This window comes from Balaenoptera physalus, assembly GCF_965194825.1.
Source record: "Balaenoptera physalus genome assembly, chromosome: 2".
Classification (NCBI taxonomy): Eukaryota; Metazoa; Chordata; class Mammalia; order Artiodactyla; family Balaenopteridae; genus Balaenoptera; species Balaenoptera physalus.
In genome coordinates this window covers 89,033,103-89,177,281 of record NC_138883.1, presented here as the reverse complement: position 1 = coordinate 89,177,281, position 144,179 = coordinate 89,033,103, and the positions used below count along the sequence as shown (strand labels likewise).

Here is a 144,179-nt window from a genome sequence, read left to right as displayed (position 1 = left end):
TGATGAAGGCCTTAAGGCATCACATGTCATCCTCCCCTTTTGGCATGTCATCACAGCTTTACTCAGCAAAAATTCCTCTGAACACCTTGCTCCCTATCCAGATTGTTTCCCAGCTTTGTGGGGTACACATCTGTCCACAGGCACACCCACCAGTTCTCCAGTAATTACCTAAAGAGCAAGGCCAGACACAGCGTATCACTTGCGTGCTCATGAAAGATTTGCCCTTGTACCTGTCACCAATAATGGGCCTGATCCAACTATCCAGGTAATGTACCTGTAACAACCCTCTGCCCCTTCTCTCCTGCTAGAACACCCCTTCTCTCCCCTCCCTCTCCCTCTCCACCCCGCCACAGAAAATATGGCTTCTACCCACACCATGTTCCCAAAGCTCTGGTCATACCAACACTCTGGCAGCCAGCATGCCATTGGGGGAGCTACAGCAACCCCCTTCCAGAAAGACTTCTGAGACACCTTGCTCTGACGTGTTGAAGACCACAACAGAGAGCCCACCAACGACCCCTGGGCTCCAGAGCAAACACATGTGTCCAACTCACCTTATTAGTTACCAGACATTCAAGGCAGGGAGCTCTTGGACTGCAATTAGTATGACAAGTAACATAAAAAATGAGCACAGCCTAATAAACACCACCACACAGTCCAGTTTCATTGCTTTTCTTAGAGAAAGAACCATGATGTGCTTCTCATAGATTGTCTGGCCCTAGCTGACCCTCTTCACAGTTGATAATTTACCTCTAGTCACTGCCTCAGACAACTTTCAGGTATTAATTATACCCATCTGTGGAGTAGTTTACTGAGCGAGAAAAGAATGGGGAAAGGGATGGGAAACAAGAAAAGAATATGCTGTGGTGGGGAAAGGTGGAAGCAAACAGAAGCCGAGGGTCTGGTGCTCTTGAACTTACAAAGTTACATGTCCTCACAAGGTGCACACGTTAATATCCACACCGAACAAATTCCACAGTAACTTAACTCTAGAATCTTCTAATCCTCAAGAGAAAAAAAAAGGGATAATTACTAATTGTAACACAATTATAAGCCAACAATGTTGTTTTAGCAAAGTACAATTAAACTGAGCAAAATTGTAATAAATCAAAACTAGTCTCCATTCTCCTCCTTCTCTTCTCTGACCTACCTCTGAGTCCACCTATCCCTACTCTCCCTGTACATCCCCCACCAAGCCACCTCTCATCTGCAGATAAGCACCCTTCCTCCAATCCCCGTCCGCATGCACAACTGCTCATGCCTGGGACAGACACACATCTTAAAATGAGGTGGGCTAAGATAAAGGCCAAAAAGCACTAAACTAAACTTCTCTGTCTTCAGGCACCTGTTTTGTTGGTTTTTGTTTCCCCCCTTAAAGGTTGATTCCTGTCTGAACCACAGTCTTCAGCCAGCAGGGTGCAAAGTGCTTCTTATTTCACTTTGCACATTGCATTTCAAAGCCAAGTGTGCCCTAATCACCAGGCATGTCCAAAGCCCACTGTGTAAGAGTATCAGTCCTTCAATAGCTTAAAGTGAATCTTCCTCAAAAGAACAAATGTTCTCCTGCTGCCTGTGCTTCCGATACCATCACCTCCTTCCCATTCAGGATTTCCCAGTTGTTTTCATCCTGCAGAGATGTGTTGATTTGTAAGCATGGAGCAGGTATCCAGTGGAAGGCTGATGAAAATCACCCAGAAGGAAATAAAAGGCAGGGATCCATGAACAGGAGATATACTGGCTTACATACAAGCAAGGTGTTGACACCTCATGCCCATGACATCTTTTTTTTTTCCCCCGTGTTTCTTTTCAATTTTTAATGTGGCTATGCAAAAATTCCAGATTACATATATAACTTAGACCTGTCTATACAGAGAAATTATTTCAAATGTACTTTCTTTTTTTTAAAGATCATTATTGGAGTATAATTGCCTTACAATGGTGTGTTAGTTTCTGCTTTATAACAAAGTGAATCAGTTATACATATACATATGTCCCCATATCTCTTCCCTCTTGCGTCTCCCTCTCTCCCACCCTCCCTATCCCACCCCTCTAGGTGGTCACAAAGCACCTAGGTGATCTCCCTGTGCTATGAGGCTGCTTCCCACTAGCTATCTATTTTACGTTTGGTAATGTATATATGTCCATGCCACTCTCTCGGTTTGTCCCAGCTTACCCTTCCCCCTCCCTGTGTCCTCAAGTCCATTCTCTAGTAGGTCTGTGTCTTTATTCCCGTCTTGCCCCTAGGTTCTTCATGACCATTTTTTTTAGATTCCATATATATGTGTTAGCATATGGTATTTGTTTTTCTCTTTCTGACTTACATCACTCTGTATGACAAACTCTAGGTCCATCCACCTCACTACAAATAACTCAATTTCATTTCTTTTTATGGCTGAGTAATATTCCATTGTATGTATGTGCCACATCTTCTTTTTTTTTGTTTTTTTTTGTTTTGTTTTTTGGGTAAAGATTTAATTTTATTTATTTTTGGCTGCGTTGGGTCTTTGTTGCTCTGCACAGGCTTTCTCTAGTTGTGGCGACTGGGGACTACTCTTCGTTGTGGTGCGCAGGCTTCTCCTTGTGGTGGCTTTCCTTGTTGCGGAGCACAGGCTCTAGCGTGTGGGCTTCAGTAGTTGTGGCTCGTGGGCTTAGTTGCTCCACAGTACGTGGGATTCTCCCAGACCAGGGATCGAACCCATGTCCCCTGCATTGGCAGGCAGATTCTTTGTTTTGTTTTTTTTATAAATTTATTTACTTTATTTTTGGCTGTGTTGGGTCTTTGTTGCTGCGCGCGGGCTTTCTCTAGTTGCAATGAGCGGGGGCCACTCTTCATTGCGGTGTGCAGGCTTCTCATCGCCATGGCTTCTCTTGTTGCGGAGCACGGGCTCTAGGCTCGCGGGCTTCAGTAGTTGTAGCACGCGGGCTCAGTAGTTGTGGCTCGCGGGCTCTAGAGCACAGGCTCAGTAGTTGTGGCGCACGGGCTTAGTTGCTCCGCGGCATGTGGGATCTTCCCGGGCCAGGGCTTGAACCCATGTCCCCTGCGTTGGCAGGCAGATTCTTATCCACTTCTAAAACAACAGCTCCAGGTTCCTCTGCCTGGACAACTCCCTCTTCATACTCTGTGGAGCTGTCACTGTTAGAACTACCTGATACCTGCAAGTCTTCAGAAACAGGATTCCTAGTCTCTGAATCATAAGAGGTGGCTGGCGAATAAGGCTGTGTCCTGCTCACTTGAAAGTAAGCATCCAACGGTGTTCTCAACCTGGCACTGTTTGTCCTGTGAGACCCTCTGGCTCTTGCCCTCTGTGAAGCAGAACTCCTCCTCCTCCTAGTTCTCACTGGCCCCACCCTGTGTTCCAAAGTTGGTCTCAGGAATTCCAGCATGCTATGAAGTCTCCGCAGCCCATTGATGAAGCCGTTCATTGAATCCAATGAAGATGCTTGGGCAGTGTAGTTAGCACCAGATTCCTGCCTACGTTCCTCTGAAACTCCTGGATTGATGTTCTTCACAGTCTCTCCTCCTGGGAGCTCCTCTGTCACATCAATGGACACCTGTGGAGCAGGCTGAAGCAGGGGCAGTCCCTCTTGGCTGCTGATCACTTCATCAGGAGAGGGCTGGAGCAGGGGTGGTCCCCCTTGGCTGCTAACCACTGCAGCAGGTGCAGGCTCAAACAGGGGTGGTCCTTCCTGGCTGCTGACCACCTCAGTATGAGAAGGCTGGAGCAGGGGTGGTCCCCCTTGGCCGCTGACCACTTCAGGAGGAGCAGGCTGTTGTGCAGCACCATGATCTAACTGCACCTGAAGATCATATTTCATTGCTTCATGAGCCATCACTCACCTGAAGCCGGAAAGACGCGGTCAGACTCGCCTGCCACATCTTCTTTATCCACTCATCTGTTGATGGACACTTAGGTTGCTTCCATGTCCTGGCTATTGTAAATAGAGCTGCAATGAACATTTTGGTACAGCCCATAACATCTTTTTTTTTTTTTAACATCTTTATTGGAGTATAATTGCTTTACAGTGGTGTGTTAGTTTCTGCTTTATAACAAAGTGAATCAGTTATACATATACATATGTTCCCATATCTCTTCCCTCTTGCATCTCCCTCCCTCCCACCCTCCCTATCCCACCCCTCTAGGTGGTCACAAAGCACCGAGCTGATCTCCCTGTGCTATGCGGTTGCTTCCCACTAGCTATCTATTTTACGTTTGGTAGTGTATATATGACAATTTGAGAGAGGTAAGCAGTGGCAGATTCAGAATATACCTCTAGGAGGCCTCTAGAGGGGACAGAAGGTACTGCTCCAGTCTTGCCGAGGATGATTCCAGCAGAAAAAGCTTTCGATCCATCCCGCCCATCATTTCCATCCATGGGGTGGCATCCATAGAGGGCAGGGTCGACAAGAGTGGGGTTTTGCCACCACATGTTCCTCCTAACACATAACTCATCCAGATGACACCCACTCCAAATGAAAAATAGACCTCTGGGAATGAGCTAGAAAATTTAATCAGTCTTCCTTCCTTACCGATCCTGTCCTTCCCAGTCCCCTAGACCAACCCCAATCAAAATAATAGAAAGTGTAACTTCTAAGGAAAAGGAAAAACAACCCAGTCTTGTCAGCCAAGAGAGAAAGTGGCTAACAACTGTCACGGGGTTAGCATGATTGTTTCCAAGAGCCACTGCTAAAGCAATGTAAACCTTGATGCAAATCAGGGAAGGTCTGTTTTGAAGCGACCAGGAAACTGAGCCCACTTGAACTTAGGGCTTTTCACAGTGTTGCTTCCTTGAGGCTGTTGTGAGCTGCCTCAGGTTCTCGAGCAGCGGCAGCTCAGACTTTGGTACCACGACCTGCAGATGGTACCTGTTCCCACACGGGGTCCCCAGGCGCCTCCTCCTCTGCTGGGCACAGACACCTTTGCTCTAACTCACCCTGCCGGTCTCCACCTACTCTCAAATGGCACCCCACTCTAATTTTTCAGTAAAACCCCAAAGTAATTATTATACTGACTCCTAATCCTCTTCAGTGATTCGGGGCTAAAACTCACCCCTGCAGGTCTCCCCCTACTCTCAAATGGCACCCTCCTCTAATTTTTCAGTAAAACCCCAAAGTAATTATTACACTGACTCCTGATCCTCTTCAATGATTCAGGGCTAAAACTATGAAAGGAAACAAAAGCACCACCTTCTGGACATCCAACCCAAAGCAGGTCCAGGTCACCAGCTGATTTTATTGGTAATTGGTAATAGGAAATTCTGACCATGTGCATCTGGGAGGTGGGGCGTGAATTGAAGGTGGAAGGCTAAAACGTTCAGTGCCTCAGTGAAATAGTCCATGGATGACTAGATTTGATATATATAAGCTAAAGAGTATTATTGGAGTAAAATATAAGCAATAGAAGGCTGTTTTCATACAACAGTTTAAAAGCACCTTGAATTTGACAAATCATCTCAAGATACTGGAGTCTCTATTTTTTCCCCAGCCTATCTTTCCCCAAAATTCATGAACCTCTGAAGAGTAAGAACCATGTCTTACTCATCTTCTAATCCCTGGGCTGCTGATGCCTGTAGCCGTCAGTAGTTCGGCAGCAAATTTTGAAAGATTGGAAACTCTTTACCCTTTGCCTCATGTCCCCAGCCCCCACTTTCCCTGGTGCTCCTCAGGTCCTGACAGCTGAGCTACCTGAGCTCTCAATCCTGCCACATTCCCAGACCAATCACGTCTTGAGACAGGAATTCTTATTCAAGCAGCCACAGCTATGCCCACTGTCCAAAGTGTGATGCCAACTTGCTGCCCACCCCCAGTTGTCTAATTTGGGCCTTGTTGCCTTGGAGCTGACCCCTAGCATTCCACAATTGCTACTCAAGGCAGATCTTCCACCATCCCATACTCCTTGGGATTCCCCTGCTGAAACCTGGACTGTTGCACCTAAGGCTTCACTACTGGGTACGGGTTCATCTGACCCCATTTCCTTGGTCTCGATGAGCTGTCCAGTAAGCACTCCAGCTCCACCACCTTGCCTGTGCATGCTTCTGTGGCCCACTACAGAGACAGCGTTCACTTATCCCCCTAGCCTGCTCCCCTACCCTCATCCACCATCCCTTCCTTCCTGGAAACAGAAGCCCTGATCTGAACCCCTGGCCCAACAGTTCACTCGCAATTAAACTCAGACTATTCTCAGTGGTGACAGCAGCCTCTCTGCCCTCAGTCTGGTCTCTGCTTTGCCCCTCTGGACACCTCCCACCTCCATTTCCTAAACCCCTGGTACTGACCATTTGTTTAAATCAAGACAGGGGATTACTGAGCACTGTGCCCTCCCCTCCCAGCTGGCCCTCCACTTAGCATATGGCCACAGTTAGTGAGAGGGCCCTGCCATCTCCCAGCCTTTCTTGGCAACCTTCAACACAACAAAGGGATCTGCAGTATGGTGGTGACCCCACCCACTAACGCACACACACTGGATTCCAGCTTCCTTCTTGCACTGTCAAGAGAAATGGAAGGTGAACTAAGCAGGGAGGGGTTGCTCTAAACCAGGGTTATTGCTCTAGAACTAGGGTTTGGGGTTTGTTACATTCTTCATGGAAGGAGGGGTACAGATCTCTGACAATGAGACATGCTAAATTGTCTGGGGACAATCCCACTTTCTGTGGTGTTTTATTCATTTCAGTGAAGATAATTTACTTTGTGCTTTACTAAATACACAAATCCTTACATTTCAAATGCCTTGTTACACTTTACACACATTTCCAAAAACATTTTTAAAAAGAATTCCTTCTCAAATTGTGAATTTGGGGAAAGGGGGCCCCCAGGTGAGTAGGTGACTGGGCCATGGCTATCCTGGCATAGTTCTGGGCATGGGACAGCTCTCCCAGGGGGCCCTGCACCTCACTTTAACCACAGAGTTCATGTTCCAAGAGTCCTGCTCTCATCAACAGGGACATCAGCTTGGCTCTGCTTGTCATCATTCTTGGTTCCTTCCCACGTGAGGCTGCAAACCACCCTCCAACTTTAGCTGGGTGGGTACTTTGGAGCCTTTGGCCATGCTGGGATGGCAGGTTTGCCTCCCGAACTCTCAGCTGCCCACTGTGTCCCCTTTCCTCCCCACTCCCATCAGACAGCCAGGATCCTTCATCATCCTCTCCACACCCTTGCCAGAAAACTTTCCTGAGTCTTTCATCTCTTCTTGTAAATGAGAGGCAACCTTGGCACCTTCTCTAGAGCTATTTGCTTTTTAAGCCTTTTTCCAGTGAATCAAGGAATAAAACCTGGCCCCTTTGAAGGGATTTATCATTAACCCTCAGGGGGCTGGAGGAGTTTTTCCAGTGCCCTGATGTCCTCCACAACACTCCTGCTACCAGACCTAGCAGAGGCTGGCGAGGTCAAGCGTGAATAGCCCCCGTGTTCCTCCACCATGCCCCCACCCCACCACCCAACTTCAGGCCCACCACAGAGTGAGCGGAAGGCAGACAGCGGGTGTGAAACTGAGGATGAGTTGCAAACCCATCTTTTGAAGACTGTCACTCCTGGCTAGTCCCAGCCTGCATTCGCCCACACTTCCCCAACTCCTCCGAGTTTCTTTTTATCTCACATTCCTGCTCAGCTTCCCAGGACCTAGCTGGGAATGAGGCAATGTGTTTCTCCTTGCACAGTGCCTGGCACATAGTAAACACTCAGTAAATGTTAGCTATTAGTAATAAGAAGAACAAATCCAGAATGAAATACTGGATGCTTACATAGAAGCTGCAAGGAACAGCCAGGGGACTGCCCAGTGGTGGGCAGCTAAATTCTCAGCACTTGGTGAAATATTCATTTAATGTTTCTGAACTGGAGGGAGTTTCAGTTCTTTCAAGTGGAAACAGAAGGCATTTTGCCAAATGACAATGATAAGAGTTCTTTATTATTCCTAAATCTCCAGGAAAGTTGAAAAAAGGTTTTTCACACACTGGCTGAACATCCTGCTCAATACCTAAGATGGAGGTTTATGACAGAACACCACCCACCTGTCTTCTGTCTTGGCTGCGAGAATTCCAACTGGTCAGGTGATGTAAAAGATTTCATAGGACCCAGCACTGTCTATGGAAGGAGGTAAAGCTAGTGAGATGTGTAAAACCAAATAAGCAAGCAATACTTGCAAGATTCTCACCTAAAGCTAGGGAACAGAAAGATGAACAGCCAAGGTTCTGCCTTCAGAGTCCAGAATTAATCTTGCTGCCTTAAGCCCAGGATCACAGCACTGCTTTCTTCCCTCCGCCTCCTCTGTCATGTTGCTCTACACATGGAGGTTGGAATTTTGCCTCCATTTCCTGAGACTCTGGATTTCCAGCTGGTCCTCTTGCACTTCCTTGACTTCTAACCTGCTCAGCCAGGGCACAGGTTTGCTCCCCCGCCTGAGACTTGCCACGCCCCCTGCTGTGAAGGCAAGAACCCAGCACCTAGATGCAGGTAAAGCCCCCACTTCACTTTGAGCATCGCCAGGGCCCAAAAGCATTGCCCCCAAGCTCTAGACTGGATACCATTGGGTAGAACACTGGCTACCCTCCCCACCAGATGCCAGATTCTGTGTCACTTTCATCCCAGCCTGCCTTGTGATTGAGCCAGTCAAAGTTTGGCAGAAAACTAGGTTGGAGGGAGATTATTTAAGACCTTGAAAGTCAAGATATGGTGGGGTCACTGCAGGTGTTTAAGCAGGGAATCCAAATGATCGGAACTGTACTTTAGGCAGTGGTGGTGGGCAGGGTGGATTGGATGGGCAGAGCCAGAAGGCTCTGGGAGGCTGGTTGCATGGACCCAAATAACTTCCCCTCAGGGTGGAAAGGAGGGGACCAATGTGAGAGATGGTTCAGAAGAACTGACTTGGACTTGGGGAGGTGTAGGGGAAGGGGAACAACATTATTACATTAAACAACTAGATAATTGCAAAAACATCTTTTGAATGGCGTCTTCCCTGACTGGCTCCAGCCCCTATGAGCCCATGCTCTCCTAACTCCTCAGAGTTTCTATTTACTTGAGATTCCCACTCAGTTTCCCAGGAACCACCTGGGGATGAGGCAAACCCACTTTGGAGGGAAAATGTCCATGCTAAGAAGAAAGGGACAAAGGGACCAATATCTAGCAAGTGCTTATGGCAGAATGAGCATTGGTAGCATTCATGGGACATGAGAAAAACGGACCTTGCTTCAAAGGCTACACATAAAAGTGCAGAGCCAGAATTCCAACCTAGGGGTGTGACCCCAAAGTCTTTGCCCTTTGCAGTGCAGAGTGTTTCTCTAGAGAAGCCAGAAAGAGGAACAAAATAGAGGGGGAAGATGACAGCTTTGAACGTGTTGAAGGGCTGGCAGAACAGGCAGCAGTCCAGTCAGCAGTTAGAACTGTGGGCATGGAGATCTGGAAATAGATCAGGACCAGCAGATACAAATCTGAGCATCAGTCACAAAGGAAACTCTGGGATACATCAAATCTCCAACATAGAAATAGAGATCAGGAAAGAAAGCTCAAGCTAGAACCCTGAGGGACATCCTTGGTTTAGGAACTAATGAAGAAGCAGAAAAGAAGCCATGAGAGCAGAAGGAAAGCCAGGAAAGGATCATTTAACTGGAGCCCAAGGAGGGCAGTGTAAAAACAGGAAAGAAAAGCCATCAGCTTAGAACACTTTATACTGACTAGTTGAAAAAATAAGAAGACGCCAGCAGCTTCAGCAATTAGGAACACTTGTGCTCTCCCATCAGTCAGATTCAGTCAGATGGTGGGCAAAGGGGCTGTTGAGCAGCAAGTGTGGACTCTTCTTTCAAGAAATTTGGCAGTAGAAGAGGAGAGAACTGGAAAAGATGGGGTAGGGGAGGAAGACCCTTCTGCGGACCAGGATTGCACAGGTTTAATCATTCATCTCATAATCTCTGCAATGCTCAGAGAGAGAAATCGTCCCTAACCAGATTATTTATTGGCCCTGGACAGACCATACTTTAGTAGCAACAGTTTTACAACACCTCCCTTTCAACTCAAACTCCCTGGTGGGAGTAATTTTGCAATTACCGCTGGCTGTAAATTAACCAGTCTCTAATATGATGCTAGAATCTTGGAGGTCACCTCATCCAGCCCTCCACTCCATGCAGCAGCAGGAATAGCTCAGCCTGGCAAAGGAGCTTGTAGACCCAAAAATCTACAGAAAGCTGTGAGCATTTTCAAAACGGGCCAATCGTATCCAACTTTTGTGTATTTAATCTGTTCCTTGGCATTACCCATTTTTTCAGCCTTTGAATCAGAAGGGGCTGTCTTAGGAGGAACAATGTTAAAAACCAAGGGGAAAGGCCAGTTCACTTAGGGCCACAGGTGAAGGGGCCAAGTGGGAACAAAATCCAGCCCCTGCTTCCTTGCCTAGTTCTGTGTCCATCCAGACAGGACACCTTTTTCTAAATGGCACAAAGGAACGTAGGCTAGTGGGGGCTTGCTTATACATTTACATCGGGAGAAGGGCTGGGGTCCTTCTGAGTGGGTTGAGAGTGGGTGCAGAGCAGCTGTCTCCTCAAGAGAACCCATTTTTTCCTGACGGGGCCCTCTAGCACTCGCGGGCCTAGTCCCCAGCAGCCAGGCTCTCTGGCTTTCAGCCCAGGGTTGAGGAGAGGCTGGGGTTGCTGGGGCTGAGTGCTCCACAGGCCATGGTGGTCTTGGGTAGACAGGTCGGCTTCCAGAGGAGCACTGGATAAAATAGGGGAAGGGGCCAAGATGATCTGCCGAGTTGTGGGAACAAGCCTTAGGTGTTCAATGTCTGGTGCAAATAGTGTCAACTGCGAAATCTGTGCAAATTGTTTCAAACACAAAATTAACAAGTCTGAGCTAACCCTCACCCCTGTCCTTGAATGAGCTAAGTGAGAGCAGCCTACAAGAGGTTAAATCATGTGGAAAACCTTATTTTATTTATTTTTTTTAGGAAAAGAAAAGTGATATTTATTTTATTATTTTTTTATAGATCTTTATTGGAGTATAATTGCTTCACAATATTGTGTTAGTTTCTGTTGTACACCAGAGTGAATCAGCCATATGCATACACACGTCCCCATATCCCCTCCCTCTTGAGCCTCCCTCCCATCATCCCTATCCCACCCCCTACGAAACCCTTATTTTAAAATGGAGCTACATTTAGTCAAGAACCACTTAATGTAGCGTATGTCTTCAAATCATTGCCATTTTCCAGAGAAAATGTGCTTTAATTCCTTGATGCCAAAGAATGTCAGCTGCATTGTGTAATGAAAGTAGAATAATTGAGCTACTTGTTCATTACAAAGCTCTCCAGCTGAATACCCCAAATTCTTCAGTGGCTGAGTGGGCTTGCAGTGAATTAACGTTCCTTCAAAAAAAATTTTTTTTGAGGTAGGATACAATATTTACAATAGAATTTTTTGTGAAGTGCTACTAAATTCTTTTTTACTCCAAGAAGGATCAACGCATTATTCTTTGTTGATAATGCCAGGGTGATTCAGAAGGACAAGCAAAACGTTAACCAAGTGTTACACAGAAGTCCAGACAAGCTTTACTCTGGCCACTTTTCTCTCAGTTTCCGCCAGAGAAACTTGACGTTCGTTTTCCTAATTTACTGCCCCTTTCTCACAGAGTTCCTGCCAATTGCCTTGCCTCCAGGTAACTGAAACACCAATTTTCCCCCATGAGCTGGAGAACCCCATAAAGGCAGAGACCATGTTGTATTTAACATCCCCGCCCTCAAAACCATGCAGTAGAGTACTTCACGCCTAGGAGTCTCTCAGGAAGGCACTGATGTTGGGTATAGAAAGCTAAGTTTAGGTGAGAGACTGGAATAAAAACGGATAAACGAAGTCCAAACTCAGAAAGACTGATGTCACCGGGTATGACTGACACAGTCTCCACATCTTCGCATTTCCTGGAAAGATTAAATGAAGTGCCAGCTGAGTCAGGGCTATCTTGTCCCATTCTGGCTGGCTTTGGGAAAGCTGGCCGCACATTCAGTCACAAAGCTCCGGCAGCAGTGGGGTTTGGGGAGTGGAGAGAAGAGTAAGAAAAGAGAGAAGGGACACAGTGAAACGTGGCCAGACCAACGAAGGCAGGCAGCAGACAGAAGCATGCTTCCAGGAGTATGGGAGCATTTTAAAGATCACAGATAGGTTGAGTTTGAAGACAAGAGAGAAAAGACTCCGATTTCAGGAAGTTGCTCCTTGATTTGATTTTTCGGTTGATTCCAGAGAGGTGAGGCTAGAAGCTAGATAGCAGGAAGGTAAGAGGGGCTTGGTGGGGGGGGGGGGGGAGACGACGAGACGAAGACCTAAAAGCTGGCAGGGGGTTGCCTATGTCAGACTGGGGCTGGGAAGGGGAGTGGACACTGGAGTTTTATTTTAACAGCAACCCTCTAGGCAGTGGTTATGGCAGAAGTGGCCTTGAGAGAAAGAATCTGAGGAGCAGAGGAAAAGTACATTCTTCCTCTGAAATTGGAAGGAAATAGAAAAGAATGGCTATAGATTTGATTTGCTTCCATGCATCTCCCTCTCCCAGGTCTAGATAGTATACGGGGTAACGGAATGGAAACTGTCACAGTCACTTCTTTGTAGCGTTGGCTGGTCGCTAAAAAGAACAAATGAGCAGTGGTGTCGATCCACTGACCATCAAAGAACACTGTCACCTCTGAACTGGTGATCTCTAGAGCCAATCCATGGACCAGTGTCCTTCCGTGCAAAACATCTCCCTGAAATATGGACAATGAGGTCCTTTTCTTCATAGAGCTAAATTCAATGTAAAGGACTGTCCTTTATGCTAGATTATATCCTTTTCCCCTTTTTTTGGTATTAAAATGTTCTTTGCTGAACATGAAACAATGATAGTTTGGGGAAAAACCCAAACTCTGATCTACTATCATTGTTTCATGTTCAGCAAAGAACATTTTAATACCAAAAAAAGGGGAAAAGGATATAATCTAGCATAAAGGACAGTCCTTTACATTGAATTTAGCTAATATCTTTACTTAGCAAAAGAAAAAAATGCTGTTTCTTGTGCGTCCCCCTCTACCACCGCCATCGTTTATTTTTTTCATAATCCTGTTTGTAAAATAAATTCGTGGGAACCATTGTTCTCAAACTAATGTTTCTATAGCTCTAAAATACAGTACAATTATTTTATATAAAGTATTTCAGAGCACCCAAGGAAAGACATTTTGGGTTTGGTCTCCCGGGAGGATTAACCCCCTCATGCCTGTGCTGCAGTCGAATTGTGAATTGTTTCCTGTTTCACCTTGAAGATGAGTGGGACGTCAAGTCTTTTCGACTCAACTATTTCCAAAAGGACCATGTGATGACTCTTGTGTACACCTCCCTCCAGACACACCAGTGAACAGGTATGTGGTGGGAAAGAAGCTCATGCAGCCCTGAGATCCCAGCCCTTTAGACCTGGAAGGAACTTTAGAGCTCATCTTGTCACTTAATCTGGATTATTCTATGAGGCCCTTTTTAAGGGAACAGATTTGCCCAAGGCTGTACAACCAACTAGCGGCAGAGCCAAGATGAGACGCCGAGTCTCCAAACCCCCAACCAGCCCTCACCCATCTCCACCTATTCCTAGCTCAGAATTACGGCAACCCCCTCTATTCCCAACAGGTGAGCCTCAAGGCCTACAGCGGGAGCCTTGGCCCAGCATGCTAGGCCTACTGGGTGGTACGTGGAGTAGAGTGCCATTTTCTCCTTTGTAATAATGGCCATTTGCCTCAAATGTTTAATGCCTTCCTGATTGTATGACTCGGAGCTGGTGCTGTAGCCTCAGTCCCCTCCCAGGGGTCTTTTCTTCCAATGACCCAGGGGTCAGTTCTTGGTCCACCTCTGCTTCCACAATTTCAACAAGGCTTTCCTGCAAACGCCTCCACTGCCCTGCTCCCTCCCCCACTTCCCTGTTCAGTGCCCACCCCCAAGAGTGGAATTATGTCTCTTGTGAACCAGACCTCATGGGAATTCCAGTTCTACCGATTGGCACAAAAATTCTCATAGTAGCCTGTGAGGCTGAAAGATCAGGAATTACAAACAAGAACACCTCTAGGGCTGGCAGAGACCTAGCAAAGTCACCTGATACTGTGACTGTAAGGGACATTGTGGACAGTGGCACCATGGGGCCATTAGAATAGGGGAGGATTTGGGCCACTCTGAGAAATGGAGGGAGGACCCAGGAAAGCTTCACAGAGAAGTCATTTGAGCTGGACCTGGAAGAATGAGTTAGAGGCAGAGAGAGGACTTTCCAAATCCAGCTCCCTGCCCCTTGTCATAGAACCAACCTTCCCCAGAGAGCAAAGCAGCAGCTACTGAGGAGAATCTCATTAAGAGCCAGAGAGGAGCTGCCAGCTGGGGTGCAGCTACTGTTTGGGGTAGTGTAGAACCAAATGGTCCTTCCTTACTGATTTGGGTTATGCCCCACCTGATAAAATAAGGTCATCTGTCCACTGACTATAAACTGCGATTTAATGCCCAAATGCCATTAAAGTTACTCTGTATTTTTGGCTTCTTTAATCTTTTTTAGAGTTTGTAGAATAATTTGAAATTTTTTTGAGCCCATGCCATGAAAAATAAAGTGTAATAAATTAATGTTTTGACTATTACACTGGCAAGTTTAACAAGTTATATTGACATCTCACTATGATTTATGCCCTTGGGTAATGATACAACCACTTCATGGCGCATGTTATGATAAGGTGTTCAGTTGGAGATGTGTCATGAGCATGTGTTTTCATGTGTATCATGGAAATTAACATAAAGGAATCCAGAAACAGATTCTATCTTTGTGGAAAGAGCATTCACATGGGAATCAGGAAGACTTAGCTTCTTTCCCCAGCTCAGCTCCTGGCACTAAGTGTCTCATCTCTAACTACCATCCACTTCACTTTCTCATCTGTAGAAGGGAAGCAGTTGCCTAGGGAGGGCAAAAATGTAATAGATGGTTTCTAAGGACTCTTCCAGCTCTGTCATTTCTATGATGAAATTCAAGGAATTCCTCTATTGAACAGTGGTCCAGAACATTCCCTCCATGCCTGTCAATCTTGTGTAACGTTTGCTTCTGAAACCCTGAATCCTTGGCTTTCTCAGGAGCTCTTAGCATTAGTAGTTTGCCGACTCAAAAATTCCTCAACTGCTAATGCTTATTGTCCCACTTTAGCTGTTGCTGAGAAAGAGCCAGCAGGGCTGGGGGAAGTGAGAAAAAGGAGCTGGATCTGGAGCAAAGAATCACCCCTGGGATAATGGATCACTGCTTTTCTTGGAATTAGAAAATGAGGCCTGAGCTGACTGCAAATATGAGGTTGCTCATATGGCTAGCAGGAAGCTAGGAAGTGAGGTGCCCGAGGCCAGGCCCCCATCTGCCAGCTCCAGGCAGGTTTCTGGGAACCAACAAAGGCATTTTCTGGCTCCTTCAGTCCTCTGCCTCGGAAGGCTCCATTCAGAAGCGAGGAACCTTCTGCCAAAACAGAGGACATTTCCTCCTAAGCCCCCCTGTACTCCTTGCCATTGTGGGCGGCATCTTCTGTCTCGTGGCACCTGGGCTTCTTGCCATCACCAGGGCTTCCTTTTGATCCCTGGTTTACATGGCTTTCTGTTGAGCAAATAAACACGCACTCGTCCCCGCCCCCAACAAGACAAAGGCGATTCATTCACAGGAGCTGCTGCCCAGCTGATAGGTGTTCTGGCCTCCTTGCAATGCAGCCAGGCATGCTGCTGACCCCAAAGGTGAAAGGCTTTATCAGCCATTCTCATCCCCCGGCTAGCCAGTTGCTACCCAAGATCATACAATAATTTTGATATTTGCCTTTCCTCCCCTACTCCTGCCCCCACAGCTCTTAGTGGCTCTTAGGACAGAGCTGTTTCCAAAGTGGCCTTTGATCAGGTCAGCTGGAGCCTGGAAAGGATGGGCCATGTGGTCAGGGTTGCCTTGCCGCAGCTGCTCAAATCCTACATCTGCAGACCTGGCTGTGCCTTTGGAAAGACAAGGCCATGAGGAACCCTTTCGGGGTACTTCCCCACATGGAGAGGGAGAGGGAACGAGAAGCCCCTTTGTAGGAATGTAATGGCTGAGAAAACAAGTCCACCTTTCTGGCTTATCCTGACTTTGGGGCTCAGCAATCTTCCTTTCACTTTCATCTTATGGCCTAGCGGGGGAGACAAGACCTTCACTAACATGCTGTCCAGCTTTTAGAGTTTAAGGGAGAGCCCAACCAAATGGTCGCTGAGTCTAGAGGAGGGAACATTGACTTCCAGCTGGACACTCATGCAAGGGTCTAGAGGTGGTGACATTTGAGCTGGGCCAAGAGGAGAGGTAGGATTTCACTCGGCAGAAATGGAGATGGGAGGGCTCTCATTTATGCAGCTGCCTCTGTGTGAAGGCAGGAGAATGCAGAGCCAGTCTGAGCAACAGGGAGAGTGGAGAGGCAGCCGATGAGGTAGGACAGACCACACCACCACAAATAAACACGCCCCTCCAGTTTGTCAGTCAGCCCACCTGGGAGTCCTGAGCCACCAGGAGTCCTGAGCCCAGTTTGAGTAACACTCTTCAGACTCTCTTCTTCATAGAAATTCATGAAGAGGATTTGGAGAGAGAAGTGACCCCTAAGAAGTCCTTAAAGGGCAGCTCCATGATCTCAACTCAACTTACTCCTTCTCTAGGCTTCTTTGGAATCATTCCAACAAATGTTTGGACTCGTCCAACATTTTTCTACGTAAGTTACTGAGTGCTCTATGTTTTACCCCAAGCCACAACTGACAAGAAGGGCTACAAACAGCCTATTAACTTGTCGTTTAGAGCTAAGAGTCTTTAGAAATCATTTTGGTGCTTTTCAGAGTCATCTCCAGGGTGCAGTAGAAAGAGGTTTGAGTCACTTGTGACAGCATTGAGTAAAACTGACCCCTTGCTCCCCTGCCAATTGTCAAAGCAGAGAGTTTCGGGAATAAGACCCTAAAGAGACTACTCCCACCATGCCTGCCAGGCCTGCAGCTCTAGAACCTCCTGTGCCAGAGGCCTGCAGAGTCTGAGCAGGCGCACCTCCAGCTCCTCCTCTAGCCCTAGCCCTACACTGGGAACCAGCTCCTGCTGCTTTTCCCTCCTACGAGGAATATCATTTCCCCTGAATTATATCCATCTTCTGTGCCTTTTTAGTGTATCAAATGATCAGGGCTCCCTGTTAGTGTAACTGGTTTTTTATTTGTTTAAAAAATATAATAAGAAGGTCATTCCCTTTAGGAAAATCACCACCCCTAGAAACAGAAAATAATAGTAGGGGACAGACTGAATTGGACACCAATATGATTGAAGGCCAGCAAAGTGTGATCAGAGAAACAGCAGGAAGGAGAAAGAGGCGAAGAGAAGTGAACAGAAAGCTAAGAAAGGAAACCACCTCCCTAAGGAAGATAACAGAGTCAGACCAGGGGCAGGTGGGGATGGCTGTCAAAAGAGAAATCAGATCCAAAGAGACCTGCCACATTAAGGGTTGAAGAGGTACTTTGCTTGGGCTTAAAACGGGCATAGGAAAGCTGGACTTTGGAGGCAAACTACAAGGCAGACAGAGGCTGGAAAGACTCAGGACTGAGTTTGGAGGCTGAAAGAATACCAACGTGGGGAAATTCCCAAAGGCAATTTCTCACACTGGACTTGGCCATGTTGCCCCTTGTCATTTGCGTCCTCCCCTCTGATACCCTGAGGTTATTTGCACTATTCTATAGTTCCCACCCTAGAAGGGCAGCCACTGAGCATGCACCTGAGGGGGCACAAAGCATCCTTTCCAAATTAGGTCAGTTTAGCCTTTCTGGTCCTGAGTTGACCAGAGGCAGGATTCACCTAATTCTGGGTGCAGGGGCTACACCTCCAAGGCCAAGGCTCCTCCCACTGAGCTAGGTGTATAAAAGGTCGAGCAGAGAATGAATGTCCCCTTGCCACTCCTGAGGCTTCTCAGGATCAGGGCCACAGGCCTGCATGCTGACCCTACTCTTGCTAACCCACCGTGCCTTCCTTCCTTTTCTTTTCTGGCCATCCAAGACATGATTCTGCTCTCTCAGGCCTGAGTCTTCTGCTCTTTATCCTTTGATTGTCTAGACCTGATTTATCTGCCAGTTTCTTTTCCATAAAGTATCCTTGGGTTGCTTTGTCTTTCCAAGGCTAGGGTTACTGCTGGCTAAATTCAGCCCACTGAGAATGACTAGAATCCTGGAGAAATACTGGTTATGGTTGGGCTTAAAAACAAAAGTCCAAAGGGTGCGGTGCCGCCAAAGATTAAGGAAAAATTGTTCTTGAAAGTTGTATAAACATTTTTAAAAGAGTAAAATTTGGGTAACAATTTCCCTGCCAAAGAAAAATTTTTACAAGATCCCTTCTGTAATCTCCACAAAATGGTAGAGCTACAATTCTAAAACGGCAACAAAGGGGAAAAGGAAAACTGGATTAAATATTTAAAGTATAGACTTCTTAAATACATTTCCCCTTTTGTATTTTATTATCATCCTGTTGCCCCTTCTTGACTTTTTTTTGTTCACATCAAGCAACTCATTGCCATCCTCTCCCCACCTTGGGTCAGTTCCAGTCCTCTTCTCACTTCTATCTGCCTACACTTTTCAAAACATGTGCCCATACTGTTTCTGCTGGCAGACATGAGCTAAACATGGACCTGACACTCTTGCAAATTCAAATGAACAGTCCTGAGCATCTTCACTCTTTGGGGTCCCATCTCCCATTCTACTGTGAAGCATCATTGCTCACCTGAGGGCGTTCACTGATGGAGAGACCTTGTCTAGGCCCAAAGGTATGTCACTGGCTCCCCTTCCAAATCACAGACACATAGGATAACGGTGCTGAGGGTCAGCCTAACCACCCTCAGAGAGCACTTGTCATTCCAACCCTGAGTTCTCAACTTTTAACCATTACTCCCTATAAACAACAACCTATTTTCCTCTGGGCAGTATTGGGCAAAATGTTAAAGGAGGCACAGTGTCATCCTTGGTGTCCTCTTTCTAGAGAATATGCCCAGAGTCTCCTGGCCTCTTTCTCACCTTTCTCCAGCTATCCCCCCCTACGGACCACAGTCTTGGACTGAAGGTGTCCGTCACCATAACTAGCACCACCTCCAATCTCTGCCTGTGGAAAGTTCCCTCTCAGCCTCCTAGGTCCAGCTCAAATGCGACCTCCTCTGGCAGCCCTTCCTTGATGTCCAGCCTGCATCTTTCTCTCTTCTGAAGCCCCATGACCCTTGGAATGGGCTTTGCTATGGTACTTGGTATTTTCTACCACTAGACAGTAAGCTCCTCGAGGGCAGGATCCATGTCTGATTCATCTCTGGGTCCCCTGCAGGCTGAGCTCAGTGAACCCTTTCTGAGGCATGCAGAAACAGCTAAGGGAGGAGTGAGGCTCTAACCATGGCACAATGTGCTATGCCAGTAGGTTAGGAGGAACTCGGGCCTGGAGTCTACTTCTTCCTAAGGCTGGTCCTTACCCCTCCCCTCCCCTTCTCACTCCCAACCGTTCCTAAAGGACCTCTCTGTTTCACTGTCTTCAGCCAACTGTCACTGTGGGACAGAAGCCTCTGGGAAGGCTTCAGCTGTTAACAGCTTAGAATGTTGCTGTTCCCAGAAGTCTCTGCACTGAAGGGAGGGCTGGGAGAGGGGAAGTGGGAGGAGGGTTGAAGGAGGTAAGGGTGTGAACCTTCACTTCCCAATGACTCCCCCCTTAGTATTCTGAGTGGCTTTCCTTCTCTTTATGTCTATGCCTTTTAGAAAGATATATGTCCTTAGCAGCCCTTAAATTAATAGTAATCATTCTTAGTATTGTCATTACCAATAAGTCAAGAATAGCAACAACACAGACATGTAAAACACAGAGCCCACCCCAAATACCTGAGCACTTGGAGGTGCCAAGTAGGAGATACAGATGGATTTTGGTAGGCAGAGTTTCTGGAAAGAAGTTTCTGAAAGGAAGGAGTTTTGAAGTATCTGCCTCCCTGGTGGTGGAAACAGGCTGAGCAAAGACAAGGAGGTGAAAACAGCAGGTTGTGTGTGCACAGGGAATGGCCAATGACTGAAGAGAGGGCCCTTCTAAGAGACTGACAAGTGGAGCTTGTTAAAGGGCAGGAGGCAGTGGGAGGGGAGAGAGGGGCCAAGCTGAAGGGACACGTCATGACAAATTCAACTTGGAGTTGCAGTTGCATGTGCTGGTGGGTCAGTAAGAAGAAATGTCCCCTAGGAACCTGAAGTTCCCAGGCTGAGAGTGGAGAAGCAGGACCTAGGGTCACAGGTGTGAATGGATCTTGCAAAGCAGCAAGTGTGAGGGAAAGGGCAGGGATCAGGATGCAGCAGGGTCTTCAAATGGAAAGTGTTGCAGGCTGACAATATAGTAATAGGAGCAGAGCTTCCAGCCCTTCCAAGTTCATCAATCACAGCAGAGAAGTCCAGAAATATAAGGCCGGGGGCGGCGGAAAGTACAGGATGGAGGAGGAGAAGGTTGTTAGAAACCTGCAGTGTGCTCTACAGGCAACTTTGTTTAAAATAAATATTGACATTTTATTTAGTTAGTGATTTCAAAGATTAACATCTTCATTGCTTTTCTGGATTGGGAGATATATTGAGGGCTCAATAAATGTTGAGTTGAACTTCCCACTTGGCCCTCTCCCTGGTGCTAGGTTTGCATAAGTGTATCCCTTGTCTTGGGGGTGTTGTGGAAACCTTTGCTTTCTCCCCGTTCTTCTCCCTTTAGCTGCCAGCCAGGCAGTAAATCTTGCCAAATAAAGTCAACTTTACATGACTTACGCTTCTCCTCCACCCACTATCACTAAGCCAATGATTGCTGCAAAATCTTGAAGGGAGACAGCAGTCCTTTGCAGGAGTAAAACTCTCTCCCTATTTTTTTCCATCCCAAGTCATGTTAAAATGGTTTTCAGTGGATAGTGAGATGATGAGGGATGTTTATTTTCTTTAAATTTTATGCATTTTCCAAATATTACTTTGATAGTTAATTTTTTTGTTTTGAAAGAAGAAAAGTAGATTGGACAGGATGGAGTTATCACTCTTAGAAAGTCTTCCAAGAGAATCTCCATAAGCCATGGAATTCCCAGTGACATGACAATACCTCTGTTTCCTTCAAGAGAAAATTCTTAGCATAATATTCAAGGTTTTAAGTTTATTTTTAAAAAGATGCATAAGCATAAACTCTACAAGGTAAACTTTAGGGTTGCACTTCAAAATAGATAGTTTACTACCGCCCCCCGCCCCTTGGCTGCTTCTCTTCCTTTCAATGTAGGACATCACCCATGAGTATCAACTCTTCAATGCATTATAGGAAAATGTGATTTTGGAAGATTCCTAAGAATAGAATTGTGAGGGCATAACCTATGTCATATGGCTAGCAGGGAAAACAGTCATATGGCTAGGACTGTCTCAAAAACAAATTCAGCCAATACAGACTTAACATGTGAACACAGGTGCTGCTCACTGGCCGCCACTGCTGCCTTGACACCCCCATGCTCTGGGCCAGCTGACGACTCCCTCTGTGTCCCCACATACTCTCTGCTGGCCTGCTGCTGGACCTTCCATTCATTGATCCAACCTTTACTGAGCACCTGGTACATGTCTTTGGCCCTGAGGTGACAGAATGGACATGACAGATCCCTGCCATGAAGAGACACATGGCCAAGAGGAGAGACAGTTGTGCCAAGGTCACAGTATGACAAATGACTGCGGTCACAGAGGTCCATCCAGGATGTTAGCACAGCTCCCAATTCTGCTTGGGTGAAGGTGATGGGGAAGAAAAAAGAGAAGGCGGTCACAAAGAAGGGGACACTTGCATTGATTCACCAGGCACACTGCGGAAGCGGCTGTGAGAGAGGAGCTGGGAGGTGATGAACCAGAGAGGAAAGCCAAGGCGGACCACATCAAGAGAAAGGCTCGGGAATGACAGTTATCTGGATCTTATTCTGCCAAAATGTGAAATGGAAGACTGAGCCACATTGACCTAGGACAGGAGGGAAGGAGATGTGGTAGGCGGAATTCTAAGGTGGCCCCCAAGATTCCAGCCCCCTGGTTCACATGGCTGTGTAAGCCCCCACCCCTTGAGAATGAGCAGGACTTAACGAATATGATGTAATTTCACTCTCGTGATTGTTACCTTATATAGCAAAAGGGATTTGTAAATGAAATCAATGACCCTAATCAGGTGACTTCGAGATAATTTAAAGGGAGATTACTCTGGGTGGTCCTGAACTAACCAGGTGAACCCTTTAAAAGAGTTCAGGCCTTCAGAGAAGTCAGAATGATTTCAAGCAGCAGAGATGCTCTTCTGTTGACCTTGAAGAAGCAATGTGCCGTGTTGTGGAGAGGGCCACATGACAGGGAATGGCAGGTGGCCTCTAGGAGCTGGAACTGACTTCTACCAACAAGCAGTGAGCTTGGAAGAGAGCCCTAAGCCTCAGATGAGACTGCAGCCCCAGCCAACACCTTGATTTCAGTCTGAGCAGTGGACCCAGCTAACCCATACTTGGACTCCAGGCCCACGTGAGATACATTTATATTGTTTTAAGCCACTAAGTTTGTGGTAATTTGTTACATAGCAATAGAAAACTAGTACAGTCAGTAAAGGAGGGAGTAAATGTTGAGGACAGAGGATGTAAGATCTGGAGTCCTTTGAGAAGCTCGGAAGCAAGAGAGCATCCTGGCCAGCTGGAGTCATTCAGTGAGAGGTGCTGAAATATAAAATCAAGCAAAGAAGACTTGCCCTCCTCCTAAGGATCCCCACAGTAGGGATTAAATCCATGTCTTTCCTTCTCATGAGGAATGCTCAGGGGAGTGGTGCTGGCTACAGGTCTGTGAGTTCTCCCACCCGACAGGAGACTGGCATAGAGAAGAGAATCCGCAGATGAAATTTACACTCTGGGGATGTGTCAACAGTGGGTTTCCGTCAAAGGCAAATCCTTCACTTTTGTCCCTTGAAACATGGCAAGTTTCTTCCCTGAAATTTAGTCGTTTCCTAGAACTTTCTTTCATGTTGTTACTTGCTACCAAAGGCACAAAAACAAGCTCCACCATTTTGTGGTGCATTTTCAATTCTTTTAGAATATTGAAAAAAAATAAAAGCACAGCCATTTTATTTTTTCCCCCAGAAGAGCCAATATTTGTTTTTTCTTTCTTCTTTTTAAAAAAAATTTTGCAAGGGTCACTCCAGTTTCTTTTGAACTGGTGAATCATTTCAATATTTGAATCATTTTAAAGGGTTCAGATGGACTATTTCTTTAATATTGGAAATAATTAGAGGTTATATAATATGCACAGGAAGGACAAATAGCTTTAAAAAGAAAACCCTCCATCTCTTTTTCTTCTACCATCTCAAGGGCCCTAAGTCTCCACTAAAAACAATAAAACATTTAAAATGATAAAGTTATCTTTAAATGAAATTTCAAAGCTCTAGTAGATTATGCAATAGAATATTAAGTGCCTATTTTGTGAGAAAAGTATGGCACAGTGCTGCTGTCACATCCCCACATGGAAACAAATTACAGACATAACAATACAGGATAATTATATGTGGCACGAGGAGTCCAGACAAAGGTGCAATTGCAGAGGAGGGGGAAGTTGCCTAGAGACCAGGTGACTAGCCTTGAGCCCATATTTGAAGGAAGGGTAATCTCCCATCAGTGATGAGGACTGAGAAGGGGGGTGGGGTGCTGGCATGGGGCAGGAAAAAGTTGGGAAGGTTGGAGGAATCTAGGCATATTTGTGTAGCAATAAGTGAACCAGTTGTGTTGAAGGTGGAATTCACAGCAGGAAGTAGAGATGTTTGGAAAAGCAGGCAGCTGTGGAAGGTTTTGATTATTGAGTCTAGATCGTTCCTGTATGCAGTGGAAAGCCACTGAAGTTGTTTGGATCCATCAAAAGCAAATGTTTTATGAAAATCCATGGTTGGTTGTGTTTGTCTGGATTGGTGGCAGGGAGACTGTTGGGAGTTTATGGTGAAAGTGACAAGGACCCAGCCAAGGCAGTGGCAAGGAGAGGAGAAGATGGCATTCAAAATATAATACACAAAAAAATCAAAAGGACATGGTAGCTCTCTAGGGAATCTGTTGACGTCACAAGCTTTCAAAGGTTTTGGCTGGGACCCTGTATTTTGGTGCGGTCCAGTGCTCTCAGGCAATCTTCCTTTCTCTTTCCAGAGAAATATAATCATATGTGGTCTTACTCTGACGTTTTTACAGAATTAGCTCATGACTAATTGAGAACTACAGGGATTAAAAATTAGTCACATCTGGAACAGAGCATTGTAATGGTGTAAAAGGCTGCTTGCTCTGGGGCAAGTGTGAGCCAACTTTTAAAGACGCTTTTTGGGTGCAAATTGATGCTAAGAGATGCTGCTTGGGCCCCAGGTTTCCATAGACTTCCACATATCTTCTTACTTGGCTCCCTGCTAAGCTGTCAGTTTCTGGGTTGCCTCAGTTTCCTCCTCGAGAAATGTGTGTGATTCATCCTAATGCTAGTCTCATTTCCACCGCTGCCATTTTGATATTGTTCTTGTCTCTACTCTTCAGCAGTCATGAAACTGAACGCAGTCACCCAGAGCCTCGTACCTGGATTCTAGTGAAATGAAGGATGGAGACACGAAGGGTAAGAGCTAATTAACTACTGAGCACCAACAGTGTACTAGGTCCTCTGCTAGAAACTAATGAATGTAAAGTGCTTAGCACAGTGCCTGCTACAGTTGCAGCTCAATCAATGTTCATTTCTTTTCTCCTTGTTATTAAATTATAAAGAGGGCATGAGATGGTGAGAGAAAAGGAGCCAGAAGGGAGATGGGCGAGGAGAAGCCATGTCTGGTCTGCAATGCAACATGCAGGTAGCCCTGACCCTCCTGGAGCAGGAGGAGAAGCTGCTCCTCACTGACCAGTTAGGAAGGAGAGAAGCCTTCCACCTCAAAGCTCTTAGCTCCCCTCTGAGCCAGGGCCAGCATTGAGGCAGGGGGGAACTAGGAGGGATAACCCTGCTCCTCTGCTGCTTCTGAGTAATGGGGGACAGTCTTCTATCCCCAGATCACCCTCCTGGTCAGAGGAAAGTGTCTTGGAAAATGATCCCTCCCTTAACTTAGCTTTTCTTCCTTTGTATCATGGTCAGTTTCTGATTATTTTATTTTTTTAGAGAGGGGGATTAACACTTACTTGAACTATGATCAAAGGAGATCTAGTTCTGGAGAACCTGGGACCTGGCTTCCTAGTGGACTTCTTCCTCTCTTGTGAGCCTCCAGATCCCATTGTCAGGGGCAGGGTCTCTTTTCCCCAAAGTCCTCCTCAAAATGACACACTTGTCACACAGCAGACTGCTATGGCTCTAGTGGTATGAGAAGGGAACATAGTTAGACCCTAAAGTCTTAGATGCTGACGCAGTGGAGAAAACAGAACCCATACTCAGGAGACCTGGGTTCTAGTCTATGTTTTGCTCTTAAGACCTTGAGAAAATCATGTCACCCTTTGAGTCGCAGTCTCCTTATGTACCATAGGAACCACAACGCTTACCACAAAGTCTTGCTGGATTGTGGTGAGAATGGCAAGACAATTGACACACAGAGCACCCTTGCCGACTTATGGCACCTACTTGTGCTAGTTAAATGGCTGACCCCTGTTCTTCCTCCCATTTTTATCTCCTTTCCCAGATTCAACACTCTGGCCTTACTTTGATGTAGAAAGAGAAGGTAAATGCTTTCAAATACAAAAGGCCGCAGAGGTGGAGTGAGGGAGATATTTTATCTCCCTTATGAAGGATTATCTCCTTGGCAGGTGGCCTCAGCTTCTCCCACTCTTATTTTTTTAAATATCAGATTCCATTCTTTTTCCATTTCAAGTGCCACTCTGGACACTCTCCAATGTCTTCACTTCCCTTTTGAATTCTGGAACCCCAAACCAGGTTGTGTTCTCTAAGACTATATATAGTACGCAAGAAGACTGCTACACAGAGTAATCTTGGCATTTTGTAGAGTTCACAAAACTAAAAGTAGTACTTTATATACTGTTTGGTAGAAGTGCTTTGTGGTTTGTTGCCCTCAGAGGAGAGAGGCAATATAGATGTTTTCTAGAAAGACAAAGCCCCAGAACTGGGCTGGGAAATGCTCTCTGACAATGCGTTGTGGTTTGGGGGCTCACAAGAGACCTCGAGAAAGATCTCAAGCTTGGGTCCTAAATTTCTAGTCCAAATTCCTGTTATTCTACTGGACTGTGAGCTCATTGAGGGCAGGGACCATATTTTAGCCATTTTTGTATCCCCAGGATATAGCACATAGGGGCATACAATACATCTTTGCTGAGTGAACATCTATATCAAGTATCTACCCAAATAAGGCAGAAAACTTGGAGCCATAGACTCCTGGGAGCTGGCACCACCAGACCAGGGTATATAGGATCCCCAAACACAGGTTCTATCAGTGGGCTGCTGCCAGTAACACTTTGGGGAGCACCAACCAAAAGAGAAGGATTCCAAATGTGTTGCTAGACTTCTGGTTCCAACCAAATGGAGGAGGCATGTGCACTCTGTCTCTCCCACTGATTACAACTAAACACTCTGAACAACAACAACAACAAAGACAACTAACTGAGGACTTTGAACAGTAAATAAAGCAGGGGGATTGGGGAAAAAAAATCAAAATATGATGAATGACCAATATGGTAGCAGCAAGTTTCCTGGGACTTTTCTCCTGGATTTGACCTGTCCGTGACTACTGTACAGAGTTATGAAACTGCATGGCAGTCACGTACAGCAACAACTCCAAGAAACAGCCCATTTTTCTGGCCAAATGACCTGGAGGATTGGACCCTACAAGCCAGAGAGTGTGGACAAAACCCTGTTCTTTTTTCTCATATTTTTTATCTTTTAGTTCAGCTTTAAGGCCATAGGTAGCCCCCAGACTGCACTGCCACCATGCTAGCAGCTCAGGTACCTAAAATCCCTGAGAGAAAACCTATAACTCTGGATAGAGGAACTCAGAAAAATTCACATAACCCTGTTATGTAAAGAGTATGAGGGTAGTTCTTAGTTTTTTTTGTCTTGTCACTTTGTACTGATTTTAAGAGGACCCAGAGTCTCATTACATACCATACAAAATGTCCAGGTTACAATCTAAAATTATCCAATGTGATAAGAAGCAGAAAAATCTGACCAGTTGTCAAGGAAAAGATATGATAATGTTGGAATTACTAGGAGAATAATGTCCATCCTGGAAGCCTCAGAGAAGGAGAAGGGGGATGAGGGTGGGTTATGCTTAAACCTAAATCTAACCCTAACACCACAGCCTATAACCCTAACCCCTAACCTGTAACCCCAAACCTAACAACCCTAACCTTGGACTCTAGACCCTCAATCCTGACACCTAAACTCTAATCTCTGACCCTGACCCTTTAACCATCACCCTCTATCCTGACTCTCCAACCCTGACCATAATCCTAACCCTAACCCTGACCCCTAAGCCCTGACACTGACTCTGACCACAGACCTAAACCCTAGCAAAGTGGATACCGAGGGATGTCTCTATAATCTCTCAAATAAACCAAGGGAATAAATCTTTATCACCTTACATTTAGTAATAGTTTCTTAGATCTGACACGAAAGTACAAGCAATGAAAGAAAAAAATAGATACATAGGATTTCCTCAAAGTTAAAAACTTTATCATCAAAAATGCTATCCAGAAAGTGAAAAGACAGCCCACAGAATGGAAGGAAATGTTTGCCCATTTTATATCTAATAAAAGTCTATTTTTAGAATATATCAAGAAACTTACCAGGGACTTCCCAGTTCCTATGTAGACTTTTTTTCTATTAAAAAAATTATAACATTATTTATCAAAACCTAATGCTATGAAACAAGAGACCATTATCCTGCCAAGAGTTTTGCACCTTTTGTAATGGTGCAAATGACTGAAATGGAGATGCTCACAGAACCAAAAATGGAGTTTCAAAGCAACCAAAATGGAGGTTGGCTTTCCCCAGCAGCTTCCTACAGAAGCTTTCAAGCACCATGGGAAGCCTGGAATTTATTGCAAAGGAAAGGAAGCTCTATAGAAAACTTTCACTCCCAGTAAACTCATTTCAAATGTCATCATATTTTTCAGATGCTAAGGAATGGAATGGAATGCCCTCATTGCCTTGGATTCCTAGTGTAATGTCGTCTGTCAGAATACATGAATCCCCTATGTCTGTAAACACGATAATAACTACCACTTGTGTAGCATCTTACAGTTAACAGAGTAGTTCTCATTTCACGCATTTTCTCATTTCATCCTCCCAACCACTATCTTCCCAGGTAGATGAGAGCAATCACCTCCTGTTTTCTCAGAGAAAATAGTCTGAGAGAGGTTGAGAATTTTACCCCAGACCATCCAGCACTAAGCTGGAGAGAGCGCCAACTGTTCTGGCATCCAATTCTGTACTGTTTTCCCACCACCAAGAACCAGAGGCCCTGGGCAATGCCAGAGCCAAGCTGTGAGCTACAGCTGCTGGGCGCAGGGCCAGTTATCCCACTTTAGAAGGGTAGGATGTAGTAGATTAGATCCTCTCAGTTCATTCCTCCTGAGAAGAACACAGTGTTGAGAGTCAGCTCCAAGATGCTCTGTCCCTTTCACATTCCCTCATTTGCCCTCTGGTATTAGACACAGAAAAGTTCTCCATCCCCACACCCTGTGTATGAAGGCTCTTTTGAAAAAGTCTTCTCTTCCGTCCCTCCAGTGCCTGTGAACGTGCTTGGCTTTAAGTCAAGTAGGCTTGGGGACTGGTGGTTGTTTCTTCAGGTTTTGCCATTGAGGAGCTTTGAAGGGCTTTGCTGCATGGCCCTCACATCTGCTTCCACTTGGCTCTCCTCTCCACCAAGGAATTCTGTCCCCTCACATTCCTGCACATTCATTCAGCCTCCATGCTGCATTGATGTGCCCAGAGGTCTTCTTTCCCTCCCTGCATGAGCCATTTTCAGCTCATTTATTCACACATTGCCTCCATTTTCAAGAAAAATAGAAAGTAGTCTCTTTGAGTGTGATAACTCTGAGTCAGTGCATAGTGTCATCATTTCAAAACAAAAAGAAGTCAAAATGTGGGTGGGTTCATTCCCTGGCAAGGGAATAGGCCTTCTCTTCTTTGTTTTACCCTTAATGACTCATTCAACCTGAATCAAAGCTGAGTAGTCTTGGCCTTGGAACAGGAGGCTGAGGGTAGGAGGAGCAGAGGGTAGGCATCCTGTAAGCTGGGGCCATGGGCCCAAACCCCAGGAACCATGTCCATGAGGCATGAAGAGGGCAGAAGGGACTGAGAAAACAGAGTGGTAGGGTGGTGCCATGCAAAGCCCTCACTCATCTCTGGTCCTGGTTCTTCCCTCTATAAAAACTTCTAAAGGCTCACATGAGTGGGTTGGGAAAGGACAGGGCACATGAGTCCACTGTAACTATTTCCCTGAATCACTGTGCTTTCCTACCGGGGCATTGGAGTCTTGATTCAGGAAAGGAGGTTTGACCCTCACCTGTTTAGGCACCTGGAGAGGTGGAGAGAGGAGGCTTTGGTGACAGACTTAGGTCTGGATCCCACCTCTGCCACTTCCTGGCTGTGTGACCTTGGAATAAGTACTTAACCTCTCTGAGTCTCAGTTTTCTCATTTGTAAAAAGAGATTAGTAGTACTTATCTTGTTAAGTCCTTGTGAGGATAAAATGTAACATTTTCGAAGTGCCTAGCACAATGCTGCTGAAATTATCTCCTAGACTTCCCTGGCTCACATACAGGATGTGTAGGGCAGTGGACAAGTTGGCTTGTTGGCCTTGGATAGCCATTTAATCTCCCTCAGTTTCTTCTTCGGTAAGATGGGATAACATGTGCTTCGCAAAAGGATTGTGAGCATTAGAAATGAAGGCATGAAGGGTCCAGCACAGCTCCAGGGCACTGTGGCTCCTTAAGTGGTGCTGCTGGTCAATTGGAGGTGATAATTATTTACCTTATAGGTCGCTGTCAGGGGCCAGTGCCCCGAGAAAGGGGTCCCTGGGAAGATTGCAGCAGTCCTTAGATCAGAGGCAATGTCAGAGACTGGAGGCTGGACCAAGACAGAAGATGCCAGCAGGTTTTGAGCCACAGAACGTGGGATCAGGGGGCCATCAGCTGGAGCCAGTACCCAGAGGTGTGGGGCAGGGTGGTCAGACAGGGCATGATGCCTGGCAGGACACTTGCCCCCTAGGGCCAGAGAGGCTGCTCCACAGGCCCGGTTACGCAGCTGTGTCTTCCACAGTCTTGGGCTCAAGAAGTCTTTCTGCTGGGTCCACAGGCCTCACTCACAATGCAGGCTGCCAGGCAGGGTTCTGCAGGGGTCAAGAAATTGTAAAGCAGCACCCTGGTATAGCAGCTCTAAACATGGGGACCTGGGTCACTGCAAAAGACCCACAAGCATAAAAGCATTCCTTTGGGGGAAGGAGGACCTTTTGTCTTTTTCCTGGTGGAAGCTGAGATCTGTGGGGTTTTGGTCATGCTGGGCTGTCTAGTGGTCCACAGACCCCTTGAGGTTCCAACACAAATGGCCTTGGGATACATGAAGAACTCTGTACCACTCTGAAAGAGCAATGAGATTCATCTCCCCAGTCCCTCCTTTCAGCAAAAGTTTTAGTTGCACCCCCTGGAGAACCAGCTCTTTGTGGCTTTCCCAAGAAAACGACAACCAAACCATCTGCTAAAAAGTCACACACCGTTGTGCCTCAGTACTACTTGCATCATTGTTCAGCCTGTGATGTCCTCTCCATTCACCAAAATCCTACCCATACACAAGGCCCAGCTCCAATCTCAACTCTTCCAGGAAGCCCTCGTATATCTTTCCAGCCCACAGCAATTATCCCTTCCTTAAAACACACGGATCATGCCGCCATTTTCTTTCTGGATAGCTCTTATTCCATGGCTTTGCTTCTTAACATCTGTCTGTGTTATTTTAACATTTTTCCTTATGAATGTTAGTTTCCTCTGTCTTTCTAGTTCCTTGCTTCCAGCTAGTCACCAAAGACTGTCGGTTGTACCTCTCAGCGATATCTCAAATCCATCAACTTCTGTCTGCCTCTCAGGGCCTTTTTCTGGTTCAGGCCACCAGCACTGCAACAGCCTCCTAAGTGGTCTCCCCACATCTAGACCTGCCCCTCCAATCCATTCTCTACCCTGAGGCTAGAGGACTCTTTCTAAAATACAAATATGCCTCAAGCATTTTATCCCACTAGCCTCAAGATAAAATATAAACTCTCCAACAGGCCTTTCAAAGTCCTGCCCACCTTTCCAGTCACATTTCTCAACATTCCCCACGCCTCTCTTCCACCATGGTCACCAAGGCCTGTCCCACTCTGGTCATGATAAAGCCCTCTCAGCTCCTCACACACACACTCCTTTGGACATTCTATCTGGAGTACTCTTCCTTTCCACCCTCCGTGCCCCTCACACAGCACTCCCTTGGCCTACACATCCTCAGTCTTCAGGTCTCCACTTCAATGTTATCTCACCCACTAAGCCTTGACCCTACCCCCAACACCCTAGTCCAGGTGACATACCTGGAGTACCTTGTCCCCTCCCATCAGGGCACTTTTAATTCCATATTGTAGTTGCCTGTTTACTGGTCTCTGTCCTCCACTGGACTATAAGCGATTTCAGAGCAGGAAGCATGTCTGCTTCTACAGTTCACTGTTGTATCCCCAGTGCTGCACCTAGTGTCTACATTTAGTAGATGCTCAATAAATAATGTTTTAATGAATGAATGAAAAGAAGAATGAATCTGTACATCCACATCTTCAAGGGCAGCAACCATTTCTTATGCTTCTTTTCAGGACCTCGTTCAGGACCCTGTGCATTCTAGGTACAAAGGAAAGGAGGTAATTATTTGCTGTGAGCAAAAAAGCCTCATTATTTAAATAGCACGCTCCTCTATTTCTTGATGTTTCCCTCTCTCCAGATGGAAGGCTTTTTGAACTGCACACCAGCAGGGATGCAGCTGACAACATGGTGACCTAGATCTGCCTACAGGGGAGCTGGACAAGCAGCGTCCCCAGCCAGGATTGGGAGACCCACAGAATTCAAGGCCTCCAGAACCTGAATGGGCCACTCATCACAGAGGAGCAGAAAAACCCTTGATAGAGTCCAGAAACTCAAGTATTAGTCCTAGCTCCTTCATTAGTCACGGGACAATGGGCAAATTACTTAGCCTCTCTGGAGTTCAGTTTCCTCATTCGTAAAATGTGGTAAGGGAGAAGGGCCAAAATGTATCTTCACTTATAGCTCTGAATTGTCATTCTGTGAAAAAACATGTCACCACATTCCCACCAGAGGTGAAGAAGAATTGGGCTGTTTCCAACCTAAAGATCAGGACACCAGTACCATTTCGAACAAGGTAAGTATTTTGTAATCATAATCTCATCCATTGTATGAGGCTTTAAACTTGGTAGTGCATTTGCATAATTTTTATTCTTTTAATAACTGTGGCAGAGGTAACCATATGGGTATGTCAGTATCTCTTCTCTCCCTTTTCCCTATCAATTTTATTAGAAATAGCAATATGCTCAGTTAAAAAGTATATTCCCCAGCCTCCCTTATGGCTAGAATGGCCATGTGACTAAGTTCTAGCCAATAAGATGATATGAGCAGAAGTCACATGTAGCATCCAGGAAGTTTCCCTAAAGGGAGAGAAGACAACTTTTGTGCTCTTTCTTCTCTCCTTTATGCTGGCTGAATGAGAATGAGAATGAGATGTCTGGAACTTGGCAGCCATAGTGTACCATGAGATGATGTGCTAAGAATGGTGGAACAGGAAGACAGAAGGAGCATTTGTCCCTGATACCTGGAGCCACCATCCCAGCCCTGGGCTACTTCTGTTGGACCTCTTTTCCATGAGAGAGAAATAATTTCTATCTTGTTTAAGCTACTATTTTCATTTTCCTGTCACATGTAAACAAACCTAATGCTAATCGATAAAATAATCATCTATTTTATGCAAGACCCTGTGCTAAATGCTGTAGGGAATGCAAAGGTGTTTAGACACACAAGATTTGGGCAAGAAGGTTCTGTCTGGGTATGAAGGAAAGGCTAAGAAAGGTTTAGCTTCGCAGGTCCATGTGGGTATGAAGAGGATTTACAGGAGCTGAGATCAGGGAATATAATGAAAGGAGTCTGAATGCCAGGCTAAAGAGGTTGGATTTGATCCTATGACAGACAAATAGAGCAGATGACCTTTCCCCCAATTTTCAAATGAAGAAATCCATGCCTAGGTTACAGGACTTGTCCAAGGTCACCCAGCCAGGGAGTGACAGAATCAGTCTCAATTCTCTTGACACTTAGTCCAGAGTCATCCCACAGTTCTGTTCTGCCTTTGAAAGGATCTGGGGCAGAAAGAGTAAGAATGGATATTTTATACTTTGACGTAGCCAGGTAACTGGACTGTGCACCCCTCCAATCACCCCCAAACCTCCAAGAGGAAGCTTTGGGAATTGCCAGAAGTCTAGGATCCAGACCTACCTTTAAGTCAGAGGACCCTTTCTGGGGTCCCTGCTTAGCCACCCCCCATGAGGCTGCTGTGGCCAGGGTACTCCTTTACTGTGTAGTAAGTCTCCAAGTGTCAGGCACAGTGCTGCGTGCTCTACATACATTATCTAATTTACTGCCCTCAACGGCCGAACAAGAAAGTTATAATGCCCATCCCTATTTTACAGATGAAGATGAAGAAACAGAGGCTCAAAGAAATGAAGCCACCTACCCAGTGTTGCTCAGTTGATGGCAAAGTTGAGGTAAAAAGCCATGTTTGTTCAACTCCATATACCTGTTCTGAGCCCCACATTCTAACATCTTCCCAATCCCTGCCGAAGCATGGAATAGTCTCCTGTTCCTGCTCAGACTCCAAGGACTTACCTCGTTTGATGGGTTGACCAGTGCCAAGGATCTCCTGCCAGATTCCAGTTGTGCTCACTCCACCTGCCGTCAGGAGCCAGACTCCCATCCAGTAGTCACACCACCCGTGCTCTGCACATGGCCCCATGTGGGTGAGGGATCTTCTGGGGAGAGAGTGGGCCCACAGATACCCAGACCTCTGTGACCTCAGGCCTCCCAGAGCTCTTAGTCTTGGCTGGTCATGGGGCAGGGATATAAGAGTCCTCCCATTCTAGGTTCTAGAGTTCACAGATTCCAGTGAGCTGTTTCATGGGATCAGGAACACTCCGTTCTTTGTGTCCTTCCTGTGACTGTCATGGTTAGAATGCATTTGTTCTGATTTGCACTGGCATCCATTCAGTAAACAACTGGTCATTGGAACTGAATCTCCTATCATTGCCAGCATTTGGAAAGTTGAGTTTCACTGTGCAGGTCATCCAGTGTGTATCTTTCCAGTAACGTGTTATGTCCAGTGTTCCAAAATGAATCACATATTCCTCTAAGCTGACCACCCTGGCTCTCTTCTGGAAATTCCACAGGAAACACCCTGAGAAGTAGCCTGCAGAGCTGAAGGCAATGGATGGATCTTGGTCCCTCTGCATTCACTGCCCAAGTACGAGGGGCCAAGCACTTTGCCAGACTTTGCCCTGGGCCATCACCAGTCCACCCCATTCTTGTCTTGCACAACTCCCCTTTCCTTTGGCCAAACAGTCGCTGTTTCTTTCCAGGCTCAGCCTAGGATTCTCACCCCTACACCCTCTCCCCTAATCATGCTAAAGATGGAATATGTTCAGCTTATTTTATTATAACTTGATATATCAGGTTTAGCCTAAGTCTAGCAGATTTTAGTAGTTATGAGTAGAATATTCATCCATTTCCTTATAAACATTATAATCAACATTCCTATTCTCTGATGCACCACTTAAAATATCTGAAATCAGACATGAAAGAGTAATTTAAATTTGTTCATAACAAAGTTTTCTCTTTTTTATTTTTAAAAATTTTTATTTTATATTGCAGTATAGTTGATTAACAACGTTGTGTTAGTTTCAAGTGTATAGCAAAGTGATTCAGTTATACATGTACGTGTATTTATTCTTTTCCCATTTAGGTTATTACAGAGCATTGAGCAGAGGTCCCTGTGCTATACAGTAGGTCCTTGTTGGTTATCTATTTTAAATATAGCAGTGTGTACATGTCAATCCCAAACTCCCAATCTGTCCCTCCCCCCTACCATTCCCTCCTGGTAACCATAAGTTCATTCTCTAAGTTCAGTGAGTCTGTTTCTGTTTTGTAAGTAAGTTCATTTGTATCTTTTTTTTTTTAAACTTATTTATTTTATTTATGTATTTTTGGATGCGTTGGGTCTTCGTTGCTGTGCGTGGGCTTTCTCTAGTTGCAGCGAGCAGGGGCCACCCCTCGTTGCGGTGCGCGGGCTTCTCATTGCGGTGGCTTCTCCTGTTGCGGAGCACGGGCTCTAGGTGCACGGGCCTCAGCAGCTGCAGCACGCAGGCTCTAGAGCGCAGGCTCAGCAGTTGTGGCACACAGGCCCAATTGCTCCACGGCATGTGGGATCCTCCCAGACCAGGGCTCAAACCCGTGTCCCCTGCATTGGCAGGCGGATTCTTAACCACTGCGCCACCAGGGAAGCCCTCATTTTTAATTAGATTCCACATATTAGTGATATCATATGATATTTGTCTTTCTCTGTCTGACTTAACTTCACTTAGTATGATAACTTCCAGGTCCATCCATGTTGCTGCAAATGGCATTATTTCATTCTTTTTAGTGGCTGAGTAATATTCCATTGTATGTATGTACCACATCTTCTTTATCCATTCATCTGTCGATGGACATTTAGGTTGCTTCCATGTCTTGGCTATTGTAAACAGCACTGCAATGAACATTGGGGTGCATGTATCCTTTTGAACCATGATTTTCTCCAGATATATGCCCAGGAGTGGGATTGCTGGATCATATGGTAGCTCTATTTTTAGTTTCTTAAAAAAACATCCATAGTGTTTTCCATAGTGGCTGCACCAACTTACATTCCCACCAACAGTGTAGGAGGGGGTCACTTTTCTCCACACCCTCTCCAGCATTTATTGTTTGTAGATTTTTGTTGATAGCCATTCTGACTGGTGTGAGGTGATATCTCATTGTAGTTTTGATTTGCATTTCTCTAATAATTAGCAATGTTGAGCATCTTTTCATGTGCCTCTTGACCATGTGTATGTCTTCTTTGGAGAAACGTTTATTTTGGTCTTCTGCTCATTTTTTGATTGGGTTGTTTGGTTTTTTTTTGATGTTGAACTACATGAGCTGTTCGTAAATTTTGGAGATTAATCCCTTGTCAGTCACTTCATTTGCAAATATTTTCTCCCATCCTGTGGGTTGTCTTTTTGTTTTGTTTATGGTTTCCTTTGCTGTGCAAAAGCTTTTGAGTTTAATTAGGTCCCATTTGTTTATTTTTGTTTTTATTTCCATTACACTAGGAGACGGATCAAAAAAGATATTGCTGTAATTTATGTCAAAGAGTGTTCTGCCTATGTTTTCCTCTAAGAGGTTTATAGTATCCGGTCTTACATTTAGGTCTTTAATCCGCTTTGAGTTTATTTTGTGTATCGTGTTGAAGAATGTTCTAATTTCATTTTTTTATATGTAGCTGTCCAGTTTTCCCAGCACCATTTATTGAAGAGAATGTCTTTTCTCCATTGTGTAGTCTTGCCTCCTTTGTTATAGATTAATTGACCATAGGTGCATGGGTTTATTTCTGGGCTTTCTATCCTGTTCCATTGATCTATATTTCTGTTTTGAATTTGTTCATAACAAAGTTTTCTGAAGATATAAGCAGATTCTATCAGATGCAGAGGCACATACAGTTCTCACAAACACTTTCACATGTTGTAGCATAGTCAAAATATCTCACCAGGGATAATAATTAAACCTTGTAGACATTCTTACAAACAGTTTTTACACAATCCTCATAACCTGTCATTGTCACCAATAAGTGATAGCCAGTTGAGCAGTTGTATCCACATGATTACCAAAGGTTCATTGCTTCATTGGCTGCAGCAGTTTCATGAAAATCATGCCCTAAGTATTTTATATATAGCAATATGTTGCATTTATACATTCCTCTAGGAAAAATAAGCAGCTGGTGGGCACAAGAGGACTTTAAAACCCTGTACCACACTGCACATGTACTAGCTGTCCTTTTAGACAGGCAGCAACAGAGGTTGGCCAGAATCAGGCTAGGCTCCAGGCCTAGTTTACCTCTTAATAGTGTGTGATCTCTAGTAGGTCGACACTCTCTGAACCTCAGGTTTTTCATCTGTAAAATGGAAATGATAATAATGCCTGCTCTACTATGAGGTTGAAATGAGATCAGGGATGAGAAATCCCTTATAGGCCATGAAGCAACAATCAAACATTCGTCATTTTTTCACACACATTTACTTTTAATCTTCACAAGGCTAGGAGCTAGACATCATCATCCCGTTTTACAGACATGGAGACCCAAGTTAACAAGCACTGGAGGACCTGAGGTCCAAACCTAGATCCCCCTGTCAAATGCTCTTTCCCCTCTGTGCGATGGCACAGCCTGTGGCCCGGTTCCTTGCTCACCACTATGTCATGAGCCATTGGTCTTAAGTATGGGAGCAAATCAGGTTGTGTCAAGAGCCACACTCTGGGGAGAAGGGGGCCAAAGGAAGCCAGCCAAGCCCCTGAGGCCTCCACTGGCCATGAGCCCTACCCCAGGTCCCAGCTGTCTGACTCCCCGCAGCACAAGTGTGTTTGCCAAACACCTGTGGAGGGAGCACTTGCCTCCACCCCGGCCCTGGGCTGAGGAAGCACTAGGGAAAGCAGATGGAATTCGGCGGCACCACCTGAAGAGGCTTGTCATCTGGCTGAGGCAAGAACTCAGAGACACAGGTAAACAACAGCCCAGTACAAAACAGTACACGGTCAGGTGCCAAGTGAGTGGGAAAGACAGAAGGACATTCCCAGAGTCTCTGTTTACGGACACTGGCAATTCTTGAAGCTCTCTGTGGCCCCAACAAGACAAGAGATACCTCAGTCTGGGGAGACATGGAATCTGCATCATCAACCCCACTCCTGAGGTCCCTCTCAGCCCTCTCCCTTCATGACCCCATAGCTGTCTCCCTCACTGGCCTGTAGGCGCCACAAGGTCAGACAGCAGAGAGTTCCATTGCCACACGCGCCAGGCCTGACCCAGAGTCTGTCCTCAGTGAACATCTACTGGACTGAGCAGACGGAAACAGAGCAGATGGACAGCACTGGGGACTCATCCTCTGGCCCTGGAGGCCCATGAGAGAGTGTGCAGGCGGGAAGGACCCTGTCCTGAGAAGGGGGAGGCCTAGGCCCTCACGGAGAGGAGCTCCGTGAAAAGAAGGAAAGGGGAATTCAACAACATCCTGTGAACTACACCGAGAGAAACGCTGTGTAGAAAAGAAGCCTGATAACTGAAATTCCTGACAGCAGCAGCTAAGCCAGGGAGCACGTTCCTCCCTTGTGCCAGAGGTGAGAAGGTAGAGATGCAGCTCCATTCCCATGCCCCTGTACGCGTGGCCTTCCCGCCGCGGCTGCCAGGGCTGCTTCCTGGACTCGAGGTGGACTGAGTGCACAGGTGCGAGCGCTTTCCTGCCGCCTTGCTGGCGGGGGCGGGGGGAGCTCCTCTGTGAGTTCTAAGGGCCCCGGCCTCTTCGGAGGAAGGCGGCCTGCTTGCCAGGCAGTGTTCTTCCCCTCATCTGCCCAGAACAGATGGAGGCTTTCTCTGAACTGTGCGGCCCCTAGCCTGATTTGGAAGCACAAAGGGAAAATTAATACAGAGGGCTACTATATGGAAATGCCTCTCTCTTTTTGTACACTATATTTACAGAAGGGAACTGCTTTGGCTTTTAGAGAGAAGTGTGATGTAAGAGTTTGTTGCTGTTCACCACCCAAACTGTAAAAACAAACTGGAAATACTCAAATGTCAGTAACACCACCAAACCGCTTAAAAAAATATATCGTAGGCCCCCTTCAGTTGTCACTTTTTAAATTCCTGGTAGACTAGAGAACTTTCTCAGGAGAACTTGTCATACTCTAATGTTTGACAACATGTTTTCCACCTTCCCTCCCCAAACTCCCTCCTGAGGTCTTTGTGAGTACATTTGATTGCAACAGTTTGGGGTGAAACTAACTTACCATGTGGCCTTGGGCAAGTCCCAGACAGCAGGACCTCTAAGTTTCTCTTCCGCTCTGGCTCTGGAGTCTTTTTCAGTTCCATGAGTCCATAACCAGTGATCCCATTAGGAAACAGTGCAGTTCCTAGAATTATAGGTCTGCAGGGAACACAACCCACTTCTGGCTGAACTGTTCCTAAACTGCTTCTTACACAGAGCTTCCAAACTTTCAAGCCTCCAGTGAAAGCCATTGAGGCTTGAATGAAAGCCTTTCAATGGCTCCAAGGAATTCAGTGTTTTCTGCTGTACCAAATGACTGCTGGAACCACAAGGGCCCTGGACAGGCCCTTACCTGGCCCAGTAAAAAGAAGGCAGTTGACCTTCTGCCCTCCTCCCAAGCTTACTCTTCCAGTGGCCTCCTGGGCTGCCTTCTTTGGACCTGTCCTCACAGCCCCACCACCCCAAGAGTCCAGGCCCTTGGGTGGCCTGCAGTTGCCCGCCATGCCTGGCTTCTCCAGCCCTCTCCTCCCCGCCTGACGAGAAACTCCTTCTATAGTGTCTGCACTCAAGTGGGAAGGAGCCATCTGACTAACTCATGCTCAGGCTTAATGTTTCCTCAAGAATTGAAATATGGATGTCTCATAGGAGAAAAAAATCCATTACATTCCCACAGAAATTAATTTTGAAGAGTTGAACTTGAGGCATCAAAGATGAACCAAGAGAGGGAGATGTTTTGTGGCATGGGAGGCTTCCAATGCCAAATTTCTGGATTTGGGTTTGGCTCTACCCTTTCTTTAAAAACTGTGTGCTCTTGGGAAATTCACTTAACAACTCTGAAATCCAATTTTTATGACTATAAGATGGTTCTGGAGCCTCTGACCTACCCCCACGAGATCATGTGAGAGCACTTGCAAACTGTAAAGTTCAGCACAGACCTACATGTCCGCACCCTGCACCACCTCCTCTGCCGGTGTGTCTGAAAGCAGCCCACTCCCTAAGTCAGCTCTGTCTCACCTCTGCCATTCAGAAGGCCTGCGGAGAAGACGCGGGAGGGAGAGAAGGATGCCAGTGCTTTCCATTCTAGACTGCCCCACGCTTTGTCCCTTCTCCACCTCCTAATCACTGCAGGGATTCCTCCCCCCCACAAGAAAACACTCCAAGTCTCTGAAGCTCACAGGCTGGACTTCACCACAGGCAAGGTTTCTGACACCAACCGTAACAGGACAGCAGGAGACTGGCATGCAGGGCAGAAGGGAGGAGGGTCTGTGTCATGCATAAAACCAGGAGACAGAGGTCTTGCTTTTTTTTTTTTTTAAACCTATACAAAAATGTGGCCCTTCTGGCTCTGTTCACAGCATCTCTCAGCCCCCTTGAAGACTGGGCAGCACAATGACAAGCTTGGTGCTGTTTTAAAACCAGGCAGCCCATAGAATTGGGCTCTTTCCACATTCTCCTCTCAGAGGACAGCCCTCCAACCCCCCAACACGATAGACACTCTTCTTATTTAAATGTAAACATTTCTCAGCAGCTCATATGATGACAATGTGCTCACATATAAATTTGAAAATTGTTCTAAAAATGCTAACAGAAACAAAAGTGAATAAAACAAAGCCAATTCATAGGACACTCAAACACTGTAAAGAGAGGGACCATCATTTTTATTAAGCCCCAGTCTGAAGAAATTAAGTAATGCATGCTGGGTGACAAGGTCACACTGATCAGAGCTGGGGTTCATGGCTAGTTGAGGGTGAAACGGAAATAATATAAACTGAAAGGTAAATCTGAGCCAAAAAGGTAAAAGGCAAATTCAAAGCTGTTTTAAAACTAAACGCGGATTTAAATCCAACTAACAAACAAACATGTGGAAATTAAACTTAAATGAGTAAAAGCATAAATGGATAATGCAGGTTTCAGACAGGCAAAGTAAATGTTAACTGTAAACCCATTTCAGCTGTCCACTGATCTGGAGTTTTTACTGTTAGCCATACGGATCCTAGTGGGTCGTAATTCTGAGGAGGAAGTGATTATACTGGGAAAACAAAGGTCATAGGCAAAACAATAACAAAACACTGGGGCTCGTCTTCGACACAAATTGAAGTCAGAAGTGGAGATGTAACCTCGTTTTTGGTGAAAATGACCAGGAAGAATAAACAAAGAAAACAGTTCTTTCTCTCCTTCAGGCAAAAGGGAATAAAATACCAGTAAACAAGAAAAACTAATTAAGAGAATTCCTAAGCCCAGATAAACAGTCCCCACTTTGATCAGGGTGGGTATGCAAACCAGGCTGCAAGGCCCTTATAGTGGTTCTGAAAAGCAAGCTGAGGAGAGATACCTTGTGGGTGCTTGTAAGAAATTTCAGCCTAAAGATGTTCACCTCCTTCACCATCTGCTTTCTCTGCTCTGTCTTCTTGGGCTAACAATATGACGCTAAACCATGGAGCTTGTCTCTTATACTTACCCAACAATTAAGAGAATTCCTGAGTCCCCCCAAATTCTCTCAGTTTGATTAAGGCAGGTGTCCAAATCAGGTTGCTATGGAATAAGGATCTGTTCTACTGAACGATGTCAACTCAATGCATAATTTACCTAACCCAGCCATCCCTTCCAAGAGGCCAGAGGCAAAGCTCTTCTAGGAAAACAAAGGAGGAGAAGTGCATCTGCAGTATTTAAGTCAAATGTCCAGAACTCCTGGACAACGAGAAATAAGACTATAGCAAAACTAATAGGAACATGACATGGACCTTACAGTAAGAAAATTCTTGCTGGGACAATTCTCAACTACAAAAAAATGTACAATGTGGCTCAAGTTTAATATTAAACTAGTAAATCCCAGGTATCTAGACTTTCACTCATATTTTTTTTTATCAGAATTGTCTAAGTTGTGCGAAGTACCTACCTAAAGAAAGGAACAGTGTACATGTGACAGCATTCAAACTCAAAGGCACAGGGCCTTGGGAAGGGTCAGTGTAATGAGGGGCTTTAAAGCTTAAGCATCTTTTGCTTCATGGCACATCTATCTCTGCCAATGCATCACTGTGTAGTTCCTTTAAATAGTTGTTTACTGCATTTCATTGACTCATAGACTTATAACCTGGAAATATGAACTGGCTTGTCCATGGCCATACAGCTAGTTGGTGGAAAAGTCAGGGATCAAGCCAGTCTTTTGAATCCAAATCCAGAACTGTGTTCCCTACACCCACTACACCTCCAACTACTTTGTATACACTCCTAATCATCCAAAAGTGGCTCAGATTCTTGGTTTCAGGCAGTCAATAAAAGGTCTTAATTATCTAGCATCTCAAAAGAATGAACACTTCTAACATTTAGAAGTAAAGTAACCTAAATGGAAGCTGGCAGGTGTTACATGGTGCCATATGTCACACTGGTGATAGCCCAGCTCTCTCCTGCTTGAGCTCATTGCTGTTCTCCATTTCTTCTAGAATCAGGTGCCAGGGCTCATTAAATTGCTGATTAAAGCCCAAGGCAGCACTAGGGGGTTAGCTGGTGAGCTGGCTGTTTAGAAAGCACAAAACAGTCCTTTCTATTTGATTTCCACAGACACTGGGATTAAATTAGTAAAGCAATCCAGTATTCCCTCCACATGATATATCCATTCATTTATTCGCTCATTCATTCATTCATTCAACATTCTTAATGAGCAGCTTAGGACACAGGACACATCAACCTCTCCCCTCAAGAAATTTACAGTCCATTTGAGGAGATGATAGGAAATGAACTCATGGGAAGAAGTTAAGATGGAGCAAGCGTAGGAAGATCAGCAGAGGCGAGAGAGAGGTTCCTTGAGGTGGAACTGATCCAGGCAGCCTTCATGGAGGAGGTGGAGCCTATAAGCTCCTGGGAGGAACTAAGCAGAAAGCCTCTTGATCCTTCCATCCCTTGGTTAAACAAAGTAATATCTCAGTGACACTAAGGAGCAGGATACATCAGCCACTTGCCTAGGGATCCGTTAATTTCTGAAGTTACCCTAAAGTGGAAGAAAAAGTTATTGGGGACCCAGTCTCCTCACTGTACACAGGCCCCCTGGGGCCAGGCTTGGGACTGACAGACAGATGAGCATTTCTTCAGGACACTGGCTCACTTGGAATAGTGGCTCTCAGTCACATTAAACCCAATGCTCTTTTTATAACAAATCATTTGTAATTCTCCCTTTGTTATGCTCAAATGAAAACCAGAGGTAAAATAATCTGCCTATACAAAAAATTTCCCTTCTAAAATCCATAATTTCAGAAAAATTAATACATTCACTGCATTATATTCAAGAAACAAAGAAAAGCAGTTTTAAAGTAAAATAATAAGTATGTCAATACCTGAAAAAAATGTGTACACAACTACAACTGGAAGATCTAGTGAGCAGCTGGATGTCTGCACCTACATGCAGAATGACCATGAATGCAATAGATATAAATGCACACAGATACACATGTGTTTTAAGGGCCACTCAACTACAGTGATTGGCATTGCCATTCATATTATTTTCCAGAATGGTGAACAACCCTCAGTAAAAATTCTGAACAAAATTTACCACCTTCATTCAATCTTGCACTCCTGAGAAATTGAATGTATGTTAAAACTGTAAAAAAAAAATCCTTTGTGTTTATATATAAAATGAAATTGGATGCTAGACCCAGATAATTATGAACAAGATTTTCACAGACATGAACATCCAGTGGGATGTTTGAAAGTCAAGCAACATAGTCCCTTGTGGTGTGGACTGTCCTGACCACTGTAGAACATCTGACATCTCTGCCCATGTCCACTAAGTATCAGTGGCACCACCACCCCCATCATTGTGACAAATGCCTCCATAAATTTCCAAAAATGCCTCTTAGGAGGTGGAACCACCCTCTCTGGGAAGTCTAAATAAGAGGGCAGGGGTGTATGTTGTTGGGGGGGAATCTTCCAAAAGCTAGTGTTAGGAGTTTTCTGCTCACCCTATTGCCCTCTGTGATGGTTAATTTTATGTGGCAACTTGACTGGCCCATGGGGTGCCCAGCTACCTGGCCAAACATTCTGGGTGTTTCTATGAGTGTATTTTGGGATGAGATTAACATTTAAATCAGCTGAGTAAAGCAGATTGCCCTCCCTAATGTGGGTAGGCCTCATCCAATCCGTTGAAGCCCTGAATAGAGCAAAAAGCCTGACACTCCCTCAAGTAAGAGAGAATCCTCCTGCCTGTCTTCAAATTGAAAAATTGACTTTTTCCTGTCTTAGGCCTTGAGCTGAAACATGGACTCTTCCTGGGCCTTGAGCCTGCTGGCATTCAGACTGGAACCACACCATCAGACTCCCAGGTCTCCAGCTTGCCAACACCCTGTACATAGTGTCACCCTCCATAATGACATGAACCAACTCCTTATAATAAATGTCTGTGTGTGTGTGTGTGTGTGTGTGTGTGTGTGTGTATGTATGCGTGTGTGTGTCTATACAGACTATCTATATATTATCTATACTTTTCTATATACACATCCTATTGGTTCTGTTTCTCTGAAGAGCCTTAACTAATACACTCCCACACAAGTTTGAGCCACGTCCTTGCCCTGCCCTGCCTCCTGCCTTCTGGTCCCCCATCCCAGAGTCCTGGGCTCTCACCATCATAGCCATAGTCCACCCTAAGATACCCTGAAGCACTGTATGAGGAGGCCCCAGCTTCAGCACACAGGACCCCACCCCACCCCAAACTCAGCATGAACCAGGCAATGGCAAACAGGAAGGGGAGGGAAGGCGAACAAGGCAGCCTTTAGAACTGACTGGCCCCTGGGGCTTTGGCCCCTTTTTCAGTATCTGCTTGGACATTCAGGCTTAGAGTCTCTTTTGAAACAGGGAGGACCTTTGGGGAAAGACAAGGGTGTTAGTAGTGCTTCCCCAGGAAGGTCAAGAGGGCCAGGGCCAAAGACAGGGACGTTTTACAAGGTAGGCAGATGTAGAGCACCCCCTTCAAACACCACCTGGGATGGAGAAAGTTTCTCAAAGGAGCACCCTCTCTCACTGGGCAGAGGAGATGGCAGTGTGCAACTGTGATTGCTTCCCCTTCTGCGAGTGAACCCTGTGGTCAGGAAAGGAGGCCTCAGAAAGAAACTGTAGGAAAGATACTTCATTTTATCAGGTATTTGCTCACTCATTCAAAAATGCATTGAACGTCTACTGTATGCCAGGCACGCATTAAGTTCTGAGAATATAATGATGAGCAAGATGTAGGCCTACACTTAAGGAGCTCACAGCCTGGCAGGAGGATAGGTAAAAAGGCAACTGTAAAATGATGGGATGTACACCAGGATAGGTAAACACAATTGCAGTGGGAGCACATAGCTGGGGCAGCTACCCTCCAAGGAGGTGGGGTCAGGGATGAGGAAGGCTCTCCAGAGGGACCACCAGAGGTGAAGTGTTTTACTTATTGAAGTATAGTTGACATACAATGTTATGTTAGCTTCAGGCATAAAACACAGTGATTCAATATTTTTATACATTATGAAATGATCACCACTATGAGTCTAGTTACCATCTATCACCGTACAAGTTATTACAATATTATTGGTTATGTTCCCTATGCTGTACAGAACATCCCCATGACTTACTTTGTAACTGTAAGTTTGTACCTCTTAATCCTCTTTACCTATTTTGCCCATCCTCCCACCCCCCTCTCCTCTGGCAACCACTAGTTTGTTCTCTGTATCTGAGTCTATTTCTGTTTTGTTATGTTTGTTCTTTTCTTTTATTTTTTTTAGATTTCACATATAAGTGATATCGTATGGTATTTGTCTTTCTCTGTCTGACTTATTTCACTTAGTGTAATTTTGAAGAATGAATTTAAGTTGGGCAGATAGAGCAGGGAAGAAGGACAAAACAGGCTAGAGATGAGTGCTGCTATGGCAGGGAGCAGGGAAGGAGCAGGTACCTTCCGGAAGCTAGAAGAAGGAATATAAGGCACAGTGTGGAATCGTGAGAGACAGGCCAGAGGGAATAGGCAGGGGTCAGATCATGGAGCGCCCTGTGTGAACCATGCCAGCAAGTTTGGTTTTCACTTTGAAGGCAATAGGAAGCAACCGAAATATTTTAAGCAAGGGAGTGACATGATCAGATTTGTATGAGAAACATATCACTGGGACTGAAGAGTCAAATATAGGTGCATCAACGAGCAGACTGGGAACAGGAAGAGCATTAGGGAAAGTGCTGCAGTAGTCTGGTTGAGGCATGATGGGGACCCAAATTAAGGCACAGGGCAGGGAGGAAGGAAGGGGTATAAGGAATATCAAGTGGGGAAAGGATTCGTGTACACACACACACACACACACACACACACATGCAATTGATTAATAAAATATTTTTTAACACCTTGCCATCACTAATAAAGCAATAAAAAATAAAATGGTATGCTATTTCCTTCCATCAGCTTGATAAGGGTTTTTGTTTTGTTTTGTTTTGTTTTGAGGGAATAAAGGAGCAGGAGACTTGGGGAAAGTTTGGATGTGTTGAGTTTGAGGTCACTGTGGGCCTCCAGATGGAGGCCATTGGTAGTTGGCCCTGTGGGTCTAGAGCTCAAAAGAGAAGCCTAGGCTACAGACAGAGCTTGGGAGTCCTCCATGGTAGGTGGTGGTCAGAAGCTTTGGAAGTAGGTGAAGTCACCAAGAGAGAGTCTATAGAGAGGCTGTAAGGCAAAACCCAGGAGAATACTGGCCATCGAGGTGAACAGAGGTTGAAGAGCAGTTGAAGGAGGCTGAGAAGGAATGGTCAGAGAAATAGGAGGAAAACTAGAAGAAAGTAATGTCATGGAAGCCAAGGGAGGAAGGAATGACAAGAAGGAGGGAGTGATAAAGAGTGCCAAAGGTTGCAGAGAGGTCAAACAGGACTGACCTTTAGGCTGAAAAGTATGTATTGCATTTAGCAAACAAGTCATCAATGACTTCTTTTATTTCACTTAATATTCATTATTTATTTCATCCCTCCCCCCCATTTCCTTTGTATTAATGAACTCAAGTTGTTATTCAATTCTTTTATTTTCCTTGTTAGTTTGGGAGCTCTAGTCTTCCATTCTACCAGCTGCCTCCTTTGTGTCACTCAGTCAGACCCATTATATGAAGACGTGTCTAACTATTTCCTCCAGATTCTCTGTTCTCCTGCTGTTCTTCCTCCTTTGCAGGATGAAATCTTTAGAATGCTTTCACTTCCCACTCTCACACGGCAACATGAGACCTGTGGAAAACTTTTACTTCCCCTCTTTCTCCTTCAGTACTTTTAGTTCCAGGCTATTATTAACATTTCCCTTGAAATATGTCTCTTCTATTTTGAGCACTTCTATTACACATTCCTAAATGGTCTTTTATTATCCATCCAAATATAACTAATTATATATTGTACAGATTCTTACTCAACATTATTTTTTTTCTTTTCCATCCTCCCTCTATCCTGAAGACTTTAAGCTGATTCATTCATTGTTTGGTTAGATCTTTTCTTAACATCTTTTTCTCTGATGAAAGATGTGGGTGACATGTCCTTTGAATCCTTGCATATCCTTAAATATATTTCTATCACTCTGACAGGGGAGTAAGACCTTGCTACAGTATTCTCAGTATGCAGTATTTTTTTCTGGTAATCTTCACATGATTCACTCCAGTCTTCTCTGCCTCAAGTGTTATAGATAAGAAAGTTGATGCCCCCGTGATACTTCTTCCTCTGTAAGTAACTTGTACTTTCTTTCGGGAAGAGTATAGGTTTTCTTTTTATTCTCAGACTTCAGGAATTTACCAAGCTATGACTCATTTGTCTTGCCCACAACTTACTGAAACCTTCCAATCAGCAGACTCAGTCCTTTAATTTAGCTTGGAAATTTTACTTCCTATTACTTAAGTACTACCTCTTTTCCATTTACTTAATTTGTCTGAAGATCTTTTTTTTTTAATCAGTCATCAATTTTATACACATCAGTGTATACATGTCAATCCCAATCGCCCAATTCAGCACACCACCATCCCCACCCCACCGCGGTTTGCCCCCCTTGGTGTCCATACGTTTGTTCTCTACATCTGTGTCTCAACTTCTGCCCTGCAAACCGGTTCATCTGTACCATTTTTCTAGGTTCCACATACATGCGTTAATATACGATATTTGTTTTTCTCTTTCTGACTTACTTCACTCTGTATGACAGTTTCTAGATCCGTCCACGTCTCAACAAATGACTCAATTTCATTCCTTTTTATGGCTGAGTAATATTCCATTGTATATATGTACCACAACTTCTTTATCCATTCGTCTGTCGATGGGCATTTAGGTTGCTTCCATGACCTGGCTATTGTAAATAGTGCTGCAATGAACATTGGGGTGCATGTGTCTTTGAATTACAGTTTTCTCTGGGTATATGCCCAGTAGTGGGATTGCTGGGTCATATGGTAATTCTATTTTTAGTTTTTTAAGGAACCGCCATACTGTTCTCCATAGTGGCTGTATCAATTTACATTCCCACCAACAGTGCAAGAGGGTTCCCTTTTCTCCACACCCTCTCCAGCATTTGTTGTTTGTAGATTTTCTGATGATGCCCATTCTAACTGGTGTGAAGTGATACCTCATTATAGTTTTGATTTGCATTTCTCTAATAATTAGTGATGTTGAGCATCTTTTCATGCGCTTCTTGGCCATCTGTATGTCTTCTTTGGAGAAATGTCTATTTAGGTCTTCTGCCCATTTTTGGATTGGGTTGTTTGTTTCTTTAATATTGAGCTGAATGAGCTGTTTATTGTCTGCAGATCTTATCTTCTGGTTTCAGAAAGTCTTTTTGTGCTCTACTGCAATCTTTACATCCTAATCTTATTTTTAAAGTTATCATTGTTCTCTATTGGCTTGGTTTCATACAAGCCTCTTCTAAGTATTGCTGGTCCCTCTTATGGTAGTCTTTTCTTATGTCTGCTCTCTGGGCTCTGTTACAGCCACTAGGGTACCTTAAGAAGGAGCAGACCCACAAATGGTGGGTATTAGTCCCCTTATCAAGGCCATAGCTGCCTGATTCTCCTTGGCAAGGGAAATATTTCGCCCAGGGTTCTAATACCACAACTTTCTGGGGGTTTCCTACAGGACCAGCTTCTGACTTGCTTGTCTTGGAATGTTGATGTGACCTGGCAAAATCTAGCCACCTGGGGGCTAGTGAGAACAGAGACAGAGATTTGGGCTGGCAGTCACCATAGTATCCTTTCATGTTTCAGCATAGAGCAAGCAGGTTTTTTTTTAAAACCCAGTTCCCAGATTCTCCCTGTGGAGGGAAGAAGTTGGACAGAGTGTCCAATGACCCTAGACACCTGGGGACTGCAAAGAACAAAAGAAATGGACTAGGTTAGCATGAAAGACTGAGAGGCCCTCAGAATTGTCGGCCAGGCTGATTGGTGGGAGTCTCCTCCTGTACAAGGCCAGTCTGCTTTGTCTAGTGCACAGACACTAACACGGAAAGCCGAGGAAAAGGTGTGCCAAACAATGTAACAACATAAATCTCCAGAGAACTACCCTAATGAAATGGAATTATATGATCTATCTGACAGAGAATTCAAAATAACTGTCATAAAGATACTGGGGTCAAGAGAACAATGCATGAACAAAATTATAATTTTAACTAAGAGATAGAAAATGTTAAAAAAGGACCAAACAGGAATCATGGAGCTGAAAAACACAATAACTAAACTGAAAATTTTACTAGAGCTCAGCAACTCACTAGATTAAATAGAAGAAAGGATCAGTGAACTCAAAGACAAGTCATTGAAAATAATTCAGTCAGAAGAGCAAAAAGGATGAAAAAGAGTGTAGAAAACTTTAGGGACTTATGGGACATTATAAAATAGACCAATAGATGCATTGTGAGAATCCCAGAAGGATCAAAGAGAGAATGGACTAGAAAGTTTATTCAAAGGAATAATGGCTGAACACTTCCCAAATATGGGGAAGGAAATAGACATCCAGATCCAGGAAACCCAAAAAACATCAAATAAGATGAACCAAAAACAAAAAACAAAAAACCACAAAACCCCACACTGAGGCACATTATAATCAAATTGTCAAAAGTCAAAGACAGAGAATTTTAAAAGCAGCAAGGAAAAGCAACTGGTCACATACAAGTGAGCCACCATAAAACAATCAGTGATTTCTCAGCAGAAACCTTGCAGGCCAAAAGGGAATGGTATGATATATTCATAGTGCTCAAAGGAAAAAACTGCCACCAAAAATACTACACCTGGCAAAACTGTCCTTCAAAAATGAAGATAGGGGACTTCCCTGGCAGTCCAGTGGTTAAGACTCCACGCTTCCACTGCAGGGGGCGTGGGTTCAATCCCTGGTCGGGGAACTAAGATCCTGCATGCCGTATGGTGCAGCAAAAAAAAAAAAAAAAAAAAAGATAAACAATTTCCAAACAAAAGCTGAGGGAGTTCATCACCACTAGACCTCCTAATAATAAATGCTAAAGGGGAGTTCTTCAAATTGAAATAAAAGGGTACTAAAAACAACACAATAGTATAAGAAAGTATGAAAATCTTGGTAAAGGTAAATATATACACAAATGCAGAGTTCTGTATTACTGTAATGGTGGTGGGTAAATCATTTTTAATTCTAGTATATAAGTTAAAAAACAAAAGTACTAAAAATAACTGTAACTAAAAAATATGTTAAAAGAGATACAACATGAATACATATAAATTGTGACAACAGTAACATGAGGGTCAGGAGAAATTAAAGGGTGGAGTTTTTGTATGTGATTGAATTTAAGTTATCAGCTTAAAATAGATTGTTATAACTACGAGATATTTTATGTAAGCCTCAAAGTAACCATAGACACAAAAATACCTAAAGTTACACAAAAGAAAAAGGAATCGAGGCCTATCAATACAAAAATAAAAATCAACAAAATACAAAGTAAGACAGCAAGAGAGGAAAAAGACAGGCAAAAGAATTACAAGATTAACAGAAAACAATTAACATAATGGTCATAGGAAATCCTTCCCTATAAATAATTACTTTAAATGTAAATGGATTAAACTCCTCAATCAAAAGACAAAGAGTGACTAGATGGATAAGAAAACAAGACCCAACTACATGCTGTCTACAAGAAACTCAGTTTAGATTAAGGGCATACGTAGCTGAAAATGAAGAGATTGAAAAAGATATTCCATACAAATGGTAACCAAAAGAGAGTAAAAGTGACTAAGCTTATATCAGACAAAATAAACTTTAAGGCAAAAATTGTTACAAGAGACAAAGAAGTATATAAGATAAAAGTGTCAATCTACCAGGAAGCTATAACAGTATATATACGTATATGCACACCCAACATCAGAGCACTTCAACATATAAGTAAACATCAACAGAACTGAAGGGGAAAATAGACAGCAATAGAAAAATGGTAGAATATTTCAATACCTCACTTTCAATAATGGATAGAACATTCAGACAGAAGATTGATAAGAAAACATGGGACTTGAACAACACTATAGACCAAATGACCCTAACAGATATACACAGAACATTCTGCCCAACAGCAGAACACACATTCTTCTCAAGTACACATTGAACTTTCTCCAGGGTAGATCACATGTTAGGTCACAAAACAAGTCTTAACAAATTTAAGATTATTATCTTTTCTGACCACAATGGAATGAAACTAGAAATCAATACCAGAAAGAAAACTGGAAAATTCACAAATGTGTGGAAATTAAACAACACACTCTTAAACAACAATTAGCTCAAAGAAGAGATCAAAAAGAAAATTAGAAAACTACCTCAAGACAAACAAAAACAAAATACAACATACCGAAACATACAGGATATAGCAAAAAAAATACTAAGAGGAAATTTTATTGAGATAAATGCCTACACTAAAAATGAAGGAAGATATCAAATAACCTAACTTTATGCCTCAAGAAAAACAAAGAACAGACTAAGGCCAAAGTTAGTCAAAGAATGGAAATAAAGATTAGAGCAGAAATAAATAGAGTATAGAAAATCAACAGGAAAAAAACAACAAAACTAAGAACTGGTTCTTTGAAAAGATAAACGAAATCGATAAACCCTAAGTTAGACTAAGAACAAAAGAGAGAAGACTCAAATAAATAAAATCAGTAATGAAAGAGGAGACATTACCACCCATGCCACAGAAATAAAAGGATCAAAAGAGACTACTATGAATAATCATACACCAACAAATTGGATGACCTAGAAGAAATTGGTAAGTTTCTAGAAACATACACTCTACCAAGACTGAATCATGAAGACATAGAAAATATGAATAGACCTGTAACTCATATAGCGATTGAATGAGTAATCAAAAACCTCCCAAAAAAGTAAAGCCTAGGACCAGATGGCTTCACTGGTGAATTCTACCAAACATTTAAAGTAGTATTAATGCCAGTCCTTCTCAAAGTCTTCCAAAAGATTTAAAAGGAGGGAGCATTTCCACACTCATTTTATGAGGCCAACATTACCCTGATACCAAAGGCAGATAAAGACACCACAAAAAAAACCCTGCAGGTTAACATCCATGATAAATATAGATGTAAAAATCCTCAACAAAATACTAGCAAATTGAATCCAACAGCACATTAAAAGAATCATACACCATAACCAAATGGAATTTATCTCTGGGTTGCTAAAATCTTTCAACAGATGGAAATTAATTAATGTGAGCCACCACATTAACAGAATAAAGGAAAAAGTCTCATGATTGTTGCAATAGATACAGAATAATATTTTACAGATTCAACATTCTTTCATGATAATAACCCCTCAACAAACTAAGAACAGCACAAAAGTACCTCCATATAATAAAGGTATATATGAGAAGCCCACAGCTAACATCATACTCAATAGTGAAGAACTAAAGCTTTTCCTCTAAGGTCAGAAACAAGGTAAGGATGCCTACATTCACCACTTTTAGTCAACATAGTACTGGAAGTCCTACCAGAGAAAATAGGTAAGAAAAGAAACAAAAGACATCCAAACTGGAAGGAAAGAAATAAAGTTGTCCTTGTTTGCAGAAAACACAATTTTATAAATAGAAAACCCTAAAGACTCCAGTAGAAACTGTTAGAATAAACAAATTTGGTAAAGTTGCAAGATACAAAAATCAGCTGTGTTTCTATACACGAAAAACAAACTATCTGAAAAGGAAATTAAGAGAACAATCCCTTTACAATAGCACAAAATTATAAAATACTTATGAATAAATTTAACTAAGGAAGTAAAAGACTTACATACTGAAAACTACAAAACTGGTGAAAGAAATCAAAGAAAATATACACAAATGGAAAGATAGTTTGTGATCATGGATTAGAAGACTTAATATTGTTAAAATGTCCACAGTACCCAAAGTTATCTACAGATTCAATCCCTATCAAAATCCCAATGGCAGTTTTTTACAGAAATAGGATAAACAATTCTAAAATTCATATGGACCCACAAAAGACCATGAATAGCCAAATCAATCTTGAGAAAGAAGAACAAAGCTGGAGGCATCACACTTCCTGATTTCAACATATATTACAGAACTATAGTAGTCAAAACATATGGTACTGGCATGAAGACAGAAGTATAGACAATGAACCAGAATAGAGAACCTGGAAATAAATTCATGCATATACAATCAATTGATCTTTGACAAGTGTGCTAAGAAATACACAAAAGGAAAATGATAGTCTCTTCAACAAATGGTGTTGAGAAAACTGGATATAAATATAAAAAAGAATGAAATTGGACCCTTATATCATACACAAAAACCAACTCAAAATGGATTAAAGACTTAAATGTAAGACCTGAAACTCTGTAACTTCTAGAAGAAAACATAGTGGAAATTCTTCATGACATTGGTCTTGGTAATGATTTCGTGGATCTAACACAAAAAGCACAGGCAGCAGAAGCAAAATAGACAAGTGAGACTACATCGAACTAAAAAGCTTCTGCATAGCAAAAGAAACAATCAACAGAGTAAAAAGGCAACATATGGAATGGGAAAAAATATTTGCAAACCATATGTCTGATAAGGGGTTAATCTCCAAAATATATAAGGAACTCCTACAACTCCATGGCACAAAAACTAATAACCCAATTAAAGAAATGGGCTAACCACTTAAATAGACATTTCTCCAAATAATACAAACAAATGGCCAACAGGTACATGAAAAACTGCTCAACATCACTAATCATCATGAAAATGCAAATCTAAACCATAATGAGATACCATTTCACACTGGCTATCATCAAAAAACCAAAAGTCAACAGTGTTGGTGAGAATGTAGAGAAACTGAAACCTTTGTATACTGTTGGTAGGATTGTAAAATGGTATAGCTGCTATGGTACAGTATGAAGTTTCCTCAAAAAGTTAAAAATAGGACTATCACATGATCCAGCAATCCCACTCTTGAGTATTCACCCAAAAGAATTGAAATCAGGATCTCAAGGAGTTTTCTGCACTTCTGTGTTCATTGTAGCATTATTCACAATAGCCAAGATGTGGAAACAACCTAAATATCCATCAACAGATGAATGGATAAAGAAAATGTGGTATATACACACAATGGAACATTATACAGCCTTTAAAAAAGAAAGAAATTCTGCAATATGATACAACATGGATGAGCCTTGAGGACATTATGCTAAACAGGCATTATGAAAAAAGTCATCATGAAAGACAAATACTACATGATTTCATTTATGTGAGGTATCTAAAATAGTCAAGTTCATAGCATCAAAGAGTAGAATGGTGGTTGCCAGAGACTGGGGGTGAGCAGGGGAAGATGAAATAGAGAGTTACTAATCAAAGGATGTAATATTTTAAGTTAAGCAAGATGAATACATCCTAGAGATCTGCTGTACAACATTGTACCTATAGTCAGCAATACTGTATCATATACTTAAAACTCTGTAAAGCAGGTAGAGCTCATGTTAAGTGTTTTTACCACAATAACATGTTTTAAAAAGAAAGAAGGTAAAACGACACACAAGAATAATTCATTCCTAATTGTTTTGTAAGATCATGAAGAAAAGAATGTGAGAGAGAGAAGGATAGGAGAGAGAAAGCCCAGTATCACAGCTGTGCACATCTCTTAAAAAAAAAAAAGAAAAAGAAGTCATCGCAGTCAGGGTCTGTAGTCTGATCTGCACTCCCCCTGGCTGGGGGCAGTCCTCCAATGACTGGCTTCAGTCCTCTGGCTCTGTAGATGTAGTGCCATCTTCTCCAGTCTTGATAATTGGCAGGAATCCCTTTTGGTCCCTCCCACTTAGCCTCTGGAGAGATGAGGCATATATAATCTTGCTTGTCACTCTGGCTTCTGATCCCAGGAAGAAAAGGTCCTGGGCTCTCAGACTCCTAGTACATCTTTCTTTCAGGTTCACTATTCATCTCTGAGATGCAGAGATTATGGTTCCACTACCTAGTCTCCAGGAAATCATATTCTGACATCATTGCTCTCTGTGAACCCTCCATAAAATGTTAGACTGGGGACTGGTTTCCTCTCCCTTGTGAAGCTCACACATTCTAGCATTCAGTGCTTATGCCGCCTTTGTTTTTAAGCCTTGGAGCCAAGTGCCACTCTAAGCCCTTTTCCATTTCATCAAATTGAATCCTTTCCTTGCCCTATTTTTCCCTACTTTCTGCCCATGATCTTGAGCATTCCTGACTGGCCAAAATTTGGGCCAAGAAGGTTCCCACTTTCAATGAAGAGGGCATGGATAAATGCTGGTGAGGTTACAACAGGATGATCTTGAGCAAGGCACTTACCCCACCTGAGCCTTGCTTTTCCATCTGTGAAATGGTTGTAAGACTTACCCTGCTCACTTCACAGGCTTATTATGGGGTTCAAATAACATGAGAAAGTACTTTGAAAACTGAACTGCTCTACACATATAAAGCTTTGTTTTGTCCTTGCAAAAACAGCAGTTCAGGTTTCTTAAGTGGGGCTTTGCAGTATTATCTTACTTCCACGGATTTAGCCATTTCAAAGCCAGTCTTGGAGCTCCTCTTCATATTTTTCCTTCAGCCTCTGAAAACAATCACTTTTTTAAATTTACTGAAAGGCCATAACTCCAGATGAAAAAGAAGACTTCTCTCAACAGTCCGACAAGGTTACAATTAAGAGTCTACTAATGTTGGAATTGGGGGACCTGTCTGTCACTAATCAGGTGGAAATGTGGACATGGAGATGTGCCCATGTCCCCCTTCAAGGAAGGACTTGCTGCAGGGAATGAGGTCAAGGTGTGCCTCAGCTTCAAGAGCCACCTGGCCCAAGGCCACACCCTCCCCAGGGCAGCCCACATCTGCCCCGTGACCCAGAGAGAAGAGGGAGGAAGCCCAGTCATTCTGGCCTGAGACAGGACACTGATGGGCAATACTCAATCCAGAGCTTCCCAGTGGGCTGGCCAAGGCTTGGCAGGACTGCACTGAGTTGGACTTCTCCTTCTGCCCAATCCTGCTTCCTCTCTCTTTCCTTCATAGGTGCTGATCCCTAATATATATCTTGCACCCCAAATTCCATCTCAGTATCTGCTCCAGGGAACCCAATCTGTGACAATTGGCTACCATGTGCTAAAAGGGCAGGATGAGATGGGGGGTATGTTTACTGCAAACAAAGGAAACAAAGCACAGAAAGGGTAGAGGGGAAATTTGAAATAGCACTACGGTACAACCTTGGACAGCTCCATGCCCAACAATAATTGGGCTGCTCAAAGGCCTAAGAAACTATAACTATGATAGGTGGAAATCTGTTACCTGATCAACTTAGACCAAAATCTCATAAGGGAAGCAATATCATCTAGCCTTATTCCCAACCCTAGGCATAACCTGATTTGGTGGTCTCAGCCTGATGCACCAAAGGCTTACTTCTCAGAAAATGCAAGTATCTGCTGGGTATTATATAAAAACCCCAGCTAGTATCAAGATTAGCCAAATCATCTAAATGTTAGTTGCAGTTCTATTTTTCAACTACCTTTAAATGTGCAGTGAAAGAGAAAGTGGCACTTTCTAGAACTCAATGTTTTCTTATTTCATTTGGAAAAGTGGGTTTAAAGGCTGAGATTTAGCCTGGTGCTTGTCAGAGATCATACATAGTTTCTGTAGTGACAGGAGCCACTGCAAATCCTGCAAGAAAAGGTAATCTTTGAAAACGAAACACTGTCATCTGTCATCCACCAAACCACCCCCCCACACACACACACATACACTTAAAACCCCTCACTGGCTTCCCACTCCTCTTACAATAAAGACCCCAGCCCTACAAAGTCCCACCCACAGAGACTGGCCCCTAACTCTGTCTCCTGCCTCATTTCACTCCCTCCCCTCCTTGCTTCCAGTGCTCTCCATGCTGCAGCCACATTGGCCGCTTTAATGGTTCCTCAAATAAGCCATGGTACCTCCTGCTATAGGGCCTCACACATGCTCTCCCCTCTGCCTGCAACTCTCCCACCCAAACTGTCACCTAGTTAATGATGACTCACCTTTAGTTTCCAACTCAAGCACCATCAGTTCCTCTGGGAAGCCTTCCCTGGCACCACACTCCACGTCTAGGACAGGTACCTCGGTGATATAATCTCACAGAATCACACTCCTTTTTTTTCAGGGCATCTATCTCATCATCTCATTTAGAATTATACCCTCGCATCTGTGAGTACTTGGTTAATCTGTCTCCCCTCTTAGACTGTAAGCTTCAGGAAAGCAGGAATGGTGTCTGGGTTTGCTCTCTATCTTATGCCTAGCTCCTGGCACAGTTCCTGGCAGATAGTAAGCACTCGATTTGTTGAATAAGTGGATAAATGAATGGTTGAATGAATGAACAAGTGAACAAACAAGGAAAATGAGAGAATTTCTAACTTTGGTTGGGTGGCTTGAAGTTTCTTGGGGTTAAAATGTAGAAATGGGGAGTTAAAACCAGAGGTGGTTGGGTGGAAGATAGACGTACATGCTGGCAATTATTAGAGAGACTTTCTCCCTAACCGGTGGCAAAGAGGAAGGGTGGGGCTGGGGAGGCAGCAAAGCACCATCAGAAGTCACAACATAGCTGCCAACCTTTGGACCAAAATACCCAAGTGCCAGGCCTTAAAGTAAATGAAAATTATTCACTTCACAATCAGGACAAAATGCCATGGAATTAAAATTGGAGTATATTCTTGAATTGGATTTTATTCTTCAGGGCCCTTAAGTTAACCAGCTGGAATCATTTTCTGAGGACCATTCTATTTAACCTTTGGAAACGAAGCATCTGCCTTTTAATGGAAAAACTACTTCTCATTGTAAAGATAGCACATGATGTTCTTGGCTTCTTTGGTCTCCAGAAAAGGAAACTCAGATATCTCCCCATGTCCTCGCTGTATCTTGAACCCCCTATATCAACAAAACAGGCCAGATTAATAGCTAACTTTATTTTTTAATAATAAGTAGAATGTACCAGCTCATCCAGAGAATACTAGACAGGGCAGCCTACATAGACATATCAGCCTCTCAAAAAGTCTCAGGAGGCTTAGGAAGCCACAGATTGAAGCGCCCCACATAACCAACCTCAAAGTCACTGTATTCAGACAAAAGGCCAAGTTTACCACCCACTCAAAGTTCTGTTCCTAAAAAAGCATTGACAACCAATTAATCAAATATTACTACTTTGCACAAGTCCATGCTGTGATGGACACAGTGAAGAGAGGTCCCTTCCTTAAGCATACTATAACCCAACTAAAGAACTAAGATCTGGAAGAACTAAGAAGTTGGTCAACAGCACAGGCACAGTATATGGATATCAGCAAGTTCAGACAGCCCATAGCCAACCACACTAAAGTCCATTGAACATCTTCTACTGGCTGTGGGCTCTGAACCAGAAGGGGTGGGGATGTGTGTGTCAGGCTACTTTCACTCTCCTGACCATTAGACAGGCAGCCTTCCAAGGAAGGTGGGGCCTGTTCTGTGGCATAAGCAGGGTTTCATTCTTAAGCCCTACCACCACTACACACACATCATTTAACATAGCCTTGCCCTCACCATACAGCCTTTCATTCGTTTGTTCATTTGCTCATTCAACAGGTAATTATTGAATGGCCATTTAAAGCCAGGGACTGTGCTGGGTGTTGGGGGGAGACAGGGTTAAACAGGATGTGACCCCTAACCTCAGGAGCTGTATACTCTGTTGTTAATGGTGAGCATTGGTGACAGATGGTCTGGCAACAGAAACTGTATGAATGTTAGGATAAAGAGACGCTCAGGAGGCTCCATGGGACTCCAACTGCTTACACTGAAAAAGCTGCTTGTCTTGTTCATTTCTGTACCTCCAATACCCATTACTGTGCCCAACACACAGTAGGCGCTCAGTAAGTTTTTAGTGACATAATGAAAATCTTACTGGGGCCAACCTCCAACTCTGTCTCTCCATGGCTTCTCCCCATTGGTCCTAAGCCTGACAGTTGGCATCCTATGCCTAGATGAAAAGAGATGAGGGCACGTGGCAATTCTTCCAATAGGTCATAATATGTTGGAGTTGGGAGGAACTGAACAACGTTGTCTGTATCACCCCCATCCCCTCTCAGACATCATGTCCCCATAGTTGAGGTCCTTCATGAACCACTTGGGCCTTCATGCTTTCCTGATTCCTCATCCTGGATGTTCTTTTAAGAATATGCAAGTTGGTCAATGTCCCAATTAAAACTCAGGAATCCAGACCTTGACACAGAACCTTGAAGCTCCAGCTGGCTCAGTGGCAGGGAGCCACCTCCTTCTCTGAGATAATGGGCTGTGGAAACCGCAATCTTGTCTTCTAGTTGTGGCTTCCCACACCACCAGGGCCTCCTGCAGGCCCTGGGGCCCCAGGGAGGCAGAGCCATTCTAGAGAAAGCTGAGAAAAATAGGGATGAAGAGGTCCTTGGAGGAGACTGAGAAGTGACTCTGCATGGGGGAGCGGAGGACAGTGGCCCTTGAGGCACAGCAAGCAAATGAGCTAACAGGAAATGGCTGGGGCTGTGAAGGGGTAGCCAGGAGGTATGAGGCAACTGCCCCCTCAAGTAAGACAGGCTAAGTAAGGTAAGGTCCAGCAGGGACCCAGAGTCCCAACCCTTCAGCCAGAAAGCACCTCAGAATCAGTCCAGAGTGGTCTTGGGACATGCTCAAAGTCCCCCAGCTGGGTAGCAGCAGGATAGGGTTAGAACCAGTTCTCCTGATTTCTACTCTGGAATTTTTTTTCTCATCACCTTGCTACCTCCCAGATATGGATCTCATGGGAGAGTTCTTGGCCTGTCACATCCTGAAAAATCTCCCTTCACAGATGATTCCTGCTTGTCATGCAGGGCTGGGCTTTTCTGATTCTGATGGGTGGCTCTTTTAACCCTCCAATGCCAGCTGTTTCCCTGTCTCTAGCCATTCCCTTCCTAGGAAAGATCGAGTGGGGTCTTCAGTGGCCACATGAGGCCTTATGACCCTGGGGAGGAATGATAGGCAGCCTGGGACCCAGCCCAGCAGCAGACCTCCCAGGGACAGTGGGCACATGCCTTGGCATCTGGGCATGCTGATCCTTTTCTCCAGAGAGGGCAGTGTGGGGGGAGGAGGGGGTGGAATCCAGCGACTTCTCAGGCCATAAGAATTCCTGCTCTCCCCCTCAGTCTGACCCTCGTTCTGCCCGTCTGGGCCACAGCAATGCCCACGCGCAGTGCAGCGGGAGAAAAGGAAGGAGAGACGGGTTTGCTGGTTTGCTTGGCCGGGCACCAGGAGCGTGAGCCCTGCCCCCCTCCGCGGACTGTCTCCACTCGCTCCTCTCCCCCTCTCCGCCTGCCTGTCCCTCCGGGCTGCTCGGGCGCCACCATTACTGTCCCCAACCCGCCCCGCCAGCCGGGCCAAAAGGCGGCGTGACTCACGGCGCTGCCACCAGCCCACGGCTTGCCCACAGCGTATAAAGGCTGCGGGGTTGAAAGGCGGCAGAGCCTTGCCCGACCCGGCCCGAGGCGCGTAGAGCATGGCCGGAGGCGCGGAGCGAGGCCGCGGGGGCGCGGGCTGGGGGCTGCGCGGCGCCCTGGCCGCCGTGGCCCTGCTCTCGGCGCTCAATGCTGCGGGCACGGTGTTCGCGCTGTGCCAGTGGCGCGGGCTGAGCGCGGCGCTGCGGGCGCTGGAGGCGCAGCGTGGCCGGGAGCAGCGCGAGGACAGCGACCTGCGCGCCTTCCTGGCGGAGCTGAGTCACGCACCTCGCCGGGCGCCCGCGCCACCGCCAGACCCTGTGAGCGCCGCGCGCAACAAGCGCAGCCACGGCGGGGAGCCGGCGCAGCACATCCGCGCCGAGAGCCACGACATGCTGTTGATGATGACGTACTCCATGGTGCCGGTAGGCGGGGGCTCAGCTCCCCTTGACGCCCCCGCCGGGGTGGGCGGCGTACAGTGTGGGGAGAGAGCCCTAGACGCCCTCTCCTCCCCTAGCCAGATGGCAAGGTGCCGTGGGGAGAGGTCCTGGGTGTGAGCCCGCTGGGGAAGTCACCTTGGCAAGCACCTTAGCCCTCTGGGGTCAGTTTCTTCATCTGTTAAATGGGGGAGGGGGTGAAGGGGTAAGTCTTCCACCTCTGACGTCGTTCAGTCTGCAGATAAATGAGGGGAGTAGGCAGTGTTTTTAAGAGCCTACTTCCTAACTTTGGACATAAGTTTTCACCTTCTGGTGTGCCAGGAGCCACAGCAGCCCCGGGCTGTGCCTGTGCAATTCGTAGGTGCCCCCTGAGAGCACGGAGGTAGCATTTCTGAGAGAGCGCAGGCTGCTTCAATAAAGGGATTCTTTCCCTGGCATGATCTAGTGGTCTGGCGTTTCACCTGGCCTCGGCTCATCAGCCCAAGACTGCCGACATAATAGTCTCTGTTTAAGTGAAAACAATCAGCCCTAATTTTACCAACCCCCGGGAGCTTTCTACGGAGAAACTTACTCTTGTGTCTAAAGTGGTTACAAATAGTGGAAATCAACATAGAGCAATTTTCTTAAAACGCAACGTCAAAGCTGAGGTTCATCATATGGGCTCTAAGAAGTCTATGGAACTTCAGAAAATGTCAGTGTGTGCTCTCGCAGGCCCGTGCATCTAGGGCGAGTCCATAGCTTTTCGTTAGATTTTCAAAGGGGCTCCATTGCACTCCTCCCAAAAGGTTTAAGAAACACTGCTGTTAAAAAAGTCTTTAAAGCAAAGCCTCAAAAATCTTTTTTCCAGTGTTAACTTTCTTTGCTTTTGCTGATTTTAACTCAATAATTATCTAACAATTACATTTAGATCACATTGCAGTTCCCCATTCCATTTAATTATCCGTTACAACCGCTATGGTCTTATTTCACTTTAAAATTACAAAGATTTCAGTTCTGTCACCTCAAGTCAAGTGTGAGCCATATTTTGGAATCCCAGGTATTTGAAGATAAATCCACTTAAACCTGTTATAGAAGCTTTTAAATATCTTACATGAGCTGAAGTGCTTTTAAAACTACATGGAGGACTTCCCTGGTGGCCCAGTGGTTGAGAGTCCACCTGCCAATGCAAGGAGGGAGGAAGGAGGGAAGAGGAGGGGGGGAAGAGTTCGAGCCCTGGTCCGGGAGGATCCCACATGCGGCAGAGCGGCTGGGCCCCTGTGCCACAGCTGCTGAGCCTGCGCTCTGGAGCCCCCGTGTGAGCCACAACTACTGAGCCTGGGAGCCACAACTGCTGAGGCCCGCGCGCCTGGAGCCCATGCTCTGTGGTGGGAGGGGCCACCGCAATGAGGGGCCCAAGCACCGCAGCTGAGAGTGGCCCCGGCTCACCGCGGCTGGAGAGGGCCCGCGGGCAGCGGCAGGGACCCAACGCAGCCAAAAATCAATCAATCAATCAAGGAGTATTTTATATAAAAAAGATAAAATAAGACTACATGGAAGTACTACACACTTCAAACACATCTTATGAGAAAGATCACATTTTCCATTCCTGGATTCAGTTTTTACCCACGTTATCATTTAGAAATCTGGGCCCAAGCAAAAATTTCAAAAAAAAAGAACTCTGTAAAACGAAGAAATCTCCTTAAGGGAAATCACTCTTTCTTGGCTCTCCACCACGCATTTTGAGGGGTTTTTGAAATCGTCTGAGAAGGATGCATCTGAACATCAACATTTTATATTTTTAATTCTGCTTTTAAGGTAGAGGCTTATGTATCCAAATTGCATCCTGTTCAGTCACTAACCCAAGAGAACGCAGAGACTCATTTCTGTGTCAATATGAAAGCTGATTTAACTACCACCACCTGCTCTGTTGCAAGTCAGCAGAAACATTACATTTGTCAGGCTGAGAAGCACTTGTAGATTATCCCCAACTCATCCCCCACTTGCAATGGGTGTGCTTTGACCTTTTGGAGTCACTGAGGGACTTTCTATGCAGGCCAGGAGAAAGTCACCATCATATTCCTCTTGGGAGTAGTTCTCAAACAGTAGGCTTAGGGATCACCTGGGAACATATTAAAAATGCAGATTTCAGGGCCCCACCCTCAGACTTGTAGAATTATAATCTCCAGAATCGGCTTCCTTAAGAAGTCCCCTGATCCCCATTCCCCCACCTTCCCAACCCCTTGATGAGTTTGATACAGGTGGTCTAGGTGCCACACTTTGAGAAAAGCTCCTCTAGACCATGGCTTCTTTAACTTTAATGTGCTTATGAATATTTTGGAGATCTTGTTAAAATACAGATTCTGATTGAGAAGGTCTAAGTTGAGGCCTGAGCTTCTGCATTTGTAGCAAGTTCCCGCTGACATCAGTGCTGCTGGTCTGAGAACAACACTTTGAATAACACTGTTCCATAGCAGTGGTTGCACATTGAAATCGTATGGGGAGTTTAAACATGACTGATGCCTAGGCCCCACCTCCCAGAGATTCTGAATTAATTGTTAGGGGTGGGTGCCCACTCACCAACACAGAGGACCTTGGCGTGCCTTCCCGATGACGGTCAGCTGTGTTAAGCATCTCACGCTCATCAGTTCTCCCTTGAGGCCTCTACTTTGGGCAGAGGAACCAACTTAATTGGTGAAAAACCTTTTACATACTTTATTTTAGCAACAATTTCACCATTCACCTTTGCAGATTTTTCTCATTTTATCTCTCTGTTTTTCTCAGAACAGAGAATTATTCACATGAGGAAACAATTTTTAAGAACTTTCTCAGGGCACCTTGAGTAGAAAAGCTGCTAAGAGAACTATTTAGTGTACAGCATGGAGGTCAGTGTGCCCACTTCTTAAGGTTGAAGTCTACACTTTCCCTCACCCTTTTATATAGCACCAGTAGGTCTTGAATGAAGGTGAAATCAGAAGTCCCATGTCCTTAGAGATCTAGGAACAAAGAAGTAAGCTGTATGCAGACTAATTTCAGCATTTTAAAAAGTCTTCCAAAATGGCTCATTTATCCAAGATGAGCCTTCTTAAGCCAACTGACACTTCTGAGTTCTGTGCTTTTGGCTGAAAGTACATCAACTCAGCGTGGTCGTTCTGGTTAGCACAGTCTGACCGGAAACTGATTGGCAGCTGTAAATGACTTTGTTAAAAGGGCAACATAACTAATTATTACTTAAGTACGGTTAGTTTGGTACAGCCAAACACATTAAATCTTTAAAAGTAAGTGGGTACTTTGGAGAAAAGTAATAAAAGGGGCCCTGGGTACCACTGAGCTTGACCAGTAATGGAACCCATCTGCCAGGAACTCCTGCAGGAGATGCTGCTTCTGTTTAGTCTCCACTCCCTCGCCACCCCTCTTCTCACTCTTCCTCTCATCAGCTGCTCTCTCTCACCCATTCTTCAGGTCTCACTCTTATTGATGTTCTGGTAGCTTTATCATCCTCCCTGAAATCTTGGGTCGAGCACCCAAGAAAGTTTTACTTCTCACAATGTGCACCTTAACAAGCTTTAAATGGATCAAAGATTTACATTTAAAAAATGAAACTCTAAAATTGCTAGAAGAAAATGAGTAAATTCATTTTTAATTTTGGAATGGGGAATACCTTTCTTTCAAACTATAACTCAAAAGCCTGAAGCAAACAATAAATAAGTAAATTTAACCCCATTTAAAAAGCACACACAACAGCAAAACTGCATCACAAACAACAATAAAAACAAATGCATACACCATAAACAGAGGCAAAAGATAAGTGACAAACTGGAAAGAAATATTTGCAGCTCATATCATAGGTACAGGGCTACTCTTCTGAATATATATAGCAGTTCTAGAAGTTGATGTAAAAGATAAGAATTTAATAGGGAAATCTGCAACAGAAATAGGAATCCAGTAGGAGTATGGAACAGATAGTTCTCAGGAAAAGAAATACAAATTTCTCTTAAAAACACAGGAAAAGAACTCTTGATTCAAAAATGCAAATTACAACTGCTCTGAAATATAATTTTTACCTGTCAGAATGACAACTGCAAAAGTTTGTCGACATAGTTGGTTGGGGAAACTGAAGGGAAACAGACATGCTCTTGAATTGCTGTTTGGAGTGCAAAATGCTACAACCCATATGGAAGCCAATTTGGCAATACCTTTGGATTACAAACACATTTACCCTCTGACCCAGTAATCTTGCTTGTGGGAATTTATCCTGCACAACAGACTTTATCACCTCTGAAATGACGTATGCACATAGTTATTCATTGCAGAATATTTGTAAAAACAAAAGACTATTAACCTGTGTCCACTACAGGACTAGTTAAATAAACTGACCTATACATCCACTGGGATACGAGGTAGCTGTAAAACAAGAATAAGTAAATTCTCTATGTTCTGCTATGGGAACAATCCCCAGGATATATTTTAAGTGACAAAAGTGTAAGGAAGAAGGGGGAAAAATAAATGAAATTAACAAAAGTATTAGGGAGGGTGGGGATGGGGTGGGAATGAGACTTTCACTGCATAGCTTTGTGCATCATTTTGACTTTTGAACCATGTGATTGTGTTACTCTTATCGTGAGTGAAAAGGCCATAAGCACGAGGTTACATGGCAGCTGCCCCTGGGCTGGGGGCCATAGGGCATGGTAGGGACTGCTCCAGCCCAAGGTTCATGTGCTGTGTCTATAAGGGGAGGCTTTTGCTGGTGGTTGCTGTATGAGAACGAGAGCCCAGTGTGCCTGATCTTTTGATTTTGTCAAGAAAAGTAAAAATTCTGACTTTTTTTTTTTTTAATTTTATTTATTTATTTATTTTTGGTTGTGTTGGGTCTTCGTTTCTGTGCGAGGGCTTTCTCTAGTTGCGGCGAGCGGGGGCCACTCTTCATCGCGGTGCGCGGGCCTGTCACCATCGTGGCCTCTCGTTGCGGAGCACAGGCTCCAGACGTGCAGGCTCAGTAATTGTGGCTCACGGGCCTAGTTGCTCCGTAGCATGTGGGATCTTCCCAGACCAGGGCTCGAACCTGTGTCCCCTGCATTGGCAGACAGATTCTCAACCACTGCGCCACCAGGGAAGCCCAAATCTGACTTTTTATGTGAAATCTCTTGGCTTTGAAGTATTGGCAAAAATTCCCTCAAAATGTTTTTGAATTGACTGGCAGTGTGTTGGCCAGACAACACTCACATTGTTAGGGGCCATATTAAGACTTCCAAGCTTAGTTTGCAGCAGGCTCATCTCATAATCATGAGTAGTTTTGAACAAAAATGGCTTTATTTAGTTCCAGCACAACCTCCACCCCCACCACTGATTTCCCAGCTTGGTTCTGGAAGGATAGTGGTATCTATGCCATTGTTATCATTATTGGTGGTTAAATGGAGATGGTTTTTTGCATTCAGTTTGGTTTGGTTTGTTTCATTTTGTTTTGTTTCTGGCTGTCTCTAAACATTAACTCCACCTTCGGAGGATGGAGAATTCCTGTCACTATGGCTTTTCAAAAACATGTGTTCTGAAGGTCATTCTCAAGGAGGAGATTCCAGCTATGTTAAGCAGTAACACATTATAGCAAACAGAACTTTTCATGATGACTGCTATGAGGTACACTTATATGGATCTATACATTATCTTGTTTACAGGGGACAAAAATCACATTACCTGTAGTTACAGCTTCTGCTTGTATGGATGCTATATTTCCTTGAAGGAAAGGAAGGTAACCCCTGCCTTTCCCACTCCTTGAACTGGGTCACTTCCAGGGTGTAAAAGCTGAGGATTTAGACCAGGGGTTAACAAACTATGGCCTAAGGTCGCATCAAGCCTGCTACTTGTTTTTGTGCAGCCCATGACTTAAGAATGATTTTTAAATTTATAAATGGATAGGAAAAAAAATCAAAAGAGGAATAATATTTTATGACACATGAACATTATATGAAATTCAAGTTTCAGTAACCATAAAGTTTTATTGGAATACATCCATGCCCACTTGTTTATGTATTGTCTGTGGCTGCTTGACACATGACAACCGGAGAACTGAGTAGTTGCACCAGAGACCATACGGCCCACGAAGCCTAATATATTTTCTGTCTTGTCCTTTGCAGAAAAGTTTGCTGACCTCTCATTTAGACAGTGGTCCATGGGAACGGAGGGGTGCTAGGGATGGTTCCTTTGGAGAGCTAATTTAGTAAAATCAGGGTTCTTCTAGCATAGGGTTAACCCTGGAGTTTAAGACCTCCCACAAGGAAACAGAGCCCAGGACAGAGCTGCCCTGAGACTGTGGTTTCACTCTAGAGGGAGGCTGTGGGGCTGAGCCAGCCCTCAAGCCTTTGCTCCCCCTAAGCTGACTTCCCAAGTCAAGAGCAGTCAATGTTAGGACAGCTTTTAGCCACCCATTTAACCCCATATCTAGGCCTTGTTTCACACCCCATCTATTCTCTTCAGTTGAAGGGGAGAAACATATACCCCATTAGGTCCTGTCACATGAAGTGGACCCTGATGAGAGCTCAGAGGCCTGATAGAGCAGAACAAAAAAAGACTAGGCAGCCAAAGTAATAACCCACATGGAGAGACTGGGAGGTGGGTTTCCGTGGCCTTCCTCATAGCAGCGTGTGCACGTGGGCACTTGGGATGTCACACCTGACACTGTGGGGTTAATTTGCATGTTAGAAGCCATTTCCAGGTATCAAGGGTAAGAGAGAATTTGAAGCTACATCTCTGCTAAGACTGTGTCTGGTATTGGTACTGTGAACACACCCATAAACTTCACTCATGTATCAGGTCATGATGGTATGTGAGGAAGACAGGAGAGAGTTGGCCCCTTAGCTACATCCTTCAGACACTTTCTTCATTGACACATATTTTGCACACATGCAAATAAAGCATTCAGTGTAGATGTACAGTTGTCATGATTCTCTAAGGACTTATGTGAGAAACAAATGGGTCAAGACTGAGCATCTGGACCCGTAGGGACAGGGAAGTTGTGTTGACCACATGAAAGGCATTAAACCATTTGGACCTGCTCTGAGGTCCTGAGTTGCAGAACAACTGCTCAAATCACGGGTCTTCCAATGCCAAATGTCTGTTCATCCTCCGTAAAGCCCGGTTCTCAGGATCCATCTTTGGCTGGTCCAAGCTCACCTCCACGTGGCTCTACTGCCACCTTCAGCCACTGTATTCCTGCCCTTAACTTGAGAGACCTGGGATTCCTTCTTCACAGTCAGGTTTGCAGCCAAATTCTCTCTCCCTGATGCTTCCCTGAGGTATGTTGTGGCAGTCGTCTGACCCACGAGTCAGACGGATTCTCATCCCGGGCCCACAGCTTGGTAGCTGGGCGACCTTGGGCAAGTCTTTTAATTTCCCCAATCCTCAGTTTCCTCCTCTGTAAGACTGAGATAATAGCATGCACCTCATAGGGCTGTTAGGAGGTTTAAGGGAAACAATGTAGGTAAAGGACAGTGCCTGCTATAGTCAGAGTTCCAGTAAGTGTTCATTGTTGCTGTTACTGAGATTAAGCACTATGACTTTATCATGCAGCCCTCCTTGCCCAAAGCCCTCAGTATCTTGTTTCTGGGTTTACTCTTCATCTCCACTTTCTTCAGAATGCCAAGTTGTCTGATCATATGTGCTTTTATCAGCTGCTGCTTCGGGATCATATTTGGCCTTTTGAAGCCTAGGGTAGCATCACACCAACCTAAATCATCTTGTCATTGAAAACAAAACAGAATTAGCCTTGATATGGCAACAAGGCTTCTTCAACAGTTCAGGCTTTCCTGGGGCCTCACCCCTTCTTCATGGCCACTGATGACGAGGTTTGACACCCACTAGAAGAGAGTCACATTCACCCCATTTCTGACTGGCGTAGCTGTTGTTAACTCCTGATGATTCCTGTTGGTGGCAGTCCTGAAAAAAGTTTTGGGTGCTTTCATTTGGAAAATTGACAAAATGTGAGTGGAAGGTAGAGCAAAAAACTTCTAAGAAAGGAGAACAATTTACTTCTTAGGGGTCTCATGTTCTCTAGGATATAGGTACCTATGTGAGAACTATCAAAATAGTCTTTATATCTGATAAAACATACTTATCTGGAAAAAAAGACATTTTTTAAAAAAACTACATTATTCAAACTCTCCTTCCCTCCCTCCCCTCCCCACCAGAAAAAATCCTTGGCCAAATCTAGTTGACATTCAAGCTTCATTTACATGCATTTTATCTACAGACTAAAGGTCATGTTGTGTAAAACAAGCTGATGATTTTAGGTTGTAATTCTTCTACAAAGGGAGCATTTTTCAGCCCATCAGTTGCTTTTTTTTTATGTAGCTCTTTGGATTTTAATAGCTCTATATTTTAAGTAGATATAATTTACTTCTAGTCTGACTAAAGTTGAGACACAATTTTCTTTACTGAAAGGTAGAGTTAAAATAACAATGCCAACTAAAGATCACTTAAAATGCAATTTGTTCTGAACGCAATAGGTAGAATAACCCCTTCATCTTGCCACTCAGAAAGTTTCTTGTGCTTATCAAAGTGCTGGGAACTTTGGAGATCCTACACAGGCTGTATGTAAAAACTGAGAAGGACTTGGAAATGCGTTGTGGATAACTGTACCCAAGCTAAAATGATGAGCTGGCAGCTGCAAAATAATTCCCCAGTTTTTCAGTAACTTAGTGTAATTGGGGTCTGGAATCCTTTCACTCAAAGGTAGAAAAGGCCCTCTCCCTTTAGGCAGCACTTGAGGACCTTGGAATCAATCCCTCTGAACAGGAAGACCTTTAGAGAAAAATCCTTTACAGTAAGCATCAGGGCAGTGACAAAGAGAGAAAATCAATCCTCACTAAAGTGATGAAGGCAAGTTTCATGGAGGAGACAGAACTTGAAATGGGCATTGAAGGGTTGGTGAGATTTGAGCAGGCAAGGAGGGAAAATCATTCCAAGTGCAGGTAATAACTTGAGCCAAGGTCTAGGGACAGGAATGAATGTGGTACAAGGCTTGGAAGAGCAAGAAGCTTTCCTGCACTGGGGAGTTTGGGCTGTGGGAGAGGAATTAAGATGACTACATGAGAGAGAGCCTTGAATTTCTACTTTTGAAAAGTTGAGAATGAATCTGATGGGTAATTGGGAGAATTTTTCATGGGGCAATCATGAAGAATGTGGTTTTATAAGACTGGTCTGGCTGTACAATGCAGGAAGGACTGCACAGGGGAGAGACAAGAGGCAGGAAGAAAGTTAGGACATTATTGCATTAGTCCAGGCAGGAAATGTTTCTGTATGGCTAAGGTGATGGCATCAAAAATGGAGAAGATATAGATCCTAGAAATACCAAGAAATAAGAATGCATTGAACTTGGGAACTAATTGGATATAAGAAAGAGAAAGGAGCCACCTGGTCCAGATCCATCCGAAGACGGTGGCATCATGGGCAGAACTGAGGAACCTAAAGTGGGTTAGTTTAGAAGTGAGGATGCTAAATTTGTTTTGAGACTGAATATGAGATGAAAAGAGAGGAAAAAAGAGGGAAGGAAAACTGAAGAGTGAAAGAACTTTCAAGGAAAGGAGAACCCATTTCTTCCAAGAAGAATTCTGTCTTCTCCATGAGAGAGGTCTTTACAAGTCTAAAAAGTAAAAGGCAGACCCAAAAGCCTTTATAATGAGTGCTGGAATCATACTATGTGTTTGCTCCTAGCTCCCCTCTTAGCTGTGTGACCTTTAACAGATCACTCAACCTCTCTGAATCTCAGTTTCCTCATTTTTAAGAAGGCAATGACAGTAGTATCTACCTTAGGTGTTATCATAAGGATTCAATTCAGTAATCCATGTGAAGTCCTTAGCATGGTGCCTAGAACTCAATATATGTTACCTTGTTGTTACTGATATTTAGTATCTCTCAAATCCTTCCTTTTTGTGCTTCAGGGAATTTTGAAGCCTTGTAATTAAAACAATGGAGATTGATCAATAGAACTTGCCAGAGAAAGGGCAGGTTCTAGAATAACTCCAAGGTCTGGTATCTCGGGTGCCATAAGGGAAACACACAGACTTCTAGAAAGAATGTTATTTCCCAGATAGTCATTTTTATGGTTCGTGGGTTCAAAAAATATATATATATATATATATATATGTGCTGGGTATTGAATTTAGGGACATTAATTATACTAAGGATAATTTGCAAATATTTTATTCATGTTCAAGGTGAACTCATGCATTTATCCTTTCATAGACCAAATCTTTCTGAACCCCATAGGAACAGCAGGTTTGTCAAACCAACAGTTCCATCCAGCCAGTGTTCTGATGCTAACATCATCAACAATTATTTTGTGGGTGAGCATCTCAACCCAAGGACCTCCTCTAAATATTTTCTGGGCTAACCACTTGTAGCTATTCTCTGAGCGGAGGGAAGAGGGGGCTGAGCAGGGAGTAGGTTGACAAAACATCGTCACAAATGTTTTTGCTATATACAAAGAATGCCAAAGGGCAGAGTTTGAGATAATGGATTAATTCTTTGTCCATTCCCCCAACAATGGACAAGTTACTTAACTATGGTTTATGTATACTTTTCTGACTATAAGGTGACGATAAGAATGCTTAGATAAAAATCAAAAATTAACTGAAGATGCTTGTTGAAGGGAACAATGTGAGCACAAAAATATATTGTTATTAACAGTTAGTGAGAGATTATTCCAGCAGTACTCCTGCTTCAGAAAACTCCATTAGAGGCCTGGGGGAGACAAGTGATTCTTAGCTCACTTCAAAACACTCATCTCTTCCACCCCTAACCTCTTCTGCACTTATTGTCTGTATCACACAACTAAAACTTTGTGTACAGTTTTGGTCTCTAATTTGTCATCTTTGGTCACCTTGTCTCTTTAAATATATCTCTACTCTTCGCTAGACCTCTAGTGAGGTATTTGATGAATACCTCTTCACTCATAAAATGCATCCACAACTCAGCAAGGGCAAATATAGACTAAGGTATCTGCCAGTTTCTGAACCTAGTTTCTTTTCATAATAAGAGTTTTGGAGGTGTGTGTTAGTTTCGGCATGTAGTTACTGAGCACCTACTATATCACAGGCACAACTGTGGGTGCACAAGAAACAGTATGAACAAACCATGCAAATCCCTGTCCTGTTGGGGTTTATGTTTGGTGGGGGAAGGGGGGAGGAGCAGACAAGAACCAAAGTAAATAAGTAAATTATCCACAATATTAGAAAGTGATGAGTGCTGTGAAGAACAATAAAACAGCGTTGAGGATTAGGGAGCAGGAAGGGGAAGATGCAATTGGAAGTCTTCTGGGTGGGGAAGGCCTCACTAAGAAGGTGACATTTGAGCAAAAACTTGAAGGAGGTGAGGGAGTGAGCCATGTGGAAATCTAGGGGAGGGCTGTTCAGGCAGAGGGAACAGCAAGTGCAAAGACCCTGAGATAGGAGAGTGTCCCCAGAGCACAAGGAACAGCAAGAAGACTGGGAGAGGATAACTGGGGGAAGGAAGGACAAGAGGACCAGTTCAAGTAGGGCCTTGCAGGCTGTTGTGAAGACATTGGCCTTTATGGGGAGTCTTTGGAGGATTTTAGGCAGAGGAGTGATATGATCTGACCTGCCTTTTCAAAGGATCACTATGATAGGACTAGACTCTCTGTGTGGGGAGGGTGGGCAGTGGTAGCAGGGAGGACATTTATTTAGCTACTGCAGTGAAAAAAGACAGTGGCTGAGGCCAGGGTGGTAGCAGTAGAATGATAAGCGGGCAGTGTCTAGATATGTCTGATGTCCAGCTGATGGAATTTGCTGACAACTTGAATATGAGCGGGGGAAAAAAGGAGTTCAGTGACTTCAGGGTTAGTGGCCAAGCAGCGGAAAGATAGAATTGCCATTAATGAGGTAGAAGAATTGCAGATGGAACAATTTTGAGGGGAATATCAGGAGTTCAGTTTGGGGTATGTTGACATTGAGATTTCTGTTAGATGTTCAAGTGAAGATATTGAAAAGACAGCTGAATACCAGAGCCTGGGAGGGAAGGAATTCCAGTTGGAGGTATACCCAGGAAATAGTGGAGATGCTGAGCATGATAATACTCATGACCTGGACACAGGGAAGCTCTAACCAAGAGTTTATCTACTCCTTATTAAACCCAGATTATTTTACTTAAAACTCTTGTATAAACAACTAATTAAATTAATTAACTATATTGCAAGCTTTTTGTACCCAGGGATTGTCTTACCTTTATAAACATGGGGCCCAACTTATCAAGTATTTGTTAATGAATAAATAGGTACTTCTAAGTCATCAGAAATGTCTTGGAAAGAAGTTTAAAAGAAATCTTTCAGGGATTAGGTAATATGTAAGTCAGTATAACAGATGCTAAGCGCCTGTTCTGGGCAGTGTGGGTGCACACTGTGGTGATAGGAAAAACAAGAAAGGATCCCTCAGGGAATTCATCGGCCAGTGGGAGGGGAAAATCCTCAAGCACATATGACAGAGCAAAGGATGGTAAGACCCTAAGAGAAGTAAGAATAAAATCCAGTGGGCAATCAGGAAGGGTTTCAAGAAGAAGGTGGCATTTGACCTGAAACTTGGGAGATGGGCAGGGCTTCAGAAAGGGAAAAAGGCCCTTGAACGGCAGGTGGTTCATTTTAGGTGGAGCATGATAGAGGGAGATGTAAAAAATATCTGAAGTCCTGGCCTTCATTCTGGAAAATTATTTTGAGTATAGAATTGAGAATGTTTCCCTTTTAGTACTTGAAAGATGCCACCCCACTATCTTCTCACTTGCCTGTTTGCAGTGAGAAGCCTGCTGTTCTTGTCTTTGTTCCTCTCTGTGGGTTGTGTCTTTTCTTCCTCTGACTGCCCCTAAGATTTACCCTTTACTGAATGTTTTAAGCAGTTTTATTATTATATGCCTTAGTGTCATTTTCTTCATGTTTCTTTTGCTTGTGTTTTGCTGAGCTTATTGGAAATGTGGGTTTATAGTTCTCATTAAAATTGGGAAATTTTCTGCCATTATTTCTTCAAATATTTTTCTGCCCATCCTGCCAGCCAGGGACTCTAATTACACATGTATTGGGCTACTTTAAGTTTTTCCACAGCTCACTGATGACCTGTTTGCTTTTTAAGTCTTTTTTCTCCATGTGTTCCATTTTGTCTAGTTTCTATTGTTACGTCTTCAAATTCATTAATCTTTCCTCTGCTCTTAGTCCCACTCAGTGTACTTTTCACCTCAGACATTCTAACTTTCATTTCTATAAGTTTGAATTGGGTGTTTTTTTATATTTTTTAAATTTCTATTTAACACGTTCAGTCTTGCCTCTAGCTTCTTGAATGTTCTGTTTCCTGCTGAGGAATGAAGAATTCATTCATTCACAGCTTACTATGTGGAAAGCTACTGGCTATGTGTTGAGGTTATAAAAATAAACAAGATATATACTTCCCCTCCCCGAAATGCTTACAATTAGTGGGGAACAAACAAGTAACCAGGCAATGACAAGAGTGCCCTGATGGGAGAAGTGAGGGATGCTGGGGGGAGATAAGAACATCTCCAACCTGAGATGGGGGAGAAAGACTTTTGGGAAAGCGACATCAGAGCTACAGCTAGGATGATATACGAAGAGTGAGACTGACTAGGAGTTTTGCAACTTTTTTTCTGATTGTTAATGTTTCCATTATAGTAACTTGGAAAATACAGAAAGATATAAAAACTCTTAATTTTAAAAGTGTTTTGCATGTTAATAAGTTAACAAAGCATGGTGACTTATGAAGAAGTTACCCTGTGATCCTTTCTGGTTTTATTTTTTTTTTAATTGCTGAAGAATCATCAGGAGAAAAACAAAAAGAGCCCCACCTCGTTAGTCAGGACTCTGTTCTCAAGGTCTGAGTTCACAGGGAGTTTTCTGGGAGAGGAAAAAAGAGAGAGAGAGACTGCAGGAACTGAAAGATGCTGGAACAAGCCCTTGTTTTTGATGGTACAGGGTAGAACTTCTCAAAGTGTAGGTGGGGGTCATCTTCATCAAAAAGACCTGGGAGCATCTGTTTAAAAATGCTGATGTCTGGGCTACATTCTGGATCTGCTGAGTCAGAATCAGTGAAGGTTGAGTCTGGAAATCTGTATGTAGATTACACTCTAGGTGATTCTAATACATCCTAAATTGAAGAATCATTGGCCAGATTGGGTGGGAGAAGATATTAGAGGCTTGGTAGTTTGATGTTTAAAAGAGGGAGGGCCCAGGAGAGGGTTCAAGATGGCAGCATAGGAAGATCCTGAACTCACCTCCACCCACAGACACAACAAATCTACAACTACATATGGAATAATTCCCTCTGAAAAGGACATGAAAACTGGATGAACAGAGTCTCCAGAACAAAAGGTAAAAGGACAACATCAAGGCGAACAAGAGAAACAGAAATACACTCATGCCAAGGAAAAAACCACACCCTAGCCATGGAAATCCACAATCAGGAAGGATCACAAAGGCAGAGTTTTTTTCTGAGGAGCAAGGGATTTGAGCTCCACATGAGGCAACCCAGCCCTTAGATCATGCATGGGAGAGATGAGCACCCAAAACACCTGGCTTTGAAAACCAACAGGAAATATGTCCAGGAAAATCATGGAACTCTAGGGAACAGAAAACCACCGCTTAAAGAGCTCATGCACAGACTCACTCAACCTGAAAATCAGTGCAAAAACACCAGATTGAAAGTGCCTGGACCATAGGTGAGGGGGACCCACTTACTAATCTTGAAGTATCTACCAAAGAGGCAGGAACCAGTTGGGACATTACCCTGGGACTGAGACACTGATGAGAGCCATTTTTGTGATCTCAGGCTGCCTTGCTAATACTGGCACTGGAGGGCACCATTTTGGAAATCTCTATATAACCCGTTAGCCTCAACGGGAATGCCCCACCAAGAGCCCTGCCTACCCCTGTGCCTTGGCCAGGCCTTACAGCCAGCTGTGCAATAACTCATCCACCAGTGCCTGGAAGCCACCGTGGCAGGCCACACAGCCATTTCAAGGGCTAGCCCCACCCACCAGCATACAACAGCCACCACAACCAGGCTGCACAACCATTCATGGGGCCAGCTCCACCCACCAATGTACCGCAGGAGTAGCTACAACCTGGACATAACAGGAGGGTACATGCAGCCCACATAGGGGACACCCCTGATTACTGGCACTGGTGGCCAGGTGGGATTGCACTTCTGAGCCTCACAGGACATCTCCTACATAAGGCCACTTCTTCAAGACTGGGAAAGGTAGCTGATTTACCTAATACATAGAAACAAACACAGAAAATTAGGCAAAATGAGGAGACAGAGGAATACGTTCCAATTAAAAGAACAAGGCAAAACCTCAAAATAGGAACTAAGTGAAATGGAGATAAGCAATATACCTGATAAAGTGTTCATAATAATGATCATAAAGATGCTCACTGAACTCAGGAGAAGAATGGACAAACGCAGTGAGAATTTCACAAAAAGATAGAATATATAAGAAAATACCAAACAGAAGTTGTAAATGAATTGAAAAAAATCCACTAGAGGGGTTCAACAGCAGATTGGATGAGGTAGAAGAAGAAATCAGTGAACTGGAAGACAAAGCAATGGAACTCACCCAAACAGAGCAGCAAAATGAAAAAAAATAATTTAAAAAAATGAAGAATACCCTAAGGGAACTTTGGGACAACATCAAGTGGGATGACATTTGCATTATAGGGGTTCCAAAAGGAGAAGAGAGAGAGAGAAAAGGCCAGAATAATTATTTGAAGAAATTGTGGCTGAAAACTTTCCTAATCTGGGGAAGGAAACAGACATTCAAGACCAGGGAGCCTAGAGTTCCAAATAAGATGAACCCAAAGATACACACACTAAGATACATTATGATTAAAATGGTAAAAGTTAAGGATAAAGAGAGAATCTTAAGATCAGCAAGGGAAAAACAACTTGTTACATACAAGAAAAACCCCATATGACTATCAGCAAATTTTTCAGCAGAAACCTTATGGGCCAGAAGGGAGTGGCATAACATATTCAAAGTGTTGAAAGGAAAAAGCTTCCAATCAAGAATTCTCTACCAAGCAAGGCGATTATTCAGAACTGAAGGAAAAATTGAGTTTCCCAGTTAAGCAAAAGCTAAAGACATTCACCACCACTAAACTGGCTCTAATAAGAAATATTAAAGGGACTTCTTTAAGTTGAAAAAAATGGCACTAATTAATTATATGAAAACGTATGAAAGTAAAAGATTTCACTGGAAAAAGTAAATATTATATAAAGCTGGTGGATAATCACCTATAAAGCAACCAGGAATGTTAAAAAAACAAAAGTAGTAAAATTAACTACAATTAAAATAATTAGTTAAGGGCTACATAAAATTAAAAGATTTAAAATGTTTCATCACAAGTATGAAATGTGGAGGGGTGTAAAAGTATAAAGTTTTGGAATGTGTTCACATTTAAGTTGCTACCAACTTGAAACAGACTGCTATTTACATAGGATGTTATATGTGAACCTCATGGTAACCACAGGGAAAAAACTTATAGTAAATACCCAAAAGAAAATGAGAAATGAATTGAAACATACCGCTAAAGAAAACCACCAAAACACAAAGATAGAGAGAAAGAGAAGAAGAAAGGAACAAATAGGAACCACAAAAACAGCCAGAAAACAATTAACAAAATGGCAATAAGTACATACCTATCAATAATTACTTTAAATGTAGATGGAATAAAATTTCCAGTCAAAAGACAAAGTAGCTGAATGGATTGAAACAAACAAACAAACAAGACTCATCTATATACTGCCTACAAGAGACTCACTTCAGAAGTAAGTACACACACACACTACTATATTTAAAAAGGGTAACCAGGGGCTTCCCTGGTGGCGCAGTGGTTGAGAGTCTGCCTGCCAGTGCAGGGGACACGGGTTCGAGCCCTGGTCTGGGAGGATCCCACATGCTGCGGAGCAACTAGGCCCATGAGCCACAACTACTGAGCCTGCGCATCTGGAGCCTGTGCTCCACAGCAGGAGAGGCCGCGACGGTGAGAGGCCCACGCACCGCGATGAAGAGTGGCCCCCGCTTGCCACAACTGGAGAAAGCCCTCGCACAGGAAAAAAAAATGAAGACCCAACACAGCCAAAAATAAATTAATTAATTAATTTAAAAAAAAAAAGGATAACCAACAAGGACCTACTGTATAGCACAGGGAGCTCTGCTCAATGTTATGTGGCAGCCTGGATGGGAGGGGAGTCTGGGGGAGAATGGATACGTGTATATGTATGGCTGAGTTGCTTTGCTGTGCATCTGAAACTATCACAACATTGTTAATTGGCTACACTCCAGTATAAAATAAAAAGTTAAAAAAAAGTACAACAAAAAAATAATAAGAAGAGGTAAGGTTTTTGCAAAAAAAAAAAAAGAAGAAGTAAGTACACACACAGACTAAAGGTGAAGAATGGAAAAAATATTCTGTGTAAATGGAAAAGAAAAGAAAGCTGGAGTAGATATACTCACATCAGACAAAATAGGCTTTAAACAAAGACTGTAATAAAAGACAAAGAAGGGCATTAGATAATGATAAAAGGGTCAATCCAGTAAGAAGATGTAACATTTATAAATGTATATGCACCCAACAGAGGAGCACCAAGATATATAAAGCAAATAGTAATGGACTTAAAGGGAGAAATTAAAAGCAATATAATAATAGTAGGGAACTGTAACACCCTATTTACATCAATGGATAAACCATACAGACAGAAAATCAATAAGGAAACAGCAGACTTAAATGACACATTAGACCAGATGTATTTTATTTTATTTTTTTTAACATCTTTATTGGAGTATAATTGCTTCACAGTGTTGTGCTAGTTTATGCTGTACAACAAAGTGAATCAGCCACATGCACACATACATCCCCATATCTCCTCCCTCTGCGTCTCCCTCCCACCCTCCCTATCCCACCCCACTAGGTGGTCACAGAGCACCGAGCTGATCTCCTTGTGCCATGCAGCTGCCTCCCACCAGCTATCCACTTCACATTTTAGACTAGATGTATTTTAATACAATAGATGCAGAAAAAGCATTTGTCAAAATTCAACATCCATTAATGATGAAAACTCTCAACAACGTGGGTATAGAAGGAACATACCTCAGCATAATAAAGGCCATATATGACAGACCCACAACTAACATCACACTCAACAACAAAAAGCTGAAAACTTTTCCCTAAGATCAGAAACAAGACAAGGATGCCCACTCTAACCACTGTTGCTCAACATAGTATTGGAAGTTCTAGCCACAGCAATTTGGCAAGAAAAATTAATAAAAAGTATACAAATAGGAAAGGAAGAAGTAAAAGCTGTCACTATTTTCAGATGACATGATAATATACATAGAAAACCCTAGACTCTATCAAAAAATTGTTGGAACTAATAAATGAATTCAGAACAGTAGCAGGATACAAAATCAATATATAAAAATCTGTGGCGGGAATTCCCTGGCAGTCCAGTGGTTAGGATTCTGCGCTTCCACTGCAGGAGGCCCAGGTTTGGTCCCTGGTTAGGGAACTAAGATCCCTCAGAGCTGCTTGGTGTGGCCAAAAAAAAAAAAAATCTGTGACATATCTATACACTAAGAACAAACTATCAGAAAGAGAAATTAAGAAAACAAACCCATTAGCAATGCAAACCCAAATCAAAAAGAATAAAATACCTAGGAATAAAATTAACTAAGGAGGGGCTTCCCTGGTGGTGCAGTGGTTTAGAATCTGCCTGCCAATGCAGGGGACATGGGTTCGAGCCCTGGTCCGGGAAGATCCTACATGCCATGGAGCAACTAAGCCCATGTGCCACAACTACTGAGCCTGCGCTCTAGAGCCCATGAGCCACAACTACTGAAGCCTGTGCACTTAGAGCTCGTGCTCCTCAACAAGAGAAGCCACCGCAATGAGAAGCCCGTGCACCACAACAAAGAGTAGCCCCCGCCTGCCACAACTAGAGAAAGCCTGCACGCAGCAACAAAGACCCAATGCAGCCAAAAATAAATATAAATAAATAAATTTATAAAAAAAAAATTAACCAAGGAGGTAAAAGACCTATATGTTGAAAACTACAAGACATTAATGAAAGAAATTGAAGGAGACATAAATAAGTGGAAAGATATTCTGTGCTCATGGATTGCAATAATTAATATTGTTAAAGTGTCCAAACTACCCAAAGCAAGCTACAGATTCAACACAATCACTATCAAAATGTCAATGACAAATTTCACAGAACTTAAATAATTCTAAAATTTGTACAGAACTACAAAAGACCCTGAATAGCCAAAATAATCTTGATAAAGAAGAACAAAGCTGGGGAAGTATCACATTCCCTGATTTCAAACTATACTATACTATACTATACTATACTATACTATACTATACTATACTATATTATACTATACTATACTATACTATACTGATACTGACACAAAAACAGACACATAGATCAGTGGAACAGAATTAAGAACTAAGAAATTAACCTACACATATATGGACAATTAATATATGACAAAGGAGCAGCAGAGAACATACAATGGAGAAAGACAATCTCTTCAGTAAATATTGTTGTGAAAACTGGACAGCCATATGCCAAGAAAAAAAAAAGAAAAGAAAGGAAGAAAGAAACTAGACCACTGTCTTACACCATACACAAAAATTAACTCAAAATAGATTAAAGACTTGAAAGAAAGACCTGAAACCATAACGATTACTAGAAGAAAACATAGGCAGTAACCTGATTGACATCAGTCTTAGCTATGTTTTTGTGGATCTTACTCCAAAGGCAAGGGAAACAAAAGCAAAAATAAACAAATGGGACCAAATCAAAGTAAAAAGCTTCTGCACAGCAAAGGAAACCATCAACAAAACGAAGAACAATCTACTGAATGGTAGAAGTTATTTGCAAATCATATATCCGATAAGGGGTTATTATCCAAAATATATTTAAAAACTCCTACATCAACAACAACAAAAAACCTGATTCAAGAAATGGACAGAGGATCTGAATAGACATTTTTCCAAAGAAGATATAGAGATGGCCAACAGGCACATGAAAAAAATGTTCAACATCACTAGTTATCAGGGAAATACAAATCAAAACCACAATGAGATATCACCTCACACTTGTTAGAATGGCTATTATTGAAAATACAGGGAATAACAAATATTGTGGAGAATGTGGAGAAAAGGGAACCCTTATGCACTATTAGTGGTACTGTAAATTGGTGCAGCCATTATGGAAATTAGTAGGGAGATTCCTCAAAAAATTAAAAATGTAACTACCATGTGACCCAGCTATTCCACTTCTGGGTATTTACCCGAAGAACACAAAAACACTAATTTGAAAAGATATATGCACCCCTTTGTTCATTGCAGCATTATTTACAATAGCCAAGATATGGAAACAACCTAAGTGCCCATCGATGAACGAATGGATAAAGAAGATGGAATGGAATACTATTCAGCCATAAAAAATAATGAAGTCTTGCCATTTGTGACAACATAGATAGACATTGAGAGTATTATGCTAATTGAAATTAGATGGAGAAAGCCAAATACCATATGATTGCACTCAAGTGTGAAATCTTAAACAAAAAACCCAAGAAACAAAATAAAACAAACTAATAGATACAGAGAAGAGATTAGTGATTACCAGAGGGGAAGGAGGTTGGAGGGTTGGGTGAAAGTAGTCAACTGTATGTTGATGGATGGTAGCTAGACTTAGGGTAGTCTACTCTACTGTATACAGATGTTGAACTATAATACTGTACACCTGAAACACAATTTTTTAAAAGGAAGAATTGAGTTGAATTGTAGGACACTAAGTAAATAAATAAATAAGTGGGACCCAACCCTGGGACAGGTTGAATCCCTAACATCAGGGAGGGGGCTGCAGGTGTTTGATTACAGTGAGGATGAATTTTTTTTTCATATGTTTATTGGTGATTTGAAATCATTGTGTGAGATTTTTTCATGTTTTAACTCATTTTTTAATTTGTTTTAAAAAGTTTTTCCTTACTAATTTACAAATACCTTTTATATAGAAAAATTATTTGCTTTTTGTGTATTACACATGTTGCAATATTTTTCCCTTAGTAATGATTATAACATTTATTGAGAACGTAAAACTTGCCAGGCACTATGCTAAGAGCTTTAGGTATGTGTGTCAAAAAAGTCCTTATCCTAGTAACAACCTTATGAGGTAGTTGCTATTCTTATCATTATTATGATTATTCCCATTTTACAGACAGGTCACTGAGGCTTAGAGAGCATCCTGTTCAATGACACAGAGCCAGTGAGTGAAGGAATTGGCACTCAGATCAGACTTAGCTGTATCTGACTCCCAAAACTCATGTTCTTTACACCACACTGTTCAGCCCTGGGTGTTATCTTTTAATTCTGTTTGCTGGGGGTTTTTTTGGTGGGGAGTATTTAAAATTTTCCATTTTCATGTAGTCAGATCTATGAAGTCCTTCATTTATGGGTTCTTCTTTTGCTTTTGTGCTTAAAATATTCTTTCCTACCTCAAGGTCTCAAGATCAAATAGTTACCTATATTTTCTCATAGTTACATATAATTTCACTTGAAAGCTATTCCATTACATTTGCATGTGTTTAAAATACAGAGATAGAAAGAGCTTTTCCCCTTTAAGAAACACCTGGCCAGAATAAATTGTAAAATTGCTGGGCTTGAAAATAGGCAATTCAATACAAAACAACTTCTTAAAGTTGGATTTGAACTTAGTAACTTGATTTTTAGCTGCTACTTTTTCTTTTTTTTATGACCGGGGGAGAACTGTGTCAGGATGAGATGCAGTATAAGTAGATAAAACATCATGTTGTCTCCATGTTTGAGTCTATCTCCGACCTGGAGGAAGAAAGGTGTGAGCACAGGAGATAGTGGGAGAAGGCGTTCTGAGCCTCCTCTGAGAGTGGCCCATCACTCCTGGTTCTGGAGCCAGGTCAGCATGTCAGCGTGAGGAGTCCAGGCTGTCAGCAGCTCCCAACTAAGCAGGCGACAGGAGGAAATGCAAAAGGACAGGCCATTCCTGAGAGGCAGCTGCTTGAACTGCAGACAGGACAAGGCTGAGAACTGGGGCTTGCTGGCACCTGAGGGGCTCCTGGTGGGAGAAGGGAATGGTTTAGGAAGAGAGTCATAATACCAATCGAGGCTTATATTTAGTGGGTTAGGGCACTTATCAATTTATATCTGGCTATTTCTATAAATCCTACTCTGTTTTACATTTAGAAACTAGTAATCAGGCTTTGATTAAAATAGTATGAATTGACGATATTTTAAAAAGCAGGATCAGCTGATTTACATTCAAATCGTGAGACAATCATGTTTATGTAACACTAGTACGAACACCAAAAAGTTGTTTTTATAAGGACTCCTTTGTTTACTCCTCACAGCCACTCCCTGGGGTAAGTATTGCCATGAGTCCTGTTTTGTCAAGGGGCTGGGGAGCTAGTAGGGGATCCTGCTCAGTCAACAAGAAACAAGTCACTCATCTCCCCCATCAGGTCAGACCTAAAGAAGGCCTCCAAGCACACCTGGGGAAGGAATTGCTCCTTCAGGGACTTCTGTCATGCATTTTTAGGTGTCCACAGGGTTCATAAATGTCACAGGGCTGTTCCCCACCCCGCGCCCCCCCCCGGCCCTGATCCCAGCTGAAAGTAATTTTGCCGGAGACATTGGGTGAGGGCGTTTGCTGGAACTGCCCCTTCCAACTGGGATTGCTGAGGAGGCCTGGGCCCAGCCTGAGCTGCTTCAACTTCTGTGACTCCCCAGCCTTTGTGTGCAAGAAGGCTGGCCAAGGCTGTGGGTGGACTCTAAACCAATACATGTTAACTATTTGTTCAGCATTTTATTAGAGAATCCAGGCAATTACTGAGGCAGGGTGAGAAAGAGGGCGATGGGAGGCCGCACCGTCACTAGCAATTCAGTTCAGCCCTTGTAAGCTACTCAGGAAAATAAATGCCTTAGGGACAAGTAGTCTGAGACCCCTGCCCCTTGGAGGGCAGGCTGGTCTTCACCTCCATTCTGATCTACTTAGCAAAACAGGAAGAGCTGGGGAATACCATGTTTTCCCTATGGCATTGCATTTTCATTGATGTTTGAGACTCCTTTTCATTCAGCACCCCAGTCTCTACCTGGCCAACTCAGCCCTAACCAGGTATTTCTACTCAAGACAGCATGAAATGTTTCTGTTATTTTCTGTTAGCCATGTATCAGGGACCCTATAGGATAACCCTAGCATCTCCAGGCTCCTATTTTCGAGGGATTAGTGGAGTTTTTGCCAAAATAAGGTTATCTTAAGCAAACAGGCACAAAGAGAAACAGGTAACCACATGCTAGATGTTCGGTTCCCATATACTGCTGGTCAAAAAAGGACTGATATCATTGGTTGAAGAGCACATTCCCCTCCCAATTGATAGAGTAGTCAATAATGAAGTATTTATTGAATATCTACTATGTGCTCAATGCCATTCTAATGCTGGCAAAGGGACCAGATGAGTGAATGCGGTGCACAGGAAGAGTACGTAGTACAGTCCCTACCAATAGGAGCCTATCTGGTTGAGGAGCCCGAAAAACATGACGGAGCGTGCCAACAAGCAGCCACGTGGTGATGCTGCTGGGCTGTAAAGGGGGCAGTTAGTGGGAATGGAGGTCTTTGGGGAAGACTCATTAGGATTTAGCTGGGCTCCGAGGATACCAGTTTCAACTGACAAGAGCACTCGGCCCCAGGCCATTAGTGTGGGATGGCCACGGTTTGTTCACTTGCGACAAATGCCCAGACCTTTGGCTGATCTTCCTGTGGGGCTGCAGGAAGAAGGTCGTGCCTCAGTATTTCACCCCGTACATAGCAAACCCCACCTTCCTGTTGTGGTTTGCAGATTGTCATCACCATGTCTTGGTCCCAGTGTGAATTCCTGCCTTTCAGAGGGATGAGTCCAGGGTAGCTCACCGCAGCTTCAGACCCCATGAGGGATTCCGCCAATACCTGTGGTCTAACCCTCCAGCAGCTGGGCCACCACATTCATAGCTCAATGTTTTCTAAAGGATCATGTGCATACACAAAATAACAGCAATTTGCATAATTAAGGAGCACCATAAAGGGTATTCAGTTGTCTAAGAAAATGGAATTTAAGTTACAAAATAGGTCAGATCTGAAAGGTGACTTGGAGTTTAAACATTGTTCCCCCCAGCAAACCAGAACCTGTACTTGGGGAACTTCAGAGAAGCCGTGACAGGACACATTATTTTAGCAATACATAAACTGATGATGACAGGCAGGTTTGCTCCCTTACTTTTTCGTGAATCAGTCCTGAGAGTAAAGGGTGAGAGGAAGGGAGTTCAAGAGGGAGGCCAGCCAACCACCTGAGGTTTTGTGTTCTGATGAGCAGTGGTAGCACACGGCATTTAGCTCTATTCATTCTGATGAGAAACACTTTTGATTAAACCTTTCTCTTTTGCACAGAAGAGATTTCTTGAAGTTGATGCATAATCAACTGGTAAAAATCTAATATCTTGTTCACATTCAAAGTAGACTAAAGCAAAAATTTGCATTTCCTGTTGAATTTCAGACAATTCCTTTTGCAAAGGCTAAATGGTATGAGAAAGTAGATGCGGGAGAAAAACAGGACTCTATTCTGGAACCAGCTAGGGGAGGCTGGGCCAGCTACTTCACTTGCTTTCTTTGGACCTCAGCTTTCTTATCCCTCCTCCCCTGACTCTAGGTCTCCAGGTGTCCCTCCCCACTTCCTCCCCTGATTCCTCCTGGGAGCAGAGTTTGAAATCATCTGTCTAGTCCAACCCTCTCATTTTACAGATAAGTTAACCCAGAGTAGCTTCATTCTATTTGTTTTTTTATTTGGAGGGTTGGCAATTTATGTGGGCAAAAGAAAAATCGTATGACTAATGAACAATTTGAAAGTCACTAGACAGCTGTTCTAGCTCATTCTACATTCATTTGTCTAGAAGCAACAGAGATCTGTCCAAGTTATTCCAAGTGATGGGGGTTATTGTGAAGGCATGATATTTGGATTCCCAGGGAAAGCTGGGTCATTAGACCCATCTTTTGGGTTCATGTAATGCTTGCATGCTCTCTTCTCTCTCTCTGAATTATTAAAAGCATAGCAAAGTAAAATTCACCCATAATCCCAACATATCTTTTAAAACAATATAAACTAAGAAATGAAAAGACCCCTTTTATCTCCTAGTCTCAGTCTCCAGGAGAAAAAAAATCTGTTAATGGTTTGGTTCATGAGCCTTCCAACTTTTCTCTGCACTTATCCAGACATATCTAAATATTCTTTTTCAACCAAAAGGTTGTATTGTGTTATATGGCTTGGGCTGCACCTTGCTTTTATCACTTAACAGTATGCCAAGACCATCTTTCCAGATTAGTACATATAGACCTACTTCATTCTTTCTCATCTGTTTAACAAGTGCCTTACTGATGAACATTTAGATTTTTTGCATGCCTTTGCCATCACAATGTTGCAATAAGCATTCTTGCCCAGATATCCTTCTATAAGCTTCCTGCAAGTGAGATTCCCAGTTCATAGCATTTTCTTTCTCATAGAGACTGCCAAATTAGTCCCATCTATTTTTAGTTTGAATTAGAGCCAGCTCAAGCCATCTGATGCCAGATTAGCAAGAAGTCCATTACTTTTCTTCAGGAGCCCCTTCCTTGCCCATGAATTTCCTAAGATCCCATGAGTTCTACTAATCCAGTGAGACCAGTTCTGTATCCAGAGAGAAAACTGGAAGGTCTGGTCAGGCCACTAATGGGACCCATTTTGGCTGTCTTTTCTCCCATTGCTGCCATATGTTGTCAAAGCTGAAAACAAGTCCCCATGCATTGTAAGGCATGGCAAAGACCAGTGATGATGGCCAGTGTGATTGGAGCAGAGCAATGGGGGAGAGCAGGGGGAGATGGCCTCAAGAAGGGGCAGGGCCACGTCCTGGATGGCTCCTGCCTGACACCCCCAGGACAATGAGCTCTAAGGCCTCTTCCAATTTCACCATTCTCAAATCCTAAATCAAGATCTAGGAAGCCTTGTATACCAAATATGACTCCTTAATTTGACAAGCTAGATTTTGTGACTTTCAATTTTTGAATTTTCTTATTTTCATCCAAACTCTTAATCATTATTATCAGAAAAAAAAAAAAAGTTTCTGGTTTTCTTATGGCCATACCTTTTCATACCATGTTTTACCTTGATACAATCTTATATAGACCATGTTTGTTAAAAGAATATTCCCAAGTGAAGATTAACACAATTTACTGGTAAATATCTAAATGAACTTTTAGCATATAAATGAAGCCAAAAGATCAGGAAATGAAAACTCCTTCTTCATCATTTTTTATAGAAACTGTGCCAACTGCAGACCAGTGATGAGCATAAAAGAGAGAAAGGTTAATTTTCCCTATTGATGCTTCTGTTGTTTCTAACTACTCCTTCTGCTGTGATCCCCCAGGCAACAAATGAAGCATTGTGAAGCCTCTAGTGGTCCTCTCAATGGACAATTATACATTTTTTTAAGATGATAAATTTTGTAGTGCAGCTGATTGCATTAATTTATGAGCATGACTAAACACAGTGAATCGAAATTTCTTCTGGTTACGTTAAGATGCTCATCAGAGCCATAATAGAAAGTGCAGTAAACCTGGAATCAGGAAACCTGGAGCTGAGCCTGGCTTTTCCAAGAGCAAGCTGTGTGACCTTGAATAAATGACCTCACCTCACTAAGCCTCTCTGTTGCTATCTGTACAAAAGGGAGAGTTTCACGGCCCAATATACTTCAGCTCAGGGAGTGGTTGTGGCTAGGAGGGAAGGGTGTGTTTTGGGAGGGGCACCTGGGATGCTCTAAAGCCTTGCTTAGCTGAAGGTGGTGTATACATGTTTGTTTTATTATTCATCTTTAAACTGTTGGCACACCTTTCATATTTTTGTGATATGTATGATATATTTCACAATAAATTTCTAAAGCAGTCAATAAGCACCTGCTGACACACTTCACAAAAAGTAAATACCGTACAAGTTTCCCTCTGGATCTCCTAGCAAACAAAATAAACCTAGGTAGAAGACAAAACAAATTTTCCCTTCAAATCAAAACGTGTTCTTTTTACAAAGAGTTTCATTGAGAGAGAAATCAGCGAAAATTTTGAATAAAACAGAAGGGCGAATCATGCTTAGTATAGCTCCCTCTGACCCTGGCTCTCTACTGCTCCTTACTTGAGGAGGAGTTTTTAGGTTTCAGTTCTCCTTCTTAGGTTTCTCTCCAGAAATATTCTAGAAAGTCAAAGACAAAGAGAGAATCTGGAAAGCAGCAAGAGAGAAGCCTAAAGTAACATTTTCGTATGTACTACTTTTTTATATAAATGAAAGGACACTATACATACTGCTCTGTACCTTGTATTTTTTCATTTATCTTGGAGATCTTTCAATATCAGCTTTATGGATTTAAATTTACTGTTTTTCACAGTATTTCCTTATGTGAATATGCTACAATTTCTCTAACCAGACCTCACTGATAATTATTTAGGTTGTTTCTAGTTTTTGCTTTTGCCCACATTTTTGCAACAACCATCTTTGTACTTACATCTTCTCGTGCATATATGAGTGTATCTGTAGAATAAATCTCAAAGTGTAATTGATGAGTCAAAATGTAGATCCATTTAAATTTTAGTAGATATTGTCAAAATGCCCTCCAAAGAGGCAGTATCCCTTTACATTTCCATCAACACAATATGAGAGTGTTACTTTCCTGACACCCTTGTGAGAAGTGCTCTGTTATTCTTTTTATTAGCAAACCTAAGAAGTAAAAATAGTATTTCATAATTTGATGTTTTTCTTCAACTATAAGTGAAGATAAGGCACTATTTTTTTTCTTTGAACTTTCTGCCTGGGTCCAATGCCCATTTTCCTTTGTTTTTGTTTTTGTTTTTTTCCCTTTACTTATTGCTTTGTAACAGCTCTATATACAAGCCCTTTGCAATTATTTTGCTAAGTTTGTGTTTCTCCTTTGTTATTGCTTGTAGTATTTTACCTCTTGCAGAAATTTTAAATTATTAGACAGTTGAATTTATCACATTTTTCCTATATATAGCATGAGGGTTGTTTCTTTCTTAGAAAAGTCTTTCCTACTCTAATACCATTATAAATATTTTTCCCAAGGTTTCCTTCAGTATTTTCACTAGTTTGCTTTTAACTTTTAATTTTTTGATTAATGGGGCTCACTTAACTTGTTTAGTGTAAGGAGTGAAATAGCGATCCATCTTTTTTATTTTTCCCCACATGTCTATCCAGCTGTCTCAACTCCATTTCCCAACTAATAATGTTTCTTCACACAGTTTTGAAATGCCACATTATTTGGGTCTAAAAATTGCTCTATGTATAAATTTGAAATTCTTGGATGGTAAATTGATAAATTATCTAAGTCATTCCAGGCATATCCAAGGAACCATCAAAACAATAGCATAAATAGAGTTTGCTTATCATATGCCGGGCCCTGTTGTAAGAGTATTGCATGTATTCACTCATTTATCCACATAACCATGCTTTAAGTAAGGTAGGTACTGTTAACTCCACTTACAGACAAGAACACTGCAGCACAGAGAGGTTAAGTAACTTTCCCAAGGTCACACTGCTTGTGAATGGCAAAGCCATGATTAGAACACAAGCAGTTTGACTTCAGGATTCGTGCCTCTATCTGCACTCTCTGCTACCTCCACAAAACAGAAAACACTTTTGTGTGTGCTTCCTACACACCAGGCAGTGTTCTAAGAGCTTCACATATAACTTCACTTAAGCTTCACAACAATCCTAAGATGTAAGTACTACAAATAGCCCCATTTTACAGATGAGCAAACTGAGGCAGAGTGGAAATAGAGAACAGAAAGGGAGGGGGGAATGGTGTGAGCTGAGGCCAGAGAAGGAGGAATTTTGCTGTATCTTTAGAGCAGCAAGGGGTCACAAAAGTGTTTGAAGCAGGGCTGACCTGATCAGATTTGGGTTTTGTGAAGCTCATTAGCAGCAGCGTGGAAAATGGATGGGGGGAGGAGAGTAAAGTGGTGTGTGGGAACCAGGTGTCAGGATGGTACCACAATGCAGTGACCATGTATTCCAGGTGGCCATCCAGTGGCAAGTAGGCAGTGTCCACATGGCATGAGAATCACTGTAAGGGCAGTTTCCACATGCCAGACATGGAGCTGCCTAACCTTCATGACAGCTACTCATATAATCTACAATTTCAGAGGAAACCAAAGTGTCAAGGAGTTAAGTACCTCACCCGTACTCACTCAGATAGTTAAGTGTTTGCTTCTGACTGCTAAGCTCACCAGCCCTCTTTATTCAGACCCACAGACTGAGCCCTTCAGACAATGGGGGGGCCAGCCTGGATGTAGATTTGGTGATTCCTTCCCCATCCTCGGCTTTCTCAGAGTTTAGTAGAAATCAAGGAGATTCTGTTGACAATGTTGATAGATGAGCTGCAGATATAAAAAAATCTTTAGATCTTTTAAGGGTTTCTTTTCAGTTTTAGGGTAACTTTTCCTCAGACTTCTACATATTCTCCTGAAGTTATTTTGTAAAATTTATAATTGCTTTCTGCTTCTCTGAATAAAGGGCAAGTTCAGGGTCCACTGCCTACCATACCGCTATTAATGGTCCTCTCTTCCTGCAGATCCGAGTGATGGTGGACCTGTGCAACAGCACCAGGGGTATCTGCCTGACAGGTAGGCTGGCTGAGCACTGACCAATAGCAGCTTATGTGGGAAACACATATGCTGGCCAAAGGGCTGGGGCAGAATGAACACCTAGGAACTCCTTAGGTTATAAAAATATATGTTGGTTTACTTGTATACCAGATGTTTTCAATGGGCTGAAAATCAATAGTAATATAATTTTGAAAAATAATATTTTTGGTATTGCCATAGAAATACAGCCATGGAAAGTAACTAGGTCTTGGGTAATTAGAAATGTGTGGTACCCTGAACTGAGGCCATTGATGTTTTCCTTATTTCCATTAGTTTTTTAAACGGGAAAAGAAAGGGAAAAGACCTTGCTAAATAGTAGAGAGCTCTTACCAGAAGTAATTATTTCCCTATATCATACATATTGCTTGAATGGGAAGCTCTAGATGCAAACCGCTAATTAGTTAAGAAAATACTTTTTATGAAGAGTGCTTTGTGTGGTGCCTACTATGTGCTGGGTGGGACTGGAGGTTGGTCATACTCTGTCCCACTCCACTCAATGAATCAAGGACAAGTAGAAAGGAGGGAGGGAATTAACCTCAAGGCACATCAAGCCTTAAGACCTGGAATGGCTGATGGATGGGGCAGGGGAAGAGGGGAGTGGTCTTTTTTCTTGTTTTCTTTTGGCTGATCAAGATCTTAGTTCCCTGACCAGAGATTGAACCCGCACCCCCTGCAGTGGAAGCACATTCTTAACCACTGGACCGCCAGGGAAGTCCCAGGGGAATGGTCTTGATGTGATTATTCCGGAGTCTCACAGAGACCGGCCTCTTGTCTCAGGGCAGGGACGCCTGCCTCCTGCCCTTCAGAAGCTCATGTGGGGAACACCTGTGCTGGCCAATGGGCCAGGGACAGAATGAATACCTAGGAACCCTTTAGGTTATGAAAATACATGTTGGTTTGCTTTTACCAGATGTTTTTACTGGGCTAAAAGCCAATTATAATGTAATTATGAAAAATAATATTTTCAGTATGGCCATAGTAATATGGCCATGGAAAATAACTAGGTCTTGGGTAATTAGAAATGTGTGGTACCTTGAACTGAGACCAGTCACCCAATTCATCACCCTCTGCCCCAGCCAGGCACTAACCAGGCCCAAGGATGGGCCTACGGTGCCTGATTTCAGACACTGCATTTCCTGCCTCTGAGAAGGGGGTGTAGCATTCTTAGGAAACAGAGGGAAATTATTTTTGCATTAAACGTGTATTATGGAGAGGTCCACATCCAGAGGGCAGAGTGGGAAGACCCTGAGCTCACTCCCTCCCATGGACACACCGAAACTACAATTACTTATAGAACAACTATCTCTGAGAACCACCTGAAGACTAGCAGAACAGATTTTCTAAACTAAGAACAGAAAGCAAAGGACACAGTGAGACAGGCAGGAGTGGCAGAGACACAGTCTAGTCCAACCCACACCCCCAGTGCAGCAACCCACACACTGGAGGGATGTCACAGCCACAGAGATTCCCCCTGAGGAGCAAGGGCTACAAGCCCCACATCAGGCTCCCCAGCCTGGGGGATCTGTACTGGGAAGACAAGCCCCCATAATGCCTGGCTTTGCAAACCAGTGAGGTTTACGTTCAGGAGAGCAGAAGGGCTGTGGGAGACTGAGACGCTCCTGAAGGGCTTGCACACACATTCACTCACTCTGACTCCCAGCACAGAGGCAGCAGCTTGAAAAGTGCTTGGGTCACATGAGAAGGAGACTCATTGATGAATTTTAAGGCATGCACTGGAGGGGCAGGGATCTGGAGGGACTTGTTCTGGGGATGGAGCCATGGGCAGGCACCATTTCTGTCACTGTCCATCAACCTGACTAACACTGTGTGCCCCACCCTGACTTTCCCCTGAGGACCCACTCCAGCTGGTCCCTCCAAAACACTTTCTGCCCTGCCCCAACCGCTGGGCAGCCCTGGCTGGCACCAGCACCCCTCCAAAGTGGCTCCCACTCCAGGGGCCCAGCCCCGCACTACAGAGTACCCACAATAGTCCCAGACTGACCTCGAAGTCAGTTGCACTGAAGGCCAGCCCCATACATCAGTATGCCCACAGCAGTGCTCTGGTGACCAGGGGGGATTGCACCACTGAGCCCCACAGGACACCTTTCACGTAAGGCCACTCTTCCAAGACTAGGAGATGTAGCCAACATCCCTAATACATAGAAACAAACACAGAGAGTTAGGCAAAATAAAGAGACAAAGGAATACCTTCCAAATGAAAAAACAAGACAAAACATCAGAAAAGGAACTAAATTAAACAGAGATAAGCAATTTACAAGATAAAGAGTTCAAAGTAATAGTCATAAAGATGCCCACTGACTCTAGAGAACGATGGATGAACTCAGTGAGAATTTCAACAAAGAGAAAGAAAATATAAAAAAGAACCAATCAGAGCTGAAGGATACAATAATTGAAATGAAAAATACACTAGAATGAATCAATAGCAGATTAGAGGATGCAGAACAGATCAGCAATCTGGAAGACAGAATAGTGAAAATCACCTAATCAAAACAGTGAAAAGAAAAAAGAATTTTAAACAATGAGATAATTTAAGGGACCTCTGGGTCAAGCATACTAACATTTGAATTACAGGGGTCCCAGAAGAAGAAAAGAGAGAGAGAGAGAAAGGGACAGAAAACCTACTTGAAGAAATAACATCTGAAAACTTCCCTAACTTGGCAAAGGAAACAGACATCCAAGTCCAGGAAGCACAGGGAATCCCCAAAAAGATGAACCCAAAGAGGCCCACACCAAGACACATTATAATTAAAATGTCAAAAGTTAAAGAATCTTATAAGCAGTAATAAAAAAACTAGTCATGTACAAGGAAACCCCCATAAGACTATCAGCTGATTTTTCAGCAGAAACTTTATAGCCAGAAGGAAGTGCCATGATATACTGAAAGTACTGAAAGGAAAAAATTTACAACCAATAATACTTTACCCAACAAGGTTATCATTTAGAATTAAAGGAGACATAAAGAGTTTCCTGGACAAGCAAAAGCTTGTAAAGGAATTCATTACCACTAAAGAGGCCTTACAAGAAATGTTAAAAGGACTTCTTTAAATGGAAAAGAAAAGACCATAATTAGAAATAAGAAAATTATGAAAGAAAAAAATTTCAGTGGTAAAGGCAAACATATAGTAAAGGTAGTGGATCAGCTACCTAGAAAGCTAATATTAAGGTTAAAAAGCAAAAGTAGTAAAATATATCTAAAATAATTTGTTAAGAGATACACAAAAAGATGTAACATATGATGCTAAAGACATAAAATGAAGGGAGGGGAAGTAAAAATGTAGTGCTTTTAGAATGTGCTGAAACTTAAGTTACTATCAACTTAAAATAGACTACTATAACATAAGTTGTTTTATATGAACCTCTAACTAAGGAGATAAAAGACCTGTACTCGGAAAACTACAAAACACTGATGAAAGAAACTGAAGATGACACGAACAGATGGAAAGGCAGCCAAACAAATGGGAGAAGATATTTGCAACTGATGTATCTGTTAAGGGGTTAATATCCAAAATATATAAAAAGCTCAAACAACTCAATATCAAAAAAACAAACAATTCAATTAAAAAATGGGTAGAGGACATGAATAGGCATTTTTCTAAGGAAGACATACAAAGGACCAACAGACACATGAAAAGATGCTCAACTTCACTAATCATCAAGGAAATGCAATTGAAAACCACAATGAGATATCACCTCACTCCTGTTAGAATGACTGTTATCAAAAAGACAACTAAAAACAAGTGTCAAGGAGATGGGGAAAAGGGGACTCTCATGCCCTGTTGGTGGGATTATAAATTGGTGCAGCCACGATGGAAAACAGTATGGAGGTTCCTCAAAGATTAAAAATAGAACTACCATATGATCCAGCAATTCCACATCTGAGTATTTATCTGAAGAAAACAAAAAACTAATTAGAAAAGATATATGCACCCCTATGTTCATTGCAGCATTATTTACAATATCCAAAATATGAAAGCAACCTAAGTGCCCATTGATAGATGAATGGTTAAAGAAGATGTGGTATATACATACAATGGAATACTACTCAGCCATTAAAAAAGAATGAAATTTTGCCATTTGCAGCAAAATGGATGGACCTAGAGGGTAATATGCTAAGTGAATTAAGTCTGACAGAGAAAGACAAATATTGTATGATTTCACTTATATGTGGAAACTAGAAAACAAAACAAATGAACAAACATAAAACAGAAACAGACTCACAGATATAGAGAACAAACAGGGAGGAAAGGGGGGTTAGGGGGTAAGTGAAATAAGTGAGGGAGATTAAGGGGTACAGACTTCCAGTTATAAAATAAATGAGTCATGGGGATGTAGTGTCCAGCATAGGGAATATAGTCAGTATTATTGCAGTAACTTTGTACTGTGACAAATTACTAGACTTACGGTGATCAATTTATAATGTATATAAATGTTGAATCACTATGTAGTATACCTGAAACTAATATAATATTGTAGGTCAACTCTACTTCAATTTAAAAAAGAAAGAAAAACTCCTTTTACGGAGTAAATGCACAGCTCTCATGGACTTTAAAGATAACCACAAGACTTTGAAGCCATCTGAAGCTTGTGTTGGATCTCCTCAGTCTATGGCCCCAGGCTCTGGGGAGGTCCTGGTCACTTCACAGTGCACAGTGTGTGTGGAGTTGTAAGAAACCTCTTCTGCAATATTCTCCCCAGTACCTCTCGTTACCTGCCGTGCGTTAGGAGCTCTGGTTGAGTCTGTTGAATGACTAAACCTGTGATTTATGTAAGTGATTAATGGGAGTGGTGGGCTGGTAAGAAAGATGCTTTTCTGAGGAACCCTGTGTCCAAGTCTGACTCTTGTTTGCTTAGTTTAGCCTCAGAGAGAAAAGCTATAATCCTGTGGCTTCTTAGAAAATGCTAATTGAGTTACTCAAGTCACATTTCAGCCCTCACAGAAAATTAAATATCTTCAGAACAGCTTGATCCTTTATTCTGAAACCCTTGTGGCTTAAGCACCTTTCTTCCATCTCTGGGAGTCCCTTTTCAGCGTTCCCGTGTGTGACAGTAATGAGCGCTAGAAAAATGCTCAAATGGATGGAATTACAGGCACAAAAGCCCTGTTGAGAGGCACAGGAAAAGCCTCTTCCTTTCTGATTTTTATAGTGATAGAATGAGAGCCAAGCTGTTCAGTGAATGTGGGCTGGAGCTATTAAGACCACTTAGGAGAGGCTGGCGGGATCGCATCTATGCTGGAAATGGGTTGAGGAGGTTATTCTTTGGCATCTAAAAATGCTTTTCAAATGCCAGCCCCTTCATTTTTCATGATAGCTTGAAAGTGGGCCTCCTTGTACACAGAAAGCCCTTCAATTAAAACTTAGGTGTGAAAAGTGCAAGTTGCAAGGCAAGGAGGTACCTAGGGATAGGCCAAGCTGCCTGGATTGGGGGTGGGGAGGTGACAGGACCCAGGACTGAATTGGGGAACTTTGGGGAGAGGGACAGAGAGCCTTGGTCCAGAGCTTGCAGAAAATGCCTTCAGGAAGGATTTCCAGGGCAGACCCTGGGCTTGGGGCCTGAGAACAAGATCTAGCTCCACACTAGATTCATCTTTAAAAAAGCAGGTGCATGTGACTTGAAGCTAGTCCAGCTGTGACCATGAAACCCCATTCCTGTCCCTTTCCCAGGACTCAGCTGTGGTTGCTCTGGGGACAAAGACAGATGCCGTGTAGTTTTGTGCAGCTGGTGACATCTCAGGTGAATAGTGAGGGCAGTTCACTAGCTAGAGTAGTCTGGGGTTTTTGCTAGTGCAGAGTTTGTCAAATGACATGTTTTCTGGATGCATCTTACCCCTGAGCGCAGGTTTCCTTGGGACCCCAGAAGCATGTCTTCTGGAAGAGCAGGTATCTTGAAGAAGGCAGGTCTTGGGTAATTCTTCACCTCCAGTGGCCTCCATATAGGGGCTTGTTGGAAAATCTCTAAACCATAATATTGCTGAACTGCTTGTTGCAACAGAGTTGCTTGAAATCCACAGTGCCCATTCTCCTTGCAGCCATGAGACTCCAACCCAGTGATAACACTTCTTATCCTATTTCCAGGCAGACATCAATAGTGGATCACAGTTGCTGCCGAGCATGGCCTCAGGTCTCAGGTCATTCTTTTCTGGTGTTGCAGAAAGTTGTACTAATTGATTAGAATTGGCACTTGAAATAAAACCTGTTTGCTGGGACTTCCCTCGTGGTCCAGTGGTAAAGAATCTGCCTTCCAATGCAGGGGACACGGGTTCGATTCCTCATCAGGGAACTAAGATCCCACATGCCACGGGGCAACTAAGCCCATGCGCCACAACTACTGAGCTCACACACCTCAACTAGAGAGCCCACGTTCTGCAAACTACAGAGCCCACGCACTCTGGAACCCACCCGCCACGACTACAGAGCCCACGCACCCTGGAGCCTGTGCGCCACAGCTAAAGAAGAGAAAACCTGCATGCCACAACTAGAGAGAGAAAACCCACACGCCACAACAAGAGAGAAGCCCATGCACCGCAACAAAGAGCCCACGTACCTCAACAAAGATCCCGCATGCCGCAACTAGGACCCAACGCGGCCAAAAAAAAATAAAAACAAAAAAACAAACAAAAAAACCTATTTGCCATCCCTACTCTATTCATTTATAAGGTTGCCATGGTCATAATCCAAAGTTGAAATGCACCAAATAAATGAGATTGGACCAAAGCTTCAGTTTAATGGGGGCCTGTGAGGAAAGATACATACTTTCCCACGTCAGGTGCCCTGGGACTGGCAGAATAGCTGGCAGCAGGGGTGGTTGCAGAGGATGGACCAGCACACAGAGGGTGGGAACTGAGGCCTCAAAGCTGTAGACAGTTCAACCTTTGGTAAACAAATGGATAGGCCACTCTCAGAACAGCTAGTGTAGCTGATGATGTTTTCACTCAACTGGCCTTACTGAGCAAACTAGCAAGTTGTTTTAGTGTTGGTGGATTCGGGCTCCAAGTGTGGATTCGGGCTTGGACCCTGTCAGGCCATCCCTTAAGGCAAGCATGCCTGCCTCCCAAGGGAAAGAGGGGACCACCCCCGCTCTGGCCAGAGCTCCTCTCTGGCACTGAAGCCGTGGCTGGCATGAATCCTGAGCCCCAGGGAGTCCTTGCTGGGAGTAGGAGTAGGAGAGAGTCAAGACTACAGACCTCGGAGGTGTTCCAGACCTGGAAATATCAGGTTTATGAAGTTGCATCTTTCACTAGCTCTTCCTATGGCAGCAGAACCAGGCCTTACTTTCTTTTTTTTTTTTTTTAACATCATTATTGGAGTATAATTGCTTTACAATGTTGTGTTAGTTTCTGCTGTATGACAAAGTGAATCAGCTATACCTATACATATATCCCCATATACTCTCCCTGTTGCGTCTCCCTCCCACCCTCCCTATCCCACCCCTCTAGGTGGTCACAAAGCACCGAGCTGATCTCCCTGTGCTTTGCAGCTGCTGCCCACTAGCTATCTATTTTACACTTGGTAGTGTATATATGTCAATGCTACTCTCTCACTTCATCCCAGCTTGCCCTTCCCCCTCCCCATGTCCTCAAGTCCATTCTCTACGTCTACATCTTTATTTCTGTCCTGCCCCTAGGTTCGTCAGAACCATTTTTTTTTAGATTCCATATATATGTGTTAGCATACAGTATTTGTTTTTCTTTCTGACTTACTTCACTCTATATGACAGACTCTAGGTCCATCCACCTCACTACAAATAACTCAATTTCACTTCTTTTTATGGCTGAGTAATATTCCATTGTATATATATGCCACATCTTCTTTATCCATTCATCTGTCGATGGACACTTAGGTTGCTTCCATGTCCTGGTTATTGTAAATAGTGCTGCAATGAACACTGTGGTACATGTCTCTCTCTTTTTTTTTTTAAACATCTTTATTGGAGTATAATTGCTTTACAATGTTGTGTTAGTTTCTGCTGTATAACAAATCAGCTATACGTATACATATATCCCCATATCCCCTCCCTCTTGCGTCTCCCTCCCACCCTCCCTATCTCACCCCCCCAGGTGGTCACAAAGCACCGAGCTGATCTCCCTGTGCTATGCAGCTGCTTCCCACTAGCTAGCTATTTTACATTTGGTAGTATATATATGTCAATGCTACTCTCTCACTTCGTCCCAGCTTACCCTTCCCCCTCCCCGTGTCCTCAAGTCCATTCTCTATGTCTGCATCTTTATTCCTGTCCTGCCCCTAGGTTCTTCAGAACCTTTTTTTTTTTTTAGATTCCATATATGTGTGTTAGCATACAGTATTTGTTTTTCTCTTTCTGACTTACTTCACTCTGTATGACAGACTCTAGGTCCTTCCACCTCACTACAAATAACTCAATTTCGTTTCTTTTTATGGCTGAGTAATATTCCATTGTACATATATGCCACATCTTTTTTATCCATTAATCTGTCGATGGACACTTAGGTTGCTTCCATGTCCTGACTACTGTAAATAGTGCTGCAATGAACATTGTGGTACATGACTCTTTTTGAATTCTGGTTTTCTCAGGGTATTGCTGGGTCATATGGTAGTTCTATTTTTAGTTTTTTAAGGAACCTCCATACTGTTCTCCATAGTGGCTGTATCAATTTACATTCCCACCAACAGTGTAAGAGGGTTCCCTTTTCTCCACACCCTCTCCAGAATTTATTGTTTGTAGATTTTTGGTGATGGCCATTCTGACTGGTGTGAGGTGACACCTCACTGTGGTTTTGATTTGCACTTCTTTAATGATTAGCGATGTTGAGCATCCTTTCACGTGTTTGTTGGCAATCTGTATATCTTCTTTGGAGAAACGTCTGTTTAGGTCTTCCACCCATTTTTGGATTGGGTTGTTTGTTTTTTTGATATTGAGTTGCCTGAGCTGCTTGTATATTTTGGAGATTAATCCTTTGTCAGTTGCTTCGTTTGCAAATATTTTCTTCCATTCTAGGGTTGTCTTTTCATCTTGTTTATGTTTTCCTTTGCTGTGCAAAAGCTTTTAAGTTTCATTAGGTCTCATTTGTTTATTTTTGTTTTTATTTCCATTTCTCTAGGAGGTGGGTCAAAAAAGGATCTTGCTGTGATTTATGTCATACAGTGTTCTGCCTATGTTTTCCTCTAAGAGTTTGATAGTGTCTGGCCTTACATTTAGGTCTTTAATCCATTTTGAGTTTATTTTTGTGTATGGTGTTAGGGAGTGTTCTAATTTCATTCTTTTACATGTAGCTGTCCAGTTTACCCAGCACCACTTATTGAAGAGGCTGTATTTTCTTCATTGTTTATTCTTGCCTCCTTTATCAAAGATAAGGTGACCATATGTGCGTGGGTTTATCTCTGGGCTTTCTATCCTGTTCCATTGATCTATATTTCTGTTTTTGTGCCAGTACCATACTGTTTTGATTACTGTAGCTTTGTACTATAGTTTGAAGTCAGGGAACCTGATTCCTCCAGCTCTGTTTTTCTTTCTCAAGATGGCTTTGGCTATTCGGAGTCTTTTGTGTTTCCATACAAACTGTGAAATTTTTTGTTCTAGTTCTGTGAAAAATGCCATTGGTAGTTTGATAGGGATTGCATTGAATCTGTAGATTGCTTTGGGTAGTATAGTCATTTTCACAATGTTGATTCTTCCAATCCAAGAACATGGTATATCTCTCCATCTGTTTGTATCATCTTTAATTTCTTTCTTCAGTGTCTTATAGTTTTCTGCATATAGGTCTTTTGTCCCCTTAGGTAGGTTTATTCCTATGTATTTTATTCTTTTTGTTGCAATGATAAATCTATTTGGATTTTTTGGCTTCTTTTTCTCCTCTACCAGCAAGGTTTTGGGAAATGTGTAGCCACTTCCTCTGTGGTCATTGCTGTGCTAAGCAGGTCACTTGGGTCAGGCAACATCAGTTCTGATACCATCCCAGAGTGAAAGCAGAGGCTACTAAAAGGAAATTAGAGATAAGCATCTTCTCCTATGACTTGGAATGGCTGTGGTGGGAGGATCCAAGGAGTCAGGTTTTCCAGAAGCCTCTAGCGTTAGCCACTGGCCAGCGCCTGCCCTTGAAGACAGGGAGTGAGACTTACACTTACACTTCTTTATTATTCACTCTCCATAACTCTGGTGCCTATATATCCTGTCTCAATTAAGATTCTACTGTTTGCTTGTAGCAGGAACCCGTTAGAGCTTATCTGAGGAAAAGCGGGTGAGAGGTTATAAATTATTAAAAAGATAGAGGGATGTGTTTGTCAAGCTGGGTTTGGCCATGCTCTGGTAACAATTAAACCTTAAAATCTCAGCAGCTTAACACAGCAAAGGCTTATTTCCCACTCCACGAAGTCCAGCGAAATTTGGGTGACTCTCCTACGCAGTTCTGGAGACTCAGAGAGCCAAGTGCTGCTGTCTCGTAGCTCCATCATCTGAGCACCAGGCACCAAGATCACTCCCAAGGGAAGAGAGGGGAACAAAGGATGGCACCCACTGGGTGCTTTAAAAGGTCAGGTCTGGAGGTATCTCACTTCCCCACCCCCACCATGGAAGGAAGGCAGGGAAACGCAATCTGTCTGTGGGTCCAGGAAGATGACAATGAAACCCAGTCTGGTGAAAACAAAGCTTGCCTCATGAGACAGAAGGGTATCTCACAGACAGACCAGGAGGGCAGGGGAAGCAGCCTGACCCACGGGGCTGGAGCCAGGAACTGGAAAGCCACTGGGAACCCACACAGCTCCTCTCTCAGCCTTTCTGACTCTCTAGCAGACACCCAGTCCCTCATCTCTGCTTCTCTCTCCTTCATTTTCTTCTCCCTGCAGACTGACATTTTTCACTGTGCATGGCCATCCACAGACCTCTACTTCACATAAGTAGGGGCATTGTGGGTCAACTTTAGATTGCAAGGAGAAAAAAATCTAAGTGGTTCAGCTCCTATCACATATCTACCCAATTCTAATCAACTCCAGCTAGGAGTGTTGGGTGGGGTAATCAGAGCCGTTTGCAGGGCCCAGTGCAAAATGAAAATGCACGGTCCCTTGTTCATGAAGCAGGAAAAAGGCTTTTTCCTTTCTTCCACAACCTCTCTTGACCTGCCATGGTGGGGCTTTTTATTTGCTACTTAATGTCGTACTCCTTGAGGCATGGGATACTCACCGCATGAGTACACACCCTCACAGGCACAGGGGCTCCCTGGGACAAAAGCACGCAGGGCACACACCCAACCCTAGCCTCCCCTGCACTTGAACCTGGGCCCCCACTGGGGTGGCAGGTGGCAGCAGTCACTGATGGGGCAGGGAGTGGGGAGGACACCTCAAGGGGCACAGGAGCAGGCAGGGGAAAATCTGTCCTGGGGAGGCAGGGAGGAGATAGGAGGCAGGGCCACATATAAATCAAGACTCAAAGCCCCGGGCCATGCTCCACTGTCCCATCAGACTTCACTTACAAAGCACAAATTCAAAGAAAAAATGATTAAGATTGTCCAAACGATCTAAGAAAAAAGCAAAAAAGGTCATGAAGAACCTAGGGGTAAGACGGGAATAAAGACACAGACCTACTAGAGAATGGACTTGAGGATATGGGGAGGGGGAGGGGTAAGCTGTGACAAAGTGAGAGAGTGGCATGGACGTATATACACTACCAAACGTAAAATAGATAGCTAGTGGGAAGCAGCCGCTTAGCACAGGGAGATCAGCTCGGTGGTTTGTGACCACCTAGAGGGGTGGGATAGGGAGGGTGGGAGGGAGGGAGACCCAAGAGGGAAGAGATATGGGAACATATGTATATGTATAACTGATTTACTTTGTTATAAAGCAGAAACTAACACACCATTGTAAAGCAATTATACTCCAATAAAGATGTTAAAAAAAAAAAAAAAAAAAAAGAATGTCCAAACGGCAACTGCAGAGCATTTAAACCCAAGCAGGGAGCTCCCTTCTTAGCGTGCAGTCCTGTGTAGCTGCACTGCTGGCAGGCCCAGGAAACAGCCCTGCGTACAGTGTTAACATGAACGTGGCTGCCCACACGTGTTCCTAGAGGGTCTGTTATTCCAGAAGAGGAGAAGGGTCAGGAGCTAAAAAAACATCCTGAAAGATGGTTTGCTAAATAGCTAGTAGGCACACATTTGACATTTGACATTATTATAATGACTCATATTTGGGGCTTCTTCTGGGTGTAAGGGGCCGTGAGCAGCTCAATTGGCATCCCAGGATATTGGGACGGTCATCGTCACTGTAGCACTCTGCTCCTGAGCTCTTTGGAACCGTTTGTCATCCTTTCTCTTCTGAAATTCTCTAGCTTCAAGGCATGAGACCTGCTGGCTTCCCTCTTCCATCTTCAGATCACACTCTCTCTCTTTCCTGGTGCTTCTTCTATCACCTTCCTCCCTCCAGATGGGGTGTGTCCCCCTCTCTACATCCCCAAATTTGGCTCAGACATTTCACTCTTACCTGAAGGCTAGTAGCTCCCAATATTTCTAGGGTCAGGAACCCCTTTAAGGAGAGTGACTGACTCTTTTCCCAGAAAATTTTCACATCAGGTCGAGGGGACCCAGGACCACCTGCATCCCATACACCTGTGGTGCTTGGTAAAAATGCCAGTTCCTGGGCCTTACTCTAAATCCAAACCGAATCAGAATCTCCAGATGGGGCCCAGGTAACTGCATTTTTACAAGCATTCTAGTTGATTTTGTGGCCTCAAATGTGTAAAAACTGTAGCCATAGGGTATCAAGGATCTCAGGTCAGTGTCAAGAAACCCTAATCTAAACACTTCATCATGGTGATACCCTTGGCCATAACTAATGTGTCCTAAGTATACAGCTCCAGCCAGGACCTCTTTCCAATACTCCACTGCATGGAAATGGTTATTGGACTGTCCTTTTTTTTTTAATTAATTTTTATTGGAGTATAGTTGATTTACAATGTTGTGTTAGTTTCTGCTGTACAGCAAAGTAAATCAGTTATGCGTATACATATATCCACTCTTTTTAAGATTCTTTTCCCATATAGATCATTACAGAATATGGAGTAGAGTTCCCTGTGCTACTATACAGGAGGTTCTTATTAGTTATCTATTTTATATAGAGTAATGTGTATATGTCAGTCCCAATCTCCCAATGTATCCCTCCCTGAGAACTCTTGAAACCTACTATATACAGTTGATTCTTGCTTGTTTACCTTTTTCTACCAATCTGCACATCTGAATTTGGCTCCATCTGCAGTCGGGACTGACGATTGATTGATTTCTTCTGACAGCTCTCAAAGGGCCATATCACCTCCTTACCAGGGCATGTGTGCGCCATCTGGCGGTAAACTGACCACACTGACTACAGGCTACACTGACCCTAGAAAATGCTGTGCTGTTTTCAGCAAATCATTTTTGCCCAACATAGGACTGTATGTACTGAAAGCATACCTTCAAACACGTATTCTTCCCACAGTTTTCATGTCTGTCAAATAGGCTCATCAGTATCCAGGCTCAGTCGTCTGAGAGGCCTCCTCAGCTGTCTCCTACCCAATCAGACATGGACATGTCCTGCCCATTCTTCTGCTGAAATACCTCTCGAATGTCTAGCTCCCTCTAGAACTCTACAGTCACCAACCGCATTTATCCACAACCTTGTCCCAAACTTTAACTACAAAGATCCTCTGGATATTTTCTCCCTGCCCCACCCCTTCCTTCCCTGTCTCTTTCTCTCTCTCATCTCACTCCCTAGTTCTATTCCTTATCCATCTACAGAGAGGATATCAAACACACGCTGATTTCAGTGTCATCCCCCCCTGCTTAAGAATCAATCTACTGTAGCTCCGCACTGCCTGGCACATACCGTCTACACCCCTCCACGTGGTCTTCAAGTGCTGCTGCCCCACATCCCTCTGCCAAGAACACACTTCAGCCTCATCTCTACACACTCCAGCTGAGCCATTCTTCCTCCTTTCTCTCACCCTGAATCACGCAAGCTCCCACCCCTGTACCTTTTCTCCAGCTGGTCTCCTGCATGGGATGCCCAGCCCTCACCCCTGCAGCCATGTCAGGCCACTGTGTCTTCAGAGCCACAGCTCAAGGCTCACTCTCTCTGAGAGCCTTCTCCGACTGCCATGTGCCCAGACTTCCCTGGCACCTCTGTAGGGGTTTGCTTCTCTGTAGCTCCCTCATCTCATTGTGGTTTCAAAGTATTCACCTTCCTCAGATAGGTCGTAAACACAGCAGACACAAGGATCAAGATTTCTACTTATGGGAGGGCTTCCCTGGTGACGCAGTGGTTGAGAGTCTGCCTGCCAGTGCAGGGCACACGGGTTCGAGCCCTGGCCTGGGAGGATCCCACATACCGTGGAGCAACTAGGCCCGTGAGCCACAATTACTGAGCCTGCGCGTCTGGAGCCCGTGCTCCACAACAAGAGAGGCCACAATGGTGAAGAGGCCCGCGCACCGCGATGAAGAGTGGCCCCCGCTTGCCGCAAATGGAGAAAGCCCTCGCACAGAAACGAAGACCCAACACAGCCATAAATAAATAAATAAATACATAAATAAAAAAAAAAAAAAAAAAGATTTCTACTTATGGGAAGATTGTGGTGCACACAGAAGTGCTTAGTAAATGGTGGTTTTCTTTTATATATATATAGATATATATATGTGTATATATATATATATCTTTATTGGAGTATAACTGCTATTCAATGTTGTATGTGTTAGTTTCTGCTGTACAAGAAAGTGAATCAGCTATATGTATACCTATACCCCCATATCCCCTCCTTCTTGAGCCTCCCTCCCACCCTCCCTATGCCACCCCTCTAGGTCGTCACAAAGCATCGAGCTGATCTCCCTGTGCTATGCAGCAGCTTTCTACTAACCATCCATTTTACATTTGGTAGTATATATATGTCAATGCTACTCTCTCACTTCGTCCCAGCTTACCCTTCTCCCACTGTGTCCTCAAGTCCATTCTCTACATCTGCATCTTTATTCTTGCCCTGCCACTAGGTTCATCAGTATAAATGGTGGTTTTCTGAAGAGTCACAGGCTTGGATCTTTAGAAAGACCTACCCACTCCAATATTGGTGATTGTTATATGTGGTCCGGAGAAGCAAAAGACCCTCAACTATTCATGTCATGACCTCACTGGCTTGTCCGAGTGCTTAAATGGAATAATTGTCACTAAGACTATTTGTGGAAGCAAAATTATTGTGTTAGATTATGTGTAAATTATTCACCTGAACCCCTTAGATCCTTGGGTAATTACACACTAAGAAAGGTATCTGTTACCTGATCTGGGCCCTCAAGTTTTCTCAGGCTATTTTATGCAACAAAATAGAGACCAAGCAAACCAGCTTCTGCTCTCAATTCCCCTTGGCGGCCTAGAGGAGACAGGCTGGCTGGATGAGCGTATTTGGGGCTGCTCCTGGGACAGCTGGATCTCAGCCATGCAAAAGCAGCACTTCCTGACACCTACCTTTGCCAGGGCTGCACTAGTGCCCACCCACATTGTCACCAAACCTCATTTAATTAAGTTGATTGCTTGAGAGATGACTGATTTATGAGTCTATAGTGAAGCCACTTAGAAATTATTCTTAGTCCATTGGAACTTAAGCAAAAGTGGTTTTGATTGGCAAATGGGTCTTTGTTGAATTGTTTTTTAGAATCTTTGGGCAAATATACTGAGTTCTAAGTAAAAGGCATGGGGCGGTTCCTTAGGGCCCATAGATGGTTAGTACGTTTTAAGAGGGGGAAGGTGCTCTTTGTTTTTTGGGTTGTGGTGTTGGCTTCACTTTCTTCCATCTGTGGTTTACCATCTAAATTTTTTTTTCTGTTGTAGGACCACCTGGCCCAGCAGGTAAGGACCCATGGATTTTTCCAAGTTCATGGGAAGGATATGGGTGGCTGGCTCCCCAGGATCACTCAGAAGGGACTGAAGCAGGGAAGGAAGAAGAGTCTGAAGGCAGCCTTGACTATCACTGTGTCCCCCTCCTTCTCTCTGCCCCAATCACCAGCTCTCCTGTTCCCTCCCACTTGAGAACTTGCTGTCACCATTCCCCACCTGTCACTGCTTCAGGCGGGGGCAGGGAAGGTAGAGAAAGAAAGGAAGAAGCAGGAGAAGATCTGGAAGAGGCGTCAATGCCTGGCCAGTTTCACTGGCTAAAGGAAATCATGTTAACTTCTGTGAAGATTTTTTTAAATGTTCCCATTTCCCGTGTTTTGATGCAGGACCTCCAGGAATTGGTGGGTTACCAGGGCACAACGGATCAGATGGACAGCCTGGTCCCCAGGGCCCAAAAGGCGAAAAAGGAGCAAATGGAAAAAGAGGAAAAATGGGTATTTTGTCACTCTTCTAGTTCATTTCCTTGTTTTTTGTCTCTATTATTGCATTTTGGATGAACCAAAGCTGGTGCAGTGGGGGAAAAGTGCTGCATCTCTGAATGCAAGGCTGGTTAATGCTTGCCTGGAAGCTGCTGTGTTCTGGGGCGGCAAGGGCCTTCTCTTTGGTCCAACCCCGATAAGATTTATATCCAGTCTGCCTGAGAGAAGCAGTATACCTGAGAGCTGATGTCCACTCCTCTGCTTGCTCTGATGCAGACAGACAGATGGAAGGGGCAGGAGTGAGCAGTCCTGGGGAGGGCCACTACACGGGCTGTGAAGGCTGTCTGTGCTGGTACCCCAAGTTCTTTCAAGTGTCGCTCCTGCCCGACCCTCTCACTGCCTCCTCCTGCCCAGCAAATTTTTGTGTTTGACTGAAAATCAGTTGACTGATATTGACCCCTAGGTTCTCCTGGCTGGAGGAATCACTAGAATGATTTGAGTAGGAAGGCAGCATCCAGGCTGACACTCAGGTTGTGTGGTCCCAGCTGTCAGGGTCTCCTGTCCAGGGGTCACAGGACTATTAAGAAGATGTGGCTGGCATCTCTGAGAGACCTCCTCTGCCCTGCTGTGAGTGGTGGCATCGCCACCACCCAAGCAAAGACCTGGAAACACCAAGGTGTCAGATGTGTCAGGGAGCAGTGACCAGCAGGGGCTCAGCTAGGGCCTGGCAGGGTCTGGGGGTTGGAGGCTGGGGCAGGGCGAGTTCTGAGGGGCTCTGAGCACCAGTCCTGGGAAGTCCATGGGGAAGGCCGGGGCAGAGTCACCTGAAGAGAGCTGGCACATGGCACAGTGGAGGCGTGAGGGCAGGGGTCAGAGACTCCTCAGGGCGCTTCGAGGAAGGCCTGGTTCTTAGCCGCAGCTGAGGGTGGAGGCTCCACCGACTCTCTTATTTATTTTCAATCTCTTGGTTACACTGCCCCAACTCACCTGGACAGGCCCCAGGTTAGAAGAACCACTAGAACAACTCTTCCAGACAACACAGGAACCCCTTCCAGTGTTTCTGCTCTTAAACAATTTGAGTGAGAGCCAGTGGAAAGGGAGAAAATTGTTGAGGGGCTCTGCCACTTGCCAAAAGCCTGCATACCTGTGTTCCCAGGGGCAGCCTCTGTGAAAATGGGCCCACGCAGCCCATGTCAACTCCGTCCCCAGAAGTCCAGCAGTTACAGCCAGAACTGCAGAGCAGAATGGACCCTTACATGTCAGATAATAACTACAATTATAAATGAATATCAGCATCAATTAATGATGACCGTCAGTGTTCAGGCACTTGGTTTATCCCAGAAAGACCCCAGAAATGTGATCTGGTCCTGAGGATTCAGTAATGAGTATTATGAGAGCCAACAGTGAGGGGGAGGGACCACCATACAGCACTGGATGTGGGTCAGGTGAGAAAGGGGTAGCTCCAAAAAGGTCTGAGACAGACCTCTAGCTTTGAAGAGATATGCTTAGCATGCAGCCCACAACCCAGTGAGGGCAGAAAAGAAAAAGTCTATTTATTTCTATAAGACGTATTTATGTGGCAGGTGTTATTCTAGATGCTGGAGATCCAGAAATGAAAAAGCTGACAAAATCTCTGCCCTCATGAGGCTGACATCCTAGTCTGGGCAGATGGACAATGAACAAGATAAATAAGTAGAATATATTGTCTGTTACGCGGTGCTAAGTGCTAAAGAGAAAAATAGAGCAAGGGGAGGGGATAGGAAGTGTGTAGGGTGGGGCGTGACTGTAGACTGGGAGGCCAGGTGAGGCCCCCTGAGAAGGGACCTTTGAGCAGACACCTGGAGGAGAGGAGAGCGCAGGTGGCGGACTGTCTGGGGGAGAGGGTTCCAGCGGAGCCTGTAAGTCCAGTGTGCCTGCAGACGCTGAGGAGCGGCAGGGAAGCCAGCGTAGCCGGACAGAAAGGATGAGAAGTGAGCATGGTCAAGTTGAAACCAGAGAGGTAACAAGACCGAATCAGGTTAGCCCTGAGCATTTTAAGAACTGGGGTTTGTACTCAGACACCTGCCCTGCACACCTCACTGGCAGGCACACAGAGGAGCCTGCAGGAGGGAAAGGAGGAGGCTTTGAAAAGGCTAGCTCTATGAATAGGTTGTTGGAAGCATTGCTCAGCCCTCGGCCAGCTCAGACTCTAGCCTGGACCATCCGACTCCAGAGCAAGGGCTGTGCTGTCCCCGTCACCCTGCCAAAGCCGCACAGCTATGCTTTCCCTCCCCTGCTCCCTTCCTGAGCCCAGGATGGATTCCCATCCCACCCAGCAATCAACAGAATTGCAGGGAGTGGGAGGAGGGACCAGAGCTGGCAGGGACACAGAGGGGAATTGGCTCTATTCTGGGAGCCATGAGAAGCCACGAAGGGGTTTCAGGTAGGAGAGTGACATGATCAGATCTGCCTTTCTGTAATACCCCCGCTGCTGCTGGTGGGGGACACACTGGAGCGAGCGCACAAGTGCTGCTGTTAGGGAAACAGGGCAGAAGCTACTCAGCATGAGGGCGGAAGGGATACAGGTGGGGTGGGCAAAGGCTGATGAGCTGAGTGATATTTGGGGGTGAAATCAACAGGACTTGGGGGAAGGTGGATATGAGAAGGAAGGGGAAGGGGTCACCAAGACTGACTGTGAGATTTTCATCCTGCCTGACTGCTCTTCCCTGAGGTGAGGGGCCCTAGACTGACTCAGGTCCAGGGAGACAGTCATGGCTCAGCATGGGATGTGCTGAGTTTGAAATACCTTGAAACATCCAGGAGGAGGTGTCAGGGGGCCTTGAAGATGCAGGTCTGCAGTTGGAGAAGACCCCGGGGCTAGAGGTATACACTAGGGCATCACCCAAGGCAGTGGGCTTGTGGGCCAGGGTGCAGTCCCTTAGGGAGGGAGCTACTAGCAGAGGAGAGCCTGGGTCAAGCCCTGAAAAGTAACAGCATCTAGTGACCAAGTAGGAGGGGAGGAGCCAGCAAATGAGGCCAAGGACAGACTGAGCAGCAGGAAGAGCACCAGGAGACGATGGGAACATTCATCAGCAAATACTTACTGAGAGGGTTCCAAGTACTAGTGGGGAAACAAAATAGACGTAGCCCCTATTGTGGGACTTTCCATCTTTGGTGGGGAGGCAGACATAAATAGTCAACACAAATACATCTGTAATCACAATGTGAGGTGCACATTTGAAGGAAAGAACAGGGTGTTATAAGCTACAGTGCAGAGAGGGCGGGTCGGGAGGTAATGTCTGAGGTCAGACCTGAGGGATGAGGGCGAGGCAGAGGGTGGTCCAGGTGGAGTGCACACACCTGCCAAGGCCCTGCTGGGGCAGCTGGGGGAGGGGGCATGCAGCAACGTGAGATGGGAGGCGGGGGCCAGGCCCTTCCAGAGCCTTCAGGTTAGTGGTCTGGGTCTCTCTGTCAGCCACAGGGTCTCATGCAGGATGTGACTTGCTGGGCCAGGGTCATGGCTGTGGAGAAGGAAGGGCCGTCATTTCAGCTGAGAGTTCCAGGATCGTTAGTGGTTTGCCAGGCAAGGGATGGGAGAAGGGAGGAGTGGGTGTGCATTCCAGAAAGAGGGAACAACAAGTGCTATTACCAAAATCAGGAAAAAGAGACTGTGTTCCACAGAGATAGGACAGGGTTAGGCTGGACCGTGCCCTCTAGCAGTGATCCTCTGAACAATAGTAAATAGCTGACATTTACTGTCAGGCACGCTACCAAGTCCTCTCTACACTCACCTCATTTAGTCTTCACAACAACCCCAAGGAGATGGGTATTTTTACCAGCCGTATTTTTCCCAGATGAAGAAACCTTATCTTTCTGTTTTCCAAACAGGTCAGGCCCACCCTTGTCCCAGGGCCTTTGCACTGCTGTGGCCCGGCCCTTCTTGAGGCCCGTCCTTCCCACAGAGCAGATCTCAGCTTATAAGTCACCTCCTCTTCAAGATTGTCCCTGACCTCTGTGTCTGGCACCTGCCTCAGCAACTCAGTCACATTCCCTGCTCTTTTCCAATAACATATCCCTCCCTGAAATTCTCTCCCAGCGTTGCCTGTTGATATGCTGATGGTCTGACTCCCTAGGGAGAATGTGAGGTCCTTGAGAACCAGGCCATGTCACTCTCGCTTAGACTCAACCTCCAGAGCCTGGAACAGCCAGCGAAAGAGGACAATCAAGTCATGGTTGAACTAATGGACATAACTTGTCTAATGTCCAAAAGCTAATAAGTGGAGGAGGCGGGACTTGAACCCAGGCCTCTCTGACTCCTGGACTCCTGCTCTTAAACACGACTGCACTAAACGTCTAGGCTCGAGGGGGTTGGGCCCAAGCTGTGACAGTGGCATTACTGGAGGTGCCGCAGAGCAGGAGCCGAGGGAAGGAAGGCTGGGCCTCGGGAGCTAGTGCTGTTAATTGTCGAAGGATGATGCTGAGTCTGACCCTGAGTCTTCCCGGGAGGGTGGGAGAGCGCCAGCCCTTCCGAGAGGCCCGCAGGACGTGTGCAGGAACGCACAGTTCAATGAGTACTAACCTGTCAGGCAGGCAGAATGGTCCCTGCTCTCCTGGCAGAGGGGAGCCAGGAAAGGAGTTCCGGGAGCACCTGCCTCGAACCCCGACTGGCTCTGAGGCCTTGGGCGGGTCAGTCCCTCATCGGGCCTTGGTCTCCTCTGTACTCTAAAGAGGTTGTCTTCCAACAACTCTAGCATGGCTTCCGGTTTTTAAACAGCCTGCTCTAGTGTTTGCCTATGAAAGAGAGACTATTATTTGGCATAGCTCTCAGCCAACCCCAGCTGAGGCTCAGTAAGTAATTAATGAGTGAAAAATGAAGGAATGCATGAATGAGAAGAATAGAACATAGTTTCTGTCCATAAGAGCTTACAGTCCTGTTGAAAGAGAAGATATAGTGTATATCCAGGATGAATTCAATAACTGGTTATTCTGATATGAAGATGCTTTATACTACACAGCAGAGAATACTGCTGAAAGAAAAATCTGAACTTTCCTGTGCAGATAATGAACAAATAGGATCCAGTGTAGAGGACGGATTGTACAGTAGAGACAAGTGTAAAGGACAAGAGAGACAAGTGTGATCAACATCTTGGAGACAAACAGAGGGGAGATGGGGAGGGCACTGCAGGGGGAGAACAGAAAAGCCACGCTCGGAGGAACTTCTAAGGAGGTTGCCCCTGCGTATAAGAGGGGACCCAGGTGAGCCTGGTGTGGGGTCAGGGCCTTCAGCTCCATGTCTGCAGGAGGCCGCCGGGAGCCACTGCGGGCTCTTGAGAAGAAGACTAACCTGACGAAACCAGAGTTTAGAGCTTTAGACCAACAGCTGTTTCCAGGATATTGAAATACGAAGATAACCCTCAGTGTCTGACTTTAGGGATGCTAAGAACAAGGGTGCAGTAGGCCAGAGCCAGAGCTTGAAGTCTTGGTTTGGGTCCCAGATCTTCTGCTTACTAGCTGTGTGCACTTGGGCAAGTTACTTAATCACTCTGTTTCCTTATCTGTAAAATGAGAACAGTCATAGTTTCGGCCTCATAGTGTTGTTAAGAAGATTAAATTAATTAATATATATATATAAAGTGCTTAGAATAGGGCCTGACACATAGCAAGTGCTATGTTAGTGTTAGATATTACTGTTGTTGTTGTTTCTAAGGGTGAGGAAGGAAATCTGAGTGGAAATGCCTGTATTTATTTGAAAACACCGACTTAGATTTAGAGAGAAGAATTGGACTTACATGTTGTCAATTTTGCAACTAGCGTCTTTTTCGAAGTTTGACGTGCTATGCCTCAAAACCAAGCCTTTTCTTTCTCTCCATCTGCCTCTCACTTTCTCACTCGAGTTAATGCCTCAGTGTCTTCTCTAAGAATCGAATCTCCACCAAAACAGAAGTAAACGCCCTCCTCCTTATTCATCCCAGTCTTGGGTCTGGGTTTTGCCCAACACCCTCGGCTCCCTTTCCTCTGCCTCAGTCGGAGACAGATGGTCCTGCCAAAAGTAAGATGTCCTCCCTCACCCCTTGCAGTGAAGATGATGGCGTTGACCCCAGCTGGTCACACAACCCCAAACTCTAAAGCTGGGAAAACAGCTTGTTTTGAGTGGGCACCACTGGGGAAGGAAAATAGCAGAAAGCCACATCCAGCGCCCGAGCGAAACAAGAGGAATCTGGCCTTTCTTCCCTGGCAGAATGTGCTGACTCAAAGCCTGCCAGGAATCACGGGACAACAATGCCAGGGTCCAGGCCACACAATGTTTAACAGTGTCCCTGTGCACAGCTGAGTCAGGGGAAGGTAGAAAGTGCCACATTCAAGTCCTCTGATGAGGTGGCGGTATACTTCTGTGCGTGGCCAAGGTGGTTTCACCAAGCAAGACAAGGGAAAACTTTGTGGAGGCAGCAAAGACGGTATGTAGACAAAACATCCCCTACCCTTTCTTAATGAAAGCTTAAAAATTATCATGCACACACAGCTGAGAGTCAGAATACATCCATAAGCAAAGGTCCTTAGTATCCTGAGCTTTAAACACCTGCCCCTGTGCAGGCTGCATTATAACAGCTGCATTACAGTATGAACATTTTTCTATTTCACACCTTGCCTTTTTGAGAAAGGGGGAAAAATGCATAAGAGGAAGGAATAAAAGAAAAGAAGGGGAAATCAAACGATGATGCAGAGAGGCTCTTTGTGACTAGAATAAATGCCTGAAAAAAGAAACCCCTTAAGTAACTAGAAGATACCATTTCCCTGAGCATTGCTGAATGTAGGTCATGTGACACCTTTAGAAGGTATCAGTTATACTCGGCGCATTGTGCTGGCTGGACACTATGGCAACGTTCTCTTTTGTGTCCTTCAGATAATGTGCTAAATTGCCTATTTAAAATACTGACAAAAGAACGTGTGCTCATGCAGAGGTCCCTGATTAAGAGAGGTCCCTGCTCTTCTTCACATCCTCTTCCACTGTGTCCCCAGCAACTCCATCAGTACAAGGTGACACCCAAGATCACCCCTGGCAGAGGCAGGGAACCGGGGGCTTCTGACCCCCATCTACAGCTGAATTGCATGGTTTCCATTGAGTTTTTTTTTTAGTAGTTGGCTGAAATCTGGTGAATGTTTCTTTGTTCACCACATTTTTTAACAGTGATCAACACTTTAAGTTTCTTTCATATACTGCTGACTTCCTTGGGATGGTCTGTGTAGGGTGCCTTGAATCTGGAAGACCTTATCGTTCCCTCGGCATAAAGGAAAGCTGCTAAGAGCTCCAGATGTATGTTTTAGGGAATAATGGCCTCCGATGGCAGTGCAGAGTATTCCAGCGCTCTCTGTGGTGTGATGTGATATAATAACCTCCGCATTGCTGCAAGGACTTGAAAGGAGCCAATCGGGTGGTGGAGAGGGGCTTTCAGGGTTGGATGGGAGGTTAATCTAAGTGACCCCTAAGGTGCCTTCCGATCCATAATTCTATGATTCTCTTGGGACAGCTATATAGGAATCCTATGGGGCTGGTAGGAAGTTGGGGGTAGGGTTCAGAATTGGTCTTAAATCTGGGGGGAGGACAATTGCAATGGCACAGAATGACAATTGGAGAATGGGGATTGGCCAGGTTGATGGGGCACAGGAGAGGGGTGAATGGGCAGTCACTCAGCCAGAACCTGTAAGAAGGGGCTTGGGACTGGCATGGTAATTAGAAAAAACAATGAATGCTAAGCCCTCTTGGTTAAAGAGGTGGAGAGAAACTGAAGTTTTGCACTAAAACATGCCTCTGGCTCTTCCCTATTGCCTGAAGTCTCTGCCACTTTGAAAAATATCTCTATTGAGCAATATCTCCAGGAGGCTCTTGTCAAAATGAGCAAATGATCCCTGCAATAGGGTATCGTATTAACTGATCCATATCTGGCAATACCTTTGCACAGTAGTAAGTAATCACTTTCCCTCTCAGTGTGCCTAGGTGCTCATGAGTTCTAGCAGCTTTTTTATAGATTTTCTACATAAATAATCATGTCGTCTGCATATAAAGACAATTTTAATTCATCCTTTCTAATCTGTTTGCCTTTATTTCTTTTTCTTTGCTTTATTGCACTGGCTAGAACCTCCAGTACAGTGTGAAATAAAAGTGATGAGAATAGATACCATTGTCTTTTTCCTGATCTTAGGGGGAAATCATTTAGTCTTTCATCATTAAGGATGATGTTAGCTGTAGGTTTTTTCATAGATGCCCTTTTTCAGATTGAGGAAGTTTCCTTCTATTCCTCTTCTTTTTTTCATAAATTTTTATTTATTTATTCATTTATTTTTGGCTGCTTTGGGCTTTCATTGCTGTGCGTGGGCTTTCTCTGGTTGTGGCGAGTGGGGGCTACTCTTCGTTGCGGTACGTGGGCTTCTCATTGCAGCGGCTTCTCTTGTTGCGGAGCACGGGCTCTAGGCACAAGGGATTCAGTAGTTGCAGCACACGGGCTCAGTTGTTGTGGCGCGTGGGCTCAGTAGTTGTGGCTTGCAGGCTCTAGAGAGCAGGCTCAGTAGTTGTGGTGCACGGGCTTAGTTGCTCCGCGGCATGTGGGATCTTCCCGGACCAGGTCTCGAACCCGTGTCCCCTGCATTGGCAGGCGAATTCTTAACCACTGCACCACCAGGGAAGTCCCCTTCTATTCCTCATTTGATGAGAATTTTTATTAAGAATGGATGTTGAATTTTATCAAATGTCTTTTTTGCCTCCACCAAGATGGTCATATAATTTTTTTCTTGCTTAAATTATTAATATGCTACATTACATTGACTAAATGATTAAACTACTTTCAGTAGTTTAAACTACAGTTTAGAGACGTTTGGCTGGGCAGTTAAACTACTTTCTGCTCAGTTTAATCCTTTTGAAGCTTGTTTTTAAGCTTTGTTGTGGTACATCCACAGCAGCCTTGACTCTTGGGCTAATTTAGCCTCACTACTAAGACAAGACTTTCCAAGGACTTGACCTAACAGCCCACCATTCTGAGATCTCTCTGCTTTGACTGGTGGGAATGAGAACCTTTCCCTGTGCAAGCTCTGAGAGTTGTATAGTGAGTGGCTTTCTGTTCATTCTTTTCCCTACCTTGTAGACTTTCACCCTGCACAGACTATTACTCTGACAAAGACTCGAGGAAACACCTCTGAAGTTCTCCAGAGCTCTTTCTACATGATTACCCCCTCTCTCATATTCTGTCTCATGAATGCTAGCCACCTTTATCTCCCCAAGCTCAACTTTTTGTCTCCTCACCTCAGTGAAATTGCTAGGCTTTGTTTAGGTTCCCCCTCCCTGAGCTGCTGTGTGGAAACTACTATGAGCCAAGGCAATCATATTATGCATGTTGTTTGCTTCCTTTCTCCCAGGCATCAGAATACTATGCTACTGTAGTTCAATGCTGAGATGAGTCACGGCATAGATCTTGACTATTCCTAGCTGTGGGTGGTAGGACTGTAGTTCCTATAGTGATGCCTCCCTGTGAGCAGAGACAGAGATTTCCTCCATTACATTTTGTTCACACTATCACCATCCCTTGTAATGCTTGTCCTAAAGCAGCTTTACCTGTTTTGCTACTTTGATTAAAAGCATTTTGCATTGGAATGTCACAGAAAAGGGCATTGGAGTTGGAATCAAGATTTTTGCTTCTCACTCAGCATCAGTTGTAACCCCTGTAGGCCTTAGTTCCAACTTCTATAAAATGAGAGTAAGGATAACTGACCAGCCTACCACTCCAATGTTGTGAGGAATATACCAGATAATGCAGAGGACAACATCCACCCTTATGGTGCCAAACAAACCCCTCTGAGTTCTCAGTCCTTCCTGCTGGGGTGAGGAGGGCGTGGGGTGGGGGAGGGCAGACTTCCAATTAGGCTTTACCTTCTTTCTGCTCTTGCTGTGACTGTCCTTCTAGGGGTTCACTCCTCTCCAACCTGTTGGCCCAGCCAAATGTCTCTGAAAAGAATTCAACAGAACCACCTGGAGATACTATTCTTTCATGAATTGAGAACATGCTGCTGTCCTAAAATGGTTATGAAGTGTTATGTATTTGGTTTCTGAAGCTACTTCACCTTAAAAATACAAAGTACAATATTACAAAGTAGTTAGTGTGCCAGAATTTCCTGCACAACAGGCTAATAAATCATTTTTTCTCAGGGCCACCTGGAGCCACAGGAACTCCAGGGGAAAAGGGAGACCCTGGTGAGCTGGGCTTGACTGGAAACGAGGGCCCAGCAGGGCAGAAGGGTGACAAAGGAGACAAAGGGGACGTGTCTAATGATGTGCTTCCTTCAGGTAAGGGGCTGGCGCTCAGGCTCTCTCCCAGGGTGAATGGGCCCAGAAATTGGCCTGGCTTCTAGTACCAAGGCTGCTCCGGGTCTTCTCTCCTTAGCTGCCTTATGTGCCCATCTGTTTCGCAGCATGTTTTAGAGTTCTGTGCTTTCAACAAGGAGAGAACCATGCATGTAAGCCCAGTGTTGGTGAGACCAAATCTGATATCTAAGCATGAGTAGTTGAGATAATGCCGGTCTAAGTGTCATGGCTGGATGGATTTCGGATGAAGGAAGCTTCCTTTTTCTAAATAGCTATTAAATCCAGCACAATCCAGAACAAGACAAGTAAGCGAGCAATTTCAGATACCTCAGAGGACAACAGACAGAAAGCACAGCTTCAGAGTTGAGCTAGAGCCATCCTCAGGCCCTTATCCTAAGACTTTTGACATAGAATTGGGGCAGACATCATTGCTGATCTTCTTTTTCTGGTTTCCAGCCCAGGTTAAAAACAGATAATTGCTGTCTATGGGGGAGGAGGTGGAGGCACAGCAAGCCTCAGAAAGACAATTACATGGTGGAAAGAGTAGGCGACAGCTGATGGTCATGGCACAGAAAGAGGCAGAAGAATTTTAAAAGCACGCTACTTTGGAGACCATTTATACCATAAAAACATAACTATCCTATTAATGTGTTCAATAAGCATTTTTTAATATCAGAGGACACCATTTATGAATTAGGGATTTTGCTAGTAGCTGGAAATAGGAATATGAAAATGAGTTAAGACATAATATCTGTCCTCAAGAAATTAGGATGATAGATGTTCAGAACAATGACCCTGAATCAGTTGCCCATCCAGCCATTCAAAATTTACTGAGCACCTGCTATTTGCCAGGTACTGTGCTAAGACCAAAGCACCAAGGAAAGATCAAATTAGGTTTAGCATGCTTTGTTTAACAAACAGGGAAGTTGCCATGCAAAATACATAAAATTTAATAAGTGTTTTGACAGGATCATATATATGTGAATATACTTTGAAAATATAAGGTCATGTTATACTCAGTTATACGGGAAATCTACACATCCAGAATACCACACTCCCCTATACTACCAAACAAGTGAGGGTGACCAGAAACCATTCAGGAAAGCGACATCTCTGAGTGTACCCCAGTTCTAGAGAACAGGCCAGAGCTGAGTGTGTCCTCTGGCCAGAGAGCAGAGAAGGAATAGGAGGGTTGGATTGTGTTTGCCCTGCCTACAGATCTCTGCCCCTTCCACAGTGGGCTTAGACCCGCCGTTAGCCTCTGTGACCCCTGCTTGCCCACTCTAAAGCGACTGAAAGTGCTTATTTGGTGGGGCTGGGAAGAGGCAGCTAAAGAGATCTTAGATCACCAGTCAGCCCAGGAAAGGAGGGTAGAACAAAAGGATTGAATATCCCAGCCTAGCGGCATCTTTATGAAAGTTCCATAACCAATGGGCCCTGCAAGGGGCTGTACCCACACTGGCCACCTGAAGCTAGAAGTGTGTAGGGATTCCACCTGCTGATGTGTAGAGAATCCAACTGTCCGAGCACTCACCCCAATGACTTCAATGGATTCTCACAAGTCAGGACAGGGAGTATGAGACAATCTGGAAATGAAGAACCAGTCTCGGAGGGTTAAGCTGCCTGCCCAAGGTCACAAAGCAGGACAGGAGCCCCTGATTTCTTCTACCACATAGAGGCAGGTTTCTCATACCTGAAAGCATCTCAGGAAGTTTTTAAAAATACAGATGACCAGCTTCCCCACCATTTTTTGATCTAATTGATCTGGGATGGGGCCCAGGCATTAGAATTGTGTTTGAGCTCCTTGGGTGATTCTAATAAGTAGTCAGGGTTGAGCTTTCCAAACATCAGCCAACGAAAAAAGGATGAGCTTAGGAGCAAGACACCCCTAAGGGTGAGTCCCAGCTCTATACCAGTTGTGACCTGGGGCAAAGCACTGAACTTCCCTGAGACTCGGGCCACTGAGGAACCGCTGATACTATCTCACAGGGTGGCTGAGAAGGACAAAGGGGAGGAGATTTATAAAATTCCTAGCACAGTTCCTGGCACATAGTTGGAACTCAGCACCTGCTATGGGTACTCCCTCGACTCTGTGTGAACAAGTGCTGGAGGACAGCCATGTCTGGCAAGGGGGACTCAGCAAGCCTTCCTGGAGATGCTGGGTCCCCTTCTCTCTTGTGTGAAGCCCATCTCTGCCTATGGCTCTTTAATCAACCCCCATCCCTGCTTCTCTCTCTCTTTCTCCAGGTGCCAAAGGTGACCAAGGCCCACCCGGCCCACCTGGGCCCCCGGGCCCTCCGGGTCCCCCAGGGCCCCCCGGAAGCAGAAGATCCAAAGGCCCTCGGCAGCCAAACATGTTCAACGGCCAGTGCCCAGGTCACCCACCCCTTCCGCAGGGAACCACCTCTTCAGTTAATGATCCCAAACTCTCAGGCTTCACCCAGGCTTTGTGACCAGATTTGTTTTAAACAGAGGGAAATTTTGCCCAAAGCGAGTGTTCCCCCCTTGCAACATGCTCCTGGGAGGCCTGAGCAGTCTGCCTGGGGTGAGGACTGGTGACAGGTTTAGAATTGGGCCTCCCACCCCCTGGCCTCATCCCTCTCCCTTCACTTATCACCAGACTCTTTGCTCCTCCCTGCCAGATCCGCCATCCCTGGAGCATGAAGGGCTTGACTGATGCTGGGGAGATGGAGATGATGGGGAGATTCAGATCGGCTAACTTCCCACAACACCCCAGTACTACCATCACCACCACTAATGTTGATGTTCCAGGCACAGGGCTAAGTGCTCAGTTCATTTAATTCTACAACAGTCCTATGACATAGGAGTCGTATTCTTACCAGTTTACAGATACAAAGCTGAAACCCCGAGGAACTACATAGCCTGTCTGCGATCACTCAGTTAGTAAGTGACAGAGCTAGGATTCAAACCCAGATGTGCCTGCCTGTAAAGCCCCTGCTTAGAGCATCTTCTTTCGGAGACGGAAGTCCACACTTTGAGAATAAGCCAGTCAAGGCCAAGGGACACCTGATCTCTGGCAGGCCTGGACGGTTTGTTCTTCGGCCAGTTGTTACAGGGGTGGCCATGGGGTTGAAAGCTAAGGAGAAATCAAGGGCCATATTAATGGGAAATCCTTCTAGGGTAGAGCTAGAACTTCTCCCCACAGTGGTGACCAGGGACTAATTCACCTAACTTAGGCCGTGAGAAAGCACAACTTGATGCCTTGCTCCCTGGCAGAGAGGAGGGTCCTGACTGGAGTTTCTTTGTCACTTGCCGTGGATTTCATTGCCACTTTCCTAAACAGTCTCTCATTCTGTCTGGTGCACTGTTGTCTCTGGAAGACATTTGGGGAGCACACACAGTCAGAGTGGGTGAATCTGAGCTTTCAAAGATGTTACCACCCCCAGTAAATGGAGCCTGATTACAATCCTCCCCAGCAGTTAGCTGGCTGTTAAATCACCGCAGAGCTGCTCCCGCCCCGGGTCAGTGCCACCCCCTCCATTAGCATCACCCTTTGTTCAGCCTCCCTTGGACTGTGAGCTCAGTGGGAACCTTCCCCTGAGCAGAGGGGAGGTCTGACCTTGCTCTTTGGGAATTCTGATTTGCCAGAGGCTCTTGTCAGCAGTGAGAAGGGTGCTGGAGAGGTGCTCTCCTCCACCTTGCCTGTCTACCAAGAGGCTGGTCTGCAGGGGATGGGCTCCAGGGTTGTGAAAACTGCTTTAAAAGAGAGGCCGTTATCTTCCACTTTTCCTCCTGGAAATGAGTCCTCGTTGCACCCAGCATCTGAACTTGACCCTCTCTCCTGCTCCAACTCCCTCTCTTTAACCCCCATCCCACTCCCACAGCCTTAGAAGCTGGTGGGCGCTACATGATTTAATGAGGGCCTTTTCTTCAGACTAAGAATGGGAGGGTCTCTCTGTCCCCCTCTTGTGCGAAGCCCAATCCCCTAAGCGGAAACTCCAGACGAAACCCAGGACGGCAGCATTGCGTGGGGGGGAGTCTAACAGATCCTGAGACTGCTCTCGTTGGGTGACAAAGGGCTTCAGAGAGACACAGGCTCATATCCAGCTGAAGGAAGATTAGAGACTGCGGAGGGTCCTGCCTCCTTATTTTGCTGATAAAGAAACCTCTCTAGTTTATTCTGTGAGTTTCCCTAGTGACAGTGGAGGTGCTCCTTTCTATCAAGCAACCACAGGGTGATTGGAAATCCTCAGAATTTGTCTAGGGAAGTGGGCCTGGCCTTTCTCAGAAAGCCTGATTTGCCCCGACCTGCCCCCAGGTAGGGGGTCCTTACCCCCAGGCAGTCCACTCCCTCTCGTCTTCACACTGACCATATTCCTCCCTGCCTCCTGTCCTACTTCTGCCACCCCGAGCCACCTCTCCACCAAAGGTCTGAATTAAGCCCGTTTGCTAAGGGGAACAATGACAAGCCAAGGAGGATGAATTTGAGCTCAGTTGTAGCCTCAAACCAACTATGAATCAGGTGCCCCTCAAGGACCTGGGTCCCACAGGCCTTCAAGCAGAAACAGGTGGGAAATGGGGTGGGAAGGGGCTCAAATCTCTCTGTGCTGGGCTGCCTCTAGGCTCCTTCTTCCTCTGTGATTCTACTCCCTGGCAGTTCAGGAAGACAGGGTAAAGTGGGTCACCCCATCATGAGACTGCTCCCTCATCCCCATCAGCTTCCCTGAAAGTGAAAATCCCTCCAGAAAAATGCAGACTGTGATAGATTCCCACTGGCCCAGAGGGGCCAGGAACATGTCAGTAAGCCTGTCTTTCTCCCAGGTTGCTCAGGGCTTGGATGGCTGACTCAGGTGACATTTTCCTGATTGTAGTATCTTAGCAACTATGGTCATGGAATGCTTGTTAGGAACTCCCCAGGGAGGGGAAAAAGTTTGGAAGTGTATGACTTGGTGCTTAAAAGCAAGCGAGCAAAAACCTCGGTGAGCCTATTGTAAAGGATGCTTATGGAACTAGAGTCTGGATTGAGGATGTGTAACCAGTTATAAAGTTATACAAATCTCACTGTGCCAACTAGTTTGCTCTGATTATCGTTGTTGTTGTTCTTTTAGGTGAGACGTGTGCTGTACCAAATGATGATACCTTGGTTGGAAAAGCTGATGAGAAAGTCAGTGAACACCATTCCCTGCAAGCAGGTACAGAAACTAAGCATCCTGTTTTAAAATTCAGAAATCAGATGACTAAAAGTCATAATTGGTAGGTGAGTAACTTTCCTTTCTCTTCTTTTGGTAGAATCCATGATCACGTCCATTGGAAATCCAACACAAGTTTTGAAAGTTAAAGAGACGTTTGGGACTTGGATAAGAGAGTCTGCTAACAAGAGTGATGAACGGATCTGGGTGACTGAACATTTTTCAGGTGCTTTCACTTGGCGGATGAGCCATATCTGTGTTGTAATTGTATCTTTCATCCGTTGCCTCCTTTCAGGCTTATCCTATTTCTGTGTCTGAAGTCCCTGCTAATTGGTGTAACAGACTTGCTCTTTATTTTAGAAAGCCCAAATGAGTAGGCAGAATACTTTTCTCAGTTGAGCACACTGGTGACAAGCCTTGCAGTTCAGGTCACAGGGACATGACCAGGGCTACACTGAGGGGCAATAAGCTCCCTCAGTGTAGCTTATTCCAATTTTCAGCAAAGTGTCCAGAAGGAAACAAATAGCATTATGACTGATGGCTTTATAAACCCCAAAAACCGTAATGTGGAAGAAATGTCGGAGACAAATTCTTTTGCATGGGCTGTCTTTCTTTAAGGAGAGTACTTTTGGCCACTTTTCTCAGATATCTGTGGGCAGAGAGCCCAGGGGAGACGGTGAAGTGTCATCTTGCAGGTCTGCTGCATCTGAGCATGACCCTAGTCACACTGCCTCAAAGGAATGTGGTCAGGAATTGCCAGTGGTGGTAGCAGTGGCCTCATGCCAGAAGAGGCCTGGCCATACCTACTAGTCAGAGCAATAGCTGAGAAACGCTGCTTCATTTCATCAAGGCTCACACATCAGCTGGCAGTAACTGCCTGGATGACCAGCTGAGAAGGATTCTGTGGCTCAAAAGGAAAGAGCAAGGTCATGAGTCAGCGTGGCCACTGTGGAGTGCAAGAGGCAGAAGGTGACTGCACGGTGCTCTTCCCGATACAGGCCTATGTCAGCCTGATAGAAAATTTTATAAAATTGTAGGGGAGAGGGTGATGCCATTTTCCTGGGAGGATCAAAGCCAACTCTGTGGTTACTATGTTGAAAAGATGGTTCGGAAAAAGAAACAAAACTGAGTTATTTGTAGTGAGGTGGCAGGACCTAGAGTCTGTCATACAGAGTGAAGTCAGTTAGAAGGAGAAAAACAAATACCGTATGCTAACGCATATATATGGAATCTAAAAAAAAAAATGGTTCTGAAGAACCTAGGGGCAGGACAGGAATAAAGACACAGACGTAGACAATGGAATTGAGGACACGAGGAGGGGAAAGGGTAAGCTGGGATGAAGTGAGAGAGTGTCATGGACATATATACACTAGCAAATGTAAATTGATAGCTAGTGGGAAGCAGCTGCATAGCACAGGGAGATCAGCTCTGTGCTTTGTGACCACCTAGAGGGGTGGGATAGGGAGGGTGGGAGGGAGGGAGATGCAAGAGGGAGGGGATATGGGGATATATGTATACGTATAGCTGATTCACTTTGTTATACAGCAGAAACCAGCACAACACTGTAAAGCAATTATACTCCAATAAAGATGTTAAAAAAAAAAACAACTAAAAAAAAAGATGGTTCGGGAATCCATAGAAGAGAATTGGCCTTTGAGTTTGAGAGCCTGAGACTCTTGAAGCTGAACAAGGACCCTTACAGGTCATCTCAATCTCACCTTCCGTCCTTTTAACTTCCTCCCCCGACTCACTCCCAAGCGTGATTGCCTTTCGCTGGCTTCCCTCCTGCAGGCCTCAGGGTAAAGGAATTCCAGGACCAGACCTCACTGCTGAACGGCAGTTACACGCTCATCCACCTCCCTTACTATTTCCATGGCTGTGGGCACACCGTGCACAACAACTCTCTCTACTACCACAAAGGAGGCTCCAACACCATAGTGAGGTGAGTCCCCTGGGGCCCCTGGCACCCTCCTCTCTGCCCCGCAGCCCATCCTTCAACTACTTAGGGGAAGGGACTGTGGCTCCATCATCTTTATGTCCCCAGGGGTGACACACAGCCAGAGGTCAGTGAGGGTTTGCTGACGAAATGAACCACAGGACATGATGAGTGAGCCCCATATCTGCATTTATTGCCGGTCTGGACACCAAGAGTAAGGTCAGGGCCAGAAAGAAGGCCTGGAGTGATAACAGCAGCAGCTTTCTCATCCTTTGGGAAAGGAAGCAGCAGAACCCAGAGCTCCCTCTAGCAGGAAGGTATCATACCCCGAAATCGGTTTTGTTCTGAAAAATGTTGGGTATGAAGAATTTCATGTCACGGCTGAGATCACCAAGGACTAGAGACTGCAAGGCAAAGTCAGGGTCCCCGCCTTCAGATCGCTCTGTCATCCTGACGGAGCCCTTGCCAGGCCACCTCCCCTGCTCCCTCCGCTTTCCCACGGGGAGGGGAGGTGGCCACACAGGTAGTCGGTGCCCAGGGCAGCAGCCCAAGCTTCCTGGCTTCACACAAGAATTGCTGAAAGTTGTCTGCATGGCTCCAGAAGAAATCAAGTTCTGGGCTTTAGAGGCAGAAGTGGGTCATCTTGGGCAAATCAGGAGAGCAGTGAACTCAAGTTCCAACTCTCCTGCCTACTTACTTGTGGCCTCAGAGGAGAGACTCCACCTCCTGTGACCTCCATGTCCTCATTAAAAATGCAAAGGCGGACCAGAGCCTCTGCAGCCCTCCACTGTACCCCCCTCTGAAATGACAATTCCAGTGTTACAAAAGCCATGGTCCTCATCATTCCAAACAAGAGACAAGGATCTTGAGGGAGGACTGGGTCCCTTCTCTCTCTCCCTCTGTGAGATCCAGCTTCAACAACCTTGTTGGTGCTGCAGAGCTAGGCTAGGATGGGGGCAGGTCTCCTAGTACATCATGCAGTTAAACCAGCCACATTAGACACACGTGTCAGCCGTGGCTGGAAGCGTCCCCTCCTGTGCCTCTCACCCCCCTCTACTGGGCTTCTGCACCACCTCGTCATCTGGACAGCGTCTTGTGCTAACAGAACAAGATAGCTGACCCTCCTCCCATTCAGAAGCCCTCTCTCCCCAGACACACTCCTTTCTGTGACATTTGTTCTCATTCAATCCTGTGGCTCCCGGGGACCGCTGTTACATGGGGTGGTAGGAGGGGAGTTCTGGGGTAAATGAGCCCAAAGGAGGACTGGCCACCCTAAGAAAGAGTGTCCTCTAATGACACTAAATTTGCATGAGGCACTGGTTAGGAGACCTATGCTGCGGCCCTGCTCCAGTGCCAGGCCACAGACTGGGAGGAGAAGGAGAGGCAGACTGGAATTAGACCCCTTTTTTGCTGGGAGAGGCAAGCCTCATCAAGGAATGCAGTTGTAGGTGCCAGTACTAGTCAGGAGCCCAATGGCAGTCCTGAATCCCGGGCATTCAGAGGAAGGAGAACCCCGAGAGCTGAGATGGGCAAACAGGGCTTTCTCAAGCCCTCACTCTTGTTTCTTTTCAAGCTTACTTCAGGGTTTCTTGATTGGTTTCAAGCTCGCCATGTTCCAGTGCATACCCGCAGCTTCACACCCTTCACAGTTCTTCTGCTGCTCAATGGCGCCCTCTAGTGTTTTACTTTTCCTTTAGCCTAAAGTTCCTGAATTTTCATTCCTGCAGTTGAATCATAATCCACTTTTGATATGATCTAGATGTGGAGTCTGCCAAATCAGACGGCCTCTGGGAGCTGAGGGGCATGGGATTTCATGCCGTCACTTCATTGATCCAGTCACTTATCAGACAAGAAAAATGACATCACAGCCATGACTTTGCTGCTTCCCTTCTCAGTTGGTGACTTCCTTCGTTGAGCCTCCTGTGAAATTTTTGTCTTAAAACTCCAGCATGGAGTAGAGGAAGAACCCCCAAACTTGGAGTCAAAAGCCTGAGTTTAAACTCTGGCTCTGATACTCTCCTGTGTTCCTGGGCCAGTCACTTCTCCTTTTCTCATTAGTAAAATGAAACAACTGGACTAGATTATCTTTCAAGGCCCCTTGCAACTTTGAGAAGGCATTTCAGGAGGTCAGCAAACACCTGAGGATTCAGGAGGTTAAGGAGTTTTATCGGGGTCACATGGCTAGTAGGTGGACACTGGGATGTAGTCACCATCCTCTACATCCTTGCTGCTCACAGCACTGCAGACGGAACAGTAGAATGAGCACAACCTGGGAACTTACTAGAAACGCAGAATCCCAGGCCCCACCCCAGTTTAATGGAGGAGCCTAAAAAAACCACCCTTGTCCACAAAAATGGTGGCTCATATCTACTTTTTTATACATTTCAGATTTGAATTTGGCAAAGAGACATCCCAAACTCTGAAGCTTGAAAATGCCTTGTATTTTGATCGAAAATACCTCTTTGCAAATTCCAAGACGTACTTCAATTTAGCTGTAGATGAAAAGGGTCTTTGGATTATCTATGCTTCCAGTGTGGATGGCTCGAGCATCCTTGTCGCACAGCTGAACGAGAGGACCTTCTCTGTGGTGCAGCACATCAACACCACGTACCCCAAATCCAAGGCTGGCAACGCCTTCATTGCCCGAGGGATCCTCTATGTCACGGACACCAAAGATATGAGGATAACATTTGCCTTTGATTTGTTAGGAGGGAAACAGATAAATGCAAACTTCGATTTAAGAACGTCCCCATCTGTTCTTGCCATGTTATCATACAATATGAGAGACCAGAATTTATATTCGTGGGAAGATGGCCATTTAATGCTTTATCCTGTACAGTTTTTGTCAGCTACATTAAACCAGTGATGGGGTGCATTCTATTCCCCTCAGTAAATTTCAGCTGTTCTCTGGTACCATTTATATCCCAATAGAAAACTTGTCTTTAAGGGTGGTCAGGTACTTAGCTGTCATAATCACATGACATGGGTATTTATATGGTTGGTGACCCCCTTTTAATTCAGATTCTGTAGGAGAAAATAACAGATTGGAACTCAAAAATGGCTGATATTTGGTGATTCCTTTACAAACTAGCTGGGCAAGTTACCTGTCCCTCTTTAGGTTTTGTTTTCCCCACTGGTAATTTGAAAGGGCTGGCTAGGATGATTGGTAAGATTTCCTCAAGCTGTAGGGAATTCTGTGATTCTTAGCTGTTGCCACTCTCACAACTTTTACATATTTGGTTTTGTTTCTTTGGTTTTTAGCCACATGCTGAGCAATTGTACCTCTGAGTTGATCAGCCTGATTGCTTGAGCAACAAATTCCTTAGTGATGACTTGGTGCCTTGGAAGCCGCACTGACCCCTTAAGGCTGCTGAGGTACCTTATTACCCCTAATTTATTACCTTTCTCTGCATCTGCACCTGCCACCAGAGCACCAGAGTGGCCATTATCCTCAGCTCCTGATTACCACTCCAAGATTAGCAAAAGCCAGGAACAGCTACCTGCTCGTGTTTCCTAATGAAACAGAAACAGGCCCTTCCAGGTTCCTATCAATTTCTGATCATGCTGATACGCAGGTTGGGTCATAAACATCGAATCCTCAGGTCTTGCAGGGTTCTTCTGCCACAGATGTGGATCTGCTATCAGAGTAAATTCTGTGCTAGTGGGCATTACTCTGGCGAGAACCTTGGGAAACACTTTGCAGTTTTCAGAAGAGAGGCACCATTCGTGGTTATTATCTAGAAGAGGGATGAGCAAGCTATGACCCTCGGGCCAAAGCCAGCCCATCGTCTGTTTTTGTAAACAAAGTTTTATTCCACACGGTCACAGGCATTTGGTTATGTATTTTAGTATATGACTACTTTTCCTCTACACTGGCAGAGTTGAATCACTGCAAGAAAGTTGAGTAACAGCCCCAAAAACCGAAAACATTTACTCTCTGGCCCTTTACAGCAAAAGTTTGCCAACCCCTGATCTAAAATATAAAGTGAGCCTGATTCTTGAAAGGGCTTATTCACCTGAGCCTGTTTGTTATATTTTGTTTTGTTCCAGATGAAAAAGTGGTCATTTATATGGCTTGAGTTTTTGGTAAAGAAGAAGGGTGAGAACAGCATAAAATTAAGTGGCCCTCCCAAAAAGTAGTTAATGAACTGTTCTTACCCTAATATAGTTTTAAAGAATGTGATCTGGTTCCTTCGGATGCAAGGAGAAAATCCAATTTAACCTGCTCCTAAATGCCCTTAGATACGCATATTTTCTGCCAATTCAGTTCTTCAAACATCCTTCAGCCCAGCACTGAGGTCCAGGCAGCGCCACTGAGAGTCGAAAGGAATCTGGAAAGTTTCTGTGGTCCTGCAGCCAGGAAAGACACCTAGGGAAATACTTATGTAAAGATTTTTCAGCAACTTGCCCTCACTGAGTACATGAATGTGTTGGGGGGAGAGCTTCTGAAACTTTTTCACTGGAGCCAAATCGATTCTCAGTGGCCCTGAGCCCTAAGTTTTATACCTTATGAATAGAAGCATTTTAAAACTTAGGGGATGTACAGATTTAAATATTTAAATCTCCCCACACCCTGAATAAACCTAGGCAGCTATTAGGGAATTTATTGTTGTTGTGTTCTCAAAATAATGGGTATTTGAAACTTTTTCCCCCACTTTTTAATTAGATTGGTTGTGTCATGTCATCACAGCTTTTAAAAAATACTCTCTTCAGATTCATGTTTTATAACAAAGTAAAATAGAGTTTCATGTTCAAGATCAATGTGTTTAATATATACTAGTCTTCTTTTAAACTATTTAAAAATATGCATTGCTGTTTCTGGACATAGGGGACCTGAATATGTGTATAATTTCATAGTGATGGTTATATATACAATACTAATTGTATATACAGTAGCAACCAAAAGAGGTTACTTATTGAGTTAGCACATATTTCTTTTAGAAAAAAAGTTTTAGAAACCCTAGTCTTGATATTTGAGCTATCTTAGCACCCTTAATTTTTGGTAAGGAATCCTATACTCACTACTAGCGAAGTTTATACTGGGATTTCTCTCTCTCTCTCTCTCTCTCTCTTTTTTTTTTTTTTTTTGCTATGCAGAGTAATATAAGGACAACTGAGTTTGACCAACAAACAAAAATTAGTAATTTCATAATAAGGGTGACAAGTTTGTCTTTACAGAGTGAAAAGAATTCAGATTTTACTCATTCTTTCCTGGTTTCACTTTCCAAACAGTGTTTGATTTAAAAAAAAAAAAGAGAGAGAGAAAAGATTTGAGCTCACTGCTAAAATAGAATATACCACCTAATGTTTTTAAGTCAAGATATCATTTTAGCAGTTTACATTGTCACTTATAACCAAAGTTACTTTAAAGCACTTTCCAAATGTCTGCACTTCTGATGTCAGAATCAAACCAGATAATTCTCTAATTCTTCTTTAATCTAAAGCAGATAGCTTCCCACCAGAAAGTAAATAAAACCACCCCTCCCAACCTCAAATGTGGGTGAACCCTATTTAAAGCATTTTCTTGCAAACTGATAATGTGTCCTATTGAAACCATGTGGTGGTTATGGTCTCAACGTATCACTAAGCACAGGTGTTATGACAAAGAAAGAGTCCTGGGGGAAAAGTTTTAAAATGAGGAATTCTGATCTTAGGTACCTTCACAGTTTCTTACCTTCCAAGTTTGCAAGATAAAAAAGTCAAACGAGACACCAAAATGCTTGAAGAACCAGGTGTCATATTCTAGCTGCACAGACTACACTTTGGCTGTGACTGGCTGATCACAAACCATATGCAGGAGAAGTTCGTGATCAGGCTTTTCAGTCTTCATGCAGCTGCTGTGACCTGGTGTACCACACTGCATTAAAAGCCATAATATCCAATCTGTAACCACAGATTGTTAACTATTCTGAACAACAAATGAATCATGGTGAACGTCTCTTTTTTGGTTGGAATTTATTTAACTTTAATCTAATTAGTCAATAAAAATAATCATTGCTGGGCACAATCACATGTTGAAACCAGTGTAGTGTTATCTTTACCTCTTATTAATTTACATGTAACATTTAAAAGAAAAAATAACAACCAAAAACCAATATTGTGGTAGAATTATATTTGTTGCTCCTCTGTTCAAACTCTCACAGTTTGCTAGCTCTTTGGAATACTGAAAAAAATCATTGATATGGACTATGCTTTCTCTATAGGAAAACATGAAGAAGGTACAACTAGTTACTAAAACTAGATACTTACAGACATAAATGCAATGAATATTTGCTAACTTATTGGCTTAGGTGAGGCAACTACAAAGGACATGACTTTTTAGGCTAAAAATAAAAAAGAAGAAATTTTTAAAATTGGATTTGTGTGAATTTGGGCAAGTCTCTCAATCCCTCAGAGCCTCTGTCTCATATGTAAAATGTGGATAATAGTACTACTTACCTCCTTTGATTTTTCTATGTGAACTGAGAAATGCTCTAAAAATTATATGATTAATAAATTATAAATGCAACTTTTATAGTTCATCCCTACAGGTAACCAGAGTGACCTTGTTATTCTTACAGCTTTATTCAAGGGCTGCAGAGATGAGTGAGGGGCACAGCATCAACAGTTTCTATCTATTGGTCTGTTTGATGAGGTAGTTAACACTTCCTGTCACCAAAAAATGGTCCCTTAGCCACACAACAAATTTACAATAAAACTGCCCTCAAATAATGAAAAAACAATTCAAGAACCTGCTGCCTTGATCTACAGAGCTTCTTTATAACCTTCCCTAGAAGTGTCTCTGTTACTGGGAGGCCCAGGCATGCACTACTGATGACTTTTGTCATTAAAATAATACAAAGCAAAAAAGAAATAAAAGTCCATGAAGAACATAGCCTTGCCCCTTTAATTGAACCATTCAGACCTTGCATGGGATGTTAACATATTCAATCTTAGAGCTGTTCACTCTAAGGTTTAAAATAAGAAAGAAATTAACTTGTCTTCCTACCTTTCCCTCCAAGCAATTTGCCATGATCAGCCTCAAAAACTGAGCTACTTGAAAAGTGGTGGTTAAACTACTCTCTAAAATCTAAAAAATTAATTTTAAAATTGCTAAAGTCTTGTGTCTAGCAATCTGGCATGGTCAGTGTCCCAAACTCATTTGCCAAGAGGCCACATACACAATCACAGGATTACAAATGGTCAACACTAGATAGAACCTTCACAGAATACCCACTCCAACCCTCTCATTTAAAAGCCTAGAAAAGTGAGGCCAGAGAAGATTCACCCAACATCACAGCTTAAGTGCCAAGGTAAACATGAGACACTGTTTCCTGACTTTATGATCATGTTTTCCAACTCACTCTGCCACTTTCAAAGGAAGGATCTGGTCTCTGTAACAGGAAAGAGAAAATAATTAACTTTGAAGATTTTTTCAAAAGGCATTCCTTTTTGAAAAGCTCTATCTAGAGGAAAATGCCAAATCAAGCCTAGTCAGGCAGAGACCACTCCCCACCAAAGAATTTCTCAACAGTCATCACCTTCTGACTGTTGGTAGATAAGCATGCTGAAGCAGTGCCACGTGTTACTCTAAAAACTGCCTCACCACTGGACAACCCTTCCTGCCCAAAGTTTCAGAGACATCAACACAACTACTGCCTGGTGCTTACCAGCTATGGGCCATGGTCTCTTCTAGGCAATCTGAACACATTATTTCATTTAATCATAGATGCTCAAGTGGAAAAGTCCTTAAATATCATCTGTTCTCTCTGCTCAATGTTTTAATCCTCTCTCCAAGCGTAGTAGACACTGTGATGCACTCACTACATGGATTCCACCTCAGGAAAGACTTTCTGCCCCTGGTGCTGGGAGGGCTGTTGGCATATAGCCTTCAGCCGTCAGCCCCTTCAGGAATTGCCTCGTCTGCAGAGATCCCCTCCACCCAGAAAGCACTCCCTCATCCATTGACGGATCAGTGTAAGTATAAGGGCCTGGACAACTCAGCCCAACTTGGAACTACTCTAAAGGGCCATTCTAGTGCCAGAGATCCCCAGGGCTCAGCCAAATCTGTCACTGGACCTGCATCACAGACTGACTTTTCCTTCTGCCCTCTTGCTTCTTTCTCCTCCAATCCTTCCAAAGGTATTGATAACAAGGGCACTCTTTAATGACATCCTACTAGCTAAACTCCATCTCAGAGTTTGCTTCCTGAGGAACCCAACCTGTTGTAGAGTTACCAGGTGAAATACAGGATGCCCAGCTAAATTTTAATTTCAGATAAAGAACAACAATTTTTTTAGTATAAATATGTCCCGGATAAGGCATGGGATATACCTACACTAAAAATTTTGTTTTTCCGAAATTCTTACTTAACTGAGAGTCCTGTATTTATATTTACCAAATGTGAACCCTAACCATATGTGGTCCCAGAATGAGGCCACTGATGGGGCTTTGGAGCTGAGTGCTTCACCACCCTGTTTGCAATAAGGACCTCATGGCTGACAGTAGATTGAGCACAAATAGCCACTGGAACAATGTGGTGGTCCAGTCGTTAGAACTTTCATTGGTGGGAAGCTGGAATGGTATAGCAGTGGAAAGGAATACATCAGCTAATGTTTTATATCAGGTGTTTGAGATCATGGAGAAATAGGGACTAAAAGGATAATGAAATCAGGTGGCTATTGCTGAGCTTGTTTGACCCTCTAAAAGGAAAAAGATAATAAAAAGCTGAGAGCAATTAATTGCCAACTGAAAGCTATGTGGGAAAGCCCAGGGCCTCCTTAGCAGCACATAAAGAGTCTCCTGTCTCCTGCAGTAGAAGGGCAGAAAAAGCTGAGGACCAGACCCCGGACTTGAAGATCAGCTCCAAAGAAACTTTTTGCCAAGCTCCAAAGAAAATTAAACTCCCAGCAGAAGAAAGTCGCTATACCAAGGTGAGGACCTGGCCAGAGAAAGATTGGGACTCTGCCGTTTGGGATGGAGATATCTGGGTCGGCAGTTTCCAAGCTGCACTTTGTGTAGTGTTTGTGGTCATTTAGAAACAAAGGGGAAGTTCAAGGATGCATTAAGTCAAGCTTGTTGGCAAATTTTTTTCTGTAAAAGGCCTGATAATAAATATATTAGGCTTTGTGGGGCACGCTGTCTCTGAACTGTTGCAACTCCTGAACTCTGCTGTTGTGGCTGAAAACACTCACAGACAATATGCCAATGAGTGAGCATGGCTGATTCCAATACAACTTAATGGACACTGAAATTTGAATGTTATCATTTTCATGTGTCACAAAATGGTTTTAACTATTTAAAAACGTAAAAAGCATTCTTAGCTTGCAGACTGCACAAAAAAGGTGTGGGCCGGATTTCACCTACACCTGGTTTCAAGTTGCTGAAACCTGGTGTGATCTTGTGATTTATAATAAGAAATATATATTAGTCTTTGTCTCCTTTCTGGCACGGAGCTCCTAGACCTCAGAATTTCCTGTGATGAGAGCCATAAAGGTGTCTTTTGTTGTTAATGAAGTGACTTTTGGAAAGCCCCTAGGTAACATAGCATGGGGGCAGGTTGCCATTATAGCCAACCATGATTAGAGGGTTGGAACTTTCAGTCCCACACCAACCTCTGGGGAGGGGAGAGGAGCCTGGAGGTTGAATCAATCAGCAATGATTTAATTATATAGGCATAATTTAATCAATCATGCCTGTATAATGAAGTCTCCATAAGAAAACCAAAAAGACAGGGTTTGGAGAACTTCTGGGTTGGTGAACATGTGGAGATTTGGGGAGAGTGGTGCCCTCAGAGAGGGCATGGAAGCTCCAAGTCCTTTTTCCATACCTTGCCCTATGCTTCTCCTCCAACTGGCTATTCCTGAGTTTTATCATTTTAAAATAAACTGGTGATCTAGTAAGGAAAATGTTTCTCTGAATTCTGTGAGATGCTGTAGAAAATTAATCAAATCCAAAGAGGAAGTCATTGGAACTTCTGATCTGTAGCCGGTTAGTCAGAAGCACAGGTAACAACGTGGACTTGCAATTGGCATCTGAAGCAGGGGCAACCTTGTAGGACTGAGCCTTTATCCTGTGGGCTCTCATGCTATCTCCAGGTAGATAATGTCAGAATTGAGTTGAATTTTAAGACACCAACCAGTATCCAAGAATTTCATAGTGGGAGAAAACTCCCACACATCTGGTGTCAGAAGTATTGTGTGTTGTAGGAGTGTGAGAGTAGAGGGGAAATGTGGAAAACTGAGTTTTTCCTTATTCACCTGGGTTAAGTCATGCCACCCCAAATGGTACTTTTTTTTACATATACATATATCCACTCTTTTTTTAGATTCTTTTCCCATACAGTTCATTCCAGAGTATTGAGTAGAGTTCTCTGTGCTATATAGTATGTCCTTATTAGTTATCTATTTTCCAAATGGTACTTATATTTAAGAACATTTTACTCCTAGAGGATGGGGGTCATTGTGTCAACTTAAAGATTGTTGCACAAACAGGGTACAATGCTTCATTTTCTCCAAAGGAATACCACAGTGGTTGGCAACATCAGTGTCATCATCATAGTTCACATTTATTAAGTACTGACTATGTGCCAGGTGCTGTACTAAATGCTTCACATATATTAACTCATGTAATTCTCATGGGAAGCCCATAAGGTACAAATCTTATCCCCATTTTCCAGATTAAAAGAGATTAAGAAACTCACTCACTCTCACTCGGTTTGTAAATGGTAAAATTAAGATTCAAATTCAGGAAGTCTGACACAAGAGCCCACACTGTTAGTCACTATTCTTTCCTGCCTCTCAGAAAGAAGCTTAGGATTCCTCCATTCTTTCTAGCTCCTTTGACCCTTCTAGTACAGTAGCAAGGGCTAAAGGCACACCCACATGAAGGAGGTTCGACAAGTCCTTTTCTGTCTTATTTGGTTGGCCTCGTTCCTAGGAGTCTGGCAATGAAATATGTATTGGTAACCTGATCCATTTGGCAGAAGATGCAGCCATCTTTCTGCTTGCTGACTCTCTTTGAACCCTATCCCTCCTTTTGCTCTCTAGATGTACTCTGGCTAATATTAACATAGGCCCTCCAGCTTTCTTTTGATTCATATTAGCATGGTATATCTTTTTCCATCCTTTTACTTTTAATCGGTGGGTATCATATTAAAATATTTTTTTGTAGGCAGCATATATTTAGGTCTTGCTTTTTTCCCCAATCTATTTCTGCCTTTGAATTGAGGTAAACAAGGGACTAGTAAACTATGGCCTGCTATGCTGCCTGTTTTTGTAAATGTTTTATTGGAACACAGCCACATCCATTTCTTTATGTATTGACTGTGGCTGCTTTTGTGCTACAACAGCAGAGTTAGGTAGTGACAACAGAGACTTTATAACTTGCAAAGGTAAAATATGTACTATATGGCCTTTAAGAAAATGTTTGCTGATCTGTGGTTTACAATATTTACGTATGATGTAATTGTTGATATGGTTGGTTTAAATCTACCATCTTGCTATGGTCTCATCTGTCCTTTGGTCCTTTTTTTCTCTCTTTCTGCTGTCTTGTGGACTAATGAAAACTTTTTTATAATTTCACCTTACTTCCTTTCTTCGCTTATTAGTTACCTTATTTTGTGTTATTTTACTTTAGTTTATACTGTTTATCACAGTCTATCTTCAAGCAATACACCATTTTACACATAGTGTAAGAACTTTTTGACAATATACTTTCATTTTTCTCTCCTAGTCTTTGTGATATTTTTGTCATGTATTTCACCAGTACATAGGTTATAAAACCAGAAGTATATTTTTATTATTTTTGCTTCAAGCAATCCATTGTCTTTTTTTTTTATCGGAGTATAGTTGTTTTACAATGTTGTGTTAGTTTCTGCTTTACAGCAGTGAATCAGCCACACGTATATGTATATCCCCTCTTCCTTGGATTTCCTTCCCAGTTAGGTCACCACATAGCATTGAGCAGAGTTCCCTGTGCTATACAGTCGGTTTTCATTTGTTATCTATTTTATATATAGTAGTGTATATATTCAATTGTCTTTTTTTTTAACATCTTTATTGGAGTATAATTGCTTTACAATGGTGTGTTAGTTGCTGCTTTATAACAAAGTGAATCAGTTATACATATACAATATGTTCCCATATCTCTTTCCTCTTGCATCTCCCTCCCACCCTCCCTCCCTATCCCACCCCTCTAGGTGGTCACAAAGCACAGAGCTGATCTCCCTGTGCTATGCGGCTGCTTCCCACTAGCTATCTATTTTACGTTTGGTAGTGTATATATGTCCATGCCACTCTCTCACTTTGTCACATCTTACCCTTCCCCCTCCCCATATCCTCAAGTCCATTCTCTAGTAGGTCTGTGTCTTTATTCCCGTCTTGCCACTAGGTTCTTCATGACCTTTTTTTCCCCTTAGATTCCATATATATGTGTTAGCATACTGTATTTGTTTTTCTCTTTCTGACTTACTTCACTCTGTATAACAGACTAACTCCATCCACCTCACTACAAATAACTCCATTTCATTTCTTTTTATGGCTGAGTAATATTCCATTGTATATATGTGCCACATCTTCTTTATCCATTCATCCGATGATGGACATTTAGGTTGCTTCCATGTCCTGGCTATTGTAAATAGAGCTGCAGTGAACATTGTGGTACATGACTCTTTTTGAATTATGGTTTTCTCAGGGTATATGCCCAGTAGTGGGATTGCTGGGTCGTATGGTAGTTCTATTTTTAGTTTTTTAAGGAACCTCCATACTGTTCTCCATAGTGGCTGTATCAATTTACATGCCCACCAACAGTGCAAGAGTGTTCCCTTTTCTCCACACCCTCTCCAGCATTTATTGTTTCTAGATTTTTTGATGATGGCCATTCTGACCGGTGTGAGATGGTATCTCATTGTAGTTTAGATTTGCATTTGTCTAATGATTAGTGATGTTGAGCATTCTTTCATGTGATTGTTGGCAATCTGTATATCTTCTTTGGAGAAATGTCTGTTTAGGTCTTCTGCCCATTTTTGGATTGGGTTGTTTGTTTTTTTGTTATTGAGCTGCATGAGCTGCTTGTAAATCTTGGAGATTAATCCTTTGTCAGTTGCTTCATTTGAAAATATTTTCTCCCATTCTGAGGGTTGTCTTTTGGTCTTGTTTATGGTTTCCTTTGCTGTGCAAAAGCTTTTAAATTTCATTAGGTCCCATTTGTTTATTTTTGTTTTTATTTCCATTTCTCTAGGAGGTGGGTCAAAAAGGATCTTGCTGTGATTTATGTCATAGAGTGTTCTGCCTATGTTTTCCTCTAAGAGTTTGATAGTGTCTGGCCTTACATTTAGGTCTTTAATCCATTTTGAGTTTATTTTTGTGTACAGTGTTAGGGAGTGTTCTAATTTCATACTTTTACATGTACCTGTCCAGTTTTCCCAGCACCACTTATTGAAGAGGCTGTCTTTTCTCCACTGTATATGCTTGCCTCTTTTATCAAAGATAAGGTGACCATATGTGTGTGGGTTTATCTCTGGGCTTTCTATCCTGTTCCATTGATCTATGTTTCTGTTTTTGTGCCAGTACCATACCGTCTTGATTACTGTAGCTTTGTAGTATAGTCTGAAGTCAGGGAGCCTGATTCCTCCAGCTCCATTTTTCGTTCTCAAGATTGCTTTGGCTATTCGGGGTCTTTTGTGTTTCCATACAAATTGTGAAATTTGTTGTTCTAGTTCTGTGAAAAATGCCAGTTGTAGTTTGATAGGGATTGCATTGAATCTGTAGATTGCTTTGGGTAGTAGAGTCATTTTCACAATGTTGATTCTTCCAATCCAAGAACATGGTATATCTCTCCATCTATTTGTATCATCTTTAATTTCTTTCATCAGTGTCTTATAATTTTCTGCATACAGGTCTTTTGTCTCCTTAGGTAGGTTTATTCCTAGATATTTTATTCTTTTTGTTGCAATGGTAAATGGGAGTGTTTTCTTAATTTCACTTTCAGATTTTTCGTCATTAGTGTATAGAAATGCAAGAGATTTCTGTGCATTAATTTTGTATCCTGCTACTTTACCAAATTCAATGATTAGCTCTTGTAGTTTTCTGGTAGCATCTTTAGGATTCTCTATGTATAGTATCATGTCATCTGCAAACAGTGACAGATTTACTTCTTCTTTTCCGATTTGGATTCCTTTTATTTCTTTTTCTTCTCTGATTGCTGTGGCTAACACTTCCAAAGCTATGTTGAATAATAGTGGTGAGAGTTGGCAACCTTGTCTTGTTCCTGATCTTAGTGGAAATGGTTTCAGTTTTTTACCATTGAGGACAATGTTGGCTGTGGATTTGTCATATATGGCCTTTATTATGTTGAGGAAAGTTCCCTCTATGCCTACTTTCTGCAGGGCTTTTATGATAAATGGGTGTTGAATTTTGTCAAAAGCTTTCTCTGCATCTATTGAGATGATCATATGGTTTTTCTCCTTCAATTTGTTAATATGGTGTATCACGTTGATTGATTTGCGTATATTGAAGAATCCTTGCATTCCTGGAATAAACCCCACTTGATTATGGTGTATGATCCTTTTAATGTGCTGTTGGATTCTGTTTGCTACTATTTTGTTGAGGATGTTTGCATCTATGTTCATCAGTGATATTGGCCTTTAGTTTTCTTTCTTTGTGACATCTTTGTCTGGTTTTGGTATCAGGGTGATGGTGGCCTTGTAGAATGAGTTGGGGAGTGTTTCTCCCTCTGCAATATTTTGGAAGAATTTGAGAAGGATAGGTGTTAGCTCTTCTCTAAATGTTTGATAGAATTTGCCTGTGAAGCCATCTGGTCCTGGGCTTTTGTTTGTTGGAAGATTTTTAATCACAGTTTCAATTTCAGTGCTTGTGATTGGTCTGTTCATATTTTCTATTTCTTCCTGGTTCAGTCTTGGCAGGTTTTGCTTTTCTAAGAATCTGTCCATTTCTTCCAGGTTGTCCATTTTATTGGCATAGAGTTGCTTGTAGTAATCTCTCATGATCATTTGTATTTCTGCAGTGTCAGTTGTTACTTCTCCTTTTTCATTTCTAATTCTATTGATTTGAGTCTTCTCCCTTTTTTTCTTGATGAGTCTGGCTAATGGTTTATCAATTTTGTTTATCTCCTCAAAGAACCAGCTTTTAATTTTATTGATCATTGCTATTGTTTCCTTCATTTCTTTTTCATTTATTTCTGATCTGATCTTTATGATTTCTTTCCTTCTGCTAACTTTGGGGGTTTTTTGTTCTTCTTTCTCTAATTGCTTTAGGTACAAGGTTAGGTTGTTTATTCGAGATGTTTCCTGTTTCTTGATGTAGGCTTGTATTGCTATAAACTTCCCTCTTAGAACTGCTTTTGCTGTATCCCATAGGTTTTGGGTCGTCCTGTCTCCATTGTCATTTGTTTCTAGGTATTTTTTGATTTCCCCTTTGATTTCTTCAGTGATCACTTCGTTATTAAGTAGTGTATTGTGTAGCCTCCATGTGTTTGTAAGTTTTACAGATCTTTTCCTGTAATTGATATATAGTCTCATAGCGTTGTGGTCGGAAAAGATACTTGATACGATTTCAGTTTTCTTAAATTTACCAAGGCTTGATTTGTGACCCAAGATATGATCTATCCTGGAGAATGTTCCATGAGCACTTGAGAAAAATGTGTATTCTGTTGTTTTGGGGTGGAATGTCCTATAAATATAAATTAAGTCCATCCTGTTTAATGTATCATTTAAAGCTTCTGTTTCCTTATTTATTTTCATTTTGGATGATCTGTCCATTGGTGAAAGTGGGGTGTTAAAGTCCCTTACTATGATTGTGTTACTGTCGATTTCCCCTTTTATGGCTGTTAGTATTTGCCTTATGTATTGAGGTGCTCCTATGTTGGGTGCATAAATATTTACAATTGTTATACCTTCTTCTTGGATCGATCCCTTGATATTATATAGTGTTCTTCTTTGTCTTTTGTAATAGTCTTTACTTTAAAGTCTATTTTGTCTGATATGAGAATTGCTACTCCAGCTTTCTTTTGATTTCCATTTGCATGGAATATCTTTTTCCATCCCCTCACTTTCAGTCTGTATGTGTCCCTAGGTCTGAAGTTGGTCTCTTGTAGACAGCATATATATGGGTCTTGTTTCTGTATCCATTCAGCCAGTCTGTGTCTTTTGGTGGGAGCATTTAATCCATTTACATTTAAGGTAATTATTGATGTGTATGTTCCTATTCCCATTTTCTTAAATGTTTTGGGTTTGTTATTGTAGGTGTTTTCCTTCTCTTGTGTTTCTTGCCTAGAGAAGTTCCTTTAGCATTTGTTGTAAAGCTGGTTTGGTGGTGCTGAACTCTCTCAGCTTTTGCTTGTCTGTAAAGATTTTAATTTCTCCATCAAATCTGAATGAGATCCTTGCTGGGTAGAGTAATCTTGGTTGTAGGTTTTTCTCCTTCATCACTTTAAATATGTTCTGCCACTCCCTTCTGGCTTGCAGAGTTTCTGCTGAAAGATCAGCTGTTAACTTTATGGGGATTCCCTTGTGTGTTATTTGTTGTTTTTCCCTTGCTGCTTTTTTTAAAAAATTTTTTAGCTTTTTTTAAAATTAATTAATTAATTAATTAATTAATTTATGGCTGTGTTGGGTCTTCGTTTCTGTGCGAGGGCTTTCTCTAGTTGTGGCAAGTGGGGACCACTCTTCATCGCGGTACGTGGGCCTCTCACTATCGCGGCCTCTCTTGTTGCGGAGCACAGGCTCCAGACGCGCAGGCTCAGTAATTGTGGCTCACGGGCCTAGTTGCTCCGCGGCATCTGGGATCTTCCCAGACCAGGGCTCGAACCCGTGTCCCCTGCATTGACAGGCAGACTCCCAACCACTGCACCACCAGGGAAGCCCTCCCTTGCTGCGTTTAATATGTTTTCTTTATATTTAGTTTTTGATAGTTTGATTAATATGTGTCTTGGCATGTTTCTCCTTGGATTTATCCTGTATGGGACTCTCTGTGCTTCCAGGACTTGATTAACTATTTCCTTTCCCATATTAGGGAAGTTTTTAACTATAATCTCTTCAAATATTTTCTCAGTCCCTTTCTTTTTCTCTTCTTCTTCTGGGACCCCTATAATTCGAATATTGGTGTGTTTAATGTTGTCCCAGAGGTCTCTGAGACTGTCCTCAGCTCTTTTCATTCTTAATTCTTTATTCTGCTCTGCAGTAGTTATTTCCACTATTTTATCTTCCAGGTCACTTATCCGTTCTTCTGCCTCAGTTATTCTGCTATTGATCCCTTCTAGAGTATTTTTAATTTCATTTATTGTGTTTTTCATCGTTGCTTGGTTCCTCTTTAGTTCTTCTACGTCCTTGTTAAATGTTTCTTGCATTTTGTCTATTCTATTTCCAAGATTTTGGATCATCTTTACTATCATTATTCTGAATTCTTTTTCAGGTAGACTGCCTATTTCCTCTTCTTTTGTTAGGTCTGGTGTGTTTTAACCTTGCTCCTTCATCTGCTGTGTGTTTTTCTATCTTCCCATTTTGGTTATCTTACTGTGTTTGGGGTCTCCTTTTTGCAGGCTGCAGGTTCGTAGTTCCTGTTGTTTTTGGTATCTGTCCCCAGTGGCTAAGGTTGGTTCAGTGGGTTGTGTAGGCTCCTGGTGGAGGGAACTAGTGCCTGTGTTCTGGTGGATGAGGCTGGATCTTGTCTTTCTGATGGGCAGGTCCACATCCGGTGGTGTGTTTTGGGGTGTCTGTGACCTTATTATGATTTTAGGCAGCCTCTCTGCTAATGGATGAGGCTGTGTTCCTGTCTTGCCAGTTGTTTGGCATAGGGTGTCCAGCACTGTAGCTTGCTGGTCGTTGAGTGAAGCTGGGTCTTGATGTTGAGATGGAGATCTCTGAGAGATTTTTGCCGTTTGGTATTACGTGGAGCTGGGAGGTCTCTTGTGGACCAGTGTCCTGAAGTTGGCTCTCCCACCTCAGAGGCACAGCCCTGATGCCTGGCTGGAGCACCATGAGCCTTTCATCCACATGGCTCAGAATAAAAGGGAGAAAAAATAGAAAGAAAAAAAAGAAAGAGGATAAAATAAAATAAAGTAAGATAAAATAAAGTTATTAAAATAAAATAAAAAATAATTATTAAGGGCTTCTCTGGTGGTGCAGTGGTTAGGCATCCGCCTGCCAATGCAGGGGACACGGGTTCGAGCCTTGGCCTGCGAAGATCCCACATGCAGCGGAGCAACTAAGCCTGGGCCCCACAACTGCTGAGCCAGCGTGCCACAACTGCTGAAGCCCATGTGCCTAGAGGCCATGCTCCACAACAAGAGAAGGCACTGCAGTGAGAAGCCCGTGCAGCGCCAAGTAGAGTAGCAACGAAGACCCAACGCAGCCAAAAATAATAAATAAATAAAATAAATAAATTTATAAAAAATAATAATAATTATTATTAAGAAAAAAAGAAAAAAAATTTTTTAAGTAAAACAAACAAACAAAATAAACGGACGGACAGAACCCTAGGACAAATGGTGAAAGCAAAGCTATACAGACAAAATCTCACACAGAAGCATACACATACACACTCACAAAAAGAGGAAAAGGGGAAAAAATAATATATCTTGCTCCCAAAGACCACCTCCTCAATTTGGGATGATTCATTGTGTATTCAGGTATTCCACAGATGCAGGTACATCAAGTTGTTTGTGGGGCTTTAATCCGCTGCTTCTGAGGCTGCTGGGAGAAATTTCCCTTTCTCTTCTTTGTCCGCAGAGCTCCTGGGGTTCAGCTTTCGATTTGGCCCTGCCTCTGCATGTAGGTCGCCTGAGAGCATCTCGTCCCCACCCAGACAGGATGGGTTTAAAGTAGCAGCTGATTAGGGGGCTCTGGCTCACTCAGGCCCCGGGGAAGGAGGGGTACGGACGCGGGGCGAGCCTGCAGCTGCAGAGGCCAGCGTGACGTTGCATCAGCCTGAGGCGCGCCGTGTGTTCTCCCGGGGAAGTTGTCCCTGGATCATGGGACCCTGGCAGTGGCGGGCTGCACAGGCTCCCGGGAGGGGCAGTGTGGATAGTGACCTGTGCTTGCACACAGGCTTCTTGGTGGCGTCGGCGGCAGCAGCCTTAGCATCTCATGCCCATCTCTGGGGTCGGCACTGATAGCCGTGGCTCGCGCCCATCTCTGGAGCTCTTTTAAGCGGGCTGTTAATCCCCTCTCCTCGTGCACCAGGAAACAAAGAGGCAAGAAAAAGTCTCTTGCCTGTTCGGCAGCTCCAGACCTTTTCCCGGACTCCCTCCCGGCTAGCTGT

At 43.8% G+C, this 144,179-nt stretch overlaps 1 protein-coding gene across 2 annotated transcripts; it reads left to right on the top strand.

Moving 5' to 3' along the window:
• The first annotated feature begins 60,705 nt into the window (after positions 1–60,705).
• On the top strand, positions 60,706–127,822 carry GLDN (gliomedin). 2 transcript variants are annotated; one of them, XM_082450116.1, is made up of 10 exons: positions 60,707–61,403; positions 91,129–91,180; positions 107,029–107,046; positions 107,418–107,525; positions 117,682–117,819; positions 120,085–120,213; positions 122,907–122,990; positions 123,088–123,213; positions 124,779–124,929; positions 127,312–127,822. In XM_082450116.1, exons 1-10 carry the CDS (start codon positions 61,041–61,043, stop codon positions 127,787–127,789), a joined length of 1,647 nt encoding a protein of 548 aa, XP_082306242.1. In that variant the 5' UTR covers positions 60,707–61,040; the 3' UTR covers positions 127,790–127,822. The 2 variants fall into 2 exon arrangements, with proteins under 2 accessions (XP_082306243.1, XP_082306242.1); XM_082450117.1 differs by lacking the exon at positions 107,029–107,046 and having other exon boundaries at positions 60,706–61,403.
• The last annotated feature ends 16,357 nt before the right edge of the window (positions 127,823–144,179 follow it).

Coding starts and splice junctions, on each gene's coding strand:
- GLDN (XM_082450116.1), top strand. CDS start 61,041: ATGGCCGGAGGCGCGGAGCGAGGCCGCGGGGGCGCGGGCTGGGGGCTG. Junction 61,404..91,128: donor TGACGTACTCCATGGTGCCG/GTAGGCGGGGGC, acceptor CTCTTCCTGCAG/ATCCGAGTGATGGTGGACCT. Junction 122,991..123,087: donor ACACCATTCCCTGCAAGCAG/GTACAGAAACTA, acceptor TTCTTTTGGTAG/AATCCATGATCACGTCCATT.